At 42.7% G+C, this 144,179-nt stretch overlaps 1 protein-coding gene across 2 annotated transcripts; it reads left to right on the top strand.

The window, feature by feature from the left end:
* The first annotated feature begins 71,199 nt into the window (after positions 1-71,199).
* Positions 71,200-138,559, top strand: WNT11 (Wnt family member 11). 2 transcript variants are annotated; one of them, XM_044285634.1, is made up of 6 exons: positions 71,200-71,453; positions 84,700-84,882; positions 99,445-99,680; positions 114,091-114,368; positions 114,741-115,033; positions 137,745-138,559. In XM_044285634.1, exons 2-6 carry the CDS (start codon positions 84,806-84,808, stop codon positions 137,917-137,919), a joined length of 1,059 nt encoding a protein of 352 aa, XP_044141569.1. In that variant the 5' UTR covers positions 71,200-71,453; positions 84,700-84,805; the 3' UTR covers positions 137,920-138,559. The 2 variants fall into 2 exon arrangements, with proteins under 2 accessions (XP_044141569.1, XP_044141570.1); XM_044285635.1 differs by having other exon boundaries at positions 71,437-71,567.
* The last annotated feature ends 5,620 nt before the right edge of the window (positions 138,560-144,179 follow it).

The raw sequence follows: 144,179 nt of genomic DNA, 5'->3' as shown, positions 1-144,179 counted from the left end.
GGCGAGATTTTGCCGTCCAGGCAGTGTCTCGTCAGAACAATGTGAAGAGGGTGACCGTTCTAACCCGTAACGAGTCACTCTCGTGTATTGACATCATGACGTGGCTCGGTCGATATGGGGAGGTGGTGGAGGTTCCCAAGAAGAACAGGGATGAACATGGCATCTGGTCTGGGGCCTGGACGTTCATGGTAAAACTTAGGCTTTTAGGAAACACAGTTACTCACATACCATCTGCCACCTTCCTTGGAAGGGATCGCATCCAGATTTTCTACCAGGGTCAGCCGAAGCTCTGTCACAGATGCGGCAGCCCCACACACTTCAGTGCTAACTGCACTGTACAGAAGTGCGCGCTGTGTGGGGAGATTGGCCACCTCGCTGCATCATGTGCAGAGATTAGGTGTCACCTGTGTGGTGACTTAGGTCACCCATTCAGTCGCTGCCCTCATTCCTTTGCCAATGCGGTCAATGCCCCGGCGGGAGGAAGCCGTGAGGCCAATTCTACTGGGGCAGGGGCTGGCAGAAGTGAAGGAACAGAGGGGCCAGGGAAGAAAAGTAGGCAAAAGACGCCTGCCCAACTGAGGCGTCAGGAAAATCGCCGAAGGGAGAGGGAGATGGGTGAATCCCGGGAACCTCAGGCAACTGGGGAAGCTGGGATGACCCCTGATCTCACCCCTGAGACTGCTGCTACTGCTGAGGCCCAAAGGGACAGTGAGCTGGATGAGGAAATTAGGAGGATCCAGGAAGAGGAAGGTGCCATCTCCTCATTATCCCCCCATGACGGGGGAAGTGGGGGATGGCAAAAGCAGGGTAATAAACGTACAGGGAAAAAGGGAGATTTAAGATCTTCTCCCACCCGCCAGATGCCAAAGGAAGGTACAACCAACCCCCCTCTGATTAGTCTCTCAAACCGGTTCCAAGCCATTGGTGACACCTCCCCCTCCTCAGGGGAGGGAGCCGGTGGGGAGGTTTCGGGAGTCGCGGTGACACCTGGGCCTGCGGGGGACGCCGAGCCTCCTTCTACTGGGGAAAACATGTCCTCAGGGGTGGGGGCTGGCTTGGAGTCAGAGCACAAGGGCAGAGGTGAAATGGACACATCTGTTTGTTTGAAGAGGGGTAAGCCATCATCTGATGAAAAAGTTGGTGGGGGCAGTGGGAAAAGAAAGCCATCTAATTCAATCACCCATGATGGCGGCACTCACTCCGTTGACGCTGGCGTCCATTAATGTCGCCAGCATTAAGTCAGATACGGCTAGATTTGCGGCCTTTGATTTTTTCAGCCGGGTTGAAGCTGACATTTTGTTTTTGCAGGAGACCAGGCTGCCAGATTTGGCATCTGTATTTAAAGCTAAAAGGGAGTGGCGACGCGGATCCTCCTACTGGTCTCTTGCGGCCGAGCCGTATAGCGGGGTGGCAGTCCTTTTTACTGCACCGGTAGAATGCCGACGGGTTATTGAATTAGAAATGGGGAGGTGCCTGATCCTGGATGTCCTCATGAGGGGACAAGAACTTCGTCTAATTAACATCTATGGTCCCCAGTCCAAGTGGGACCGTAAGTGTCTCTTCATGAGGATCAAGCCCTATCTTTTTACAAGTCGGCAGGTGGTCTTTGGAGGGGACTTCAATACTGTCACGAGGCCCCAGGATAGGGGAGGTTCCAGGGACAAGCTGACTTACGACAGCATTGCGCTTAATAAAATAGCTAGTGAGGCTCGTCTGGTGGATGTCCACATCCGGCACACCCCAGGCCACCCGGGGTTCACCTATCATAGGGCTAGTTGTAGGTCTAGAATAGACAGGTTTTATTTAAAGGAGGAAGCCGTCTCTTCAGCCGTGTCCGCTGTGGAGGTGGAGTTCTCCGACCACTGTATGATTTTGTTTTCTCTGAATGTTGCAGAGACCCCCCGAATGGGAAGGGGCTACTGGAGGCTCAATTCGTCTCTCTTGGAAGAAGCGGAGATAAGACAGTCCTTTGAGGATTTCGTTCAGAGCCAGGTACCATTGCTGGATCTCTGCGGCAGTAAGTCTGAGTGGTGGGAGATCTTCAAGGAAAGGGTGGGGAGATTCTTCCGCCAGCTCTCGAGCCTCAGGAGTCTGAGTAAGTATCGCCTGTATCAGGGCCTGAGGAGGAAACTCGAACGTCTTGTCTCGACTGGGGGTAGCCGTGAGGAGATCTCCAGAGTGAAGTCTTTGCTTATGAGGTGTCAGTACGATAGGCACGCATCTTTGGTTTTTGAGAGGGATTACGGGAAATACCGCTCGCCCGACCCTTACAAAAACTGCAGGATGTCAGTGAGTAGTAAGATTGTGTCAGGACTGATTGATAGTACGGGTTCTCTGAGAAGGTCCAGATCAGGGATCCTGGAGGTTGTCAGATCCTTTTACTCACATCTCATGGCAAGGAGGGATCTTGATCGTGATAAGATATCGGCTTTCCTGACTGAAACTGTCCCTGAACCAGGGGTAGACCCCTCTCTCGACGGTTTGACGGAAATGATCAGTGAAGAGGAAGTCAGTCTGGTGATTGAGGGGCTTGCTCCCAAAAAATCACCTGGTCCGGATGGCTTAACATCTGAGTTTTACAAGACCTTTAAGGACACCTTAGTTCCCCTCTTGACTGAGGTATTAAATGAGTGTCTCTCCTCGGGTACTCTACCAAAGTCAATGAGGAGGTCGGCCCTGATCATCCTGTCAAAGGGTAAAGATCCTTTCCACATTGAGAATTGGCGTCCCATAGCGCTCCTCGGTGTGGACAGAAAGATTTTGGCAAAGGTGCTATTTAATCGGCTGGTGAAGTTTGCACCCCAGCTCCTTTCTGGGGCCCAGCATTGCTCTGTTCCCGGCCACAGTACTTTTAGTGCTGTGCTCAGTGTCCGGGAGGCCGTGGAGCAGGGCAGGGCAGGTCACTGGAAGGGGTACATGCTGTCCTTGGATCAGGCAAAAGCATTTGATCGTGTTAACCACGAGTACCTCTGGTCTGTCCTTCTGAGATATGGCCTGCCCGGGGGGTTTGTTGATTGGCTTAAGACCTTGTATGCAGGGGCAGAGAGTTTCCCGCTTGTGAATGGTTGGATTGGGCGTACTTTTGGGGTGGGATCTGGGGTTCGCCAGGGTTGTCCTCTGAGCCCGCTTTTGTACGTGTTCGCGATCGATCCCTTCCTTAGAGGGGTTGATCGTGGGCCGTTGGCGGGCATCGGGATGGACCGGGCGGCTCCGGAGACTACACTGAGGGTGGTGGCGTATGCTGATGACGTAACTATCTTTGTGTCTTCGAGAGGGGAGGCAGAGTGGGTACTGTCTGAGGTAGAGCGCTACTCAGAGTCATCTGGGTCCAAGATCAACCGAGATAAGTGTGAGAGTCTCTGGCTGGGAGGTGGAGATCCTGGTTTTGATCTCCCGGACACCCTTCCAGAGCCCCAGGAATCTACAAAAGTCCTCGGCATTGAATTTGGCCAGGGGGATTACCCCCATCAAAATTGGGATAGCAGGCTTAAGATTGCCGCTCAGAAGGTGGACCAGTGGAAGGGTTGGTCTTTAACCCTCAGGGAAAGGGTGAACATTATCAAAACCTACCTGATCCCTTTGCTGTTATATCTGGGCAGTGTGTGCGTCTTGCCGGAACCCTTCTGGACTCGGGTCTACAGTCTGTTCTTCCAGATGTTATGGGGAAACAGACTGAACCTTGTCAAGAGGGAAGTTACTTACCGTACGAGGAGACTAGGAGGGTTGGGTATGGTCAACCCTGTGGTGTTCCTGGTGAACACCTTTATTAAGATTAATCTCTCGAACCTCTGGCAAGAGAGGGCTCCTCTGTGGGTAGCCTCCTGTCGGGGATGGTTTCGGCCTTTCTTCCAGGAATGGGAGACAGGGGGGCAAGTGAAGGATCTCCGCACACCACATGGGCATCTCCCGGCTTATGCTGCCCCGGTTCTGAAGGTATTACGTCGGTGGGGTCTGGGGATGTGGGAAATCAGGACTCAGTCAAGGAGACTCCTTGACCAGAGGGTTCTGTTGACCCATTTCCAGAAACCTCTGGCCCTCAGGGACTGCCCAGGTCGGGATCTGAGGGTTGGGTTACGGCTTTTAAATTCCAATAGGATCCCCTTGAAGTTCTTTGACTTGACTTGGCGCTGCTTCCATGGGAAACTGTGTGTGAGGGACAATCTGAAGTGTAGGAGCTCTGAGGACAGGGGGTGTCCCCGTGAGGAGTGCGGTGGTGTGCTGGAAAGCATGGACCACTTCCTGCTTCATTGTCCCTTTAACACAGAGGTTTACACCAGGGTGGGGACCTCCATTGGCTGGCCTAGGCTGGTCACTCTCTCCTATGCGGAATGGGCCTATGGAGCATTCAGACACCTGGGTGGTAGGGACCTTTGCACTTTATTCCTAGTCAGCTCAGTGGTCAGGTACTACACGTGGCATGCACGGTGTTTAGTTTCGACGCAACGCAAAATCCTCCCCGAGGATGAGGTGGTTAGGAACATTCTCGGAGACCTGGTGAAGGTGCGCTCTCTGGAGTACGAGAGGTTGGGGGCGGGTAGAGCCTCTCTCCTCTGGAGGGGTTTTGCCTTTAGGGTACCCTAGCCTGTTGTCTCCCCTCCCGGTGGTGGGCTGAAGCTGACACTGTAGATTTTTGTTTTGTTTTGGTGGCTGTATGAGGACATAGGGCTTGCAGGCGCCAAACTTGGGCTTTAATGGGTTGTGTGTGGCTGAAAAGCCTCACGGTGGGTGGTGAGGTTAAGGTCTACTATGTAATGTACTATGTAATGTAGTTTATATGTCTTTATGTCTATATATATATATTTGTATATTTGTATAGGTTGAGTTGTCGGGTGTAGTGTTAGGTTGGGTGGTGGGTAAATGGGGGGAGGGTTCCATGGAACATTGGGGACTTTGGGACATATAAGAAAATCCTGGGCTGGTTCATGGACGTCTGTTATCATGTACTGGGGGCATGGGATGCGGGACCAGCTCAGGGACCAAAAAAAAAATAAAAAAAATAAAATAAAAAAAAATATATATATATATATATAATATAAAAAAAAAAATTGTGTGTTGCATTGGGGTGGTGGTGGGTGGGCTTTTTGTAAGTTTAACTTCTGTATTTGTTAAGTGTAGGTAGATGCAACCGGATCAGGAAGGTTAGTACATGTACATAGATATTGTAAATATTGTACATAGCTGGTGTTCTGTGGCGAGTGGGCTGGACCGGTGCTGTCTGCACCGCGCTGAGGAGCATCATGTCCTGTATGGTTGGTTTGGTCTCTGTTTTATATATTTATTTATCTGTTTGTTTTAAAATTTTAATAAAAGAAATACAGGATGTAACTCAGGATCAGTACAGGATAAGTAATGTAATGTATGTACATAGTGACTGCACCAGCAGAATAGTGAGTGCAGCTCTGGAGTATAATACAGTATGTAACTCAGGATCAGTACAGGATAAGTAATGTATGTACACAGTGACTGCACCAGCAGAATAGTGAGTGCAGCTCTGGAGTATAATACAGGATGTAACTCAGGATCAGTACATGATAAGTAATGTCTGTGCACAGTGACTGCACCAGCAGATCACTTTTATATGAAAACTATAAATTGGTGTCTGAAGGGATAATATTAGGTGCTGCTACACCCTTGACTTGGAGGCTGGACATGATTTATCCCTCCATTTTCTACCAGAAGTCTTGCAGCTTATGACATCAGATTTATGTCTCAAGCTCATATTACTCGGGAGCAGGATCCGGGTTTGGAGTTGGTATAAATCTTGTCCATAGAGATAACTGCATGAATTTATGAAGATGCTGTCCCGACAGGATGTTAACAAGCCACACAGTGGACACTCTGCAAGGAAAATTAATGTGCACTCGTCACTTCTCCAAGATTTACAGAGATCCAGGCCACATGTAATCAGATACCAATAGCCGAGAGTACTACACTACTGCCACAGATCTGAGCTCCAGTTTTTAGACTGGAAAGGTCCATCGTCTCAGTGCTGTATCTTTTTATCTATAAGATCCACAGCATTGTAAGAGCAAGGAATTCAACTGGGATGGAAAGTGGAAAACTTTATTTCAAGAAGTTAAAGTATTGCAGACGTTATATCCAGGCATAAGAAAAACAAAGTCCTCCCTCTATAAATTCTGTGGTTTTACGTATCAGGACATTTAAAAAAATCTACTCCTTGGCAGGTCTTAAAATTACAGATGAACAAAAACACATGACAAATTACACTGTGTCATTTATAAACATAAGGCATAAAAGGAACAAAAAAGGAATAAAGAGGGTAAGTAGCATCCAGGTGCTGCTAATCAACTGCTCTTGATTAATTGATCATCAAGTTTACCACCTTTATAAAAGCAGAAGTTTTGGCAGTTTGCCGGCCTGGAACATTAAGGCATGTATTAGCACAATGCCAAGGAGGAAAGACATCAGCAATGATCTTTGAGAAGCAGTTATTGCTGCCCATCAATCTGGGAAGAGTTATAAGGCAATTTCCAGTTCATCATTCTACAATGAGAAAGATTATTCACAGGTTAAGACAGTCTTCACAAGAGTGGACATCCCAGCAAACTCACCCCAAGCTCAGACTCAGAGAAATTGCTAAGTTTATGACAGTACAATTAGAAAAAGACTGAACGCGCATGGCTTGTGTGGAATGGTTGACAGGAGAAAACCTCTTCTTTCTAAGAAGAACATGGCAGCACGGCTTAAGTTTGCAAAGCTACATCTGAACAAACCTCAAGATTTGTGGAACAATATTCTTTGAACAGGCAAGACCAAAGTGGAGATGTTTGGCCATAGAGCTGATGAAGGAAAAAGGAAGCGGAGGATACATAGAGTGATACCCGTGTGGAATAGACTTAGCATGTGGTGATAATTTGAGGCTCACCTGGGGTAGTTGTGCATATCCAGGCATAGATTTTGGGGATATATCAAGACTGGCGCATCCATATGCCAGTCTTAATCTCCCTGTGCTGGCATGAGAGGCGCCTAATTTATTAAGAGGCAGATGCATCTTAAGCCGAGCGCCAGAAACTGAAGTCTACAAAAGTTACAGGCTGGCGAAGATTTCACCTATACCTTCCGTCATTTTCTGGTGAAAGTTATAGTAAATGTAGCGGGCGTCTTGAAGCCCTGCCCACTTCCGCTAAGCCTAAAGAGTGGCAAATTATGGCACATATATGTCGTGCGCCATAATGTGCAACTTTTTAATTAGCTTAATGAATGTCTTCAATATGTACAGCATAGATAGACTTGCAGCAGGAATCTGTGGATCAATGTATTGGCTAAAAACCATGGGGTATCTGGGTGTTCAAGTGGGGAGTGAAGAAAAGGAAAAAATACACATTACCATAAATTTTCTAAATATGCTTTATTCCAAGTGACAGCAAAAAACATATTAAAAAGCCTAAAATTTTTGGCCAAAACACACAAATACCTCATGCCAACTGTGAAGGGGGGGGGGGGTGATGATTTGTGACTTATTTTGCAGCCACAGTACCTGGGCACCTTACATCAACCATGAACTCCTCTATATTAGAGTTGAGTAAATTTATTTAATTTGTTTCATGTCCAATTCGCCAGATTGGTCAAGAAATTCAATCCAGGTCCAAATCGATTCTAGCTGAACCTAAAATGCTTCAGTTGAACTAAAAATTGGTATATGACAGTCTGATGTCTCCTAGGACTCTTTCTTCTGTTTTGTCTTTCTCTCTTTTTTTTGCTCTTTTTCTACCCCAGACCCCCCCTCCCCTTTTTTTTTATGTATACCTTCGGAGGTAATTTTTGTTTATAATTGCATTTTACTAATTTTTGGCTAAAATTCATATTGTCAATTGGCCTTTAATAAAAATATTGAGTCATTCTGTCACAAATGGTTAACCTTTTCTAACAGTGTGACTGGTGCTTTCACGTTGCTTTGTCATCTAATACATCCTATCTCTAAATTACTAAGAGGCCATAAACACTTATTTAGGCCACATTCCTATCAGTAAGATAAGAACTTAGCTATAATGAGTGTTCATAAGGTCAGACATAAGGAGCCTGTCTGCTCCTGGTCTAACGGAAAAGACAGAAAATCCAATAGGTGCTACTAGAGCCTCTCAGCTCTGTACAGAACAAAAGGATGCCATATTTTTAATAAAGATCAATTGAAAAAAAATGGGTCAAAATGAGTACAATGCAACAAAAAAAGCCCCCAAAGGTGTACATAGCCTTTAAGCTCTTTAACACAATGACACCAATAGCAAGTAATGTCAGAGTGACAATGCCATATATAGCTATGGGTGAACACGTGTTTGACAGTGTTAAATCAGCATGTTTAAAAACACAGTCCGCCATCACACTTGTTATGCTTTTTCATATTACAAACGTTCTGTATCGGGGCAGATAGTGTTTAAATGGAGTTATGGGGAAAAAAACTGTGGCTTGTTGGGAACAAGCATCCCAAATTTTTTTCTTAACAGGGGGAGATAACTGCCATTATTTATACACACAAGTGTTCACTGTCAGACGAAACAGTGACTTGTTCTGCACAAGCATCCAAAAATCAGGCCTTACTGAGGCAGATGCCTGCCCTTATTTATACACACGCAAGTGCTAATTGTCAGATCAAACAGTTGCTTGGTATAAACAAGGCTTGAAAAATTCTTCCTTATTTTTGGAAGCAGCAACAGGACAGTGTGGATGTGGAAAGGGGTAAGGTAAGGTCTATGGTTTGTAGGGGTAAGAGTGGCAGCAATAGTAGCAGCAGCAGAAACTATAGGCCAATAAGTCTAACATCTGTTGTTGGTAAACTGTTTGAAGGTTTTCTAAGAGATGCTATGTTGGAGTACCTCAATGAAAATAAGCAAATAACGCCATATCAGCATGGCATCATGAGGGATTGGTCATGTCAAACTAATGTAATCAGTTTCTATGAGCTCTAGACTTGACTGGGGCGAGTCAATGGATGTCGTATATCTAGACTTCTCCAAAGCATTTGATACTGAGCCACATAAAAGGTTAGTATATAAAATGAGAATGCTCGGACTGGGAGAAAATTTCTGTACGTGGGTAAGTAACCGGCTCAGTGACAGAAAACAGAGGGTGGTAACGGTACACACTCAGATTGGGTCATCATCAGTAGTGGGGTACCACAGGGGTCAGTTTTGGAGGGGTCACAGTCACCAGTGGGGTACTACATGAGTCAGTATTAAGGCCAATTTCCTTCAATATATTTATTAGTGATCTTGTAGAAGGCTTGCATGACACTAAACTTTGTAAAGTAATTAACATGGAATAGGACAGTATACTGTATATATACTACACAGGACCGTATACTGTATATATACTACAGATGACAGTATACTGTATTTATACTACACAGGACAGTATACAGTATATATACTACAGAGGACAGTATACTGTATATATACTACAGAGGACAGTATACTGTATATATATACTACAGAGGACAGTATACTACTACAGAGGGATCTGAATAGATTGGAGGCTTGGGCAAAAAGTGGCAGATGACGCTTAACACTGACAAATGTAATGTTATACACATAGGAAGGATTAATGCAAGTCACCCGTACATACTAAGAGGTAAAACACTGGGCAACACTGACATGAAAAAGGACTTAGGAATTTTAGTAGACAGCAAACTAAGTTGTAGAAACCAGTGTACAGGAGTACTGTGTACAGTTCTGGGCTCCTGTGAACAAGGCAGACATAGCAGAGCTGGAGAGGATTCAGAGGAGGGCAACTAAAGTAATAACTGGAATGGGTGGACTACAGTACCCAGAAAGATTATCAAAATTAGGGTTATTTACTTTAGAAAAAAGACGACTGAGGGGAGATCTAATAACTATGCATAAATATATCAGGGATCAGTACAGAGATCTATCCCATCATCTATTTATCCCCAGGACTGTGACGAGGGGACATCCTCTGCGTCTGGAGGAAAGAAGGTTTGAACACAAACATAGAAGAGGATTCTTTACGGTAAGAGCAGTGAGACTATGGAACTCTCTGCCTGAGGAGGTGGTGATGGTGAGTTCACTAAAAGAGTTCAAGAGGGGCCTGGATGTATTTCTGGAGCGTAATAATATTACAGGTTATATTTATTTTTCCCTAAATTGAGGAAAATTGGCTTCTACCTCACAGTTTTTTTTTTTTGCCTTCCTCTGGATCAACTTGCAGGATAACAGGCCAAACTGGATGGACAAATGTCTTTTCTTAGCCTTACAAACTATGAAGGTCATTTATTAAGACCTGCGTTTAAGACGCCAGTCTTTATAACCCTTATATCTGGCGGTGTATCCGTCGGCCTCTACATAACTTCGGCACATCCAGCACCAGTCTAAATGCAAGCCAGAAGAATCAGGTGGAATGCTGTGACCAATGGCTCCTAGGCACGGTGTCTGTCTCAGAAGTTACCTCCACGTCATCCTGCTGTGACTGAGAGTAGGAGTGAGCCATCCAGTGCACAATCTCATCCTCTTTGTCCTCAATAATATTGTGGTGCCTATCGGAAGCCATGGAGAACTGTGGCCTACTACTACTACTACTACTACTAGATGGATGGCTGGTGCTGATACTGCTGTTTGCAATACTACAGCCATCCACATTTTGACTCTTGGATGACAAGTCGTAGGTCATTAGTATTCCACTTTTCGGTTTACCATTTATAATAAGGCCTGTAAATGAAAAGTTACAGGTTTGGTACACAAATTATTAAACAATACTAGCAAAATTGCAAGAATTTTTTCTGTAATTTAAAGACCACGCTATTAAACATCCAAACCCCTTCTACAAACACACTGCACACTAATATTGTCAATTTGTAATGGTAATACAATGAGTAGAATGAAACTGCTATAATAATACATTTATTGGAGAACAATGTGTTCACTAAAACTGCGGATATCTTTACACAATACAACACATTAACTGAAACTGGTAAATTAATGCAGTTACTGCAGCACAATGCGTTCCCTAAAACTGTGGGTATCTTAACGCAATACAATGCGTGGAATGAAACTGATATATTATTGTATTTATTGCAGTACAACGTTTCACTAAAACTGCATGGTATCGTGACGTACCACAATGTGTTTGCAGCAGAATGTACTTCATGATGGTGCTGGCAATAAGCCTACAAACAAATGAACTGTAGAAACGTGAGTTTTTAAAAAATATATACAGGGAGTGCAGAATTATTAGGCAAGTTGTATTTTTGAGGATTAATTTTATTATTGAACAACAACCATGTTCTCAATGAACCCAAAAAACTCATTAACCACCTCCGGACCGCCTAACGCACATGTGCGTTCCGGAGGTGGCAGCGCTGCGCACAGTCACGCATATACGCGTCATCTCGCGAGACGCGAGATGACGCGAGTATGCGCCCGCGCGTGCGCAGTTCGCGCCGGCATTTCATCGAGAGGTATTTCGTCAGCAACCTGCCAGCCAATGATCGTCGCTGGCAGGTTGCTGATTTTTAAAAAATCCAATCAAAGTGCCAGATAGCAGATCATATTTGTAAATATGATCTGTTATATGGCTGCCTGCTCCTCTGCTGGTTCTTTTCGTCGGTTGGATCCAGCAGAGGAGCAGGCTTCACAGTGAGTACACCAAACACTACACTATAGCCCCTGATCACCCCCCTGAACCCCAATTAACCCTTTGATCACCCCTTTGATCACCCCTGTCAATCACAAGTGAAAAGAAAAAAGTGATCAGTGCAAACTGTCACTTTTTCTTTTCACTGGTATTGACCGTTAGGTTTCAGTATAGTTTAGGCCCCTTGGTTAGGTAGTTTAGCGATCAGTTAGCGCCCAGCCCACCGCACCGCAGTCCGTTATTCGCTGATTAGCGTATCGCTAATCAGCATTTGTACTTTTATAGTATCTGGAAGTGATCAAAACTGATCACGGTCAGATCTATAATTGTATTAGTGTCACTTTAGTTCGCCCTCCACCCAAAACGCAGTGTTTGCCCGATCAGGCCTGATCGGTCGCCCACACGTGCGTTCGCCCACACCCGCCCCACCGCAGTGACAAAAAAAAAATTTTTTTTTGATCACTGCACATTCACTTTACACGCACTGCGGCGATAAAAAAATCAGTTTTGATATTTTTTATCAACCGCAGCGGCCTCCGGTACTTCGCTAGCCTCCCCTTTGTAAGACAGGCTTGCTTTTTTTTTCTTGGGTAGTCTCAGGGAATACCCCTAAATTTAGTTGCCCACATGTCTAACAGGGGGTATTCCTCTGAAGAGGCCTACAGGCTTCTGACCCAGTCGGATGAGGAGTGGGAGCCCTCATCTGATGAATCCAGCGGGTCAGAATACGAACCTGTAGAAAGCAGTGGCTCTCTGACCCAAAGTTCGGACGAGGAGGCTGAGGTCCCTGATACCACCAGGCGTACCCGGCCCCGTGTCGCTAGACCGCAGGTTGCGCAGGATCCGCTTCAAGAGCAGCAGAGTGGGGCTGGTGCTGTCGGATTACGTGGTGAGGCATACACCAGCAGCCCAGCCCTCCCTGGACCTAGTACCAGCACTGCCGTACAACCTGGTGAAGTAGCGAGCACCAGAAGGGCAGTTGAAGCTGGTACGGTGGCACGTGCAGTAGTGACCCCGTCGCAGCCACCGCAAAGACGTGCCCGTAGAGCCCCTAGAATCCCAGAGGTGCTGGCAAACCCTGATTGGCAGTCCCCAACTTCAGCCGCACCTGTAGTTTTCCCTTTCACTGCCCAGTCTGGAGTTCGGGTTGAGACGGCTCAGATCGGTTCGGCCCTGGGATTTTTTGAGCTGTTCTTGACTGCGGAGCTTTTAGACATAGTTGTGGCCGAAACAAACAGGTATGCCACACAATTTATCACCGCTAACCCGGGAAGCTTTTATGCCCAGCCTTTCCGGTGGAAACCAGTCCAAGTTTCCGAACTTAAAACTTTTCTGGGCCTCCTCCTCAACATGGGCCTGACAAAAAAACATGAATTGCGGTCATATTGGTCCACGAACCCGATTCATCACATGCCCATGTTCTCTGCTGCTATGTCCAGGGCACGTTTTGAGGCCATCCTGCGGTTCCTGCACTTTAGTGACAACACCGCCTCCCGTCCCAGGGGCCACCCTGCTTTTGACCGGCTCCACAAAATTCGGCCCCTCATAGACCATTTCAACCAGAAATTTGCAGATATTTATACCCCAGAGCAAAACATCTGCATAGACGAGTCCCTGATACATTTTACCGGGCGCCTTGGCTTCAAACAATACATCCCAAGCAAGCGCGCCCGGTATGGGGTCAAATTGTATAAGCTCTGTGAAAGGGCCACAGGCTATACCCACAAATTTCGGGTCTATGAGGGAAAAGATCAGACCCTGGAGCCGGTCGGTTGCCCTGACTACCTGGGGAGCAGTGGGAAGACAGTTTGGGACTTGGTGTCACCCTTATTCGGCAAGGGGTACCATCTTTATGTGGACAATTTTTACACAAGTGTGGCCCTCTTTAGGCATTTGTTTCTAGAACGGATTGGCGCCTGTGGTACCGCGCGAACTAGTCGCGCGGGCTTCCCCCAACGGCTCGTTAGCACCCGTCTTGCAAGGGGGCAGAGGGCCGCACTGTGTAACGAAGAACTGCTCGCGGTGAAATGGAGAGACAAGCGTGACGTTTACATGCTCTCCTCCATTCACGCAGACACGACAATACTAATTGAGCGAGCAACCCGTGTCATTGAAAAGCCCCTCTCAGTCCACGACTATAACCTCCACATGGGAGGGGTCGACTTCAATGACCAGATGTTGTCTCCGTATTTAGTTTCCCGACGCACCAGACGCTGGTATAAGAAGGTGTCTGTATATTTAATTCAATTGGCTCTGTACAATAGTTTTGTTCTCTACAGTAAGGCTGGGAGAACTGGATCCTTCCTCAAATTTCAGGAAGAGATCATCGAGAACCTCCTGTATCCAGGAGGTTCCGTGGCCCCAACCACCAGTGTAGTTAGCCGTCTACACGAGCGACATTTCCCCAATGTCGTTCCTGGTACCTCAACCCAACCGTCACCCCGAAAAAGATGTCGTGTCTGTAGCAGGAGTGGAATAAGGCGTGACACCCGCTATTTCTGTCCTGACTGTCCGGACCACCCTGCCCTATGCTTTGGAGAGTGTTTCCGGAAGTACCACTCACAGGTACACTATTAGCATAGGGATCATCTCACCAGGACAGGCACACAGGGCTATTAGGGCCCATTCACTCACTGCTGCTGCAAACGTCTCCTTTCACATGGGACAAAGTGCATAACGCACTTCGCCACATCTTTGGGCGATTTGCGCTTTGCACATTGACCCATGGGGAAGGAGAGGTTTGTTCTATAAAGGTAAAAAAACAAAAAACAAAAAAAAACAGGTAAGCAAACAGGTTAATGTTTAGTTCCAAAAGTTAAAGTTACACGTTCTGTTCCAAAGTTAATAAAATTATTGCGTTGTGGCCTGGTTTTTTCTTTTTTTTTTTTTTTGTCTTTTTACCTTCCAGGTGGACCAACCGATCGACCAGCTGCAGCACCGATGTGCATTCTGACAGAAGCATTGCGCTGCTGTCAGATTACACGCAAGTCGGTGTATGCGGCGCTGCAAGACGGGATTTTCTCCTCTGCAGTGACAGATACGTTTGCCAAGGCATACGAGCTGAGGAGGAGGCGGCGTTCCTATGCTTTGGCAAACACTTTGTGTGTATATATATATATAAAAAAAAAAAATCCCGGCAATGATTTATTCATCCACATCGATTGATGCGAATGGAGAAATCTGGTTTGCCAGGGCATACGAGCTAAGTGGGTATGGATGTAGGGCGGAGCTCCTATGTCCTGGCAGACGCCTTTCCCCTCCATTTTTTTTTTTGGCAGAGATTTTTTCATCCACATTGATCGATGCGAATGAAGAAATCTGTGCCGTTCATTTTTTTCTTTCAGCCCAGAGGCTGAACGGAAAAAAAAATCTCATTACCTGTATGCTCAATATAAGGAGAATAGCAGAAACTCCTAATGCTGGCCATACATGTAATGATTGCGGAGACCCTCAAATGCCAGGGCAGTACAAACACCCCACAACTGACCCCATTTTGGAAAGAAGACACCCCAAGGTATTTGCTGAGGGGCATATTGAGTCCATGAAAGATTGAAATTTTTGTCCTAAGTTAGCGGAAAGTGAGACTTTGTGAGAAAAAACAAAAAAAAATCAATTTCCGCTAACTTATGCGAAAAAAAAAAAATTCTATGAACTTGCCAGGCCCCTCATTGGATACCTTGGGGTGTCTTCTTTCCAAAGTGGGGTCACATGTGGGGTATTTATACTGCCCTGGCTTTTTAGGGGCCCTAAAGCGTGAGAAGAAGTCTGGGATCCAAATGTCTAAAAATGCCCTCCTAAAAGGAATTTGGGCACCTTTGCGCATCTAGGCTGCAAAAAGTGTGACACATCTGGTATCGCCGTACTCAGGAAGAAGTTGGGGAATGTGTTTTGGGGTGTCATTTTACATATACCCATGCTGGGTGAGAAAAATATCTTGGTCAAATGCCAACTTTGTATAAAAAAATGGGAAAAGTTGTCGTTTGCCAAGATATTTCTCTCACCCAGCATGGGTATATGTAAAATGACACCCCAAAACACATTCCCCAACTTCTCCTGAGTACGGCGATACCAGATGTGTGACACTTTTTTGATGCCAAGGTGGGCAAAGGGGCACATATTCCAAAGTGCACCTTTCGGATTTCACCGGTCATTTTTTACAGATTTTGATTGCAAAGTACTTCTCACACATATGGGCCCCTAAATTGCCAGGGCAGTATAACTACGCCACAAGTGACCCCATTTTGGAAAGAAGACACCCCAAGGTATTCCGTGAGGGGCATGGCGAGTTCCTAGAATTTTTTATTTTTTGTCGCAAGTTAGTGGAATATGAGACTTTGTAAGGAAAAAAGAGAAAAAAAAAAAAATCATCATTTTCCGCTAACTTGTGACAAAAAATAAAAAATTCTAGGAACTCGCCGTGCCCCTCACGGAATACCTTGGGGTGTCTTCTTTCCAAAATGGGGTCACTTGTGGCGTAGTTATACTGCCCTGGCAATTTAGGGGCCCATATGTGTGAGAAGTACCTTGCAATCAAAATGTGTAAAAAATGGCCTGCAAAATCCGAAAGGTGCACTTTGGAATATGTGCCCCTTTGCCCACCTTGGCAGCAAAAAAGTGTGACACATCTGGTATCGCCGTACTCAGGAGAAGTTGGGGAATGTGTTTTGGGGTGTCATTTTACATATACCCATGCTGGGTGAGAAAAATATCTTGGTCAAATGCCAACTTTGTATAAAAAAATGGGAAAAGTTGTCGTTTGCCAAGATATTTCTCTCACCCAGCATGGGTATATGTAAAATGACACCCCAAAACACATTCCCCAACTTCTCCTGAGTACGGCGATACCAGATGTGTGACACTTTTTTGATGCCAAGGTGGGCAAAGGGGCGCATATTCCAAAGTGCACCTTTCGGATTTCACCGGTCATTTTTTACAGATTTTGATTGCAAAGTACTTCTCACACATATTGGGCCCCTAAATTGCCAGGGCAGTATAACTACGCCACAAGTGACCCCATTTTGGAAAGAAGACACCCCAAGGTATTCCGTGAGGGGCATGGCGAGTTCCTAGAATTTTTTATTTTTTGTCGCAAGTTAGTGGAATATGAGACTTTGTAAGGAAAAAAGAGAAAAAAAAAAAATCATCATTTTCCGCTAACTTGTGACAAAAAATAAAAAATTCTAGGAACTCGCCAGTGCCCCTCACGGAATACCTTGGGGTGTCTTCTTTCCAAAATGGGGTCACTTGTGGCGTAGTTATACTGCCCTGGCAATTTAGGGGCCCAAATGTGTGAGAAGTACCTTGCAATCAAAATGTGTAAAAAATGCCCTGCAAAATCCGAAAGGTGCACTTTGGAATATGTGCCCCTTTGCCCACCTTGGCAGCAAAAAAGTGTGACACATCTGGTATCGCCGTACTCAGGAGAAGTTGGGGAATGTGTTTTGGGGTGTCATTTTACATATACCCATGCTGGGTGAGAAAAATATCTTGGTCAAATGCCAACTTTGTATAAAAAAATGGGAAAAGTTGTCTTTTGCCAAGATATTTCTCTCACCCAGCATGGGTATATGTAAAATGACACCCCAAAACACATTCCCCAACTTCTCCTGAGTACGGCGATACCAGATGTGTGACACTTTTTTGATGCCAAGGTGGGCAAAGGGGCGCATATTCCAAAGTGCACCTTTCGGATTTCACCGGTCATTTTTTACAGATTTTGATTGCAAAGTACTTCTCACACATTTGGGCCCCTAAATTGCCAGGGCAGTATAACTACGCCACAAGTGACCCCATTTTGGAAAGAAGACACCCCAAGGTATTCTGTGAGGGGCATGGCGAGTTCCTAGAATTTTTTATTTTTTGTCGCAAGTTAGTGGAATATGAGACTTTGTAAGAAAAAAAAAAAAAAAAAAATCATCATCATTTTCCGCTAACTTGTGACAAAAAATAAAAAGTTCTATGAACTCACTATGCCCATCAGCGAATACCTTAGGGTGTCTACTTTCCGAAATGGGGTCATTTGTGGGGTTTTTCTACTGTTTGGGCATTGTAGAACCTCAGGAATCATGACTAGGTGCTCAGAAAGTCAGAGCTGTTTCAAAAAGCGGAAATTCACATTTTTGTACCATAGTTTGTAAATGCTATAACTTTTACCCAAACCATTTTTTTTTTGCCCAAACATTTTTTTTTTATCAAAGACATGTAGAACTATAAATTTAGCGAAAAATTTATATATGGATGTCGTTTTTTTTGCAAAATTTCACAGCTGAAAGTGAAAAATGTCATTTTTTTGCAAAAAAATCGTTATATTTTGATTAATAACAAAAAAAGTAAAAATGTCAGCAGCAATAAAATACCACCAAATGAAAGCTCCATTAGTGAGAAGAAAAGGAGGTAAAATTCATTTGGGTGGTAAGTTGCATGACCGAGCGATAAACGGTGAAAGGAGTGTAGTGCCGAAGTGTAAAAAGTGGCCTGGTCATGAAGGGGGTTTCACCTAGCGGGGCTGAAGTGGTTAATATCAAAGCTGAATATTTTTGGAAGTAGTTTTTAGTTTGTTTTTAGTTTTAGCTATTTTAGGGGGATATCTGTGTGTGCAGGTGACTATTACTGTGCATAATTATTAGGCAACTTAACACAAAACAAATATATACCCATTTCAATTATTTATTTTTACCAGTGAAACCAATATAACATCTCAACATTCACAAATATACATTTCTGACATTCAAAAACAAAACAAAAACAAATCAGTGACCAATATAGCCACCTTTCTTTGCAAGGACACTCAAAAGCCTTCCATCCATGGATTCTGTCAGTGTTTTGATCTGTTCACCATCAACATTGCGTGCAGCAGCAACCACAGCCTCCCAGACACTGTTCAGAGAGGTGGACTGTTTTCCCTCCTTGTAAATCTCACATTTGATGATGGACCACAGGTTCTCAATGGGGTTCAGATCAGGTGAACAAGGAGGCCATGTCATTAGATTTTCTTCTTTTATACCCTTTCTTGCCAGCCACGCTGTGGAGTACTTGGACGCGTGTGATGGAGCATTGTCCTGCGTGAAAATCATGCTTTTCTTGAAGGATGCAGACTTCTTCCTGTACCACTGCTTGAAGAAGGTGTCTTCCAGAAACTGGCAGTAGGACTGGGAGTTGAGCTTGACTCTATCCTCAACTCGAAAAGGCCCCACAAGCTCATCTTTAATGATACCAGCCCAAACCAGTACTCCACCTCCACCTTGCTGGCGTCTGAGTCGGACTGGAGCTCTCTGCCCTTTACCAATCCAGCCACGGGCCCATCCATCTGGCCCATCAAGACTCACTCTCATTTCATCAGTCCATAAAACCTTAGAAAAATCAGTCTTGAGATATTTCTTGGCCCAGTCTTGACGTTTCAGCTTGTGTATCTTGTTCAGTGGTGGTCGTCTTTCAGCCTTTCTTACCTTGGCCATGTCTCTGAGTATTGCACACCTTGTGCTTTTGGGCACACCAGTGATGTTGCAGCTCTGAAATATGGCCAAACTGGTGGCAAGTGGCATCTTGGCAGCTGCACGCTTGACTTTTCTCAGTTTATGGGCAGTTATTCTGCGCCTTGGTTTTTCCACACGCTTCTTGCGACCCTGTTGACTATTTTGAATGAAACGCTTGATTGTTCGATGATCACGCTTCAGAAGCTTTGCAATTTTAAGAGTGCTGCATCCCTCTGCAAGATATCTCACTATTTTTGACTTTTCTGAGCCTGTCAAGTCCTTCTTTTGACCCATTTTGCCAAAGGAAAGGAAGTTGCCTAATAATTATGCACACCTGATATAGGGTGTTGATGTCATTAGACCACACCCCTTCTCATTACAGAGATGCACATCACCTAATATGCTTAATTGGTAGTAGGCTTTCGAGCCTATACAGCTTGGAGTAAGACAACATGCATAAAGAGGATGATGTGGTCAAAATACTCATTTGCCTAATAATTCTGCACTCCCTGTATATATGCTTTCCCTGATAAAACTCTGAGTGGCCCACAATATAGGAAATGTGGGGAAATATCCTTATTTAAAATTTAACTTTTATACGATATACATTAAGATATACACCTAAGGATGTATCACAAAACAAAACATATAGTCAAGGGGTTCTATGGTGTCGACCCCACTGCTGGCAGGAAAGAAAAGGCACTCATTTGCACTAATGCGCCTGTAAGTGCGCCAAAGTGTTACCCAGCCAACACACACAAACGACATATATTGAGGTTCAATGGTAGGTACCCCACTTCTGGTTGAACAAGGATAAATATTACTGCTGCGCCTCTGTGGACGCAAGCAGTCTTACCTTACCGACCAGGTGACTAGGATCAGCGCAGCAGGGGACCAGGCCTGATGGAAGGGAGTGTAGACAGGAGATGTAGTCATGAAAATATCAATGCTGTGCCCTATATCACCCTATATTCTTGGTAGGAATAGGGGCCTATTTTCATGCTACCTGTCTATACAGAGCACTCGCCCTAAGAAGGGCGACCCCGTCCGGATGCCTGTCCCTAGTTTGGACCTGAACCCTAGAATACAAAACAAAACAAAAATAGATACTATAGTGACTACAGGCCTCCCGACGTGGCACGTTTCTGTCGTGTCGACTCCTCAGGGGGATTTAGAACATGTAGAAACAAAAAAGCAAAGAACCGGACTATGACCACAGGTGACAGGTGAGTATACACTGCGGTTATGCGGTTACATGAAATACTAGACTCAAACAATAATGATAAAGGTCAGAGTCTAGGGGCAGGCATCCGTGGTGCTGGATCGCCATGCTGCAGAGGAATGGATACTTCTCCGCTTCTTAGTGTGAGAGGATATGGTGGTCCTCAGTACGGTGGTGTCCCTGTCATTAAGGGGGTTCCTCAACCTATACCAGCCACCCTGACACATACCTTAGTGGAGTTTAAATACATCACCAGCGCGCCTCTTCCTGGGAGACCGCCCTGTCAGCACCTGCGTCGGCGTGTGACGTCACGCGTATGCGCCACGACCTACAACACGCCGCTGCCTATGCCACATGATTGCGGCGACGAATCAGATCCGGAGGCGGAGAGAGATGGCGGTTACCTTGGAGAATATGTCAACAGGAAGTAACCTCACGATACGTCCCTAAATAGAGGCGTCCGTGACAACGCTACGATATAGAGTCGCAGCAGAATAAGGCCGATATTTCTTGCACGATACCAGCGACATGAATACAATAAAAAGAACTGGACACGATGCCAAGCATTTCACAAGTATTTTGAAGTAGAAAAATGTCTCATGTATTTGCATATTATCCTAAGGGAGAAAATGCCATCATTAATGTAGGCACAGACTCCATTACAGGAGAATATAGATTGCCATCACCACTGTGGGCATAATATCTATTATTGGAGAGATTACCCCACACATTTATATAAAGCACCCAAAATCCAGCCTTTCATTTAGGCCTAGGGGTGCAGATGTTTTGAGTTGAAAAATCCATCGAGATTCTTGTTGCAGCAGACACCTGTCCCAATTGCCCCCTCTCACAGGCGGTTTGACCAAGTCGAAACCCAGAAATTTCAAGGAGGCTTTACCATTGTGTACAGTATGTACATGTTTCGAGATTGGGGTATCTCGTTTATGAGAGATATCCCCCAAATGCTCCCCTATCCGCCTCCTGAATTCACGTATTGTTTTACCAACATATTCAATCCCACATTCACACTGGATCCGATAGATGACCCCTCTGGATTTGCAATTAATGAAATGTGGGATTGAATATGTTTTGTTGGTGACATTGCTCACAAACGACTTGGTGACGTCTATGCGTTTGCATGCTATACAGTTCCCACATCTATAGCATCCCACACTCCTAGATCGCAACCAGGTGGTTTTGGTGCGATCAGGTGCATAGTGACTATGCACTAGCTTATCGCGTATGTTCGATCCTCTACGGTAAGTAATTTGTGGTTGGTCACCCAGGACGTCTTGTAGGTCAGGATCCATTTTGAGAATTTGCCAATGGCGTCCTAAAATCTGCCTCACTTGTTTGGACCCCCTATCGAAATTGGCAATCATTCTCATGACCCTAGTTGGTGGAACAGATGTTTGATTAGGAGTGAGCAATGGGCCTCTTGGTCGGGACAGGGCTGTCTGGTACGCCGATCTCAAAACATGGTCAGGGTATCCCCTGGACAAAAATCTACTCCTCATATCCGCTGCTTGATTGACAAAATCACGTTTGTCAGAGCAATTTCGTCTAAGACGCAGGTATTGGCCCCTAGGAATTCCTGTCCTGAGTGGGAGAGGATGGTTGCTCTCCCATCTCAGGAGGGAATTCGTAGAGGTAGCCTTCCTATAGATTGAAGTGTCTAGTTCCCCCCTCCCGTTCCTGGAGATTTTTATATCAAGGAATGGCAGAGTGGTAGGGTGGGACTCACTAGTGAAGCACATACCAATATTGTTATGATTAAGATGCTGGACAAAGGCTTCAAAAGTCCCCTGATCACCATTCCAGAGAATGAATATGTCGTCGATGTATCGCGCCCACAGACCAATCTCATAGGTGTCCAGAGCTTCATCCTCCTTAAATACGATGGTCTCCTCCCACCAGCCCAGGAATAGGTTGGCATACGATGGGGCACAGGGGCTCCCCATCGCTGTACCCCTGAGCTGGTGGTAGGTCCTCCCATCGAAGGTGAAAAAATTACGTGTAAGCGTAAACTCAAGCAGACGCAGGACAAATTGGCTGTGGGCGCGATACTGACAACCCCGTGATCGGAGAAAGTGTTCTACTGCATTGAGACCCAAATTGTGTGGTATAGATGAATAGAGGGCTTCAACGTCAATACTGGAAAGAAGACATGTCTCCTCCAATGTCAGCCCCTCAATACGCTTGAGGAGGTCAGTGGTGTCTCTGACATGGGAGGGGAGAGCCGTGACAAACGGTGCCAATACCCGGTCAATATAAATACCCAGATTCTGGTTAAGGTTGTCCACCCCCGATACAATGGGTCTCCCCTTTAGGGGACTGACCCCCTTGTGCACCTTGGGGAGACTATAGAAGGTAGATTTCCGAGGATGCAGAGGGAACAGAAAGGCAAATTCATCAGCGGAAATGATGTTATTAGCTTTCGCTTCTTCCAAAATATTTTTAAGTTCACGCCTATAGCCCTCAGTGGGGTCACTGTATAGTACTTCATACGTTCCTGAGTCAGATAGTATACTCCTACACATATTCACATACTGCGCCGAGTCCATGACCACGACATTCCCCCCCTTGTCAGCGGGTTTAATGACGATTTGGTGGTCGTCGGCTAATGATGAAATAGCAGTGGTCACAGACTCGGCGCAGTTGGAATGATGTGTGGACACCTGGAGATCCTCCAGGTCCTTAGTGACCATATTAAGGAATACATCTAAGCATGAAAGTTCATTCGCAGTGGGTGGCATCTTTGTACTCTTTACTTTTAAGTTTGTAAAGGGACCGTTGCCCTGAGGGTTGTCCCTATTAGAATCTAGGGACTGCAGGAGTTCTACATCCTTAAGTAATTCAATCGGGATCCCTAACTCAAGGCATTGACGACGGTCCATGAGTCTAAAGTGTTTGTGCCACCTTAATTTGCGAATAAATAGATTGACGTCTTTAACAGACGAAAATCTATCGAATTTTGGGGTAGGCACAAAGCTCAGACCTAATTCAAGGGCCTTAATCTCATCAATGTTGAGGACACGTGAGGAAAGATTTAGGACTTGTGGTCCCAGGACTAATTCGGAGGTTTCTGTATACGATTGCGTAGCGGATATTCCACGTTCTGGTTGAACTGGCCTAAAAAACGATTATCCTGGCCTCTATAGGCGCCCCGACCTCTACCCCTCCTATACCTACCCCTATTGGGGTGTTGACTCGCTTTGGGGGCAGTTTCTCTCTCGGAGTCTGATAGGTCAGTTTCAGTAGAAGATCTCTCAGAATTACTTGGTACAGTGTCTCTTCTGGTGTTACCAAGAGAGGAATATATACGATTTTCTTTGAAATCTGAGAGATCTCTAATAAACTGTCGATGTTTCCTTTCTTTAAGATGGTATTGGTATTTTTCTAAAATAAGTTGGAGCTGCTTTTCTTTGTTCTGAAATTCCGCTTCTTGTGAAAAAGTCTGCACTACCTCTGTGTATTCTGTCAGTTTCTGACTGAGGGTGGCTAGGTTAGCTCTCTCCTCATCCAGCAGAAGCCTCATCAACCTGAGGGAACTACTAGTGGCTTCTTGCTCCCATTTGGTTAAAAAGCCAGGGTGTTGTCGTAAGCGTGCCGCTGGGAGGAGAGAGATACGCAGCCCCCTTGGAACAATGTTATTTTTAATATAGTTGTCTAAACTTTGCACTTCCCACCAGGACGTGATCTGTTCTTTGTAGACCTGGGTAAGGTCTGCAAAAGCGGTTTGGAAAGAAGGTAAATACTTTTTTTGGGTAAATTGTTTATCCGAAAATATATCCTTGGCCTCGTGCAACCAGCTCTCTGCATCAAATCCCGTCGCCAGGAATCCTGCCATATCAGTAGGAAAAGATAATATCTGAATCAGATATTTCCCTGATAAAACCCTGACCTTTCCACCTATTGATTAAATCAACCTAACTAAATAAATATATCCCTATACTATCCCTTTACTCTCCCTACCACACTGAGATTACTGGTTTGTGTATAGTTGCTTTTTGGCAGGCACAGCCAAGACATACGCTCTCAGATCGCTAGCTGTGCTTAGAATGGTGTCTCTCCAGCCCATAGGCTGAAGAACCTTACAAAATTCTGCACCTGGTTGGCTGTCTGACAGGCTCTTAGCCAATCAGGGCAAACCTCCTCTCTCCTGGGGTCATGTGATCCTCCATCTTTATCCTTCCTGTAGTTAAACTCTGGCAATTTTCCCAGTAAAATGGCACAGGTATCATTTTGCATGATTTGTCCAAAGCGAATCTCCCAAATTTTTTATTTGTTTGGCAGCAGAATTTTTGTGAAATTTGTAACAAATCCAATTCATTTAGAATCTATTCACTCTATTCACTCATTTCTAATGCAATGTTAATAAGCTGCTTTTACGGCCAGGACTCGCAGTACAAGGGCGTAATATTGCCTTGTTACAAAGGCCCAGCGCTGCCTCATCTGGAATATGCAGATCAGTTCTGTGCACAATCCATAAAAAAGATGCCCTGGAGCTGTAAAAAGTACAAAAAGGAGCGACTAAACTGATAAGGTGCATGGAGGGACTTAGTTATGAAGAAAGATTAAAGGGAACCTGTCATCAACTTTATGCTGACTTCACTGAGGGCAGCATAAAATAGTGACAGAAATGCTGATTCGGTGTGTCACTCATCAGCTAAAAGTAAGTGGTTGCTGAGAACCAGCATCATAATCATTGCAACACAGGCCTTGAAGAGTCAAATCTACTTAAGAAGAGTCATGGTTATTCATAATCTCCTGCACTCCACGCCCGTCTGCTGATGATTGGCAGTTCTCTCTAGACAGAAAGGGAGAAAACTCGGTAGAAGCCTGTCAGCCATCAGCAGCAGGTGGGCAGGAGAACAGGACTTCATGAATAACCAGGACTCTTCTCAAGTGGCAGGGGCTCTTTTCCAGGCCCAGTCTGCAATGATTGTGATATTGGTTCTCGGCAACCACTTACTTCTAACTTTTAAATGACAGACCGCTGAAATCAACTCACCTGTCTCTACTTCATTCTGCTGTTAGTATGGGCAGCACAAAGTTGATGACAGGTTCCCTTTAAAAGAATTACATTTTTTTTATTCTTGAGAAGAGGCATCTATGAGTCAACATAATTAATATATAGCTATATGTTTTGATAAAAAATGTGTGCAAAAGGCTTCTAATTTTCACACAGTAAGTATAGCAGTGATGCAGTTTACATCTATTCATGTTTCTAGTGTTTACATGTGGCTCTGGGCATGGCAGTGTGCTGCTACTTGTAGTCCTTGTTTACATTGTAGCCATGGTAGAGTGATCTGAACACCCTTTTTCATATTGTTTGGAGGTGCTGGTCTAACTTAGTTTTTTGCATTGTACATTTGGGGAATTGGCTGCCCCCTTTTGGACTGTGCACTGCCGCCCATCTGCCCAGTTCTTCTAAGCAGAGTATCATATAACTAGAGTCTACATTTCCCTGAAGTTTTGTAGGCCAAAAGCCTAAGAGAGGCAAGTCTGTTAGTGTAGGTCCCATCTGTTAGAAGCCACCTTGTCGCTGGTAGATGGGGCCTACACAATTTTTATCAAAATGTGGACAAAGAGCTTCTAATTTTCAAATAGTAAGTAAGGCAGTGTTGCAGTTCACATTAATTCAAGTTTCTAATGTTTGCATGTGTCTTTGCACTTGGCATTGTTCTGCTACTTATAGTACTTGTTTGCTTATGGGCCGATTCACACATGGTATTTTTTATGAATCCATGTGGCTGTTCTGCAGAATATAGAATGTGTCCTATTCTGGTCCATATTGTGGACGAGAAGAGTCGTCTCTGCTTAGGGTCGGATTGGCCATAGACCCTACAGGGAAATCTCCCGGTGGGCCGATGCCTTGGGGGGCCACCCAAGCCCTCTGCACATCCTTCAGCCGGGTACATAACGATCTGATTCTTTCCTATTTTCCTGGCCAGCGGCCGCAGGTGCCCTCCTGAATTCAACTGTATCGTCATAATGTTTTGCTGCACTGTGGTATTTGGTTCTGCTGGGGCGGTAGAGTGTTCTGCACTATGGTATTGATGGCCCTGCCTACATATGTTAAAGAAGTTATATTCCAGCTTCCCAAGATTCCAGAACAGCAAATCTGCCTAGTCGTATGATGCTCCAGGACTGTCTGACATAATTCGGCAGATTTGCCGTTTATGTGTGAAAACATTCTATCACATAATATTGATGTTGCATTGGCGTCCTATTCTTGCTGCTGCCCAGTTTCTCCTCGCGGGCACAGACCAGCTCACCCTTCTTCCCCTGCTGGTGACAGTTCTGGTGGTTGACATCTTCAGTGTATGCTGCAGGTTGTGGCCTTGCGATCCCATGGAAAGGCTTCCTGGCCTGTCTCTCAGGGCAAGCGCATGTGCTCTCTCGGCCATTTAAGGCCTCTTTCAGACGGGCGGGAACACCCACGATTTTTCCGTGCGAGTGCAAAACATTGTAATGCGTTGCGTAGCCGGCATCTCCTTCTGTCTTCATCTTAGCTTTTTGTAGCAACAGGACCTGTGGTGATGTCACTCCGGTCGTCACATGATCCATCACCATGGTAAAAGATCATGTGATGGATCATATGATGACTGTGACGTCACCAAAGGTCCTTGTTGCTACACAAAGCTAAGATCAAGACAGAAGAGATGCCGGCTGCGCGAGCAAGTGGATTAAGGTGAGTTAAATTTTTTATATATTTTTTTTAACCCCTCCAGCGCTGTTTTACTATGCATTCTGTATTCAGAATGCTATTATTTTCCCTTATAACCATCTTATAAGGGAAAATAATAATGATCGGGTCTCCATCCTGATCGTCTCCTAGCAACCGTGCGTGAAAATCGCACCGCATCCAAACTTGCTTGCGGATGCTTGCGATTTTCACGCAACCCCATTCACTTCTATGGGGCCTGCGTTGCGTGAAAAACGCACAAAGAGGAGCATGCTGCGATTTTCACGCAACACACAAGTGATGCGTGAAAATCACCGCTCATATGAACAGCCCCATAGAAATGAATGGGTCAGGATTCAGTGCGGGTGCAATGCGGAATATTCGCTCGTGTGAAAGGGGCCTAATTGACCAGTGCTTACACCAAAAGTCTTCCCTATAAGTTGGCGGTCCCTGGGTATTTAACCCTTTAAAGACACAGCCTTTTTACACCTTAGGACCAGGCCATTTTTTGCAAATCTGACCAGTGTCACTTTAAGTGCTGATAACTTCAAAACGCTTTGACTTATCCAGGCCGTTCTGACATTGTTTTTTCGTCACATATTGTACTTCATGACACTGGTAAAATTAAGTCAAAAAAATTTCAAAGTTTCAGTTTCTCTACTTCTGTAATACATAGTAATACCCCAAAAAATTGTGATGACTTTACATTCCCCATATGTCTACTTCATGTGTGAATTATTTTGGGAATGATATTTTATTTTTTGGGGATGTTACAAGGCTTAGAAGTTTAGAAGCAAATCTTGAAATTTTTCAGAAATTTACAAAAACTCAATTTTTAGGGACCAGTTCAGGTCTGAAGTCGCTTTGCGAGGCTTACATAATAGAAACCACCCAAAAATGACCCCATCTAAGAAACTACACCCCTCAAGGTATTCAAAACTGATTTTACATACGTTGTTAACCCTTTAGGTGTTGCACAAGAGTTATTGGCAAATGGGGATGAAATTTGAGAATTTCATTTTTCTGTCTAATATTTCATTTTTACCCATTTTTTCCACTAACAAAGCAAGGGTTAACAGCCAAACAAGACTGTATCTTTATTGCCCTGACTCTGCAGATTACAGAAACACCAAATATGTGGCCGTAAACTACTGTACGGCCACACAGCGGGGCGTAGAGTGAAAGGTGCGCCGTATGGTTTTTGGAAGGTTGATTTTTATGGACTGGTTTATTTACACCATGTCCCATTTGAAGCCCCCTGATGCACCCCTGGAGTAGAAACTCCCTAAAAGTGACCCCATCTAAGAAACTACACCCCTCAAGGTATTCAAAACTGGTTTTACATACGTTGTTAACCCTTTAGGTGTTGCACAAGAGTTATTGGCAAATGGGGATGAAATTTGAAAATTTATTTTTTTGACTTATTTTCCATTTCAACCCATGTTTTCCACTAACAAAGCAAGGGTTAACAGCCAAACAAGACTGTATCTTTATTACCCTGACTCTGCCGTTTACAGAAACACCCCATATGTGGCCGTAAACTACTGTACGGCCACACAGCGGGGCGTAGAGTGAAAGGTGCGCCGTTTGGTTTTTGGAGGGCTGATTTTTATGGACCGGTTTATTTACACCGTGTCCTGTTTCAACCCCCCTGATGCACCCCTAGAGTAGAAACTCCCTAAAAGTGACCCCATCTAAGAAACTACACCCCTCAAGGTATTCAAAACTGATTTTACATACGTCGTTAACCCTTTAGGTGTTGCACAAGAGTTATTGGCAAATGGGAATGAAATTTGAAAATTTCATTTTTTTGCCTTATTTTCCATTTTAACCCATGTTTTCTACTAACAAAGCAAGGGTTAACAGCCAAACAAGACTGTATCTTTATTACCCTGACTCTGCAGTTTACAGAAACACCCAATATGTGGCCGTACACTACTGTACGGCCACACAGCGGGGCGTAGAGTGAAAGGTGCGCCGTATGGTTTTTGGAGAGCTGATTTTTATGGACCGGTTTATTTACACCATGTCCTGTTTCAACCCCCCTGATGCACCCCTGGAGTCGAAACTCCCTAAAAGTGACCCCATTTTGGAAACTACGGGATAAGGTGGCATTTTTTGGGGGAGTATTTTTAGGGTAAATATAATTTTTGGTTGCTCTATATTACATTTTTGTGAGGCAAGGTTACCAAAAATAGAAATTCTGATATTTCATCTCCATTTGCCATTAACTGTTGAGGAACACCTAAAGGGTTAATAAAGTTTGTATAATCAGTTTTAAATACCTTGAGGGGTGTAGTTTCTTAGATGGGGTCACTTTTAGGGAGTTTTTACTCTAGGGGGGCATCAGGGGGGCTTCAAAAGGGTTATGGTGTCAATAAAAAAGGCCATCAAAATCGGCCTTCCAGAAACCATGTCGGTCCTTTCCTTTTGCGGCCTCCCTTTTACGGATACAGCAGTTTACGACCACAAATGTGGCGTTTCTGTAAACTGCAGTATCAGGGTAATAAATTTTAACTTTTGTTTGGTTGTTAACCCTTGTTTTGTTACCGGAAAAAACGGACTGAAATGGAAAAGTGCCAAAAATAGCGGTTTTGGCACCGTTTTTTTTTTTTTTTTAACCGTGTTAATCTGGGTAGTTAGGTCATGGGATATTGTTATAGAGGAGATTCTTACGGACGTGGCAATATCTAATAAGTCTACTTTTTTTTTACAATTATTTAGGTTTTTGACTATATTATCTTTTTTGATACATTTTTTTTTGGGTATCTCTAAAGTCTAAGTGTCATTTTTTTAATTTTCTTTTATCCAATTATCTTATGTGGGGGCTCATTTTTTGCGGGATGAGCGAACGGTTTTATTGGCACTATTTTAGGGGCTATATGACTTTTTGATCGCTTGCTATTAAACTTTTTGTAATGTAAGGTGACCAAAAAAATATTTTTTTGCACCTTTTTTTTTTTACTGTGTTAATCTGGGAGGTTGGGTCATGGGGTATTTTTATAGAGGAGATTCTTACGGATGCGGCGATACCTAATAAGTCTACTTTTTTTTACAATTATTTAGGTTTTAGACTATATTATCCTTTTTGATACCCTAAAAAATTTTTTGTATCTCTAAAGTCTAAGAGACATTTTCTATTTTTTTTTTTATCAGATTATTTTATGTGGGGGCTCATTTTTTGCGAGATGAGATGACGGTTTTATTGGCACTAATTTGGGGGCTATATGACTTTTTGATCGCTTGCTATTAAACTTTTTATTATGTAAGGTGACAAAAAAAATCATTTTTTGCACCTTTTTTTTTTTTTTTTCTGGACCGTGTTAATCTGGGGGGTTAGGTCATGGGGCATTTTTATAGAGGAGATTATTACCGACGCGGCAATACCTAATATGTCTACTTTTAATAAATTATTTTAGTTTTTTTGGGTGTCTCAAGTCTGAGAATCATTTTTTTTTTATCCGATGTCAGTGCTAAATTGGGATTTAAATTTAGTACTCCATGGAAGTGTGATACTCCCTGAAGCAATCGATAATGCAGAGGCCCGGATGATCGGGGCACGTGTCACATTGAGTTGTGGTGTCCTTCCGTATCCCCCTCTTGTGACACACTCTGCACTTTTTTTGGGTTCGTCCCTTCTTTCCAGTATGGGGGACCACACCTGGAAAGTGTTGGCCAGGGATGATCCCGGCGCCTAAAGTTCCCGAGGAACTCTGGCCTGCTCTTTCCCAGTCCGAAAAGATCAGGGCCTTGAGGACTGCCTCATAGAACTGGAGGAATGTCCCTGTGCTGCCAGCGCTTTGGGATAGTACAAAAGAGTTGTACATGGCAACCTGTACCAAGTAGACCGCAACTTTTTTGTACCATGCCCGGGTTTTGCGCATGGCGTTATATGGCTTGAGGACTTGATCCGAGAGATCAACTCCTCCCATATACCGATTGTAGGCGACGATACAATCGGGCTTGAGGACCGTTGCCGCGGTACCTCGCACAGGGACAGGGGTGATGCCGTTACCATGAATTGTGGACAGCATAAGGACATCCCTCTTGTCCTTATACCTGACCAGCAACAGGTTTCCAGTGGTAAGGGCACGGGTCTCACCCCTGGGGATAGGTACCTGGAGGGGGTGGGCAGGGAGGCCGCGTTGATTTTTCCGCACGGTCCCACAAGCGGACGTGGATCTGGCGGCAAGGGACTGGAACAAGGGGATACTGGTATAAAAGTTATCCACGTACAAGTGGTAACCCTTATCCAGCAGTGGGTGCATAAGGTCCCACACAAGTTTCCAGGTAACACCCAGAATGGGGGGACATTCTGGGGGTTGAATCCGGGAATCTCGCCCCTCGTATACACGAAATTTGTAAGTGTACCCTGAGGTACTCTCACAAATTTTGTATAGCTTCACGCCATACCTCGCCCGCTTGGAAGGCACATACTGGCGGAAAATGAGTCTCCCCTTGAACGCAATCAGAGACTCATCAACCGCGACCTCCCTTCCAGGTACATAGGCCTCCATGAATTTGGCCCCAAAGTGATCGATGACCGGCCGTATCTTATACAGACGGTCATGGGCAGGATCACCTCGGGGTGGACATGCTGCATTATCGGAATAATGCAGACATTTCCGGATGGCCTCAAACCGGGAGCGTGTCATAACCGTACTGTAAAGTGGGGTCTGATATAGGACGTCCCCACTCCAGTACAGCCTGGCACTAGGTTTCTTGACCAGGCCCATATGCAGCACGAGGCCCCAAAATGTCCTCATTTCGGCTGCACTGACCGGCGTCCAGCCACCGGGCCTGGCCAAAAAGGAGCCCGGGTGTTGAGCGACGAACTGTTGGGCGTACAGATTCGTCTGCTCCACCATCAGATTTACCAGTGGGTCACTGAAAAAATGACAAAAAAAGTCATATTCAGTGTAGCCCACTGTGGAAATCTGGATTCCTGATTGGCCTACGAAATCAGGAATCACGGGCTCGTATCGCTCTGGGCTACACCAGACAAGTTCACCGGCATGGTGCTCCGGTGGATTTAACTGGTGGGCCGGGAAACCAGTACGAGCCCCAGAGCTGCTCGTACTAGTGTGGGCCACAGGGTCCCTAACATGGCGGTCCCCTTGCTCCGCCTGGCGGCGTCTCCGCCGCCTTGGGGGCTCATCATCATCGCTAGATGATGAGGAGGATGCGGATGACAACAGGAATGTGGGGTCATCCTCATCCTCACTGGGACTCTCGGAGCTGGGCGTATGCCTCCTCGGCCAAGAACGTCCGGCGGGCCATAGGGGAGTGTGTGTCTGCGTGTATATGTGCGTGTGTGTAACTCTTTATTTGGTGTGCGTGTGTGTGGGGGCATGGGTGTTCACGAACTCACCCTAAAACTAACAGAAAAAATAAATAAACTAACTAAAAAAAGGACAAAAAATGTGGGGAAAAAATTTCAAAACTGCTGATCAACCGTCCGAAGTTGATCAGCGGTGGGGTGTGCGATGCGCTAACAGTGGCCGGACGATAAGTGCCGGCCACAGTCAGCGTACGCAAAAAAAAAAAAAAAAAGCACCCCAAAAAAGGTGTGGGGGGGGGGGCAAGTGGCAGCACCCCTGGGGGGTCTAGGGTCACACAGCTGTGCTGTGGACCCCAGACACCCTAACTGGGGTGATGCAATAAAAGTTCAAAAAAACTACCTTTCCCTTTTTTTTCCCTGCCTAACGCAAACTTTCCCTAGCTGTCCCTATGTACCTGATGGGGTGCTGGGGGCAGAGATCGGGTCCTGGGGGCACAGATCGGGGTGCAGGCAGCAGTGGCAGACACGTGCAGGCAGCTCCTCTCTACTCCGGCTCCGGAACACAAAAGGAGGAGGAGAGGGGCGCCTGCCTCTTTTGAATCTGCCGCCGGACCGCCCACAGACCAATCAGAAAGCGATCCTGAGTGGTGATGTCACCATCACCACTCAGGATCGCTGGATGGTGATTGGTGGAGTGAAATCACACCACCATCACCATCCTGTTCCGGGTTATCGGGTCTTCAGAGACCCGAATAACCCGGAAACGCTGAAAACCGCAGGTCTGAATTGACCTGCGGTTTTCTGCGATCGCATACATGGGGGGGTCACCGGACCCCCCGACGCATTTGCCCCAAGTGCCTGCTCAATGATTTGAGCAGGCACGGGGTTCCGATCGCCGCCGGCCGCGCGGCGGTGATTGAAAATACACAGGGCGTACATGTACGCCCTGTGTCCTTAAGTACCAGGGCACAAGGGCGTACCTGTACGCCCTGTGTCCTTAAGGGGTTAAGGCACCTTCCCAGTGGGGGGTGCCTGAGCTTTTAGGTTCCTAGTTTCTAGTTACCAGTGAAGGTGTACACGTGTACTGAACTTCTGCCTGACAACCAACCGTGACTCCTAGCCACCTGTCCTGTTTGTCATATTGCCCCTTGCCACCTGCTGCTTCTTCGATTCGTTTGTACACTGCCTGCCCTGACCTCAGCCTGTTATCGGACTATGACTATTGCCTGACCGCTCTGTGCTTTGCATCAGTGACCCAGTAGGTCAGCCACCAATTATCTCAAGAGGTAGCAGCAAAAGCCACCTGTAGACAATGAGAAGCACTTGGTATGCAGCATACATTTTGAGTTATGGGACAATCCTTCAACCTCAAATTGATAAAGTCGCTGTCAAGCCCTCATTACCTCTGGAATCACACCGGTTGCGTCAGAGCTAGACATACCAAGTTTCACTCATATGGAGGAAAAAGATATCCCTCGATAAAAATACATGTGCAGTCCTTTAACACAGCAGGGGCCAAAATTTAGGGACCATTGCTTTCGATTTTGATGCCCATAACACCTGAAGTACCATCTGTGTCCTGTGATACCCTATTGAGAAATACTCTCTGCAACCCCCCCTCCCCCAAATACATTACCCACATGCGCTGTCCAACATGTTGAAAACTAGAAGAGGATGGTGACATTGCTCAGCCTGCTCTTTTTTGAAGTCTGATTTCCATATGACCTTTCATGACGGCTTGGAGAATTTGAAAGGCGTTCAGCTGTTATGTGCCCAGTGTACTAGGACGGGAGCGCAGGGGTTAGGTTACCTACATATAATCCCCTACTGAGAACGGAGATTATCCCTTGAAATTCTTCATATAAAATGGCTGAAACTTAAAAGTGCAATAGCTTTTATTTTGTCCTGTTTATTTAGTCTGAGGACTAAGGTGTCATTCCCATCCTCAACTGCCCCAGATGTCCCCCTTTTGCAGGGCACTGGCCAGGAGACGAAGACTCACACAACTGCAGAAAAGGAAATTAAGTTCAGCCAGTATATAGATGTTACCATGACAACTGTATTTATCATTACTATGGTCTTACAACTCACTGATATATAGCAGCATAAATACAGAAATATAGTTGCTTTCACACATCCCCCTATGTACAAAAATATAACTACTATAATACTGCCCCCTATGTACAAAAATATAACTACTATAGTACTGCCCCCTATTGTATAAGAATATAATAATGTGAATATAACTACTACAATACTGCTCTAATGTACAAGAATATAACTACTATAATACTGCTCCAATGTACAATAATATAACTACTATAATACTGCTCCTATGTACAAGAATATAACTACTATAATACTGCCCCCTATGTACAAAAATATAACTACTATAATACTGCCCCCTATGTACAAAAATATAACTACTATAGTACTGCCCCCTATTGTATAAGAATATAATAACGTGAATATAACTACTACAATACTGCTCTAATGTACAAGAATATAATTACTATAATACTGCTCCAATGTACAATAATATAACTACTATAATACTGCTCCAATGTACAAGAATATAACTACTATAATACTCCTATGTACAAGAATATAACTACTATAATACTGCCTCCTATGTACAAGAATATAACTACTATAATACTGCTCCTATGTACAAGAATACAACTACTATAATACTGCCTCCTATGTACAAGAATATAACTACTATAATACTGCCTCCTATGTACAAGAATATAACTACTATAATACTGCTCCTATGTACAAGAATATAACTACTATAATACTGCTCTTATGTACAAGAATATAACTACTATAATACTGCCTCCTATTGTCACGGATGGTGTGGCAGAAAACAAGAAGTAACAAATAAAGATCCAACTGACTTGATCCCAAACTAAGGAACAAAAGGGTGAGCCCTATTAAAGCCCTAGAGCTCTCCCTTACTGCTCAGCCCATGCAAAGATCTCAATGATAGAAAGTTGCATGTCCACGTACCTAGACTGAGTGACACCTGCAAACCCTATAATAGTGAGGGGACACGACCACCGGCTCCCTGCACTAAATACGGAGGGAGTCAGGGTCACCTAGAATCAAGCCAACAGGAAAGCACAAATACAGAAAGAGACTTATCTGAGGAACCAGCAATAGCAACTTCAAGCAGTGAACACAATCCAGGAAGTAGTATAAACCGCAAAGTGAGGCAGTATGAGAGGAGATATAAAGGGAGGCAATCACTGCTAATAGATGACAGCTGGGAGAGGGAGGAGAGATGTCAAAGTGAAACCAAAACAAAAGAACATCATGCAGGAGGTACTGAAGAACGTCTGTCAGAACTTCTCAGAGATCTGGTGGTGACACCTATGTACAAGAATATAACTACTATAATACTGCTCCTATGTACAAGAATATAACTGCTATAATACTGCCTCCTATGTCCAAGAATATAACTACTATAATACTGCTCCTATGTACAAGAATATAACTACTATAATACTACCTCCTATGTACAAGAATATAACTACTATAATACTGCTCCTATGTACAAGGATATAACTACTATAATACTGCTCCTATGTACAAGAATATAACTACTATAATACTGCCTCCTATGTACAAGAATATAACTACTATAATACTGCTCCTATGTACAAGAATATAACTACTCTAACACTGCTCCTATGTACAATAATATAACTACTATAATACTGCTCCTATGTACAAGAATATAACTGCTATAATACTGCCTCCTATGTCCAAGAATATAACTACTATAATACTGCTCCTATGTACAAGAATATAACTACTATAATACTACCTCCAATGTACAAGAATATAACTACTATAATACTGCTCCTATGTACAAGAATATAACTACTATAATACTGCCTCCTATGTACAAGAATATAACTGCTATAATACTGCTCCTATGTGCAATAATATAACTACTATAATACTGCTCCTATGTACAAGAATATAAATACTATAATACTGCTCCTATGTACAAGAATATAACTACTATAATACTGCCCCCTATGTACAAGAATATAACTACTATAATGCTGCCTCCTATGTACAAGAATATAACTACTATAATACTGCTCCTATGTACAAGAATATAACTACTATAATACTGCTCCTATGTACAAGAATATAACTACTATAATACTGCTCCTTTGTACAAGAATACAACTACTGTAATACTGCTCCTATGTACAAGAATATAACTACTATAATACTACCGTCTATGTTAAAGACAGCCCTCCTAGGATCTGTAATGTTTGTCTCCTTACAGATATAACTAGTAAATTACGCCATCCAGTTCTCTTTGTGGAATGACTTCAGCAATGTTGCATCCACAAGAATGTAACAGAATAAATATCACAGTGATGGAGATACATTAAAGGGGTTCTCCAGGAATTAATAAAATGAAAATCCTTAAATATTATTTTATAAAAAATATATTCCCAAATACCTTTCATTACTTAGAATGGCTCATTTTGTCTGGAGAGCGATCATTAGGAGAAATAAAATGGCCGCCGTCCTATTAGTCCACACAAAACCTGTCCTAATCACAGGAGGACAAGTTACTTCACCACAATGAGCTGCCTCATCCTCCTCTCTGCTCTGCTTGTCTGGAATCATGATCCTGAATACAGGTGAATCTCTGTGGGAATGGAGAAGATGAGGAGACATAAGAGGAGGGTGAGGGGTGGCTAATGAGCAGCAGCTCTTGTATGCAGTCTCCATTACCGCATCTGTCCTGTCCGTCCTCTCTGTACTTTGTGTCTCCTCATGAACTAAATTCCCCAGAGATTCAGCTGAAGATCTTATCATCTATATTCAGGATCATAATCCCTGACATGTAGTGAGGAGGATGAAGCAACTCTTTACCTCAGTGTTGTAAAGTAACTTGTCCTTCTGTGTGGTTAGGACAGGTTTTGTGTGAACTGATTGGACAGCGGCCATTTTGTTTCTCCTATTGATTGCTCCCCAGACAAAATGAACCATTATAAGTAATGAAAGGTATTTGAGAATATTCTTAGATCTGGTAATTATGAAACAAGAGAATAAATATATATGTAAGACATTTTATAAACCTACAACTCAGTGGCGTACCAAGGGGGGGCGGGCTGCCCCGGGTGCCACTCACAAGGGGGGTGCCTGACGGAGTCACCCGTCCCCGGCTCCATCCACTGCTGTGACGCGAAGGATTATTGCGGCAGCGGGCGGCGCGCAACATGACGTGACGACGTCACGACGCTGACGCCGCGCCGCCGCCTTCACGGATCAGAAGAAGGATCTCCATTATACCAGCGGTCGGACGGCCAGACGGCGGGCATCATCAAAATAAATGTGAGAGAGACGACGAGTAAAGTAAATAATTGTGTAATTAAGGGGGGGTGTACCGTGTAATTAAGGTGGGGAGGGAGGGGGTGTAATTAAGGGGGGGTGTTATTAAGGGAGGGGGTGTAATTAAGGGGAGAAGAGAGGGTGTAATTAAGGGGGGGGTGCAGGATTTGTTCATTTTATTGATGGGGATTTGGATTTTTTTTCTTTTTGGTGCAGATGGAAAGTGATTTTTTTTAAGGGGGTGCAGGTTTTTATTTTATTAACCACCTCCGGACCGCCTAACGCAGATGTGCGGACCGGAGGTGGCAGCGCTGCGCACAGCGACGCATATATGCGTCATCTCGCGAGACGCGAGATTTCCTGTGAACAGCTCACAGGAACGGAAGGTAAGCGTTAGCGAGTGGATCTCCGGCCTGCCAGCGGCGATCGCTCGCTGGCAGGCCGGAGATGTGATTTTTTTAACCCCTAACAGGTATATTAGACGCTGTTTTGATAACAGCGTCTAATATACCTGCTACCTGGTCCTCTGGTGTCCCTTTTGTTTGGCTCGACCACCAGAGGACACAGGTAGCTGTGTAAAGTACCACAAAACACCACTACACTACACTACACCCCCCCTGTCACTTATTAACCCCTTTTGAACCACTGATCACCCCTGATCACCCCATATAGACTCCCTGATCACCCCCTGTCATTGATCACCCCCCTGTCATTGATCACCCCCCTGTAAGGCTCCATTCAGAGGTCCGTATGATTTTTACGGATCCACTGATACATGGATCGGATCCGCAAAACACATGCGGATGTCTGAATGGAGCCTTACAGGGGGGTGATCAATGACAGAGGGGTGATCACCCATATAGACTCCCTGATCACCTCCGTCATTGATCACCCCCTGTAAGGCTCCATTCAGACGTCCGTATGATTTTTACGGATCCACTGATACATGGATCGGATCCGCAAAACACATGCGGACGTCTGAATGGAGTCTTACAGGGGGGTGATCAATGACAGAGGGGTGATCACCCATATAGACTCCCTGATCACCTCCGTCATTGATCACCCCCCTGTAAGGCTCCATTCAGATGTCCGTATGATTTTTTACGGATCCACGGATACATGGATCGGATCCGCAAAACACATGCGGACGTCTGAATGGAGCCTTACAGGGGGGTGATCAATGACGGAGGTGATCAGGGAGTCTATATGGGTGATCACCCCTCTGTCATTGATTACCCCCCTGTAAGGCTCCATTCAGACGTCCGCATGTGTTTTGCGGATCCGATCCATGTATCCGTGGATCTGTAAAAAATCATACGGACATCTGAATGGAGCCTTACAGGGGGGTGATCAATGACGGAGGTGATCATGGAGTCTATATGGGTGATCACCCCCCTGTCATTGATCACCCCCCTGTAAGGCTCCATTCAGACGTCCGCATGTGTTTTGCGGATCCGAAAATTTGTAATAAATATTATTGAAAACATTGAAAAAAGTTTGTGCATGTTTTCTTAACTTTCTTGGGGGGGGGGGGGGGGGGGGGTGCCAAACAAAGGGTTCGCTCCGGGTGCCAAATGCTCTAGGTACGCCCCTGCTACAACTAGAAATAGTTATATTCAGTTCTCTAGCTGTCATTTGCCAAGATGGCTGATCAATATTCCTTCCGGTCAGTTCCGCAGAATTAAGCAAAACTGCACGGAAGGTCATACTTTTGAAGAAGAAGCAATTGAGTTGAAGAAACAATTTGTAGAAAGGGAATACCCAGAGGATTTAGTGGAGGAATCACTTAACAAAATCAGGAAGTTAGAGAGAAAGGATTTTTTGGACAAAAAAGCACAAGTGATTAAAAAAGAAAAGGAAGCCAAAGAGAAGAATGTATCCATTCAATGATAACTACAAAAAAATCCAAAAAAGACACATTGGCACCATATATTAGGTGATAAAGTCATAGGACACTTGTTACCCACTATTCCTATAATCACTTTTACGAAAGCACCAAATTTGGGTATTAAGGCAGCCTACAGTTAAGCCGCGGAAACAAAATAAGATCAGCTTCTCGGGAAGTTGGCCAAACTTAAAGGGCTTCTACAAATGTGGGAGATGTATGGGGTGTAAACTTAACAACAAACCTCTCAAAACTACCACCGTCTCCTCGACCCAAAATGCCTTTAAATGGGAAATAGAGGATTGTCTTACGTGTAATACCTCAGGAGTTATCTACCTTGTCCAATGTCCGTGCAACAGACAGTATATAGGGCGGACCAAAAGGCCATTAAAGAGAAGATTGGCGGAACATATAGCCAACATAAAGAAAGGCTATGATAAACACTCTGTCATAGCACTTTAAAGATGCTCATAATCGAGATCCGTCAAATCTTATGTTCACGGCTTTGGAGAAGGTGGGTAGACATTGGAGAGGAGGTAATTACATCAAACAAATGTCTAGGATAGAATCACGGCGCATCTATGAATTTGGGTCTTTACTTCCGAAAGGATTGAACTCAGACTTAGAGATATTTGGATTTCTGTAGGCTGGGCATCAGATCCGATGGGATGTCACATGTCAGGCCGTTTCCTGGCGCTGTGACACCCCCTTGTGTAGGAGATTCCCATCCGTTTTTCTCCCATCAAGGTCAACATTCTCCTCCTATCAATGTTAATACACATTTCCCCCTATTAATGTCAATATACAGTTGAATTATGAATGTCGGATATATTCCCCTAATTTTTTATATATATATATATATATATATATATATATATATAGAGATATATATATATAGAGATATATATATTCTATTCTATATCTTTTTAGCATTTTTTACATGTTTTATATATGTCATACATGTTGTGTATACTTGGAATGTATTATGAGAATATGGTGTTTGTACTGATACAAAATTCACCGGTATTGACCAAAAGCAAGTATGGATTGAAATTTCACTACATACAGTAGTGCACCATGACATAAGAAACACCTGGACAAAAAACTGCACCTATACAAAAAACCGCAAGCAAAAACGCACAGATCATGCACCTTACTTTGAAATTAATGAGAGTGTGGAGAATCCGGTTTTCGTATTTTTGACTTAATTGGAGTCAATATAAAATATGGAGGCATGGCGGGCAACACCTAACCACTGAGGAAGGGATAGTGTAATATCCCGAAACGCGTCTGGCCGGAAGGTGGGCGCACCCGCTACAAAGTCCTTCAAGAGATTTGCATGGCCATGCAGAAAAAATCCTAGAAGAAATCAATATTTCACTACCTCCGCTACGAATATTAAACAAACGGCAACCAAGGTAACAGGGAGATATCGCGGCCGAAAACCCCGCGCATTCTCGCGAGATCCGAGGTACTCTGGCTTGAGGAGTGCGACGCGAGACACCGACTACGCTTTGCTCCTCTCACCCCCTGCCAAGCTACCAGGGACGACCCGAATGAAAGGAGGGAGGTAAGAGAACAACTCCAAGGATATTAGAGTGTCCATATGCACAAGTTGGACTATATTAAGACAAGGTTCCTATGGTCGCTGTACATACAGTATGTGCATTACAATATATCTCATCAAGAATTACGCAGGTGCAAGAGTGACCATATAGGTGCTTTCACAAAAACCCTCAAGGATATCTTTACAGGTCCTCAAGGATATCTTTACAGGTCCTCAAGGATATCTTTACAGGTCCCCATGGACCTATCTTATAAGAACTCAAGGAACAACATGATTATATGGATCTATGTTGGGACTATTAGCTGCTTTTAGTCAGGACATTAATTGTCCGAAAACCGTCTGATTACAGTTTGCTACCATTCAGGACAACCGTCCTATATATTGTTTGATTCTTTTAACACTTTATGTGCTTTTATTTGAATAAATTGTCTTTTATACATACCCATTAATGCTGAATGTATGAGTGCTCGCCCATCTTAGCCTTATATTTGAGAATATATTTATAATAAAGTAATATTTAAGTATTTTCATTTTCTTAATTCCGGAGAACCCCTTTAATGCCATTCATTGTATTGCTCTATGTACGCAGATAGCCGGGTTGAAATGCTGAGAGTTGTAGTGCAAAACCAAATGGTATAATCTATAATAATAAAATCCCTGTGTGAGTGCGCTGTGTCCGTGTGTGTGTCACCAGTTTAGCACTAGACATGCACAGTGGGGCGTCCAATCAGGACACAGCGCTCCACACACACAGACACACACAGCGCTCCATAACTGTTTAACCCCTTCCCCTTCTGGAAGGGGCTAACCTTTGGGCCGCTGCTCTGCCCTGCCAGATGCTTGAAGGGTTAAGCTCCTTCCCTCCCCACTGTGTGCGGCTGCCTCTGGCCACCAATGAGAACAGAGAGGAGTAGAAGGGAGGGACTGTGGCCACTGCACCACCAATGAATATAGTAATGCTTGAATACAAACATAGCCTGCGTGTGCCGGCCATATCCCATGTCGTTGCAATCCGCCTCAATTAACCCCTTTTTAGTCAATAAAAAGTAAAAAAAAAATGTTTTAACCCCCCCCCCTAAAATTTAGTAAATAATATATCTCGATATATATCGTTATCGCACATGCTTAAAATTATATTGCGATATAGATTTTAGGCCATATTGCCCAGCCCTAAGTTCAATACACTGCAGCACACTATATAGTGTACTGCAGTGTATTGTAAGCCATCAGACCCACTGGATCTCCAAGAACCAAGTGGGTCTGGATCCAAATTTATTTATTTTTTTAAGTGAAAAAAGTTAATAAATAAAAAGAACTTCTGATATACACACATAATTGGTTAAAAATGTAAAAAATAATAAAACACTAAACATGTTTGGTATTGCCGCATCCATAAGGACCTGATCTATAAACGGATCTGTTACTTTTACCGCATGGTGAACACCATTAAAAAAAACATGCTTTTATTGTATAAAATAAAGTTAATAAAATGCACATAATAGGTGTCGTCATGTCCGTAATGACCTGCTCTAAAAAAATTGCTTGTGATCCAACCCATCTGGTGAACACCATAAAAACAATAAAATAAAAAATGTGCCAAAAAAAACATTTTTTATAACCTTACATCACAAAAAGTGTAATACCAAGTGATCAAAAATGTATATGTGCCCCAAAATGGTACCAATGAAACCATCATCTCTTCCAGCAAAAAATGAGACTCTACCGAATACAAAAATATGGCTTTCAGAAAATGGAAACAGAAAAACATGATTTTTTTCAAACATTTTTTGTGTAAATCCCAAAAAATAAAATAAAATTTACTTATTAGGTATCGCCGCATCGTTAGGACCTGCTCTATAAAAATTTCACATTATCTACTCTGTCAGATGAACATTGTAAAAAAACAAATAATAAAAACTGTGCCAGAACAGCCATTTTTTGGTTACCTTTCCTCATAAAAAGAGTAATATATATTGTGGGGTTTCGCTCTGGTAGATAGGGTAAGCGGGCGCAGTACAGAGGCAAAATACAAGTTCTTAACTTAAATGTCAGTGTTTATTCACACTTGAGGCAATTGCACAAAACAGCACGCCACTTTGCAGTCTTGGTGTTAATTCACACAATGGAAAGTTAATATAACACAAGTCACCTTGCTGGCAGTTCTGCCTCCAGTAGTCCACAGCAGGCATTAGGGGGCCTGTTTCCCCAGCGTGCGGCTCTCAGCCCTCCAGCACGGCACAAAGCCTCAGATCCCATAAAACAGAGTCAACTCTGCTGAGCCCACCTGCCTATTTAAGGACAGCCATGTGCTGCCAAAACCCGGACCGGCACTTTAACTCCGGTCTGGTATTTGACCTCACCTGGCTGGAAACCAGCCCAGCCGCACATGCTGGGAGAAAAATACCTGCCTTCCCAGACACAACCCCTCACTGCGTCACAATATATACACACACAATGCACAACTACCTCTAGTAAAAGATTTCTATACTGCAGGAATAACCCTAATAATGACTCGCCCCCCACACTGCTCACACCAGCGCGCCGACCAATCAGGACACGACGCTCCACATGCCGCCTGCACCGCCCATACTTGCGCGTCGGCAAGCAGGTCGGAGCGCCACCATTTCTGTTCATCAGTCCCAGCCCCTATTTCTGTTCGTCAGTCCCAGCCGCCATTTCTGTTTGTCAGTCACAGCACTATCAGCCATATAGTGAGGAGCCCCTGTCAGCAGTCTGACCTACCAGTTGCTACTAGCAGTCTCAGCACCAGCAGTCAGTGCCAGTCGTACAGCCACAGCCACCAGTCACAGTGCCAGCAGTGTCAGCCACCAGTCAGTGCCAGCAGTGTCAGCCACCAGTCAGTGCCAGCCATCTCAACCATCAGTCAATGCCACCAGTCTTAGCCACCAGTCAGTGCCAGCAATCTCAGCTACAGACAGCACTCGGTGCCAGCAGTCTCAGCCGCAGCCAGCAGTTTCAGCCACAGCCAGCAGCCACCAGTCAGTGCCAGCATTCTCAGCTACAGCCAGCACTCAGTGCCAGCAGTCCCAGCCACAAGTTGCAGCCAGCAGTCTCCACCACAGCCACCAATCAGTGCCAGCAGTCTCAGCCGCAACCAGCAGTCTCAGCCACCGCCACCAGTCAGTGCCAGCAGTTTCAGCCACCGCCAGCAGTCAGTGCCAGCAGTCTCAGCCACAGCTATTAGGCAGTGCCAGCAGTCTTAGCCACAGCCACCAGTCAGTACCAGCAGTCTCAGCCACCGCCACCAGTCAGTGCCAACAGTTTCCGCCACCAGTCAGTGCCAGCAGTCTCAGCCACCAGCCACAGCCACAAGTCAGTGCCAGCAGTCTCAGCCACAGCTATTAGGCAGTGCCAGCAGTCTTAGCCACAGCCACCAGTCAGTACCAGCAGTCTTAGCCACCACCACCAGTCAGTGCCAGCAGTCCCAGCCGCAACCAGCAGTCTCAGCCACCGACACCAGTCAGTGCCAGCAGTTTCAGCCACCGCCAGCAGTCTCAGCCACAGCTATTAGGCAGTGCCAGCAGTCTTAGCCACAGCCACCAGTCAGTACCAGCAGTCTCAGCCACCGACACCAGTCAGTGCCAACAGTTTCCACCACCGCCACCAGTCAGTGCCAGCAGTCTCAGCCACCGCCACCAGTCAGTGCCAGCAGTTTCAGCCTCCGCCACCAGTCAGTGCCAGCAGTTTCAGCCACCGCCACCAGTCAGTGCCAGCAGTCTCAGCCACAGCTATTAGGCAGTGTCAGCAGTCTTAGCTACAGCCACCAGTCAGTACCAGCAGTCTCAGCCACCAGCCACAGCCAGCAATCTCAGCCACCAGCCACAGCCACCAGTCAGTACCAGCAATCTCAGCCACCAGCCACAGCCACAAGTCAGTGCCAGCAGTCTCAGCCACAGCCGCCAGTTTCGGCCACAGCCACCAGTCAGTGTGGTCATGTTCCCCTGCCATTTAATAAAGACTGTTCCTACTAATCTTTATGCACTACTGTTCTAGCGCCCGTTATTGTAACAGGCTTAATGTCTAGTTTTTCTATAAAATCAGTAGGATGGATATATTGTGTTGCATACAGCAATTGGTTGGTGGCCGCACATGTGACCTCTGAACCCTGACAGTATCTGTTTCTTAAATCTGTTAAAAATGGACATTTTGCTTAATATGTTTGTCCTGTCAGGATGAAGAATATGAGATCGGAGCAGAACCCCTACTGGACACATCCCTGACTGAGGAAGGAATGTGAAGGACAGAGGGGTCAGACTAGACGGGTGTCAAAGGTTCATAGGGAAGACTCTCTAGATAATGGGAAAAGATTAAAGGAGGACAAAAATCTATATTAAAGCCTCCTTTGTCAGTGTAAAAAGTATAAAAATATCTTCCCGTGTGACAGTCATCCCCACAGCAACATTTCCTGCTCCTGTATTCTGTCAGCAGAGTGTTATATTCTTTACAGTGTTCTGCTATATATTGTATCACAACTATACAGGACCTGTAATATCATACATTGTATAGTAGTTATATTCTTATAGATAGGAGGCAGTATTATAGTAGCTATATTCTTGTACATAGGAGCAGTATTATAGTAATTATATTCTTGTACATAGGAGCAGTATTATAGTAGTTATATTCTTATAGATAGGAGGCAGTATTATAGTAGTTATATTCTTATAGATAGGAGGCAGTATTATAGTAGCTATATTCTTGTACATAGGAGCAGTATTATAGTAATTATATTCTTGTACATAGGAGCAGTATTATAGTAGTTATATTCTTGTACATAGGAGGCAGTATTATAGTAGTTATATTGCTGTACATAGGGGCAGTATTATAGTAGTTATATTCTTGTACATAGGAGCAGTATTATAGTAGTTATATTCTTGTACATAGGAGCAGTATTATAGCAGTTATATTCTTGTACATAGGAGCAGTATTATAGTAGTTATATTCTTGTACATAGGGGCAGTATTATAGTAGTTATATTCTTGTACATAGGGGCAGTATTATAGTAGTTATATTCTTGTACATAGGAGGCAGTATTATAGTAGTTATATTCTTGTACATAGGAGGCAGTATTATAGTAGTTATATTCTTGTACATAGGAGGCAGTATTATAGTAGTTATATTGCTGTACATAGGAGCAGTATTATAGTAGTTATAGTCTTGTACATAAGAAGCAGTATTATAGTAGTTATATTCTTGTACATAGGAGCAGTATTATAGTAGTTATATTCTTATACATAGGAGCGGTATTATAGTAGTTATATTCTTATACATAGGAGGCAGTATTATAGTAGTTATATTCTTGTACATAGGAGCAGTATTATAGTAGTTATAGTCTTGTACATAGGAGGCAGTATTATAGTAGTTATATTCTTATACATAGGAGCGGTATTATAGTAGTTATATTCTTATACATAGGAGGCAGTATTATAGTAGTTATATTCTTGTACATAGGAGCAGTATTATAGTAGTTATAGTCTTGTACATAGGAGGCAGTATTATAGTAGTTATATTCTTGTACATAGGGGCAGTATTATAGTAGTTATATTCTTGTACACAGGAGCAGTATTATAGTAGTTATATTCTTGTACATAGGAGACAGTATTATAGTAGTTATATTCTTGTACATAGGGGGCAGTATTAAAGTAGTTATATTCTTGTACATAGGGGGCAGTATTAAAGTAGTTATATTCTTGTACATAGGAGGCAGTATTATAGTAGCTATATTCTTGTACATAGGAGGCAGTATTATAGTAGTTATATTCTTGTACATAGGAGGCAGTATTATAGTAGTTATATTCTTGTACATAGGAGGCAGTATTATAGTAGTTATATTCTTGTATATAGGAGGCAGTATTATAGTAGTTATATTCTTGTACATAGGAGCAGTATTATAGTAGTTATATTCTTGTACATAGGAGCAGTATTATAGTAGTTATATTCTTGTACATAGGAGGAAGTATTATAGTGGTTAAATTTTTATACATAGGAGCAGTATTATAGTAGATATATTCTTGTACATAGGAGGCAGTATTATAGTAGTTATATCCTTGTACATAGGAGCAGTATTATAGCAGTTATATTCTTGTACATAGGAGGCAGTATTATAGTAGTTAAATTCTTATACATAGGAGCAGTATTGCAGTAGTTGTGTTGTAATACATGTTTTGTCTGTTATATATATATAGCAGTATATCGTAGGATGAGCTGGGACTTAACGACTGACCAGATTGTTGGCCTGATGATGACCCGTCAAGACATTTATTTCAGGTCAGTGACTTGAATATTTGAGGTCATAGCCATCATATGAGTGTACAAAACACAAGAAAACAATTGAGCTAATTGCAGAGGTCATTGGCAGCCGCACATAATAGCCAGTGTGAGGCTCAGTGTGGAGACAGGTGGTGGTAGGATTCCTGTCACTGGGACAACAGGAATTTGAAGAAATATGTAGGAAAATAAATTTATGTCGGGCTATTTAGGAAAACTGGTCCCCCCCCCCCCCCTCCTCTGGTGTAGTTTATGAGCGCTCTCTCTTTTTCATGAATTTTCGCCTAGTTTACAATATGTGCAGTTATGGTTAGGATAATGGATAGTGACAATGGGGAGGGGGGGGGGGGGTGACATACGGAAGCCAAACCCCTGAAATCTGTGGTCACCTTCTAAACAACTTAAAGTGTCAATTTCATATTAGTCGCTACAAATTCATTGTAAAGTCCAACCCACTGAAGTGTAACATCATCAGACATTCACTTTATCCTGGAGATGTATTGAACTTCTCCAAGAAAAAAGTGGAACAACCAATTTTTTTTTTCATCTCTTGTTTTTTTCAGAGGCCTTTTTGAAAAATAAAAACTTCTCATGTGACTTTACTGTATACATTCTTTATTATTATGATTAGTTTGAAGTCTTTAACCATGGAGACACATAGATCTGTATATGAGCTGTAAACACACAGTGACTGCAATTTATTATTTTTTTTTATTTTCAATACATTGTAACAATAATATAAATATATGGTTTCAAAAAATGGATGTGTTGTTTTTACATCAGAAGACACCTGCTGAAATAGCCTGAACGCAGATCCCATAATGCATTGCACTCTCCTATGATGCATTTTGTGAGATATATTCCTTTACACATCAAGGCTTAGGCCTCTTTCACACGGGCGTTGCAGGAAAAGGTGCGGGTGCGTTGCGGGAACACGAGTGCAAAACATTGTAATGCGTTTTGCATGCGCGTGAGAAAAATCGGCATGTTTGGTACCCAAACCCGAACTTCTTCACAGAAGTTCGGGCTTGGGATCGGTGTTCTGTAGATTGTATTATTTTCCCTTATAACATGGTTATAAGGGAAAATAATAGCATTCTGAATACAGAATGCATAGTACAATAGCGCTGGAGGGGTTAAAAATAAATAAATCATAATTTAACTCACCTTAATCCACTTGCTCGTGCAGCGCGGCTTCTCTTCTGTGCTGTGTACAGGAAAAGGACCTGTGGTGATGTCACTCCGGTCATCACATGGTCCGTCACATGATCCATCACCATGGTAAAAAAAGATCATGTGATGGACCATGTGATGACCGGAGTGACGTCACCACAGGTCCTTTTCCTGTACACAGCACAGAAGAGAAGCCGCGCTGCGCGAGCAAGTGGATTAAGGTGAGTTTAATTATTTTTATTTTTTTTTAACCCCTCCAGCGCTATTGTAGTTTACAATCTGTATTCAGAATGCTATTATTTTCCCTTATAACCATGTTATAAGGGAAAATACTAAAGATTGGATCCCCATCCCGATCGTCTCCTAGCAACCGTGCGTGAAAATCACACCGCATCCGCACTTGCTTGTGGATGCTTGCGATTTTCACGCAGCCCCATTCACTTCTATGGGGACTGCGTTGCGTGAAAAACCCACAATATAGAGCATGCTGCGATTTTCACGCAACGCACAAGTGATGCGTGAAAATCACCGCTCATGTGAACAGCCCCATAGAAATGAATGGGTCCTGATTCAGTGCGGGTGCAATGCGTTCAACTCACGCATTGCACCCGCGCGGAAAACTCGCCCGTGTGAAAGGGGCCTTAGTATGCTTTTTGCAGACACCGAATCAGCAAGGGGTGGCAAGGAGATTAGTACCCTGAGATCTTATTAAAAGCATTAGCAGAGTGTAAAGCATTATGCAACATGAACAAAATATCACATGTATATAATTTTAGTCTCATTTATTGTATGTTAGGGTACTTTCACACTTGCGTTTTTCTTTTCCGGCATAGAGTTCCGTTACAGGGGCTCTATACCGGAAAATAACTGATCAGTTTTATCCTAATGCATTCTGAATAGAGAGTAATCCGTCCAGGATGCATCAGGATGTCTTCAGTTCAGTCGTTTTGACTGATCAGGCAAAAGATAAATCCGTAGCATGCTACGGTTTTATCTCCGGCGAGAAAAACTGAAGACTTGCCTGAATAGGAATGTATTAGTGCCGGATCTGCCCTTCCGGTCTGCGCATGCGCAGACCAGTAAAAATGTGAAAAAAAGATACAAGACGCATCCATCTGTCCGCATGACAAGCGGAGAGACGGATCCGCATCTGGATCCGTCTCACAAATGCTTTCAGTCACATCCAGATCGGCGCATCCGGCGGGCAGTTCCGGCGACGGAACTGCCCGCCGGATCACACTGCCGCAGGTGTGAAAATAGCCTTAAGTCTCTAAAAGAGAATTGATTGTTTAGGAGTGACCATATTGGAGATATACTCTTCTTTCCTGTATTGTCTATATCAGCAATGCTGCAGGGTATGTGCACTGTAAGGCCTAGTTCACACTTCAGTGTTTGGTCAGTGATTTCCATCAGTGATTTTTGAACCAAAACCAGGAATGGAGCCTTCATTGATAAGATCTGCACTCATTCTGTGTTTCTGACCTGCACCTTGTTTTGGCTAAAAATCACTGATGGAAATCACTGACCAAACACTGAAGTGTGAACTAGGCCTAAGGCAACTGCAATAAATGGGAGACATTTGACATTTGACAGTCTCCAGGAAATAATGGAGTGCGGACCCTCCTTCCGAGATACCAGGGACTGACAGAAGCTGCATGCAGAACCATATCTGTGTGTACAGTACAGTATAACTATCCTACTTTATCTCAGCCTCCAGCAGAACATTATAGCTGTCAATATTGTGCCCCTTTTAAAGATTATGAGATGACTTTGCTCATCATGTTCCAGTCTGTACAGCAAAGCGATCTGCAGAAAATAGGGACCTCTTGTGTCTGCCCTTTATTATATGAAGATTTGAGGAATAATTTTATGTAGATGTAACATAGAAAATAAAAAACAAAACAATGATTTGTACTACCGACAGCAAATCTCACCCACCCTCCCACCATGAATGAACAGAGTTTCAAATTTTTCAGAATCATTCAAATCATTGATTTTTGGGACCTCTTTGTGGTCCAATGCCGTGCTCCTGGTCTCTGCTGGCACCCTCCTCCCAAGAGTCAGCCATGGTAACTGGCATGGCCCGATGATATCACCCAGAAAACCTATTTACAAAGATTTTGCTGCCAACCCTCATCTGAGCCTCAGGTTGGTTTATAACCAGACTGTGCAAAAATAGTTAGTTTTTTTTGGCAAATTTTTGGCAAACTTCCCAACATGGCCAGACCTGCAAAGGAAAGATTACTTACCTGGTTCCCAGTGCTGGCTGCCCGCTCTTTCTCCTCCAGGCCCGCGATGCTCATAATGACAAATGGTCTCATGATGCAAGGGTATTGGCTGCAGCGATGTCAAACTGGATGTTGACATCAAAGGCGCCCAGCGGAACATCGTAGGCCTGGAGGAGAAGGACCAGGGAGCCAGTGCTGGGAAGCAGATGTTTCCCTTTACAGTTCAGTCAGGGGGAAGGGAGAGGTGGCAAAAAAAAACATTCTTGCAAAACCCTTTTTACTTGCCCCCTCTAATGATAATGAAACGATTCTGCTCATCATGTTCCGGTCTGTACTGCAAAGCGGACAAGTGATCTGCATAAAACAGGAACCTCTCTATTAGGCCTCTTTCACACGACAGTATGTCCATTTCAGTGTTTTGCGGTCCGTTTTTCACGGATCCGTTGTTCCGTTTTTTGCTTCCGTTGTGGTTCCGTTTCCGTTCCGTTGTTCCGTTCCGTTTTTCCGTATGGCAAATACAGTATACAGTAATTTCATATAAAAAATTGGGCTGGGCATAACTTTTTCAATAGATGGTTCCGCAAAAAACGGAACGGATACGGAAGACATACGGATGCATTTCCGTATGCATTCCGTTTTTTTGCGGACCCATAGACTTTAATGGAGCCACGGAACGTGATTTGCGGCCAAATATAGGACATGTTCTATCTTTAAACGGAACGGAAAAACGGAAATACGGAAACGGAATGCACACGGAGTACATTCCGTTTTTTTTGCGGAACCATTGAAATGAATGGTTCCGTATACGGACCGTATACGGACCGCAAAAAACGGCCCCGCAAAACGGAAAAAAAAAACGGTCGTGTGAAAGAGGCCTTATATGAAGGCTTCGGGAAATATTTTTATGCAGATAGTGACAGATTTTTTTAAAAGTTTATAATAAATTCCTGATTAATATAGTGATATTATGTTTATATTTAATGTGTCATTCTCAGAATGTATTAGAAAAACAAATATTCGGAAAATCTGGCCTAATTTATCTTTCTTTTTTTGAAGAGTAAACATGTAGAGGTTCAGCGCCTGCAGTGACACTGAATTCCCTTTCAGTCCTCAAAGCTTTTCTGTAAGTCAGAAGTGATAATACGTGGAGGGAAAGTCGTGTCTTTGTGTCAGCTCCGGGCATACAAGTCTCATCATGATGAGAGAATTTGGCGCTATGCACACACGTGTGGTCCCCCTTACTGGGCCATCTGAGGTCCACTGGCTGCCGCCGGCCTCATTTTCACCTGCACATCTCCACATAATTAATAAGAAAGCTGTATTCTCCCGAGTTCTGCTTCGTATTTACTCAGCTGCATACACAGCTCATTCATTAACACCATCTATAGCAAGAAGAGAAAGAAAAAAATGAGATAACAAATACGAAGAGTGCGAAGTGCCAGGATTGTGATAGATGTCTGCTTTTTATGTCAAACACAATGGCTGTGGAGGGTTGGGCAAGGACGGTACATTTTGCCAGGAGGCCAAACAGATTTACATAGGTACCGTATAAGAAGGATAAAAAAAATAATAAAATCTGTGCATGAAAATAACGAAATTCATCAAAAAACATTCAAAAATATTGGCTCCCCTTCACGGAACCCGCTGAAAAAAAAAACTAAATCAAATAAAAAATACACAAAATGATCTAAATGTTCCTTAAAACTGGTGCTTTTTCTCTAAAACATAGGCGTCGGAAGTATCTGTACCCCTAAAGACTATTTTACGGGAACGTCACAGTCCTGAATTTAACCCTTTCCTGCCTTACCTTTCCATGATTGCATGGGCCGTGCCATTGTGCCTATGCCCCTACTAGAGAAGCACGACTTCTGCTGGGATCAGAAGGGCAACTTGAAGTCCTTGGGCCCTAAATGTAAAATATGTAACAGGACTCCCACCTGCCATTTGTAATATTGGGGTATTCCTATAAGACATTAGGCCCGTTGGGTCAAGGCCTTGGGTGTGACTTCTACCTCTGCACTCCTCATGGCCTAGGTTCTCAACCTGTGGTACATGTCCTCCAGGGGATACATGCCACATCATCAGAGGGTCTTTGTGCTGTACTTTAAGGCATCACTCGGTATGATCATAGCATTGGGGGTACTTGGATTAAGAACATTGAGAAATACACCAGTTAACCCCTTCAGGGCCACTATCCAACCTGATTGAGGCACTGCATCAATGATTGCTTGCCCCATGTGGCTTGACGGGCATTTGTATGGACCAAAGGTCCCGCAATGGTATGCCATAAAGGAGTTTTCCAAGACTTAAATAGCGATGTCCTATCTGCAGGACCTGTCATCAGTATCTGATCGGTGGAGGTCTGACCCCCAGGCCTTTGTAGCTTCTTCCTCAGCCTGTGATGTCACATGGCCTAGTAAATGTGATTGAGCTGCAGTACCAAGCAAAGCCACTATACAATGTATGGCGCTGTGCTTGGTATACTTTGCAGCCCCTTAAGTGCCAGGATTCGGACACCAAATATTATATTATAATAATAATAATAATAATAATAACAACAACATGTAATAATGATAATATAATAATAATATAAAAATAATAATATCCTGAGGATAGGTCATCAATATTTCATTCCCAGGAGACGCCTTTAACAGGTATATTTAAGTATATTGTAAGTTAAAAACAAAAATTGAGAGTCACCTTGTGGGACAAAAATTAAAAAAATAAGTATTCATGCCCCAAAATGGTACAATCTGTCTAGCAAAATACAAGAACCTGTAACAGTTGCAATGAGGCAAAAATAAACAAAGGAGAATAAAAAAATATTTGTTAGACCTCATGCACACAAACGTATTTTGTTTTCGTGTCCGTTCCGTTTTTTTTTTTTTTACGGACCGTATACGGAACCATTCATTTCATTCCGTTTCCGTATGTCCGTATTTCCGTTCCCCCCCAAAAACAGAACATGTCCTATTATTGTCCGCATTACGGACAAGGATCGGACTGTTCTATTATGGCCAAGCTGTTCCGTTCCGCAAAATACATACGGTCGTGTGCATGAGGCCTTAAATTGAAAAAAAAAAAAAAAAGAGTCCTCATTTCTCTTAGTTATATAAAGTTAAAAAAAAAGGTAATAGTGTTATCAATAGAGGGATAAGAGCGGCTTCTCTACTGCCGAGTGTCTGTGTACCCGAGCAGAGGACTGTGGACAGGATGATGAAGTATCGGACCTTTCTTAAGTGCATCCATGTTCTACAGCTCACGGAGGAAGGGATTAAGTTGTATTAAAGTCAGCGTTTGAAGGAATGTTATAATCTCTACTGGTGATTATACCACAGCTGTAATGTCCAGTCCCTTTACTCTCTCACACATTTTAAAGAGCCCGACCCCTAAAACACTTGACTCCCGACCTGAATAATCCCCGCCTCTATTCTGGCCCCAAAAATGAAATGAAAATTTGCATAAACCGCACCTCTTTTTGGGCATCTTGTTCATTCCTACCCAATGGGATACAAGTCTGTGCTGCATGGAGAGGCATCCTCTTGTGGATTCTGGTAGAGACTTGGTCTCCCAGTCATCTTCCCATCCTACAAGCCTGAATGATCACACCAGCATGCTCCCCGGGCTTTCTTCTCTCCTACATCTTAAAGTAAGTAATTACTGGATAACCTCAACCCAAGAAATGAAATAATGAGTATTAATATTCTAAATTCTGATCTTCTGAGAATTCTGGGAATATATATATATATGTTATATCCTCTGCGAGCGACTACAATTTTCGTTTTTTTTAAAAGTGTGACCGACTTGATCTCTCATGTAGCTGCGGTCTTGGTCTCCCAGTCTTCTTCTTAATCTACCAGCCTTAGGGCTTCCGTTTGGCATTCCTTCCTAAAATAACTCTTTTATAATGGAACCTATAACGGAATTCCATAACGCCAATGCGAAGCCGCCCTTAGTGATTACTTTGGCTTTTGGCTTTCGCCTGGATTTTTTCTCTCCTACATTGTTCTAATGTGTAGTAAAAAAAAAAGCTCTTTTTCGTTAAAGATAAGTACATTTTCCTTCATTCCTATTGGCATTAGAAATTGTGTTGCAAATGAGTTATCTTATGGTCTCCAAGTCTTCGTCTCAACTGACAAGCCTGAGTGTCACAACCATTCTGCTTCCTACTGAGTACCAAACAGGTAAGGGTACGTTCACACTAGCGTTATTCTTTTCCGGTATTGAGTTCCGTCCTCGGGGCTCAATACCGGAAAAGAACTGATCAGTTTTATCCTACTGCATTCTGAATGGAGAGCGATCAGTTCAGGATGCATCAGTTCAGTCCATCTTGCATTTAATTGGCCGGAGAAAATACTGCAGCATGCTGTAGTTTTCTCTCCAGACAAAAATCCTGAACACTTGCCGTGTTCCATTGAAATGTATCAGTGCCATTAAAATTGACGCATTGACGGATCCGTTCTTCCAGTCCGCGCATGCGCAGACCTTTAAATCTGTGGGGAAAAAAATATCGGATTTGTTTTTCCGGAAGACACCGGAGAGACGGATCCGGTATTTCAATGCATTTGTCAGACTGACAAATGCCATCCGTTTGCGTCCGGATTGCTGGATCCGGTACGCAATTCCGGCGACAGAACTGCCTGCCGGAATCCTCTGCCGCAAGTTTGAAAGTACCCTAAGGGCTCATGCACACGACAGTATTTTGCGTTCGGTATACTGGCCGTTTTTTTAGTTCAGTATGCGGTACATATACTGAACCATTCATTTCAATGGTTCAGCAAAAAAAACCTGAAGTGTCTCCATCTGCATTCCGTTTCAGCATTTCCGTATTTCCGTACCGTGAAAAGATAGAACATGTCCTATTCTTGTCCGCAAATCACGGTGCTTGGCTCCATTTAAGTCAATGGGTCCGCAAACAAAACGGAACACATACGGAAATGCATCCGTATGTCTTCCGTATCCGTTCCGTTTTTGCTGAACCATCTATTGAAAATTTTATGCCTAGCCCAATTTTTTCGATGTAATTACTGTATACTGTATGTGGCATACAGAAAAACGGAACGGAAAAACGGAAAGGAAATGGAAACACAACGGAAACAAAAAACGGAACAACGAATATGTAAAAAACGGACCGCAAAACACTGAAATAGCCATATGGTCGTGTGCATGAGCCCTAAAAGTGAGAGAAGCAATCAGACCCCACACTATGAAAAAATTACAATAAACACCACCCCCAGTAAGGAGTGAAGGGGTGCAGGATTTTGTTCTTTGGTGATGTCATTAAAGATCATGCCAGGGCTGTACCTAGATATTGTCTGCGTTGATCGGCTAAGTTCACGGTCTGAAAAAAAAAACTAACTAAAAAAAATGGGTTTCCCGTTTAAAAAAAATAATTCTTTTTTCTACATTTTATATTATGTATACTGTTTCTCCTTCTAAGGGCTCATGCACACGAACGTTTTTCATTCCACTTCCGTTCAGTTTTTTTTTGCAGACCATATGCGGAACCATTCACTTCAATGGGTCCGCAAAAACAACGGAAGGTACTCCGTGTGCATTCCATTTCCAATCCGCAAAAAAGTAGTGCATGTCCTATTAGTGTCTGCAAATCACGGTCCAAGGCCCCATTCAAGTCAATGGGTCCGCAAAAAATACGGAAAGGGCACACGGAACACATCTGTGTGTCATCCGTATTTTGCGGATCCATACTGTAGAAATGCTATGCCCAGCCCATATTGCTCATGTGTTTGGTGATTAATAAGTTACTGTTTCCGATCCGCAAAAAACGGATCGCATACGGAAACCATACAGATACGTTTTGTGGAATAACGGAACGGATGAGGACTTAAATCAAAGAAAAAAAAAATCAAATACAGAACAACGGATCAGTGCAAAACGGACCGCAAAACAACAACGGTCGTGTGCATGAGCCCTAAGTCTGCTTTATACAGTCAAAAATGAGCAAAAATGCAATACACGCAATGACCAGAAGATGTCACTACACAGAGACATTAATTTCTCATGTCATTTGTACATTACACTGGGCAGGATTTACGTATACTATGCTTATCTTGTATTATACATGCATGCTATTATGGATTTAAAACAATATTTGACAGAAGAAAACTTAGTCAGTACTTACCTCTGATAATTTCACAATTAACCCCCAATTATATATTGTTCTGATATTCTCCACCTCCTAGACTGGGGAAATCTTGCGCCGTTCAGTATTCGGCGCAGGCGCAGTGAGTGAAGGGCGCTCGCCGGCCTGCGCCAGATACTGAACGGCGCGAGATTTCCCCAGCGCACAGGGTCGGCAGTTGGAGATGAGGGCTGCCTGGCCCTGTCAATCTAGTGTAGCAGGGCGTGGCCAGAGGTGGGAGAGCGGAGCCTCTAGGAGCAGGGACAACGCCCCCCCCCTGCACCTAGCGGCTAATTAGCATATTATAAAAGTTATATTTCTGGAGTAACGGGGGCATAGAAAAAAGTAGGAATAGGCTAGTTAGGTTTAGCTGACATTAGCACATCGCTAATGTCAGCTAGTTTAATAGGGTTAATTCTGGTGACAGAAACCCTTTAAAGGGGTTGTCTCATCTGAGACATTGATTGACAGCTCTAGGATATGCCACCAATGTCACCTTTGGAACCTGCACCTATCTCCAGAACGCGCCCCCGAAAGTGAAGGAGAGCGAACCACACATGCACGGCTTGCTCTCCATTCATTTTTATGGGCGTTTCCAAAGTGAAGAAGTCTTGCAGAAATGAATGGAAAGCGCACCGCACAACGCCACAGCTCCATTCACTCTTATGGGATTGCTGCCGGAGCTCGACTATTTTCGGAAGCCCTATAGAAATGAATGGAGGAGGTTTGTGCATGCGCAGCTGCTCTCCACTCACTTTAGGGGTTCCATTTTGAAGATAGGTGCGGGTCCCAGAGGTGGGACCCCCACCTATGTGACATTGGTGGCATATCCTATCAATATGCCACCAACGACTAAGATGAGACAACCCCTTTAAGAGTTTTGTGAGCTGTTCACTCTGGTTTCATGGGCGTAATCATTTGCCTCTGGTCATGCATGCTTTACTCTGTGTCATCCACATGGACATCATTCTTTACCCCATGATGGCCATCATAATACAAGACCTTTCATTCTACTGTAAACTGGTGTTCCTGCCATAGAGGCAACAACGCAACCCAAGCAATGAAGGTCAGGGACTTTCCTGTGCCTATCCAAAGTAAAGGTACTTCATCAAAGACATATCATGTGGGGGATGGGCAGAGTGCCAGCGGACTGGGAACTTAAAGTGGCCCTGGAAAAGATCCTAAAAGTGGCCCCATTTTGTAGTCGGTCCAACACAAGTAGGCAGGGCCACCAATGCCATATTGTAGCACATTATACCACCCCAACAGAACCAAATACCACAGTCCATCACAAAATACATCGCCAAAAACTTCCACTGGCCGAGATCTGACTTACAGGACTACCCTGGAATTTACCACTCATTGACATATTTGGACCATAAACTTCAACCTACATCATTGAACTAATGATCTCATCTTGTACTCCATAAAAATGTGTACATTTTTGGAGACATTGGTACTGCAGGTCCGTAAACTAAATGCAATGGGTATACCAGAGATACTCTGAGTGTTCCACGTTGTTAGGCTATGCTATTATACTTTTGGTATTACGGTGGCAGCATTTCCCCCTCCTCCTTCCCAGCACCAATCCACTGGACGTAACAGACAGCATTAATCTGTAAATCACAGCTTCTCTGAAAGAGATTAGTGCTGTCTGCTGTAAGAAGTGGCGAGTGATGCCTCCACTCCTAAGCCCGCCATTATCTTTATTTTTTTGTCTGAGACAATTACCAGTAACATCATTCCATGGCAGGGGATCTGAGCACTGCTAGATGTACAAGGAATTGTACTAGTGACAGCATTTTATCATGTCTCACCCACCCTCCCACCATGAATGAACTGACGGAGTCTGAAATTTTTGCAATTTAAAGGGCAATTCCAGTTGCATTTTATATTAACATGACGGGTACAGTAATCATTCCTAAGTGGTGGGTAAGAACGTTGATTTTTACTGACCTCTCTATGGTCCAGTTCCATGCTCCTGGTCTCTTCTGGCAACCTCCTCTCTCCACTGCCGTTTATCACTGGTTCCCAGAACTTAACCATGGCAATGGCATGGCTCAATGTTGTCACCCATCAAACATATTTAAAGGGATATCGCTTGCCAACCCTCTTCTGAGCGTCTGGTTGGTGTATAACCAGAATATGGCAATGAACTTTCATCAAAATCGGCTACGTAATGGATCCAATTATGACTTGAAAATCCCTGAGAACTTTGTCCAACTATGACTGTCTTCCTGGTATTCACCTTTGGTTTCTGCAGCTCTTGAACGACCAATGAATGACTACAAGAGAGACCGTGGACTGGGAATTCAAACAAGTCCATACCTGCCCTGGTTAGTCAGTGGAGACTGGTTGCTGCATAGAGGTTCCATCATCATGGGCAGTTTTCTAACATCACCTTGTTATGTTCTTTTATGTCCTTTCCATCTTGTCTCCATCAGAAGTAAGCGTACATGAACCCTCTGATTGCAAAGCGCTTTGGAATATGTTGGCACTTTATAAATAAACATTATTTTAAGTATCATGAATAAACCACTGGGGCTTCCCAGGGATGCCAACCATTGTGCTGAGCAAGGAAAACCATCAAATGATCCATGACCAGTTCAAACTGAAATACTGTATAATTGACATAGAAAAATTCCGACTGATCCTTTATCTCATTCTGGACATATTATGATCAGCCTTGCTCCAAAATATCACTCTTTATTAACCTTGATTGGCCTTGTTCTCGAATATCACTTTTGATTGATCTAGTTGGCCTTGTTCCTAGATATCGCTTCTGCCTTGCCCTTGGAATTGTTCACTCTGTATCTTTTGTTCCACCTCTGGTCCTGACCCTTGATTGTCTCTTAACTACACTCCCATCTGTTCCTCTGGCTTGTCACATCCTGTCTGCTCACCTGCTGATGACCCTTGGCTCCATTTCTGACTATGCTACTGCTTCATCGGCACTACTGCCACCAGCTAATGACTATGCTGGGGACCGTGACCTGGGGATTCAGTCAGGAAAGTCTATACTTATTTTGTGTGTTAAAGACAGGTGAAGAACAGGGAGATCCCTAAGACTCCACACCCCAGTGTAGCCAGCATCAAACCAACTGTGGCTTAGAGAATCTACTAATCACTTGCCATTAGGACCTTTTTCTTATGGGATGAATCACAAATAACCTATTAGACCTTACTGATAACATATCCTGCTGGGCCCAAGGAACCTCAATTTAACACCCAAGAAGATAAATTTACATTGGATGATTTGAATGAGAAAAGGACAACTAAAATTGATGGATTAATTAAGGAGATCAAAACAGAAGAGAAGACACAGAGAAGTGGTATTTGGTTATCAAGAGTCAAAATTGAGTTCCCTGCAGTTAGTAGATTGTACAGACACGTCACATTACAACTTCCATTACAAGTAAAGAGCAAAGTATGTGGACAGCTGATAATCTTATCAGAATGTCACGCAGTGACTATTCCCTCAAGATATATTTAGGAAATGTCCATTCCCTCTTCCACTTCAGTAGGACTAGTTGACCTAGCCTAACTAATAGTCTATGCAACCTAAAATATTTAAAAATGTTTGAGATGTCTAGTTGAAAACCATTTTTTTCGCCTGTTTGGTACCTCCTGGACAAGGCAAATTAAGTGCTGCTTTTCTGGAAACGGTGGCCATAAACTTTAGAAAGCTGTCATGTTTGGCCAAGAGCTATTCCTAATGACCCCTCACACACATGCACTCTTGACTAGGCATCCGAAATCAGTCAGTTAAGCCAACATTCAGCTAAGGCATATGGCCACCTTAAGTCTTATGGATAACCAGTGGTCAAAAAGGTCTTGTTCAAGGATTACCCCATAACTTTAGCTTTAGTGATGCCTTCTAACAGAAATGTACTTACTAGGGCAGGTACTGGATTGCACCAGGAACTCCAGAAGGTGTTACTATAGGAGAAATCTGTTGTGTAGTTTGGGCAAACCTAAGGATTAATGAAACAACAACTGGAAGCCAAAAACTAAGATACAAAGAAGCTCTGGAATGTCTTCAAGAACAAAGAAGTCTGGAATAGCCCTGGACTGAAATTATCACCATGGGGCACCAGATTTCTTGGAAGCTCAAATGGCTTTGGGGTGAAAATGAAGGACACATCACTTACAGAATAAAAAAAGAAAGTAAAGGGACCTAACCTTGTCCTCCTACTGTCTCTTAAAAAAATAACCTACTGCTCAGGAAACATGTCTTACCCACCAAAGACATGCCCCAGTCCTTGTCTCCATGGGTGGTTCGATCTCACCTGAGGCAACCCCTGTTGTTTAGGATAACAAGGGCAATGACTGACCATCTTTCTTGTATCATCTTTCGACAAAGGTAAGAGAACAGAAACAAGCGCCTTGTCCTCCCAAGAAGGGGTTATGGTGGCTTTGACAACCTCCATGGAGTGGCTATGTTAATTTTTGCTCTTCTCTCTCCTCTATATTTGCGCCCTCTTACTTGGAAATTTGTGGGTAAAATTTGCTTCTAATTTTGGCAAATACATAAACCAAAAATATGACGTGAATACACCCTAGCCATGACATGAATCGGTACTCTGCAACTATGAGGGGAGCCATCAGGCCTTGACTCCTGAAGGCACCCAGTGGTCCTTTGGACACATAAGAGGACATCATTACCAATGGTCGGGTGGGGGTCCTGTAAGAGATTTTGCATCAGGGCCCAGAAACTTCTCAGATGTGCATTAGATCTAGAGCCAAACACCCAACAGTGGAACATTTGGAAGACATTGTACACCTGCCGTATGGATAAAATAAATATTTAATTGAATTATCAGGAAAAAACTTGGATTTGCTTCTTCTGAACTACGGAGACCGCTACGTGTGAATTTACGACTTTTCCAATATTAAAATTTTGGCGCATGGTAAAGTCACAATTACGATGGAAGAACCTGCAGGAATCCAGCAGATGTTTAAAATGTGCGTCTGGATAATTGGTATATAAGAAGATGTCCGACTGGTTCCCCCAGATAAGACGGTAGAATTTATGACACGACATGTAGAGTGCTGTGGACATAATGGGAAGCACGCATCTCATAAGACGTTTGGGGTAAAACGGTAATAAATGTTATATTGTCCAAGGTGTGATTCCGTATGATTACATCTATATATCACAAACTGACACAACCTGAGGCTGACACTGGATTTCTCCACAGATGTCTGGACGCTTTTCAGGTTTTCTTCTGTAAAATGTGAATCATGAGCGTCATGACCGAAAGTGCCGGACATGACAGTGGCCACTGATACGCCCACTCTGATGCGGACAGACTGCTTAGAAGGTGAGAACAGAGCCACGGGGAGGTCAGACACGGAGACTTACACAGTGCAGGGTGCAGCAGCACAGAGTATTTCAGGAGAAGGGTGTGCTGATCATGTAGGCTGTGGCGGTGACCTGTCCTCTCATGTGTAGATGTTTTGGACTGTGGGACTCGGAATATTTCACATCATGAAGCATAGAATGGAGAACATTGTGAGGTCCAGTTGAAAGACAGCGAAAGGTGTATGGTCCTCCCTGCAGCACAAAATATTTCAGGAGAGTCCACTGAGCGTGTAAAAGCCATTGATCTGTCCAATCATGTGCAGCAACCCGGAGGAGAGGAGAGGATGGGAGCAGTGGTAGTCGCTATGATAGTGGTTATAGTACCCACAGTTCACAGTGGCAGTCCTCACGCTGGCTCTCCCTAGGCTGTGCAGTGAATAGAAAGGTGAACACGTCTTCCCTTGGGGAACTCCCTGGCCTCTGGGGGCTCCTGCCTGGTGTAGGTGGGGTGCACTTGATGGTGGATGTTTGGTAGGGTGCAAGGCAGGAGGTTAGGAACAGGGCCTGGTGGATGGTGGAGGTAAAGAACAGGCACAGTTTAATTATTTTACAGAGCTTACTTTTTCCATTGGCTGTGTATAGGCAGCAGCAATGATGGCAGTAGCAGTCCTTGATTATCTCTCCAAACACTTTGCAATCTTCCCAAATTGACCACAGGCGTACAGTTCCCACAGCGGGGGTGCAGGTCTTCAAACGTATGGCCAATCCATTATATAAATGTGTTGGGGGCCTCAAAGCGATATACCCTCTCCACAAGCAGCAAAGTCCATAGTCATAAACGAGTGTCATCTTTGCTATCATGCTCAGTTCCTTGTGATTATGAACAGTCTGCAGATGCCTCTTCTGCTTCCCTCAGGGGTTCCTCTAGCATAACTGCTTTTGCTCTGGTAGCTCCTCACTCCACAGGAATGGTGTTTTTCCAGGAGAAAATGTTTCTTTCAATGCTATCAGCTTCTGTCTAGTTTACAAGCTATAGTCTCATCCACAGCCCGAACCAGACTATACTCTAACCTAGGCAAAACTAACCAGACAGTGGAACGACCAGCACATCACTCTGGCAGGTTTACCAGATGGCTGCCAGATGTTAACTATTTGCTTGCCTATATTCAGCCATGTGGGATTACACAGTGCATTACACAATACATTAACCATTCAGCACCAAATGAGCTTCTTTTACAGTGATCCACTGGGTCACTGCACATGTGTTGATGACTGAACCATGTGACAAAGGGTTTATCAGGACATAAGGATAGAGAAAATCATGGTCCAGTTGAGAGAGTGGAAAAATCTGAAAATGCACTGTTTGGCAGCCGCATCCGTGATCCGTGTTTCCTGGCCGTGAAAAAAAATGACCTATTTTTTCACGGCCAACGGTTCACGGACCCATTCAAGTCAATGGGTCCGTGAAAAAACACGGATGCACACAAGATTGTCATCCGCGTCCGTGATCCGTGTCCGTTTTTTCCTATCATTTCAATGGCAAACTTGACTTTGATTTTTTTTTCATTTTTCATGTCCGTGGATCCTCCAAAAATCAAGGAAGACCCACGGAGGAAAAAACGGTCACGGACCTACGGACCCCGTTTTTGCGGACCGTAAAAAAAACGGTCGTGTGCATGAGGCCTATTTTAGCAGAGGTTACTGATGTTGAGTTGATGTGTGGAACATGGGACTGGGGCTTTGTCGATGAAGAGAGGAATGCAGAAGATGCAGGTTGTTCTTGGCAGCACAGAGTATTTCAGAATGATAATTTTTGTGATCTGACCTTGTTGGGGCGGTAGTGACCTGTATACTACTGTGAGGACAGGACTGCATGTGACGGGGACATTCCCCTCATGATGTCAGTAGGAGACTGGAGAGGGGTGGGAGGTGAATGGTTAGGAGTCATATAGTGAAAGGAACAAGGTCTCCCTGCAGCACAAAGTATTTCAGAAGGGGAATGATCTGCAGAGCCTGTCGTAGCAGGTTTCAACCACATCACAGTAATAGGAGTAAACCTCTTTCTAGATGGGAAGATGAAACATGCAGTGTTGCAATTCAGCTTTCTGTGTGGCAAAGCAGATCCAAGGGCCTACTGGTGGAGCCCATAGGAATCCGTAGAGTAAAGCAGATTTATATCTCCTGATGACTCCCTCTCACCTATGGCTCTACTTGTGTGTTAGTCTTCACCGTAGCTCGCCTCTCGCATTCTATTCACGAATCAGGGTGAACAGCTGTAGTTTTCCCCTACAAGAAGTCTTATAATGATGCTGCAGTAGATGATATTGTGGGACACTAGAGAAGGAAGAGAAGTACATTTTTAATCAATGCTGTAATCTCCAGGGATAGTTGCATTTTTCTAAACACGGCTCTTCTTCCTAATCTCCAGTGAATAAGTCATTCTCAAGTATTCTCAATGACGTTCTGGAAATGTTCTACAACCCACGTTCCATGGAGCTCAGTGCTGATGCAGATGACACAGACCCTGGTGCGTGGAGCCCTTCTGGTGACATGTGACCACATAGGAAATACTTGTGTTACATTGTAACAAGTCATAAAGATAAAAAGACTTTAAAAAGCTGACAACAAGTGACCCGGGCAATGGTTTATAACTCTGTCCCTGCTGTGACAGATGGTGTCCACGATCAAATACTGCTTTTGTGGCGTCCTACAGCCCACAGGTAGTCCAGGCCCATATACAAGGGTCATGGAAAGATCTGACAATGTGTAAAGAGATATTACTCACATATAGTATCACTGAGCTGTACGGAGCAGATAGCTATGAGATGGATGGAGGTAATCTGAGAAATCAAGATCAATGAGTAGGCTAAAGGGCCCAACCAGAAGATAGGACATTCTGGATGTTACGGCAGTAGGGGTGGAAACACTGTGTCAACCAACAGATTTGGCTTGGGGCTAATCCTAAGGGCATTATCCTGGAAGTCCTCTTTTATTCACCCTCTAACCCCTATACAGGGATTTGGACTTTGCTGCAGGGGAACCACCAGGCTTCTACCTCCTGAAGTAGTCCCTCTGTAGTTCATAGCTGACCCGTGGGGGTCAGAGACACTAGAGCAGGGCACCAAGGAGTCGAGCAAAATCATAGTCGGAGAAAGGACAAGGTCAAGGCAGGCAGAGTACAAGCAATACGGTAAACAGTCTGAGGTCAGGGCAAGCAGAGAAGGGTCAATACAGAAGCCAGGCAGTGGACCAACATAATCCTGTAATCGGGCAGACAAACCAATATAGCACACCTTTAATGGAAACTAATAAGCTATGAACCTGTTGCTCAGACACCCTCCCATAGGTGAAGGTGCCTTAAGTATCAATTGGCTGCTGTGAATTAGAGCGCCAAGAACAGCGCACAACCCTACGGGCAGAGGACCGAGGAAGGCTGCAACCTGTTGAGAAACAGAAGGCTCCAGCTGGAAGAAGATGATAGGTGAGTGAAGCGGAAACCGTGCCTACCCGGGCGAGCGGGACGGTGACGGGCATGGGCAACTGATGCCCATGAAAGCACCACAAGTAGTACCAGTACAGGTATACCCATGTATGAGACTATGTTATTAGTGGAAAGTGCCATCCGATTTCTGAAACCTTCTAGGTCACCAAAAAGTCCATCTAGCGTAATACATTAAATAAAAGACAGGAGGGGGATGCAGCTGCAGGTCTTTATCCCTGTGGGAGGGGAGGAGGCGCGGCAGGGAGGAGACATCTGACTGGTTCTGAGTGCTCTGCATTACTGAGCTGCCGTGAGAGAGAGAACGTGCCGATTGTCAGAAGGCGAAGGGCGAACAGACCCAAAAATGCAGGACTGACCCAGGGTTCTTGCCGCTTTACATCTGATATTCTTTACGGTCATCGCAGGAGGGATAAAAAAGTCCTTCTTCTATCACCCAGCTTTCCTAAACGCACGAAACCCGGACGTAATGCTGCATCACCAGGCAGATTCAGGAATCTGGAAAAGCTGGGTGATTATTCTCTAGATTTCTTAAGAAAAGGGATACATAAAAAAGGAAACATATGAACATTTCCTGGTGCATGAATAGCATGCTACAGCTACAGTGCAGACTGACACAGCATGCAAATGAGGTGTCAGACTCTGCACCCCTGCAACTGTTCTGTGCTCTGTGGACATATTAAAAAGTACCCACCTTTCATTAGCTTCATTCATTTATTTATTTAATCTGCTTCTCCTTTATCTTGGCAGATTTCTCCTTGGGCCTATAGGTGGCACTGCTGCGACTGCCGTGATTCTAGTGTTTTAGACAGTGACCAAAACAAAAACAAAAACAAAAAAAATCACACCTTTTAGCTAGTAAATAGCCCACTTGGACAGATATAGACTGATGTAGTGGAGCTAGGTTTTCCAAGGCAGCAGAGCCGAGTTTGTCACTTGGTGCAGTCCATGCTGATGTATTCTTAGTTCAAACAGTTCACTAACAAATTCAGCTTTGCTACTCCTATATACCTATAGCCCAGCGCATAAATACTATTCAATGGGCAATATGAGGCGTACCCAACGCATCCCAGTTCTATGGATGCATATAGCGCCCTCTATGGACCACCTATACATATCGCTGTATCACTTTGCAATTTTGCAGTTCCGGAGTGGAACTGGAATAATACTGCATCCATATTGTACAATCTACCACTGCCGAGCTGCATGTTAATGATTACCCCACGCGTTTCATAAGCCCCTGTACGGCATGTCCCTCCGTGTAACGTGTATGCAGCGCCCCTCCTGGGTCACGTTTTATGCCTGCACGCTGTTCAGATGTAAATGCAAATCATTAACCGGTAATTCGTTTTTTGTTTTTTTTTACTAGGAGACACTTTGTTGTCTTTTGCAAAATACAAAGGTCGCCGACTGACTGCAAGCGGCACATGAGACGCGTTTCGGGATCTGACTTTACCCTTGAAACACCTTTCCCTGTTGTGTAAGGTAAGCACATTCTCATGCCTTTAAATTACCGTATTCTCTTATATCATTCAATCTTGCGACCAGGAGTTTTATCGGCGGGTTAAACATTAAACCTTGAAATTTAAAAGGACCCTGTTCATCCTTGTCTTCCTGGTGCATGAATAAAACGCAAGAGCTACGGTGATCACTGACACCTAGGAAGTGCAGAAGGAGAGAAGAATCAATACTAGAAGGTAAATTTTAGGTTATTTGCACCCAGGGTTGTAAGGAATTCTGGGCAGCAACCCCAATGGGCATGATAACTGTATTTAAATTTAGATATTTTTTAAAAATATCAAATTTTTACCATTTTTAAAAACTTTTTTTTTAGTGCAGATTTATCAGTGTCAGCGCAGGATTGTTCCTCTTGGTCTCTGTTCACCCCGCGGCGTCTGCACTCTCTCCCTGACAGGCAGTGATGCCTTTTTAGTGGATCATGTACTTATGTTGATTCCTTTTTAATAGACCAGCACTTAAGTGTCAGCTTCTGATGACCTTGGACAAATCGCTATCTCTCTCTCTCTGACTCATGCACAGCCCTAAAAATAGGTACATTATTGATGTGTGGTCCCTTTAAGAACTTCCATGCACACTTGGAATTTTTTAAAGGGACCATGCACCTATTTCTCATGCTCACGTGAAAATAAATTGCATCTACATTCATGCGCTTGAAGTCACGTGCCTGATGCATGCAGCTCCTCTGCCCCCATGATAACACTTCTTGTCCTGTGCTTCGGCAGGCTTGTCTTAATGACAAATCGCAATCCATATCCACCACTCTCTGCTCATGGGCTCAGGGGTGCACCACCAATGAGGCCAGGTGAGCACCTGGTAGGGGCAAGAGGGGGGCAGCGGAAGGGACATGGGCAATGAGCGATTTCATTGTGGGCAAAGGGGTTAGGTTAAGAAACTGGCATTGGGGGGGGGGGCATTTCAGTTTTCGCCACAGGCAGCAGGAAAGGCTAGGTTCACCCCTGGATAGGCTGCACTGTGAGGATAGGAAACACTGTATACTGTGTACATGTACTACCCCTTTAAAAGCCAAAGATCAATATTTTTCCAGTATCAGGCTATCTGACCATTCATATTGGTACGCTCTAAAACTATATAAAACGTATGGATAACGTAATAGTAAAATAGTAATATAAATACCAAAAATAGTAAAACAAATAAAAATTATAAGAAAAGATTAAAAAAAAATATATATATACAGCATTAGGGCTTGTTCACACGACCGTATGGCTTTTTCATTGTTTTGCGGACCGTTTTTCACAGATCCGTTGTTCAGTTTTTTTTTGTTTCCGTTGTGTTTCCGTTTCTGTTCCGTTTTTCCGTACGGCATATACAGTATACAGTAATTACATAGAAAAAAAATTGGGCTGGGCATAACATTTTCAATAGACGGATACGGAAGACATACGGATGCATTTCTGTACGTGTTCCGTTTTTTATTTTGCAGACCCATTGACTTGAATTGAGCCACGGAACGTGATTTGCGGGCAATAATAGGACAAGACTCAAAATGTAGCGGAACGGAAATGTGGACATACGGAAAACGGAATGCTCACGGAGTACATTCCGTTTTTTTTTTGCGGAGCCATAGAAATGGATGGGACTGTATACGGAACGCAAAAAACGGTTCGTGTGAACGAGCCCTTATATTGTATAGTAAAAATGTATAGTCTATAATAAACAGTAAAAAAGTGATTACAAAATTCGAAATCATTTAAATTAAATTAAAATACAAAGTAATAATGGAGGAGTAATAATAGTAATAATGAGAAGAAGAATGATCCACAGGTGAGAGTGTCCTGGAAGCTTTTACATTGATCTGATAGTATATTTTACAGTCCTTTAGGCGGGATCCACACAGGCTGGTTTTATGCAGTTTTTTGGAGCCACAGTCGGGAGTGAGCACAAAAAGGAACACTACGGAGGAAGGACTGGCATACCGCCTATGTTAGGCGTAAGAAACCCGTCAACTGTTTCTGACTGATGGAACGGCATCGGTCTAAGGGCTCATGCGCACAAACGTATGTATTATGCGGTCCGCAAAATATGGCTGGCGTCCGTGTGCATTCCGTATTTTGCAGAACGGAACAGCTGCACCTAATAGCACAGTCCTATCCTTGTCTGTAATGGGGACAATAATAGGACATGTTCTATTTTCTGGCGGAACGGAAATACGGACATACGGAAACGGAATGCACACGGAGTAACTTCCATTTTTTGCGGACCCATTGAAGTGAATGGTTCCGCATATGGTCCTTAAAAAAAACGGGCACGGAAAGAAAATACGTTCATGTGCATGAGCCCTAAGAGTGAGCGCACACATGGCCTTTTAGTGGTGTTTTCTGCACTGTTGGGGGTTTTTTTGGAGCGTTTTTTGCACTTTTTTGTTTTTTAGTGTATTTTTGCTGTAAAAACGACAGCCGGGGGTCTGCAGGAAATATGAAGCACAGGACACACAAAGGTGGTTTTTTTTTGCTCCTGCCATTTTTTTTCATTAGTTTGCATTTTTTTGGGCCTTTCTTTGTTTTTATACACCGCATGCTGGAGCCATTGGCGGTTTTGCAGTAGTTTTCACATCACCTCCATAGGAGAAAAACGCTATGAAGAAAACGCCAATGGGCAAAACACACTGTATGGAAAAAAAAAATTGTACAAAAATGCAAGTAGTCAAAAAACTTCATGGATTTATTGTGTTTTTTTTACTTGTACAACGCCAGACAAGATTTGTGAGCGCCGGGATCCCCAGAGAACGTCCACACCTGACTGAGACGGCAGGAAGTCAGTAGCAGAAAACAATGCACCAAAATAGTGCACTTTTCTTACAGATATCGTTGCTGATTTTGCTGCGATTTCACTCTTTACAAAAGATGAAACCCACAATAACCTGACAGGTGGCCGATCTGCCGCACCGCGCGCTGCTGCTGCTTTCCACATTGGATGAAAATTGGAAAAAAGGCATTTACTTTGCTGGTCCTGTAAAACGCTGCAGGTTTTCTGGGACCGAAAATTGGCAAAGTATCCGCTATGTGTGAACATACCCTTAGGCTGAACTCACACCCAACAATGTTACTAGATAGATAGATAGATAGATAGATAGATAGATAGATAGATAGATAGATAGATAGATAGATAATGGATAAGAGATAGATAGATAGATAATAGATAGATATAGATAGATAGATAGATAGATATAGATCGCTAGCTCCTGATCCGATACGCTCGCTCGCTCTCTCTAATCGCTCATCCGCTCGCTCTAGCTCGCTCGCTCGCTAGCTCGCTAGCCATGCGCTCGCTGCTCGCTCGCTCGCTCCTCGCTCCTGCTTCCGCGCTCGCTCGCTCGCTCGCTCGCTCGCTCGCTCGCTCCGCTCGCTCGCTCGCTCTGGCTCCGCGCTCGCTCCTCTCGCTCGCTCGCTCGCTCGCTCGCTCGCTCGCTCTCTCGGCTCGCTCGCTCCGGTCGCTCCTCCTCGCGCTCTCGCTCGCTCTGCGCTCTCTCGCTCCTCGCTCGCTCGCTCCTCGTCTCGCTCGCTCCTCGCTCGCTCGCTCGCTCGCTCCTCGCTCCTTCCTGCGCTCGCTCGCTGCGCTCGCTCTCCCCTGCCCTGTTTCGCTCGCTTTTTCTCCCTTTACATATTTGATAGAAATACAAATATATGTTTATTCTTATATAGATAATTCTATCTCATTATCTATCTGAATAATATAAGACTAACAGGGTATAATTATTACAGCTCCTCCTGTCACTTCTTGCACTGTGGGGGCCCCTGGTGTCAGGTAAGCTGCTCTGAGGGGCCCTGCTCCCTATAGATGGATACAGAAGCCCCCCACCCTGCAGCACATCGCATCTCCCCTCTCCTGGTGCTGAGGAATCTGCACATTCACTGAATACATCAAACAGCCATTTGTAGCCGCAGATCCGGGGCCTTTGTTATGGTAATGCCGCCTGACATCATCCTGTGATCAAAGCCAATGGCGGAGCATATAAGAGGTCGGCAGCCTGAGCCGCCGCAGACTGGCCTGTAGCTGGCAGCAGCGTCCTCCTGCGCACAGTGCTGCTGACTGCTGCCCCGGCTCTGGAGCTGCACCCTGCCTGCTCTGCTCTCTGGGACTTACGGGAGGCTGTGGGAAGTTTGGGTTTATCTGCAGCCTGGAAGGATCCTTCCCCTCACAGAGGAGTCACCACCTTCACTGCACAGGACCCGGCTGGGGCTGCAGACACCATGGTGAGTTCCTCCGCCGCGGCGCTCCTCTCTGCTTCACTTGTGCAGAAGTTTTGGGAACTTTTTGTGAAGAGATGTGATTGTTGGGACCTGGGAATATTGGTGTCACCAGAAGAGGTGAGGAGCCTGAGGAGGGACGAGGGACTGCGCCTCCTGGACTGTATGGTCCCTGCCAGAAGACACAGGCTGCATCTATCTATCTATCTATCTCCTATCTATCTATCTATTATCTATCTATCTATCTATCTATCTATCTATCTATCTATCTATCTATCTCATATCTATCTATCTATCTATCTATTATCTATCTATTATCTATCTATCTATCTATTATCTATCTATCTATTATCTATCTATTATCTCTCTATCTATCTATTATCTATCTATCTATCTATTATCTATCTATCTATCTATCTCATATCTATCTATCTATCATCTATCTATTATCTATTATCTATCTCATATCTATCTATCTATCTATCTATCTATCTATCTCATATCTATCTATCTATCATCTATCTATTATCTATCTATCTATTATCTATCTATCCATCTCATATCTATCTATCTATCTATCTATCTATCTATCTATCTATCATCTATCTATTATCTATCTATCTATCTCATATCTATCTATTATATATCTAATGTCTAATATCTATCTATCAATATATTATCTATCTATCTCTAAACCTTACATTTTAATGCTTCTTCTAATATGTACATGAGTTGAATAGATATGAGATTGGTAAATAGTGTTTGTAAGTGACAGGACAGTGCAGGGCGGATGAATCTAGACAGACAGCTAATAAGTAATGAGATACAGTAGATATCTAGATATACTGATACAAATAGATGATAAATAATTATATAAATATCTGTTTCCATCTCATTTTCACATGTTTGGAGCGCTGCTGAATTTTTATTAAATTAAATTGTGCGTAGATAATAGATATGAGATTGGTAAATAGTGGTGTAAGAAAATACAATCTAGGCTGCATGACTCAAGCTAGACCTGGATAGATAGTTATAGATAGAAAATAGATAGATGATAGATATAGATAGATATGAGATATTAGATAGATAGATAATAGATAGATATATAGATAATAGATATAGATGATAGATAATAGATAATAGATATAGATGATAGATATATAGATAATAGATAGATAATAGATATAGATGATAGATATATAGATAATAGATATAGATGATAGATATATAGATAATAGATATAGATGATAGACATATAGATAATAGATATAGATGATAGATATATAGACAGATAGAACAATGCCGGTGCCTCGGGGTGGGAGTGATGGCTGAGGAGAACACAGAGGGGGTTGTAGATGAAGAAGACCAGTAAAAGAGAATAGAGATAATGGGACAATACCCGGAGGACAATGCAGGGTAATGATTACAGGAGGGGCGCAGCCCGGGGACCTGGGGACAGAGTGTGGGAATCAGCAGAGACCCCCCAAATGATGGACAATCTCCATGAATCACCATTGTACGTGTCTACGGCATGGGCCGTGGAATGATGGGGGTTATGAGTCTCCCATATACTGCAGGAAGGGAGCGGGTCCTCCTGCCTTATACATAGGTACTGAGGTGACCCCCATCAGGTGTGATACTGTAAGGTGGCATCCTGTATCTAAGCCTACCATGTGCCATACTGTCATGAGGAGACAGTGTATCAATGTATCTAAGCCTATGGTGAGTGACACTGGCTGATAAGACTTTGTATCCAAACTTATTCTGTGAGATACAGTTTATTTATCTGTTGTATTTAAGTGAACTCCTGATGTATCTAAATCTATCCTGTGTGATACTGTCTGCTAAGCTGTGTATCTAATCCTATCCTGTGTGATACTGTCTGCTGAGCTGTGTATCTAATCCTATCCTGTGTGATACTGTCTGCTGAGCTGTGTATCTAATCCTATCCTGTGTGATACTGTCTGCTGAGCTGTGCATCTAATCCTATCCTGTGTGATACTGTCTGCTGAGCTGTGTATCTAATCCTATCCTGTGTGATACTGTCTGCTGAGCTGTGTATCTAATCCTATCCTGTGTGATACTGTCTGCTGAGATGTGTATCTAATCCTATCCTGTGTGATACTGTCTGCTGAGCTGTGTATCTAATCCTATCCTGTGTGATACTGTCTGCTGAGCTGTGTATCTAATCCTATCCTGTGTGATACTGTCTGCTAAGCTGTGTATCTAATCCTCTCCTGTGTGATACTGTCTGCTGGGCTGTGTATCTAATCCTACCCTGTGTGATACTGCCTGCTGAACTGTGTATCTAATCCTATCCTGTGTGATACTGTCTACTGAACTGTGTATCTAATCCTATCCTGTGTGATACTGTCTGCTGAGCCGTGTATCTAATCCTATCCTGTGTGATACTGTCTGCTGAGCTGTGTATCTCATCCTATCCTGTGTGATACTGTCTGCTGAGCTGTGTATCTAATCCTATCCTGTGTGATACAGTCTGCTGAGCTGTGTATCTAATCCTATCCTGTGTGATACTGTCTGCTGAGCCGTGTATCTAATCCTATCCTGTGTGATACCGTCTGCTGAGCTGTGTATCTAATCCTATCATGTGTGATACTGTCTGCTGAGCTGTGTATCTAATCCTATCCTGTGTGATACTGTCTGCTGAGCTGTGTATCTAATCTTATGTTGTATGATACAGTCCGCTGAGTTGATGTGTGTACCCAATCTCGCAGTCCTCTTCTTAAAGGGGGACACACAGTAATTTTCATCTCACAGGTCTGCAGTGAAGAGCAGGTTGCAGCCTGCGGAGCATAGTGGTGACATTGTGGCCTCGGTATGAAGGAGGGTCTCATGAAGGTGGGGGGATTACCTGGGGTGAGACGGATCTATTTTAATCTCTACAACCATGTGAAGCGTTCATCATGAGTCCCGTGCGGGGGGGGGGTTGGGGGAGGTCGCCCCTGGTCTCTAATTTTGTAATTGAAAATAAATGTCGCCAAATGAAAGTCTGTGTGAGACGTTTCAGCCGCCTGACAAGTGCGAGAGCTGGAGGGGTGGGGGGGGCACAGTCACAGTACAGGACAAGTCTCCGGAAATACTAGGTGACCCAGGGGAGAGCGGCGACCAATGATAGAGAAAATTCTTTCCAAATATCTAAGCTTATCCTGTGTGATACTGTCTGCTGAGCTGTGTATCTAATCCTATCCTGTGTGATACTGTCTGCTGAGCCGTGTATCTAATCCTACCCTGTGTGATACCGTCTGCTGAGCTGTGTATCTAATCCTATCCTGTGTGATACTGTCTGCTGAGCCGTGTATCTAATCCTATCCTGTGTGATACTGTCTGCTGAGCTGTGTATCTAATCCTATCCTGTGTGATACTGTCTGCTGAGCTGTGTATCTAATCCTATCCTGTGTGATACTGTCTGCTGAGCTGTGTATCTAATCCTATCATGTGTGATACAGTCTGCTGAGCCGTGTATCTAATCCTATCCTGTGTGATACTGTCTGCTGAGCTGTGTATCTAATCCTACCCTGTGTGATACTGTCTGCTGAGCTGTGTATCTAATCCTATCCTGTGTGATACTGTCTGCTGAGCTGTGTATCTAATCCTATCCTGTGTGATACTGTCTGCTGAGCTGTGTATCTAATCCTATCCTGTGTGATACTGCCTGCTGAGCTGTGTATCTAATCCTACCCTGTGTGATACCGTCTGCTGAGCTGTGTATCTAATCCTATCCTGTGTGATACCGTCTGCTGAGCTGTGTATCTAATCCTATCCTGTGTGATACTGTCTGCTGAGCTGTGTATCTAATCCTATCCTGTGTGATACTGTCTGCTGAGCTGTGTATCTAATCCTACCCTGTGTGATACCGTCTGCTGAGCTGTGTATCTAATCCTCTCCTGTGTGATACTGTCTGCTGAGCTGTGTATCTAATCCTATCCTGTGTGATACTGTCTGCTGAGCTGTGTATCTAATCCTATCATGTGTGATACTGTCTGCTGAGCTGTGTATCTAATCCTATCCTGTGTGATACTGTCTGCTGAGCTGTGTATCTAATCCTATCCTGTGTGATACTGTCTGCTGAGCTGTGTATCTAATCCTATCCTGTGTGATACTGTCTGCTGAGCTGTGTATCTAATCCTATCCTGTGTGATACTGTCTGCTGAGCTGTGTATATAACTTAACTCATGTAAACCAAACCAGAGACTTTTCCAAAAGGAAGTTAGGTCTTTGTCCCAAGTCACTGCAGCGCTATCTATTATCTATCATTGTAGTATAGCTATCTCACATATTGCTGACCTGTCGCTCTGATTTGCCCCCAATGTCTGATAGATGCAGGTCCCAGCAATCTCTATTATGAGTCCCCCAAAGTGAATGAGGGGCATCTGTTCTATGAGAGGGGGGGAAAGTACCCGAGTACTCCTACTTGGCTCTTTTTGGAGCTCCTATAATAGAGAGCAGGCTGTGCATGTCAGGTGCTCTGAATCCTCGCTTTGAGGACCCCATTCTAGAGATAGGTGGGACCTGCACCCATCAGACATTCGCGGCATATCCCAGTAAGTGCGAGATGGGTGAGCCTACCCCTTTACTGGTTACTACACACATTTCTAGTGTTCTAGCTTAGTAAAAGTGTGTGCGCCAGCTCCTGTGGTGGTCTCAGATCTATCTATCTATTATCTATCTCTATCTATCTATTATCTATTATCTATCTATCTAATATCTATCTATCTATCATCTATCTAATATCTATCTATCTCATATCTATCTATCTATCTATCTATCTATCTATCTATCTATCTATCTATCATCTATCTATCTATTATCTATCTATCTATCTATCTATCTCTCTATCTATCTATTATCTATCTATCTATCTATCTATCTATTATCTATCTATCTATTATCTATCTATCTCTCTATTATCTATCTATTATCTATCTATTATCTATCTATTATCTATCTATCTAATATCTATCTATCTATCTATCATCTATCTATATATTATCTATCTATCTATCATCTATCTATCTCATGTCTATCTCTCTATCTATCTATTATCTATCTCTCTATTATCTATTAATCTCATATCTATCTATCTATCATCTATCTATCTATCTATCTATCTATCTATTATCTATCTATCTATCTATCTATCTATCTATCTATCTCATGTCTATCTCTCTATCTATCTATTATCTATCTATCTATTATCTATTAATTTCATATCTATCTATCTATCTATCTATCTATCTATCTATCTATCTATCTATCTATCATCTATCTATCTATTATCTATCTATTATCTATCTATCTGTCTATCTATCTATCTATCTATCATCTATCTATATCTATCTATTATCTATCTATTATCTATCTATCTATCTATCTATCTATTATCTATCTATCTATCTATCTATCTATCCTTTGAGGCCGCAGTAGTCCACAGAGTGGAGGCTGTATGTGGAGATGTGAGTGGACACTCAGTCGACACAAGTGAGATACAATGTCCGCCTGCTGTTAGAAATGACCAACAGCATTTATCCCCTTCCATGGGGCCCCTTGTGATCCCAAGAATGGGGGTCCGCAGGCCGCTATCCCGTCACTTCCATAGAATTAAATGTGGACCAACATGCGTCCTACTACTTCATTCAAACAGGGGACTTCGGGACCCCCAGCCCATAATGCTGCTGCCACACAACATGTCTGGGAACGCCAGACTTGTGCAGAAATTTTTCTAGCATATTTATAGGTGTTTATTTTTTAATTTTTGGCTTTTATTGCTCAAAAATTTTATTTGTGCAGAGTTTTTTTTTATTTTATCATTTTTTTTTTTTTGCATGTCTTGCGTTTTATATAGGAATGTGCGGTATGTCCCTCCAGAGAGCAGTATACAAAAAAGTGATGGGAAAAAAATGTTGTTAAAAAATGTAACGCAAAAAAGATAAAAAAAAATAAAAATCAATGGCTTAAAAAAAATGCAAAAAGCACAGTTGCATTTAATAATTCCCTTAGGCTTCCATATAACGCCTGGAGCGAAAAATGGCAGTAAAAAAAATGGGAGCAAAAAATGCGGCTTACACGTGGAAGGTGTCAGTATTTTGCGGATGCGTGGCTTGCGGACTGAATACAGACGCGCTCGTGTGCAGGAGGCCTTGATCTGCCATCCCGAGAAGTCGCCTGGTCTTGAAATGTTTGATCAGCTTTGTTTTTTGTTTTCTTGTAATTTTTTTTTTTACTGTTGTAACTATGTGATGGGATTAAGTGTGAATAGGGCTATATGCAGATGTAGCAGAGGTGAATTTGTTATTCATTTTCATTTGTGCTCAGGGATAGGCTCACTATAGGCTTTAACAGTAGTACTGACTACAACCACAAAGAACACATCATCCTATGCGTTATAGCAAGCGACAAACACAGCTCTCCTGCGTCTGTAACTGGTATGGATGAAATACTGATGGTCCACTTTAAGAAACAAGACAGAAACTAAATATTTTTTAATTCAAAAGTATCCATTTACAGATGTAGCAAAGTGTGATATATGTAACCTGAGAAGTGTGAAGTTAAGCATTGCTAGGTCTGTTTACAGCTATGTTTTGTAGATATCGATGTAGCAGAGTCGAGTCTCATAATTACCAGCGCACGGTAGTAACACGGTCAGTTTAGAATTTTTTTAGGTTTATCTGCAGCCTCATGTAAATGTACAACAAACAAAGCACCGTATCAGCTCTGCTGCATCTGAATCGCATTGCTTGTTTGTATTTCAGTTCGCAATCCACAGCTCCGTAAAATACGGATACCTTCCGTGGGCTTTCTGCATTTTCCTCTCTCCCATCAATAGAAATGGCGATTCCCTCCTCGATACGGACCAGCACACATGACATCCGTGTTCTGTCCATTTCTTTTATGCGGACCCATAGAAAGGAATGGGTCGGCATGTGATCCGCGCAAAATGCAGATCAGACACTGATGCAAAATACGGTCTGTGTGCAACTGACAAACTCAACCCTGCTGCCCAGCTTTGCTACTTACACCGGTTACTTGACTGCCTTTCTACATGGCAAACTCAGCTTTGTTATAACTCACGCGTACAACCCTCCTAATCCTGACCAAATTAATACCACTACATCTGAAAAACCCGGCTCTGCAGCAAACTGAGCTCTGCTGCTCCTGACAAGCTCGGCTCTGCTTTTAACGTCAATCAGCAAAAAGTTCTCGTGCTTCTGACCAAATGGGCACTGCTGACTTCAATAATAAAATAATAAAAAAATATTATTTATATAGCGCCACCATATTCCGCAGTGCTTGACAAATTGAGCTCTGCTAAATCGACTTGAATGCATCATATGCACTCAGCTCTGCTAATTCTGACCAGTCGGCTACTGCGGCATCTCACAAAAATTCTTTTTTTTTTTTTTTTTCTTTTTTATAAAACAGCACAATTTATTTCTACTTTATCCTGACAAATTCAACTCCACTGTATCTGACAAACACAGCTCTGCTATGTCTGGCAAACTCATCTGTGGATAGGAATAGCTAAGCCTTGTCTTCCTCTGCCTCCTCCCAGTGACTTCATGTAATAAATATTGATCAAAAATATTAGTTTTATCCTATAACGAAACTATCGTATTTTTCCAATATCAGGAAGCAGAATTGTGAATGCAGCTCTGTAGCACTGGGCACTTCTGCCACTGCTCCTAAAGGGGGCGCCAACATCGGCCTGGCACAAGCCACAAATTTTAAAATGAATTGTATAGCGGTATTATTTAGACATCGTATAGGGCTGATTTATGTACGGAGGTATCATTTGCTCCATGTATGCACTGTATGGCGGTATTTACACGCGTGGCGCTGTACGGTACAGTTTAAATGAAGGGGCGCCGTATATTTAGTGGGGATGTTGGGGGGAGTAGGTGGACAGAGAAGACATCTGACTCTTCTTTATAATGGAGGTAGGTAATTTGTTGGGATCCACCTTAAATCTTTTCTTAAAGGCACAGTAGGAGACGTAAAATCCGCCGGAGGCCTCATGATGGGACGGTTTATTAGCACCTATAGATACAAGGGCTGAACAAACAGCCCGGAGGGTCAGCGCTACAGGCAGTGATTGCGGGTCTTCCCTCCACACACACACAAACCAGTTGCAAAAATACAGTGTACAGCTTTTAGGATATGATGGGAGTTGTAGTTTTGCGACAGCTGAAGGCTGACAAATCATCCACAGGGATATTAACATAGCATAAATGATCGTGACTTAGCGGGCAGTGGGTGTGACTTAGTCAGAAGGGGGCGTGGCCATAGATGGCGTAAACTAAGTCAGGTTGTCCAGACATGAACCAGATATCACATGGGCTCCGGCTGGAGGACAGACCTGGTGCCGCCAGAAACACGGCCTCATGCACACCGCCGTTGTTTTGGTCCGCATCCGAGCTGCAGGTTTCGCGGCTTGGATGCTGTCCGCATCCGTTGCTCCATTCTGTGGTCCGCAAAAAAAAATATAACCTGTCCTATTCTTGTCCGTTTTGCGGACAAGAATAGGCAGTTATATTAATGGCTGTCCGTACCGTTCCGTAAATTGCGGAACGCACGCGGACGCTATCCGTGTTTTGCAGATACGCAGTTTGTGGACCGCAAAACACACAAAGGTCGTGTGCATGAGGCCTTCCCCTGAGAATCTGTGAAATCTACTCCAGATTCTTCTCTGCAGAGCCTTCATTTTCCTGGTGCTCGGACCTTCTAACTGTGCGCCAAAATGATGTACCGTATGGCACTATTATGTGTTCAGTGTAAGCCTGTCATGTGATACTACGGGCAGAGCTGCTGTATCTAAGCCTGTAATGTGTGTTACAATATGCAATATACTACATGCAGAGCTGGTGTATCTAAGCCTCTCATGTGATACTACATGCAGAGTTGGTGTATCCAAGCCTCTCATGTGATATTTCATGCAGAGTTGGTGTATCTAAAGCTTTCGTGTGATACTACATGCAGAACTGGTGTATCTAAGCCTATCGTGTGATACTACATGCAGAGCTGGTGTATCTAAGCCTCTCATGTAATACTACATACAGAGCTGGTGTATCTAAGCCTCTCATGTGATACTACATGCAGAGTTGGTGTGACTTTTGTGTGATACTACATGCAGAGCTGCTGTATCTAAGCCTGTCATGTGATACTACGGGCAGAGCTGGTGTATCTAAGCCTCTCATGTGATACTACATGCAGAACTGGTGTATCTAAGCCTATCGTGTGATACTACATGCAGAACTGGTGTATCTAAGCCTGTCGTGTGATACTACATGCAGAACTGGTGTATCTAAGCATATCGTGTGATACTACATGCAGAACGGGTGTATCCAAGCCTATTGTGTGATACTACATGCAGGACTGGTGTATCTAAGCATATTGTGTGATACTACATGCAGAACTGGTGTATCTAAGCCTCTCATGTGATACTACATACAGAGCTGGTGTATCTAAGCCTCTCATGTGATACTACATGCAGAGTTGGTGTATCTTAGCCTCTCATGTGATACTACATGCAGAGTTGGTGTATCTAAGCCTCTCATGTGATACTACATGCAGAGTTGGTGTGGCTTTCGTGTGATACTACATGCAGAACTGGTGTATCTAAGCCTATCATGTGATACTACATGCAGAACTGGTGTATCTAAGCATATCGTGTGATACTACATGCAGAACTGGTGTATCTAAGCCTATCGTGTGATATTACATGCAGAACTGGTGTATCTAAGCTTATCATGTGATACTACGGGCAGAGCTGGTGTATCTAAGCTTATCATGTGATACTATGGGCAGAGCTGGTGTATCTAAGCTTATCGTTTGATACTACATGCAGAAGATCTGGTTTATCTAAGCCTATCATGTGATGCTACATGCAGAACTAGTGTATCTAAGCCTATCATGTGATACTATATGCAGAGCTGCTGTATCTGAGCCTATCATGTGATACTGTATCCAGAACTGGTGTATCTAAGCCAATCATGTGTGATACTATATGCAGAACTGGTGTATCTAAGGCTATCATGTGATACTACATGAAGAGTTAGTGTATCTAAGGCTTTCGTGTGATTCTACATGTAGAACTGGTGTATCTAAGCCTCTCATGTGATACTATATGCAGAGCTGATGTATCTAAGGCTATAATGTGATTCTATATGCAGAGCTACTGTATCTGAGCCTATCATGCGATACTACATGCAGAGCTGGTGTATCTAAGGCTATAATGTGATTCTATATGCAGAGCTGGTGTATCTAAGGCTATAATGTGATTCTATATGCAGAGCTGGTGTATCTAAGCCTATCATGTGATCCTACATGCACAGCTGGTGTATCTAAGCCTCTCAGGTCACATCTGTGATACTGTCTGCTGACTTCCATATCGCAACCTCTGTGCTCGATACTGTATGCATAGCTGGTGTATCTAAGCCTATTGTGATACTGTGTGCTGGGATGCTGTATCTAAGCCTGTTGGGATGCTTATTGTAATGTTTCGGTCCCATATGACGGCTGCTCTGTCCGGTCTAGGACCAGTGGGCAGGTACAGACACCTATCCAGGGTTAGAGGAAGACTTCCATAGGTGTCTGGTTACTTAGGTACCACTAAGCATACAACGTGCAGTGTCCACTGGGGGGCGACAGTGAGCAGAGGAGACACAGACATAGCGCCACCTGTACGCATGCCATGCCTGGGGTGGCAGCTTAGTGCCAATCACTGGAACAGGACTGAGCTGCAGGACCCGGTACAGCCAGCCGTCGAGGGGGGTCCTCTAGAAAACCTCAGTAATACAAGTACACTTAGGGGTTAACACAGGTAACCTCCGGCCACAGAGTTATCAGTTATCCCCCTTATCACTCAGGACATTGCACAATAGAATTTAAAAAATTCAGTCTCCACAATAGAAGAAAACTTCCTGTGGTTTTGATTGCAAATAGTTTCAAGACATTAGGAAAAAAATCTAACAATAAACGAATAGATCGCGAAGAGCGAAAGATAAATGAGGAAAACGGAAAGACATTCAAACAATGTGAGCAAAGCAATGGATGACAGAGGAGGGAGCATAGACAATCTACCCAAGATCTGTCTCTCCGGGGGCGGAATAGAAACTGAAAGTGGCCCCGGAAAAAAACGTGAAAGTGGCGGGACAACAGGCCGGGCGTACAGAAGTAGGCAGGACCAGCAGTACCATAGTGCAGAGCAATATACCGCCCAGCTGAACCAAATACCACAGCGCAGCGCAACATGCCGCCACCTGCGCCACAGTATTCAACTGTATCGCTGTCCTGAGGATAGAGATAGAGTTGACTTCAGGAGGAGACTTGCGGCTGCCGGCCAGGAACGTGGGAGAGACGCAGATCATTATCTACCTGGCTGCGGCCGTGAGGAGGGCTTGGGTGGTCCTTCTAGGGATCGGCCCAGCAGGACATGTCCCTGTAGGGTCTATAGGCCAATCCACTCCTGTATCTTTATCTATCTATCTATCATCTACCTATCTATCTCATTATTTATCTATTATCTATATATCATCCATCTAATATCTATCTATCGCATTATCTAATATCTATCAATCATCTATCTATTATATATATATATCTACTATCTAATTATCTATCTATCCCATATCTATCGGATTATCTATCAAATATCTATCTATATTATATCTATCTATTATCTATCTATCATCTATCTATCTCATTATTTATCTATTATCTATCTGTCTATCTATCTATCATCCATTCTATCATTTATCTAATATCTATCTATCTATCTATCGCATTATCTATCGAATATCTATCTATGTTATATCTATCTATCTATCTATTATCTATCTATCTCATTATTTATCTATTATCTATCTATCATTTATCTAATATCTATCGCATTATCTATCTAATATCTATCTAATATCTATCAATCATCTATCTATCTATCTGTCTGTCTGTCCTCCTATCTATTTCTTGGACACCAGTTTGTATCTCTCACTCCAGACAGCTGTATAATCCGCTGCTGATTAATCCCTCATCTATCTCCATAATGTTCCCCGTCCTGAAGCCTGTGGGTGAGTAGACCCCATTAGGGGGTCCAGACGAGGGGCTGAATCTGTCCTGTGTTTGTACTCCGGAGAAACAGAGTAAATGAGGCGAAGAGAGGAGAGAAATTGCTGTCACCTGAGACCCTTCTATATATTTTATCAGACAAGTGTCACATCTGTGAAGAAGATACCCCCCCCCCCAATAATTAGAGGCCGTGTTAGGGGGCGCTCCCCTTACCCCCACTGTATGGACAGTGCAGTCTGATGAGGGTCGAGGTGTTACATTAGATTTCTGCTTCCCTGAAATATATGCAGCATAAATAAACAGATATCCGAAGCCGACCAGATGTAGAGAGCAATCGGCAAGTAATCCAAGCCATACGCCGTCCTATAGGGGGGGGGGGGGGGGTACAGGGAAACAGGAATTCTTATACTTCATTTATAGGATTTAAAGAGAACAGGTATGAAAACGTCTTATACAAACAAAGAAATTCTGAGGATAAATGGTTTAAGGTAAGGGGAGAATGGAATCTTTAATTTTCCCTGCCTCAACCTTCTCACTATTTCTGTCCCGTCCTTTGTTGTCGGGGGAGGGGATGTAAATTATAATTTTAATGTTTTATTTTCTATGGAAATATTATTGTTCAATAAAAAGAAAAAAAAGGATTTAAAGGGAACAGAAAATGACACATTGTTTACATTTTTTGTTACATTTAAAGGGTTTCTGTCATCAGAATAATCGCTATGTATCTGGCAGACATGAGCGATGTGCAGCAGAACATGACTGTCTGATTTTTAACTCCCTGCATGCCGTCGATCTCTCAAAATAAAGACTTATATGATATGCTAATGAGCTAGTGGGGCGTTGCTGCAGCTCCTAGAGGCTCCGTCTTCTCCCCCTTTGGCACGGCCAAGTCCAGTTGATTGACGTCCTAGTTCTCCTCTGTGTCCGTAAAATCCCGCACCTGCGCCGTCCCGTTTTGTATTCGGCGCAGGCGCAGTGAGTGAAGGACACTCTCCTGCTGCTGGCTTCACTCACTGCACCGGCGCAGGCGCGGGATTTTACGGGCACAGAGGAGAAGTGCTTAATGTGATTGTTATTAAAGGAACCTGTTATATATTTATTACACCCTCTGATATTGCATGCCAGTAAGTGACCCGTATATATTTATTATAAATGTTTCTCTCTTCCATAGGTTCCTCCCTTGGTTTCCAGGACATAGCAGAGATACCTCATTGATTTTTTGGAGTTTACCAACCTTGGACCTTTTTTCTGCTTTGGATTTTTTCTCACTCTACAAAATGAAGATTCATTTTTTTATTGGGACCGTATTAACGTTCATTCTTCATACGAGGATTTGCCAGAGCATCAAATGGCTGTGAGTATCTCCCCATGCATGACAATACTGTTATCATTCAGTGGACAGGGTCCTTCTGTTACTGTCTGGTCACTGACTAGTTATAGTGACACCTGGAGGTGGAATAAAATACTGCATTATTTTTCTCTTGGCAAAGGATACAAAAGAAAACTGCTTACCCTCAATCTTTATCTTTCGGTGCACCCTAAGGATCAGTCCTTGGTCTTCGTCTTCATCTCTACCATTCTTCTTTGCCAGATCCTCCACTCATTTGGTTTTTGGTGTCCTTTATATGTTCATATTGCCCTTGGCGGCCACTCTCTGGACCGTACCGTCTAAAGTTCCTGGCTGTCTATCGAAAAGTGAGCATGAACAAGAGAGTTTAATGTTTCCATTGATGACATCTTTCCATCTTCTCAAACTTGGTTCCTTGGGGGCAGGTTTACTTTCCTCTTTCAAACCAGACTGTGAAAACCTCCAGACATCTCCAACTCAGAATCAGCTTACCATGCTGCTTTCTCTCTTAAGGCACAACCCAAGTTCCAAACTAAGAATGTATAATTTCTTGGAAAAATAACGTCAATGACTTTCAAATACATAGACAATATAATTATCCTACTACGTCCGTCCTACACGCAACGATTGCCCTACCCATTCCATCTTCTTTCCACCACTCTGGGCTTTCTCTCTAACGTCTTTCTTGGAATTACCTTCCTTACTCAACCTCAACTCTCCAAACCTTGAAACACAACCTAAAAACTACAAGTTTTTTTTTAACCTGGTCTTGAGTCCTTCTCAACCTCCACCAGACATGGTTTGGGTACCTTAGTCCTTCCCCCACCCCTTCTAACTACACCCTTTTCTTTATAGGTCAGGCTAGGCAGGTAACTTCCTTTTCAGGAACCACAATAATGATGTCAAGATGTTCAAGAGCCTCAGTTCTGGAAACCCAGAAACGCCTGGTGCTTGAGATTTCTCAGCTACAAACCCGTCCTTTTATTATCTTGGCCACACCTCCCAATCATATTACATCCACATGGTTGTACCACCTACTTTATGGGTATGTCCAAGTAATGGTAGTATATTAAAATACTGAAGCTTAAACACTAGTAGGTTCCATATAGTAGTGCCAACACAGTTGTTCTAAACACATATACAGTCCTGATCAAAATTTTAAGACCATTTGAAAAATGGCAAAGAATCCTATTTAGCATGGCTGGATCTTAACAAGGTTCCAAGTAGAGCTTCAACATGCAACAAGAAGAAATGGGAGTGAGACAAAACATTTTTTGAGCATTCAATTTATTGAAAACAACGAATAAACTGAAACAGGTTGTTTTTCAGCTGATCAAAAGTTTAGGACCACACCTCCCCAAAAAAACTAAACCCCCCCAAAACAGAAATCCAACTTCCAAACATGAACTCAGTAATGAGTAGCTCTGCCGTTATTGTTTATCACTTCAAAAATTCGTTTCGGCATGCTTGATGCAAGCGTTTCCATGAGGTGAGTGGGAACATTTCTCCAAGTGGTGAAGACGGCCGCACGAAGGCCATCTACTGTCTGGAACTGTTGTCCATTTTTGTAAACTTCCCTTGCCATCCATCCCCAAAGGTTCTCAATTGGATTTATATCAGGGGAACACGCAGGATGGGCCAAAAGAGTAATGTTATTCTCCTGGAAGAAGTCCCTTGTCCTGCGGGCATTGTGTACTGTAGCGTTGTCCTGTTGAAAAATCCAGTCGTTACCCCACAGACGAGGGCCCTCAGTCATGAGGAATGCTCTCTGCGACATCTGGAAATAGCCAGCGGCCGTTTGACGCCCCTGCACTTCCTGAAGCTCCATTGTTCCACTGAAGGAAAAAGCACCCCAGACCATTATGGCGCCCCCTCCACTGTGGCGCGTAGAAAACATCTCAGGTGGGATCTGCTTGTCATGCCAGTAACGTTGGAAACCATCAGGACCATCAAGGTTAATTTTTTTCTCATCAGAGAATAAAACTTTCTTCCACCTTTGAATGTCCCATGTTTGGTGCTCTCTTGCAAAGTCCAAACTAACAGTTCTGTGGCGTTCAAGGAGACGCGGTCTTTGAAGACGTTTTTTGGTTTTGAAGCCCTTCAGTCTCAGATGCCGTCTGATGGTTATGGGGCTGCAGTCAGCACCAGTAAGGGCCTTAATTTGGGTCGAGGATCGTCCAGTGTCTTGACGGACAGCCAATTGGATCCTCCGGCTCAGTGCTGATGACATTTTTTGGGTCTTCCACTTGACTTTTGTGTTCCATAACCCTCAGGATCATTTAAGAAATTCCAAATGACTGTCTTACTGCGTCCCACCTCAGCAGCGATGGCGCGCTGTGAGTCACCCTGCTTATGCAGTTCAACAACCCGACCACTTTCAAAAAGGGAGAGTTTTTTTGCCTTTGCCATCACAACGTGTGACTACCTGACAGAAAATGACAATGAATCCACATCTTTGCACAGATTTGGCCTTTTAAAGGCATGTGGTCCTAAAATTTGGATCAGCTGAAAAACAGCCTGTTTCAGTTTAATCGTTATTTTCAATTAATTGAATGCTCAAAAAATGTTTTGTCTCCCTCTCATTTCTTCTTGTTGCATGTTGAAGCTCTACTTGGAACCTTGTTAAGATCCAACAATGTAAAATAAAAAAATTTAAGTGGTCTTAAACTTTTGATCAGGACTGTATATACAACATAGGTGCCTGGCATAATAGTGCCCCTATAGTGGTGGAGAACTGTGCCCTAGACACCTGCCTACCTCCCTTATCCATGATCCCGGCCTGTGTGCATGTGAACAGCATATGGCATTTGTGTATATTATTATAATGAATTTTTATGATTTCAGTGCTGTATTATTTCTGCATAGCAATGACGGTATTATTTATGCCCTTTAGAGTGTTATTACTTCAGCACACCATAGGGCAGTTTTTCTTCATTGTGAGTAAAATTTGACCACTGTATAATCGTATGTTGGTGATATCATATGATGTCACTGTTGAAGCCATGCCCATTTTGATTTAATTACACCCACTTTTTGGGTACTTGGCATTACCCTCTATAGGAATGTAGTCTTTGAGAATTTTTTGTAAGAACAGAATATTTTTGGGTAACACAAGACCCTACCAGATCTCTCCATTTGTGAAGAGATCTGCTGTACCCGCTTCAATCTCGTTTAGATGATGATGGGGGGGGGGGGGGACTTAATACTGGCACATGATGATGATGGGGGGGACTTAATACTGGCACATGATGATGATGGGGGGGGGGACTTAATACTGGCACATGATGATGATGGGGGGACGACTTAATACTGGCACATGATGATGATGATGGGGGGGACTTAATACTGGCACATGATAATGATGGGGGGTGACTTAATACTGGCACATGATGATGATGATGATGGGGGGACGACCTTATACTGGCACATGATGATGATGGGGGGCAGATGACTTAATACTGGCACATGATGATGATGATGGGGGGGCGACTTAATACTGGCACATGATGATGGGGACGACGACTTAATACTGGCACATGATGATGATGGGGGGGTGACTTAATACTGGCACATGATGATGATGGGGGGGCGACTTAATACTGGCACATGATGATGATGGGGGGACTTAATACTGGCACATGATGATGATGGGGACGACGACGACTTAATACTGGCACATGATGATGACGGGGGGTGACTTAATACTGGCACATGATGATGGGGGGACTTAATACTGGCACATGATGATGGGGGGGACTTAATACTGGCACATGATGATGGGGGGACTTAATACTGGCACATGATGATGGGAGGACTTAATACTGGAACATGGGGGGCTTAATATTGGCACATGATGGGGGGCTTAATACTGGCACGTAATGGGGGGCTTATTACTGGCATGTAATGGGGGGGCTTATTACTGGCATGTAATGGGGGGCTTATTACTGGCACGTGAGGGGGGGCTTATTACTGGGCACTTGATGGGGGTGCTTATTACTGGCATGTTATGGGGGGCTTATTACTGGTACGTGATAGGGGGCTTATTACTGGCACATTGGGGGGCTCTTGTTACTGGCACGTGATGGGGGGCTCTTGTTACTGGCAGTGGCACGTTATTGAGGGCACTTATTACTGGCACATTATTGGTGGGCACTATAGGGGCATCTACTGAGGCCACAAAGAAGGGGTGTTTTATATGGGGGGCTCTGTACAGTAGCATTTTATACTGGGACACATTATGGTGGGTACTATGGGGAAGGGGGGAGAGGAGTACTATGGAGTCATCTACGGGGGCACTAAGAAGGGTTATTTTAGTGCTGGAGACCTGCTTCCAGTTTTTGAAAGATTTTTATGGATATATCCAGTGGTCATCTCAATACTTACTAAATCTCAAGACACCCATCATCCCAATCCAAGATCCAAACCCCAAAACGTTGTGTTTTCTGCTGGAAATGTTTCCTTCGTACTCACGTTTACTGACTTCGCTGGTGGCACGCTTCCAGTTTTTGAAAACTTTATGGATATAGCCAATGGGCATCCCAATAGCCTACTAAATCTTAGTTCACCTACTATCCCAAACCCAACCCAAGATCCAAACCCCCAAACTTTTTCTCCTCTGCTGTAAATTCTTTCCCAAAAAATGTACCTGCCTCACTCACATTTAATGACTGCGCTAGTGACTTTCTGGATTTATCTAGTGGGCATCCCAATATCTACTAAATCTCACCTGCCGTCTTCCTTCTTGGTAGTCAGTGTCCAGGCAGAGCTGGATTGCTTAGTATTAGAGATGAGCAAATTTGTAAAAAATGTGATGCGGCCGGTTTGCCGAAAAAAAATAATAATATGAATTTATTTGCAGCGAATCGCGTTAAAAAAATTGCTATTTCCTGTCTGCAGAGAGGCTGTATAGCGGTGTAGAACACTGTGCCTGTATAGCGGTGTAGAACACTGTGCCTGTATAGCGGTGTAGAACACTGTGCCTGTATAGCGGTGTAGAACACTGTGCCTGTATAGCGGTGTAGAACACTGTGCCTTGCAGTAACACGCATAGGGAGTCTGCTTTAGTAGTGAAATAATACTGTGAGTCCGTATGACATGCAGATGACAGGCGTCGCTCTTAGAATCACTGCACACTTCACTTATTTGGGCAGTCACGGGGCCACAACTGACCAAATAACTCAAGTGTGAACTCAGCCTTACAGGTCAATGTTAGCGCCAAGAAGAAGCGCACTCCTTTTACACCGTCGTCAGCTGATTCCACATAGATGTCTACAGAACCTGTTCTATTAAACGCCTATACAAGTAGAGACCCCCCGACAGAGTGGAGAGGGGTCAGCAGTAAGTTTGTGTTGACGTCACTGATTATTTTTCCCTTCCTCTGATCCGTCAGAACAATAACCCCCAAAAAACGGATCCTGTCTGTGGAGCATCCGCCTTCACTCAGTTAGCGTTTGGTCAGTAATCCATCAGTATTGCTAATGCCAAAAAAATCTAATAAATAAATGAAAAGGAAATTAAAACACCCTAAAAAAGTCTGTAATTTTCTCACTTCACCCACACAACGGCAAATACTTTTTCTGTGCCACTCATACACGCAAAAAAGGGCTTTAGAGCATATCACTGCACCGCTAAACGGCAAATATATTTTTCTTTTGCCACTATTACATGACCAAAAGGGCTGTCATTTTCGCACTTCAACACACCGGCTAATAAGCCCTTTTTTCCACTAATACAAGCCAAAAAATGCTTTAGAACATATAACTGCACCGCACAAGGGCAAATAATATTTCCTTGTAATAAACCCTGTTAATGCCTGTACCAAACAGCACTTGCACCGTAATAAGAACGGTTTGCTGGAATTACAGAGCTGTATAAGGGTAATTTGGACCCGCAGTCAGTGCAGCAAGGTGTAATAGGATTGTTCCCAGGCTGTAACCTCCCCGACTGAACCCTGTGCAACATAAATGCTGTGGAATGATTCCTCCCTATCCTTTCCCTACACCTTGAATAATCTTTCCCTGAACTTGTAAATAGTTTTTTTCAGCACAATGAAGTCTTTCCTAGCACTGTCCCTAGCGCCTGCTGACGTCTCTCTCTGCACTAAGTACGCTGGAAAATGGCAGAATCCAAGATGGCTGTGACATCACAGGGCTGGCTGGCTGCTGATTGGCTGCATGCATGGCGTTATGGGTGATCCCGCCTTCCCAGAGTTCCTTGCTCCATGTCCTCACACGCGCAGCAGCCATTTTAGGAAAAAATGCGATTTGTTACCACGAAGCATGAGGAAATTCGGATTAGGTGCGAATCGAATTTTTCCTGAAATTCGGATCGAATTCAACTTCGTCAACTTCGATTCACTCATCTCTACTTCACTCCCACTGAACAAACCCAGCCCAAAGCAAAAAACATTTGGAAATTTTTCACAAAAACTTCCTTACAATATTTGAAACATTTTCAATTTTCGAAGTCAAGCAAATTTAGTCCCTACGTCCCACCTAAAGTTTTTAGTAAAGATTTTTTTACATTCCTGCGGATCTGCCAAACTTTCCTTCCTACCTTCGGGAGGGGGGGGGGGGTGGACTTGTATTGTTGGTCAGATGATGTTCTTTGTGAGCCTCTCTTTCAGTCTCAATGGGCATCAAAAGAAGCTTCTTTCTGAAGAAGGAATTCAGCTGTGGATAAGCATTAAACAGAATGATACGGGCGATCAACTCCGCACAAAGCCGCCCCGCCGCTGCATTGTGAGCCGGCCGTACAGACAAACGTTACGGTTTTGAAAACATTGCCGGCGAACAATTGGGCATCACTCATGCACCTAATTATTGGAACATATCTGGGAGAAGGAAAAAAAAATACTTTTTTCCATCTATGCTTGTAATTTACGTTGTCTTGTTAGACAGATCGGCGTGATTATGGTTGTCTTTACACGTTTTCCTAAAGGATCTTGTTCAGGAATTCGCTGTTATTCTCGCCGGCTCCTCTAAGCCAGCCGCACACAGTTTATGAAAGGCTGCTAATGATATTTGCCGTGCCATCGCATGTAAAACCTGGCAGCAATTAATTAACTTGACAGGCAAATGGCGCGCTTTGGAAGCCGTAAGCCGATGCACCAGAGAAATGTAGCAGAGCGGACTTTGTCTTGTGCACGAGGCAATTGCTTGCAAAACGGTTTCTTCATAGAGTGATAATTGAGGGACTGTAGGAGGAGATATTTCCTAATTTACGCCTGGAACTTCAATGCGTCTTTTTGAGAGCGAACGAGAGGGCAGATGCCGGGAAATCAAGGTCCCAGTAGTTGCGTCTTTGGAGCTTTGGTAGTACAGGTCCTTCTCAAAAAATTAGCATATTGTGATAAAGTTCATTATTTTCTGTAATGTACTGATAAACATTAGACTTTCATATATTTTAGATTCATTACACACAACTGAAGTAGTTCACGCCTTTTATTGTTTTAATATTGATGATTTTGGCATACAGCTCATGAAAACCCAAATTTCCTATCTAAAAAAATTAGCATATTTCATCCGACCAATAAAATAAAAGTGTTTTTAATACAAAAAAAGTCAACCTTCAAATAATTATGTTCAGTTCTGCACTCAATACTTGGTCGGGAATCCTTCTGCAGAAATGACTGCTTCAATGCGGCGTGGCATGGAGGCAATCAGCCTGTGGCACTGCTGAGGTGTTATGGAGGCCCAGGAGGCTTCAATGCGGCGTGGCATGGAGGCAATCAGCCTGTGGCACTGCTGAGGTGTTATGGAGGCCCAGGAGGCTTCGATAGCGGCCTTAAGCTCATCCACAGTGTTGGGTCTTGCGTCTCTCAACTTTCTCTTCCCAATATCCCACAGATTCTCTATGGGGTTCAGGTCAGGAGAGTTGGCCGGCCAATTGAGCACAGTAATACCATGGTCAGTAAACCATTTACCAGTGGTGTTGGCGCTGTGAGCAGGTGCCAGGTCGTGCTGAAAAATGACATCTTCATCTCCATAAAGCTTTTCAGCAGATGGAAGCATGAAGTGCTCCAAAATCTCCTGATAGCTAGCTGCATTGACCCTGCCCTTGATAAAACACAGTGGACCAACACCAGCAGCTGACATGGCACCCCAGACCATCACTGACTGTGGGTACCTGACACTGGATGCATTTTGGCATTTCCCTCTCCACAGTCTTCCTCCAGACTCTGGCACCTTGATTTCCGAATGACATGCAACAGTCCAGTGCTGCTTCTCTGTAGCCCAGGTCAGGCGCTTCTGCCGCTGTTTCTGGGGAATGCGGCACCTGTAGCCCATTTCCTGCACGCGCCTGTACACGGGGGCTCTGGATGTTTCTACTCCAGACTCAGTCCACTGCTTCCGCAGGTCCCCCAAGGTCTGGAATCGGTCCTTCTCCACAATCTTCCTCAGGGTCCGGTCACCTCTTCTCGTTGTGCAGCGTTTTCTGCCACACTTTTTCCTTCCCACAGACTTCCCACTGAGGTGCCTTGATACAGCACTCTGGGAACAGCCTATTCGTTCAGAAATGTCTTTCTGTGTCTTACCCTCTTGCTTGAGGGGTCAATGATGGCCTTCTGGACAGCAGTCAGGTCGGCAGTCTTACCCATGATTGCGGTTTTGAGTAATGAACCAGGCTGGGAGTTTTTAAAAGCCTCAGGAATCTTTTGCAGGTGTTTAGAGTTAATTAGTTGATTCAGATGATTAGGTTAATAGCTCGTTTAGAGAACCTTTTCATGATATGCTAATTTTTTTAGATAGGAATTTTGGGTTTTCATGAGCTGTGGCCAAAATCATCAATATTAAAACAATAAAAGGCTTGAACTACTTCAGTTGTGTGTAATGAATCTAAAATATATGAAAGTCTAATGTTTATCAGTACATTACAGAAAATAATGAACTTTATCACAATATGCTAATTTTTTTAGAAGGACCTGTATACCGGCTTGGTATCCTGTGACTGGAGAGAGCAGAGGGGTTGTTGCAATGGTGTCCTAAAGATGGGCTTGGATTCTGCAGGCAGCAGCTGTGGGGAGTTTGATTTCCTTGCAGCTGCCTCCACTTCAGTTAGTGATTTGGTTAATGGATATATGTTGGGGAATTGCTTATAATGCAATCCCCTAATATATTACAAGCTGATCTGGTAAAGACAACTCCTTAAAGAGTCCAAGAAGCCATAGCAGAGAGCCATGGCATGGGGCATCTTTCAGTCTGGGGGACTCTATTTGCCCATTGAAACCAATGGATTACCCCTTGGGACGCAGTTTAATAGTTCTCTGCCTGCAGGGTTCCCACACTGATAACCCTTATTAGCTCATTTTGGGCCAAAAATCTGTTCAGCCATTTTTGAGATACAAATGTTAAAGAATCAGTCTGTTTGAAGACTATCACTTCTCAGTCCCGTCAGCTGACATCTCATGTGAAGCCTTATCTCTGATCTCCTGACCTCCTAAACACTCATTTAAGCCACATTCTTATCAGGAGCGAGAGTCTGCAAATAGACTGATTTTTTAACCCTTGTATCTAAAAACGACAGATAAAAAAAAAAAATTGTAACTAAAAAATGGATGAACATTTTTAATAAAGACCAACTGAAAAAAAATTTTTAGCCCGAAATGAGTAAAAATTTCATCATAAAAAAATGCCCTGATGGTGTCCATAGTTCACACTGTGGTTTTTGTACTCTGATTTCACCAGGTTTTTCCACCCTGAAATTCTGTGACAAGATCCTTGACCAAAGTTTAGTTTGGATTTGTTGCAGATTTTGCTGCGGATTTTACCCTATGGAAGGCTGAAATCTGCAGCATAAACTAAACTGTGCGGATTTAAAATCCATGATAATTGCGGATTTCTGACGATTCCTGCGGATTCTTTATACACTGTATGGATGAGATTTATTAAGTATCAACTTAACTTTGCTGCTATTGTAAAATGTAGTGGATTTACTGCCCACCATTCCGCCGTGGAAAATCCACTGCGTATATGCCCTGTGTAAGGTTATTTCATGTTACACCTATCCACAGGATAGAGAATAACTATTAGACTAGTGGGGGGTCCGACTGCTGGGATCCTCACCAATCATGAGAAAGGGGGCCATGTACCCTGTGGGGACCCCCAAAATGAATGGAGCAGAAGGTCGAGCCTTCATATCTTTGGGACTGCTTGAAATAGCTGAGCACTTGACCCTCGTTCTCATCATCAGTGTGATTCCTGGCGGTAGGACCCCCATGTAACTAATTCTACTCAACTGGAATAACTTGAAATAACGAGAATGCCCCTTTAAATTATCACATTGTTGACCCAGTTTTTATTTAGAAGGGGTTGTTTTTTGTGAGGCAGACCCTCTGACTTGTGGGTATGTAGGAGGTTTTAGCCGTATTTTAAAACACAGATAAAGTGATACAGTCATGAATGGTTCCAGGCAACAAACTGAGCTCTGCTACATCCAGCCTATGAGGAGTTAATCGGCTTTGTTTGCGAGTAGTATCTAAGGCTGCCGTGACAGATGAAAGTTTTGATTAGACTGCTATGTGAAGTATGAGCTGCAGCCAGATGCACTTTTCCCGCACTCACACCTGTTGCACGTTGGCTGGAAATGAATTCTTAGCTTCGATTTCATGAATTGGAAAGGTTCCCGTATGGAGATTGCAGACTATGTGTCTATCAATATCCTGTCTTTTAAGTCCTGGTGTCACGGATGAGGTATAGGAGGAAACACCAAACTGACAACCAGGAGGGAAAGGGAAAGCCACTAGGCCTCAATGCTAGGGAGAGGAAAAGGTCACCTCCTAGTAACCCTACTCCTGGCCCTGACTCCTAACCGTATGGGCACCCCTTGAAGGTAGAAATACCCATACCCTGGAACCTGGGACCCTGGAGAGCCCTAAGAATATTGTCAGGGCTGAGACAACCCGTTCCTGAAGGAAGGAACAGGCCTCTCCCTGAGGCCTAGTAACAACAAGCAAGGAAGGGAAAACAAAACGCAAACAAACGCGACACTTAACTTCTGTAGTGATTGACGACCAATAACACCAGAGACAACCTCACACCAGCTCAGCCAAACCCAAATGAAGCTATCTACCGCACAGTCAGAAGGGTGGAGCAACACTAAGTAGGGTAGAGTAATGAGTACTAAGCTACACCTGAAACAGGGGATGAGGTCACAAACAAACACTGAATAAAGAGTAATCAAAGAGGCTGTTAGATTCCTCCACGCTCCGCCAGTCTCCTTGATCTCCTGACATCTGTCACAGAAGGGACAGTGACACCTGGTTTTATGACCTAACCCTTCCCAGTCTTGAAATCTATAAAAATGTAATCAATGTTGGCAAAATAGGTGTTCCCAGGTGGTCCGCTCTTGAACAGGTCTATGCTTCGTGATCTAGTAGGCCATCCGAGATACATTCCTGCGGAGGACAATTCTACTCAACTGGAATCCTCCAAAGATCCCCACAACAAGTATCCAGATCAAAATAGTTAAAAGCTTCCTCCAGTAGAACAGGTTGACCTACGTCACTAAAGTCCATTTGGACCTATTCAGTTGGGTGTGGAGCTCTTGGGATGACCATGGTGTAATACATGCCTCTCCCTACATCTAGTGTACTAGAAACTTCCTTGGAACCTCATTGGATATTACTTATTCTTATAGTATCCACTTTGGCATTGTTATCCATCTTTTTGATATGAAAGAGTTCTCTGATCTCCCAGCCTCCTTTCTCAGGCTACAAGCCAATGTTGTTACATCATCATGTTCTACAGGTGCTCCTCCCTCCTTTCCTCATGTCTCTGTAGGCCCCCATACACATTAGTTTATTGTCAGTTGAACCTGCCATTTTCAGGGGGACCAACCCACAACCATCTAATAGGTATGGGGAGCACCCAACTCAGACGGATGTTTCGAGAAGAGAGAAAGTTTGGGTAATATTAATTTTTTTACCCAATCCTTTTGTTCTCCAAGGAGAGGAGCCGACACCTGAGGTCGTCAGAGTGTGTGGCTGTTGGGAGAGATAGTTGTCAGCCAGCTACTGAAGGGATATATGGCTTCTCATTCTCATACCTGTCTTGCTTCCTATTCGGTACAGCCAGAGTTGCATCCTTTTTTGGGGCATTATGTCTGCTAAACATGTCCACCCTTGCATTGCTATTAATCCTTTTGACATGGAAGTGAGCACTGATCTCCTGGACACATTCCTCAAACTATAAGCCAGCCTTATTACATTAGGATGTTTAATAGGGGCTCCACCTTCTTCTCATGTCCCCTTGAGTTAGTGCAGTAGCCCTCTAATTGTCATAACCTTTCGGCCTCTAATTAGGGGCTGCAAGACTAGTACAGAGAAAAGGAGAACCCACATTGTGGAGGACAATGTCAGAAATTATAGATCTTTGGTAATGTCATTGAAGAGGAAGTTCCTGGCAGTGCTATCCAAAGATTACCCTATTACCTTGAGTGTATCTTCTTTTGGGTGGGAAGCCATAATTATAGTGTTACTCCATTCCTTGTTTTTTTCAGCTTCTCAAAGAAGTGCTCAAGATTCTATTGATTGTCTCCATGTTGCCTAAAATGTGACACCCAATTGTTGGAGTCCAGACTGTGCACGTGGTCTCTCACGATGAGGCCTCAGGACAGGATCATGGACCCACTGTATTTAGGGCTAAACCAGGGGCCAAAGGGATTTTGTATTTTTTACCTTCTACTTGACAATTCTCATGGAAAAAGGGGAGACCTCCTAAACTTCCAGCGTCGGCAGATCTCCTGGGTTCCACTAAAGCCTCACAAAAAACAGCCCCCAATTGACCACGCGTGGCTCCAGGATGTTCAGGGGCCATTGCTGTGTCTATGCATAGGGCGTGGCCTTCAAATGGGGGCATAAAGGACATTGAGCCCCTCCCAGAGGACTCTGAAAGTTTAGAAAAATGCTTTACCTTGCTGTTCATGGCAGTATGGACTACACAGGGACTCCTTAGGTTGCATCCCGGGAGTCCTCCCGAACAGCAAATGCTGGCGGCTGGCGACAAAGAGCACATTCAAAGTCTCCTCTCTGGGGTAAGAGAACATGAAATCTGTGCTTATCTTGAGATACGATGGGAGAATAATAAAAACCAGCAGCAAAGCTTTTTTTTATGCAATGTCTTTACGCGTGAGCTCAGATCTGATTCTTGCATCGACCATGTCCATATCTTTCTTAACTGGAGTTACCCTTTAAGTGCTCGGTATCCATCCATCTTCTGTAAAGAATGGCAAATGTTCCGTCTCAAAATGAACAACGTCTCCTGTATCTTCTTACAAAACACTGCGGCTCTTGAAACCGAACGCCCTAAGAGGTTTTCACAGATAGGTGCACAATGATGATCTGATGAAGGAGTATGATCCATGGGAAAGCGCCGCCTTTGTTCTCATGAAAGGGCAGCGACACCCGATACCCGGCACCTTGACGTGTGAACGGATAGGTGAGGCCCAGTCTATCTAAATATATTACCCACATCCATCTCGGGTTATCCTCCACCAGCCTGGACCGGCTCGTTAACACTTCCCCACTTCAAAGGATAAGACCCTGATGATGATTTCTGTGGAACAGGTGGAGGAGACAGATATGATCAGCCTCTTGTACTGAAACATTGTGATCCATCCAATAGAATCAGGGCGTCTTGTAAGGTGGTTTCTCTTAAGGGTTTATTGCCGGAGCCCCCGTAGATCTCAGCTGTAGATGACACATCGCTTCCTGATGATTATCTTGCACGCGTTTCAGTCCCCGGTATCTGACTGAGGCCTATAATGTTGTTCATCTTGAGCCTCCTGGTTCCTCAGCTGCTGCAGAACCTCTTTATACACACCTCAGCTGCTGCACAGCCTCTTTAAACCCCTCCTCTGCTGCACCATTTTTTATATACACCTCAGCTGCTGCAGAACCTCTTTATACACACCTTAGCTGATGCAGAACTTCATAATATACACCTCAGCTGTTGCAGAACCTCATAATACACACCACAGCTGTTGCAGAACCTCATAATACACACCACAGCTGCTGCAGAACCTCATAATACACACCTCAGCTGCTGCAGAACCTTATAATACACACCTCAGCTGCTGCAGAACCTCATAATACACACCATGACTGCTGCATAAATGAAAATATAGTGTATGTTTTCCAGGGATTGGATATTGATAGCCTATTCTCAGGATTGGTCATCAATATCGGGTTGGTGCAGGTCCCGAGTCGGATACCCGCTGATTAGCTGTTCAAAGAGGCAATTGCCCTCTCTGGGTACCTAGACCTCTTTCTAGGCCAGTGACGTCACTATACATCAGTCACATGGCCTAGGCCCAGCTCATCCCCATTGAAGTGAATGCACATGGGCTGTCATACCAAGCACTGCCAATATGCAAATGACGGCGCTGTGCTTGGTGAGCTGTGAAGAGACCACAGTGCTCACGGGAGCTCCGGTGAGCGCAGCGACCTCTTCAAACAGTTGATTGGCGGGGGTGTCGGGAGTCAGATCCCTGATGTTCAATTTCAAATTCCTGGAAAACCCCTATAATCAATAAAGGTAATAATTGATTCCATGTTTTCTCCTCCTGCAGAGCATTGTCAAAGACCTCTGCCTCCCTGGCCTTGAATCAGACACAGCACTGTAAGCAGCTGGACGGTCTGGTCTCCTCTCAGATGCAGCTCTGCCGAAGCAACCTGGAACTGATGCAGACGATCATCCAGGCGGCCAAAGAGGTGAAGAAAACCTGCATTAAAGCTTTCTCAGATATGAGGTGGAACTGTTCATCGATAGAACTGGCACCAAACTTTAATCAGGATTTGGAAAGAGGTATGATCGAATATTAAGATCCCACATCTTAACACCCTAATGCATTTGTATGAACACTCTGCTCGATTCATCAAGAACGCTATGCTCAAACGCTAAATGAAGCAGCTCCCTCTCACTCCCCTCTCACAGCAGGAAGTCCCAGCTTGATGTCAAGTGCCAGTCAGCAGATAGATTACATCTAGCCAACCAACCACATGTAACCAGACCTGTGTTTTTCTGTGAAGGTGTAGAAACTCAGTACTAGTCGCCGCCTCCCACGCTCAGCAGGCTCTAGCAGCAGTATACAGTCAGCACATTCTTCTGGACTGAGGAGGGAAGATGTGGTTTTGATTGACAGAAGAATCGGCTTCCAATTTTCAATCAAATTATTGGCAGGACACAGAAGGTGAATGTTGTCATCATGATGGACTATCTTCTGTAGTGGTTGTCAGATTGTGCCTCTCAAACAACTATAACCCCCTGTCACAGGATCTAAGGGCCTACTAGGGGTTGTAGTTTTGCAATGGCTAGGGAACCACAGGTTGGAAATGACTGATCTGATGTATCCTGACTAATGTGGTTAGAGTCTGAGGGTCAGACTAAAGGTTTATGCATTCAGGTAGTGCTCTAACACATGTGGGCTCCTGTGACACTTTTTAGGGACCCAGCATCTTGGCACCCCTGCCTGACATCACCAGCCAAATGTCTCACAGTCAACGGCTTCACAAGAAGGCCACAGTACCCTTCCAACATCTGTCACTTGGCCTCCTGGTAACCTATCCACTGGACAAATGTTAGGCAAAACCCCAAACTCCCCTACCACTACCATCTCCAACAATTTGTATGGAATTGGCAACAGTTATGTCCGGGCACAGCTGGAACCCCAGTGCTGCATAGGAAAGGGAATGTGGGACATGATCCTTCATTCTAGCCACGGGTGTAACTACCTTAGTGGCAGACCATGTGATTGCTATGGGACCCAGGGCAAGAGGCAGCCCAGTTAGGATCATCCGCTCTTCTACTGGTGATGAAAACTTGGTCAGGACTCTACCCTCTAAAGGAACAACTTTTAGCAGATGAAGCAGTGGAAAAATTGCCCAAAGGTCATCGAAAAGGGTTTAGGCAGAAACCCTTCTGTCCTGTGTGGAGAGCCTGGTTTGATCCTTGCTATGGGGCCCTTACTTTTCTATGTATGCAACTGGGTGGGGGGTCTATTGGAAAGGCACAAAGTCTTAATTCCAAGCTTTTAGACCCTAAAATGTAAAAGTTATAACAGGGCTCCTTTGCCTTCCACATACCATTGATAACTTTGTAGGTTGCACTTGAGCTGCTACCAAGATTACCTAGTTGGTGCATGTGTCACCGATTAGGGAGTAGAATGGGGTGTAGAGTGAGCATCATACTATATGAGAATTGTGCACCCCACTTTTCATTGAGCTCTCTAGGTCCGGAGCTGGTAATAACCACACACAAGGAAGGAACATATAATGATGTCCTTAGACTCAATTGCCACATTTCCTAAGGGAAATACCCCCACGTAAACTTTTGGGAATCTGAGACAACACAACAAGATTGGCCCAAATGGGGGATGCACTATTTTGTTGCCTTTGATCCATAACATCCCCAGGAACGAAGTGCCCCACACGAAATTTACAACACCTCTAGAAACCGCATCATCAGAAATAGAGGACGGTCAGGGAGACATCTCTGTTTTGACAACAAGCTAATGATCCCATCAGTCATGATCAGTAATTGTCTAGGAATACAGCAGCAGAGACAGAAGGACAGGACTGAGTGGGAGTGTGTGACTTTTTCATGAATCGCACAGTTGTAAAACCTTATTCTTGTCCAGGTCTCCTATAAAACAAAATTCAAACAAATTTAAAAAATTCTTCAAAAATATCAAAAATGTCAAGACCTTTTTAATTGGGCGAAACATAAAAACAGTCACTTTATACAAATTTGTACATAGTAACAAGCTGTTATATCCCCAGTTCAAGCAGCGTAGGGGGAGGCAAAAATTAAATGTCCCACTGTACTTTTGGAATTTTCTGGGTGAGACCTCGCTATGGGTAAAGAGTGAAAGGACGATGGAAATAAAGATAATGATTGACAGACTAAATGTGAGAGAGAGATGGAGAAAAAGACAAAAATGAGATAGATAAGGAGGGGTGAGCAAGAGTCAGAGATAGACTAAGGGCTCATGCATACAAACGTATTTTCTTTCCGTTTTCTTTTCTTGTTTTATTTGCGAACCGTATGCAGAACCATCATTTCAATAGGTCCGCAAAAAAAAACTGAAGTTACTCTGTGCCATTCCATTTTCGTACGTCTGTATTTCCGTTCCGCAAAAAAATAGAACATGTCCTATTATTGTCCGCATCACAGACAAGGATAGGACTGTTCTATTAGGGATCAGCTGTTCCGTTCCGCAAAATACGGAATGCACACGGACGTGACCTGTATTTTTTGCGAATCTTTTTTTTGCGGACCTCAAAATACATATGGTCGTGTGCAAGAATATGCAGTGTAAGAATATGAATATATAATATATAATAATGTTGATATTGTCCACCTGTGAGCAGAAATCCACAAATAGGGAAGGTTTAAATAAAAAATAAAAAGCAAATAAATTTTTTTTATATTTGAAAAAAAAAAATTGTTAAAATGAAATCGGAAACAAAAAATAAATAAAAAAGAAACCTAACTGAAAAAATATTTTATCATTAAAGATGTTTTTAATTTAATGAAAACTGAAACGATCAACAAAGATGACGAGCGTTATATAAAAAAAGATAAAATATATATATTTTTAAAAGAAATTGAAAATAAAAATGTATTTGAGATCTCCAAAAAAAGATAAAATTTTTTGCTTTTGTTACATTCAACTGGTGTTTATCTCATGGAAGTGTTGAGTATATTTTGGGATTTTTTTTCCAGCTAGAGAATTAGGTAAATAGAATCACGGTACAGTGACTCAGAATGGGAAGAGAATGAAGACGTTGAGAGTATCGGGTCACTCGTGGTTGTTTTGGGCACATAGAGCATCGCAGACCTCGGCGTGAACTTTCGACCTTGTATATACAGCGCACACGAACCAGCGCTCTCCTTTTAATGGCATTTTGACTACAAGAGGGTGCGGAAAAGAGAAGGGGCGTAGAAGGAAGGAGTGTGGGGGAGGCAAAAGTGGAAAGGTCAAATAAAAGAGAAAAGATATAATGGGCTGGAGGTGTATATCAATCAGGACATTTTGTTTTGCTTTTAATTTCTTCTTATTATTTGGATGACAACTCCCATTGTGTTGATTTGGTGTGTTTATGTGCCTGCAGATAATGGATTAAATGGAGCTAAAATAGAACAAAAAACGAGCAAAAAGACAAAAACTAAAATCCTACCTGACTGAAAATATTCCCAGGAACTTAAATAATTTTTCAGTATTTTTTTTAATAATGCTATTGCTTTTATAGATTGTAGAACAATAGTATATAAATATATATATATACACATCTTGTAAATAAATAAGTAATAAATAATTCTCCCTAAAATACAAAAATGTAGTTAGTTACACTGTTAGTGTTACACTACTATTTTCTGGGCTCTACCCTTGCTAATCATTATAATAATAATAAATGGACAGAGAAACTTGCATCTAGAAAAATGAGGACCATTTCCCCTTAAAGGGGTTGTGCAGTATTAGGAGAAAACCGGACAAACTTAGGGATCAGCCTAGAATAAAGAACTGGTAAGTACTTACCTGGCAGGTCCCACGTCGCCACTGTGGTTCTCTCTACTGGCATTGTGGTGTCAGGATGACAAGATGTGACTGATGCAGCCAATCACTAGTCTCTTCAGATGCACCACTGAGACCAATGATTGGCTGCAGCAGTCTTATGTCGTCGACATGACGTAACTGTTGCAGCTGCTTAAATAGAGCTCAGCTGGGAGAACCGGAGCAGTGTCATAGGAATTGTTAGGTACCATAAATACTTACCAGGTGGATCCTGTTCCTCCTGAAACCGGACAATTCCTTTAAAATAATAAAAGAGTAAATTAAATATAAAAAAAATATGAAATAAAAAATATAAAAACAAATAAACAATTACTGGTTTGACTCTGTTCACATTAATATCATGGCTTCTGCTCATAAGACAGCCATGACAGCTATGAAGAATCTGTTTTAAACTCGTAGGAATTGTGATAGACCTCATATATCCTTCAGTTGAGCTTCCATGTGCTCTTCTGCCAATGATGCTGGAACCCTTTACTTGGTCTTCTATCAGATAAGTGTATGAGAAAAGCTGAGGAACAATCAATATTGATGACTTTAAGCTACAATGGGGTTTATCACCCAGATTCTTCAGGCTATTGAACAGCAGATCCACTTAATTATATAGTAATAAAGGCAAAAAGGATCTGTCATTAATGAGACTGATAGACGCTTTGAAGTCTCACAAAGCATTTGGGTGATGATCATATTGGTGATCACACAGCGTTCCCAGAAACAGATATATGGCTTTCTCAGGATCTGATATCATAATGTAAAAGGCAAACTCAAAGGACAAAGCAGTATAACAGGATAAACACAATGTAAGCCAACCTGCTCTTCTAGGTTAACATTGTAATATTTTTAGGGACATCTTTCAGTTCAGCAAATTCATGTAATTAACACACAGTACTGTCCATGGTGTACAACAAAGTATTCAGTCACCACCGACTATGGGAGATTTATTGTAGAATCAACCCTGTCATGTTCTAATACAAAAATAGATCTGCATGGTTAGGATACTACAACTATAACACTGCTACTTCGTACAAGAATATAACTACTGTAATACTGCTCCTATCTACAAGAATATAACTACTATAATACTGCATCCTTTGTACAAGAATATAACTACTATAATACTGCCTCCTATGTACAAGAATATAACTACTATAATACTGCTCCTATGTACAAGAATATAACTGCTATAATACTGCTCCTATGTACAAGAATATAACTACTATAATACTGTCTCCTATGTACAAGAATATAACTACTATAATACTGCTCCTATGTACAAGAATATAACTACTATAATACTGCTCCTATGTACAAGAATATAACTACTATAATACTGCTCCTATGTACAAGAATATAACTACTATAATACTGCTCCTATGTACAAGAATATAACTACTATAATACTGCCTCCTAAGTACAGGAATATAACTACTATAATACTGCTCCCATGTACAAGAATATAACTACTATAATACTGCTCTTATGTACAAGAATATAACTACTATAATACTGCTCCTCTGTACAAGAATATAACTACTATAATACTGCCTCCTATGTACAGGAATATAACTACTATAATACTGCTCCTATGTACAAGAATATAACTACTATAATACTGCTCCTATGTACAAGAATATAACTACTATAATACTGCTCTTCTGTACAAGAATATAACTACTATAATACTGATCCTATGTACAATAATATAACTTCTATAATACTGCTCCTATGTACAAGAATATAATTACTATAATACTGCATCCTTTGTACAATAATATAACTACTATACTACTGCTCCTATGTACAAGAATATAACTACTATAATACTGCCTCCTATGTACAAGAATATAACTACTAAAATACTGCCTCCTATGTACAAGAATATAACTACTATAATACAGCCCCTATGTACAAGAATATAACTACTATAATACTGCTCCTATGTACAAGAATATAACTACTATAATACTGCTCCTATGTACAAGGATATAACTACTATAATACTGCTCCTATGTACAAGGATATAACTACTATAATACTGCTCCTATGTACAAGAATATAACTACTATAATACTGCCTCCTATGTACAAGAATATAACTACTATAATACTGCTCCTATGTACAAGAATATAACTACTATAATACTGCCTCCTATGTACAAGAATATAACTACTATAATACTGCTCCTATGTACAAGAATATAACTACTATAATACTGCCCCTATGTACAGCAATATAACTACTATATTAATACTTCTATAATACTGCTCCTATCTACCTATCTATCTATCTCTCTATCTCTCTATGTATCTACAGATATGTTTGGTTGTAGCTTGGAGATGGTTAAAAACAGTGACCATATTTCTGTAGCGTGTTGTGGAGATCACTGTGACATTCTTCAGGTGGAGTCGGCTCGGTGAATGTCTCAGAAGGGAAGCCAAACTATTAAAGTCCTGGACTTCAGTCAAATGACTCTCACAGTTGGGGGCAATGGGTCATCTAAGATGATAGAGGTGGCACATGGACAAGAGTGTGAGGATTCCTTCGGCGTCCAGACATTGGATATAGTAGTCACTTCTCTTAGACTCCCAGTTAATATACACATATTACGGGACAGTCCGTGTTTTGTATCATGGCCGAGATATGGTGCTGTCCTGAGGCACACCGGACTTTGGCTGTACGGTCATGCTGGACGTTGTAGTGTCACAACTACTACACACTACATAAGTTATCTGCTAGTGGAGTGTCTGGTATAACGGCTTATATTTCATTCATATCCAGAGGTACATGCTGAGTTCTGCTGGTTTTATGTTAATTGATTGGAGCCCCAACACCTCACGGTTGCCCCCTGCTGATTCAAAGTCTCTGCGGGTCATGTTGTGGTGCATTGTGGGAGATTTAATGTTTGCACCATGCATGGTGGGCTTACATATTAAAAATTGTGGTCGAAGCAAGAAAAATTGTAGGGAAAACTTATTTTAAAAATTCCAGAAGCCCAACAGGTTATCTTCAGAATTCTTATTTCTTATCATTCAGACATTTAAACAAACTTGCAGTGCATCGGGTTTGAAGGCAACCAAATTACTTGAAAATGTCTGCAGTTTCCAAAAACTGCTGAGAATGTGCTGGAATCTGCTACGTCAGCTTATTCCAAAATGTCGCTAGAATAGATGATTCGTGAAAGAGCCTTCAAACTTATTACAATAGGTTTCCTCCTGATTTTTTATACATTACATATTTTTTCCATTTACAATTTTTTTCAAATTGTTAAAATTTCTAAATATATATATATATATATTTCCATTTACAACTTTTTTAAAGTTTTAAATAGTTGTTTTTAATCTTAAATTTTTAACCTTTGCAGTAAGGACAAACGCATTTCTTAAAATGTGTTTCCTTTCTGATTTGTCCAAGTCGGCAAAGAAATTCAATTCGAGTACGAATCGATTCTACCCAAATCAAAAGTACTTTTGATGGCTGGGAAATCAGAGAAAAGCTCTCTCATGTCAGGGATGGGCACTCTCCATAAGGAGAAAGGTTCTTTTTTCAACTTTATTCTCATCATTCCTCAGGAAATTTGCAAAAATTGCCCCCTTCCCTTTGTAACATTAGCCATCTAAAAGTCATGGAGCATGGAGCTACATCAAGGGTTGGGGGAACCACTTCTTGGTGTGAGAAAGCTGCTCTTCATTAGTATTAAGGAGTCAACCCTGTGACTACAAGGATTGTGTTATTCTTTTTCATTATGTGGTTTACAGAAGCTAAACACAGCCAGGAAATGACAACTTTCCAAAGCCGAGTACAGAAATATTCGGCACCTCATTTTTGTTGAGCAGCGTTAATAATCTTAGAGATCCTGGTAATTGCAGACGATGAAAATGACCAATAAAATAACATGGTTGATGTTCTCTTCCGCATTTTTGGTGTCCATTAATTGTGATTACGTTTTCGTTGGGTCGTGAAGTGGTTTATTTACAATGTGACTGAAGCAATGTTGGTTTTGAGATATTCCTTGGAGTTGAGTACATGTGAAAACAGAACTCATAGTTGTGCCTCAAATTTGAAAGTTGGTGAAATGTCTCCATTTTTTATTTTTTGTTTATTATATTTTTTATCAAATTTGTTTTACCAAATTTTATTAAAAAAAATAATTACAAATCAAATTTGTGCTTGGCTTAATAATGAGTTGGCCATGTGGCCTCTAGACTTTAAAGAGGGCTTCCCATCTTAATATTTGTAGCATATAGCTAGGAAATAGATGTCAGATGTCAGATAGGTGCGGGTCCCACCTCTGGAACCCATTCCTATTTCAAAAATGGAGCTCCAAAGTGAATGAGAGCCCACAGCGTATGTGCAGCTTCCTCTCCATTTAGTGCTAGGTGACTCGCGAAAAAGTGGTAAGTTTGGGGCCCCATTCTGGACATAGGAGTGGGTCCCAGAGGTGGGACCTGCACCTACTGTACCTGACATTTATGGCATATCCTAACAATACGCCCCCAAAAATATATATAAACCACCAACCAATTGCTGTTGGTGGAGTGGTATGGGGCTGAACACAATCTAATACACCAAACCAAAATTCCAAACCGCCCCACAAAAAATCATGAACAGATACTGAGTAACAATATCTTTATTTATTTAACTTAATTTAACATCAAAATAATAAACATCTAAAATCAGTCACAACAACGGCATGCACATATAAAAAGGAGGTAGCAATGGTCTTGTAGTAAAAAATACCATATATCAGGAGGGCTTACTAAGTCTTATTACGGCATTCAAATCTATCATCCAACTGCATGGGTGCAAAAAGTTAAATTAAATATAAAGTGCTTAGTGCTAACAGGATTAGAAAAATACAAATCCCAAAAAATAGATGATGAAGGCATCAGAATAGCAAAAAATCTAAATCAGAATCCCCTGAGGAAGCTGAAAAGTGAAACGTACGTCGGGGTGGAGGCACACAGGTCTGTATCTAACAATCATGTAGGGCTATACTTGGTCTTCCTAATATATGTAACTGCTTTAGATTTTTTGCTATCACCTTTTGGTTTTGGTGTTAGTTTACACCCAGCTGGCAGTTCTGCCTCAAAGAGTTCATGAACAGACTCTAGGCGGCCTGTTTCCCCTCACACTGGTCTCAGACCTACAAGCCCAGCACAAGCCTCAGATCCCAATACAGAGATCCTATCTGTTGAACCCAGCTGTCATTTAAAGGCAGCTAGGTGTTGTCAAAACCCGGACTGGCACATGAGCATTCCTCTCTTTGGCCTGGCTCATCTACATGAGAGGAGAGTGGTTGGTCACCAGACAGAACTTTCTCCCTAACAGATAATAACGGAGAGACTCGAGTGCCCAATTGATGGCCAGGCGCTCTCTCTCCACTATACTGTACCTAGTCTCGGCTGGGGTGAGTTTGTGGCTCAGGAAAACAACGGGATGTTCCTCCCCATTGATTTCCTGAGAGAGTACAGCTACGAGGTCTACTTCAGAGGCATCGGTCTGTACCACAAACTCCCTTTTAAAGTCGGGCGTCACCAAAACCGGTGACCCGCACAGGACCGACTTCAACGCGGAAAAAGCCTCTTCCGCCTGGTCATTCTAGTGGACCATCACTGACTTCCGTCTCTTCAAAAGCCCTGTCAACGGAGCCGCTAAAGTGGCAAAATGGGAAACGAACCTCATATAATAGCCCACCATTCCCAGGAACGACTTTACTTGCCTAGTGGTGACAGGTCGGGGCCAGTTCCGTATCGCCTCTATTTTGTTCAATTGGGGTTTGATGAGTCCGCGCCCAATGACATATCCTAGGTATTTAGTCTCCTCTAACCCTATTGCACATTTTTTGGGGTTAGCGGTTAGTCCAGCCTTCCGAAGAGAGTTCACTATGGCCTGCACCTTGGACAGGTGACTCTCCCAGTCGGTACTATGAATGACAATATCGTCCAGGTAAGCCGATGGGGACGAAGTACAATGTCCATTAATCATTGAAACGTGGCGGGGGCGCCATGAAGGCCAAAGGGTAACACCTTATACTGATACAGCCCCTCAGGGGTGATGAAGGCAGTTTTTTTCTTTGGCAGCCTCCGTTAAGGGCACTTGACAATACCCTTTGGTGAGGTCCAAGACCGAGAAATACCTTGCCTGTCCTAACTGCTCAATTAGCTCATCCACCTGGGGCATGGGATACGCATCAAATTTAGAAATCTCATTTAATTTACAAAAATCATTACAGAACCGTAATGTCCCACCTGGCTTAGGTATTAGAACTATTGGGCTGGCCCATTCACTCTTAGACTCCTCGATGACATCCAGCCTCAGCATTAGCTGCACTTCCTCCGAGATGGCTTTTCGCCGAGCCTCGGGCACCCAATATGGCTTTAACCGGACTTTTGTCTGGGGCTCGGTGACAATATCATGCTGGATTATGGAAGTGCACCCAGGGAGTTCCGAGAACACATCCGTGTTCCGACTAATGAACTCCCTGGCTTCCTGAGCCTGTTTGGAGGAGAGGCTGTCAGCAATCCTTATTATGGCAACCGCTTCCCCTGCAGAAGACAGAGGGGCCAAAACCTCTTCCCCTAGACAAACCGACCGCAGTCTGTCCTCAGCACAGGTCTCCCTATCCTTCCAAGGTTTTAGTAGATTAACATGGTAAACTTGCTCTGGCTTTCACCGCCCTGGCTGGTTTACCTTGTAATTTACATTTCCAAATTTCTCTATTACCTCGTAGTGCCCCTGCCAGCTAGCCAATAACTTACTGTCTACTGTCGGTACCAGAACCAAGACCCGATCACCCGTGTTAAAGCTCTGGATTCGAGCCTGCCGGTTATAGATTTTACTCTGGGCTCACTGAGCCGCCTCCATATGTTCCTGAACCAGAGGCAACACTGTCTCTATCCGTTCTTGCATCTGGGCGACTTACTCAATAACACTTTTATACGGAGTGGGCTGTTGTTCCCATGCCTCCTTGGCTACATCCAACACCCCGCGAGGATGTCTGCCATATAGCAGTTCAAAGGGCGAGAACCCTGTAGGGGCCTGGGGCACCTCTCGCACTGCGACCATGAGATAGGCCAGGAGGAGGTCCCAGTCCCTTCCATCTTTGGACACCACTCTTTTTAACATATTTTTTAAGGTTTGGTTAAATTTTTCTACCAGCCCATCCGTTTGTGGATGGTAGACGGACGTCCGTAACTATTTTATGTGCAGCAACTTGCACAATTCCCTCATGACCTTGGACATGAATGGGGGTCCTTAGTCTGTCAGAACCTCTTTGGGTAGTCCTACATGGGAAAACAACTCCATTAACTCTTTAGCTATGAGTTTGGCGGATGTATGCTGCAGTGGCACCGCCTCTGGGTAGCATAGTCTAGGATGACTAGAATGTGTTGGTGCCCTCTAGCAGACTTTAGTACTGGTCCTATGAGATCCATAGCGATTCTTTCAAACAGGACCTCGATGATCGGGAGAGGTACTAAGGGACTACGGAAATAAGGCTGGGGGCTAGTTATCTGGCAGGTCGGGCAAGACTTACAAAACTGTTCCACTTCTCTAAACACACTGAGCCAGTAAAACCGCTGTACTATACGGTCGTGTGTTTTCTGCAATGCCAGATGACCCCCGAGAACATGTTGGTGCGTTAGATCTAGTACCAGTTTGCAATAAGCCTTGGGCACCACCAACTGTTCCATATTCTCCCCCTGTAGTTGGTTGACCCGATACAGAAAATCATGGAGAACCACAAAACGCGGAAATATCGACTCGGCCCCCGGTTGTTGTGGTTCTCCATTGATCATTAATACATTCTCCCAGGCTCGGGATAATGTCGGGTCCCTGTGTTGTGCTGTACCAAAATTATCACTGGAGACATTCAAGTCTGCCAATTCAGGGCCCGGTGGCAAGTCCTCCACCTCCCCAACCATCACATTAAACGGGTTGTTCCCCCCTTATCCACCAAAGTGGCGGTAACTGTTACCGCTGGCCCTTCGGCCTCTGGTTCCCAGGGTTCTGGCCTCCCACTTGAGCAAGGCCAATCCCCTGGGGTTATCCCTGACTCTTGGGAAAGTCTCTTCTTCTTATTAGTTCATAGTGTAGCCACTTCATGAATCCTCCTGCCGGCAACCATGGTTAAAGACACCAGAGCGGTGGGGTAGTCTTTTAAATCACCATGTATGCACATTACCTCAGCTTTCCAGCCAGTAAACTCAGCGGGTCGCACCGGGGTAGCCCTTACCAGGGTCACCAGACTCCCCGAGTCCAGCAGAGCCACCGCTGGAGTGTTTCTCACTTCCACCTGGCACAGGTGATTATTATCTAGAGACTCCCTGGTACCTGTTGCACACAGCCTCCTGGCATATAGCAACTAACAGTAGCCATAGTTAGTGGGCTCAACCCTATGTGGACAGTCGGCCCTTGCGTGAATAGGCTCATGACACCGCCAACAGATCACCAGAGCCAGGTCCGCAGTGGGTACCTCCCAGGTAGACTTTTTCAGCTCCAGTCTCCGGGTCTTGGGTGGGGATTGTCGCGGTTTAACTGCCCCCCTCCCGAAAGAGCCCTCTTTTAGTTTCCTGGTAGCCTCATATCGTTTAACCAGGTCCACCATCTCAAGGGCATTAACAGGAGACGCCTGGCCAATCCAATGCTGAAGAGGGTATGGCAACGCCCTCCAGAACATATCAGCTAAAATACGGTCCAGCATAGCAGTGGGACTCAGTACGTCCAGTTGTAGCCATTTTTGCAAAAGGTGGACTAAAGCATAATACTTGGGGTCTCACGGGCTCAGCCGGGTTAAACTCCCACTGGTGCATGCTTTTGGCCTAGACCAACACATTTACTTCCAGCCTCACCAGGATCTCACCCTTGACTTTCTGGTAATCGGCCGCTTGCTCATCTGGTGAGTCGAAATACACCTGCTCAGATGCCAGAAACGGAGCGACGACCTCAGCCCACTGATCTCGGGGTAGATTCTCCTTCACGGCCACTTTCTCGAATACCGCCAGGTAGGTTTCGAGGTCATCCATGGGTTCCATCTTGGGGATCGCCGTACGAACCGCTTTCCGGGCATCGTGAACGCTCTGGGATGCTCCTGCCGTCTGTAGAGCCATCATGTGTTGCAGAAGCTGGTTTGTTTCTTCCTGCTGCTTATTAGCCTCCCGCTGTTGCAGGTGAGCCTCCAAGAGGGCCTTCATTACAGCTTCCATTTTGCCGAGTAACACGGGTTGAAATTTAGCTGGTTTAATCCAGGACATACATCCGTGCCCAGAGAATTTTTTTTCAAATATTTCGGCTTTTACGCCAGCCTCACTGCGATGGGCCCTTTTGGTTTTGGTGTTAGTTTACACCCAGCTGGCAGTTCTGACTCAAAGAGTCCACGAACAGACTTTAGGCGGCCTGTTTCCCCTCACACTGGTCTCAGACCTCCACGCCCAGCACAAGCCTCAGATCCCAGTACAGAGATCCTTTCTGTTGAACCCAGCTGTCTTTTAAAGGCAAAAGTCAAAACCCGGACCGTGCCGCACATGAGTCCAGTCCGGTGTTTGACCCCACCTGGCCGCTAATTAGTCCAACAACACACACTGGGAGGAAAATACCTGCCTCCCCATACAACTCCCTTTACTGTGTCACAATATCCTAACAATAGTGGCACTGTATATTTATTAACCTTTTGATATGTTATAGGGACATAGCAAAAGTTTAGATCGGTGGGCGTCTCAGCACAGAGACCTCCATAGAGTTCTAGAATGAAGGGAGAGAAGCATGTGTTTAGCACACTCTTTCTTGAGAGGAGAGAGAGCTCACAAAGCGCACACTTTTCTTTCCCCTGTTCTAGAGATCGATGTGGGTCTCAGTGCTTAGACACCACCGATTAAAATTTTTCATATGTCTTTATAACATATCAAAATTTTTATGAAAGTACAATTCTAATTTAAGGTGTCCGTGCAGTGGTCTGAACCCACTCATTTAAGTAGAATTGGCTGGCCACCTTATGTTTTTGGGGAGCTTAAGGCTCTCCCCAACATCTGAGAGATAAAGCATATTGCATTTCACCATGCCTGGTCCTTTGTTCCTGAGGCTGTGAAGTGGCAGAGTCTGGAAGTGTCTTATTCTCCTTTTGTGAAATTGTGACAAGTAGCTTTTGACTAACCTCTATGTCATGTTAATGGCAGCTTAAAGGGAATCTGTCAGCAGTTTTTGTCATGCTAAACTGCTAAAAACACTAGCTAGGGGTTGGGGAGTGTAATACAAACATATGTTTTCTGACCGATGTAGTGGCCTCAGGGTTGGATGCTACAGCAGAGCACTTAAGGAGCAGAATCCAGCAGCATAAAACATCATATTCTCATTATTCCTCATGATAAAATCTCCATTTGTCCTGTTCTCCCCAGCCCCTGCCTAGTACATCTATCTATTTAACAAGGCCATAACTGCTGACAGATTCCTTTTAAGTTCCAATCAACCAAATGTAAAAAATCTCATCCAGTTTTTGTTAAATATTGAGATACCTTCAGCAGAATATTGAAGCAAGTCCATTCCATTGGTCATATCAGCAGAATCTCTGGTGGTCTGTTTGGCCAGCTGTAGTCATATACAAGGATTATACAATTAAGAGAAGAATAAGAAGAGCATGTTTTTGTTTTTCAGGGACAAGAGAGTCCGCTTTTGTGCACGCTCTGTCTGCTGCTACCATAAGCCATACGATTGCTAGGGCTTGCACTCTTGGGGACCTACCAGGTTGTTCTTGTGGACCTATACCCGGGGAGACATTGGACCAAGGTTCTCGTTGGGGAGGATGTGCTGACAACATCAACTATGGTCTTATGATGGGCTCTAAGTTCTCTGATGCCCCAATGAAGATGAAGAAGGCAGGATCTCAAGCCAATAAGCTAATGCACCTCCACAACAGCGAAGTTGGGAGACAGGTGAGTTGATACTACTACAAGATGTTGATGAGATAATATATGTTGATTCTGATAGAGAATTTCCCCCTAAAAATACCAATAAATATCTAAATTATTGGGTTGTCCACTACTGTCAAGTAAAAAATTCCACTTTTCCATGTTATATGTTCCCGAGGATACCGGAAGATGACCAATATAGCTGTTGTTAAGTGAATGGGGACTTTTATGTTGGGGTGTTGGTGGTGGGTGATCTATTTTGGATCATAGAGCTAGATAGTCCCACCATGTTATTGCTCTGTTGTGTATCTGACTTTGTGTCAGGTGTCTAAATATTAGTATACTTATGTCTTCATACATTTTTGTTGTGTTATTCAATAACATTTCTGTATTCAGGTGTTGAAATCGTCTTTGGAGCTGAAATGTAAATGCCATGGAGTCTCAGGTTCCTGCTCTATTAAGACCTGTTGGAAAGGTTTGCTGGAACTTCGAGAAATCGCTTTGGATCTTAAAACTAAATATCTATCAGCAACAAAGGTAGTTCACCGACCAATGGGGACACGGAAACAGCTGGTGCCAAAGGACCTGGATATTCGACCGGTACGGGAAAGTGAACTTATATATCTTCAAAGCTCTCCGGATTTTTGTCTAAAGAATGAAAAGTTAGGATCTCATGGGACACAAGATCGGTAAGTTTGCCTTGAAACACAAGCAAAACATTATTAGACGCCATATTTGTCATAATAGGACACCACAATTTGAACAGTTTCACACTCCTTTACATTTTGGCTGTCAATACCTTGGGACACTGTTTTCTGAACCTGGGTTGGATACACAGAAGGGACCTACAACAATTGCTCTCAGTTTAACAGTAGACTTTGGCCAGATGTAGAGGTTCCTCAGAAAGACAATTTTTATTTTAGGGTGTCCCCTACGGACACAAATGAAAGGTGTTGTCTCATTAGGACAACCTCTGTCCATATCTCCAAATAGACTTTAAAATGGGCAGCCCCTTCTTGGGACCCTCTTTTATCAGCCTGAACTGAGAGTCACTCTTACAGAGACTGTCTGGAGGTCCCGAGCCATCCATGTATTGCATGGACAGCGATTCATCTACCTGGCTGCCATGTAATGCCACATTTCTCCTGTGGTGACCACTGCAAGGAAAAGATGCTTAGCTGGCTGAAGTTAACCCTGGCAAAATCAGTTGTTTGCCAGGGGTGTCTGGAGTGAAAGTTAATGATGAAAATAGTGGCACAAGATTGTGACCCAAAATGTATAATTCACTCATTACATCTTCGACCACTTGGGAAAAACCGACATGAAGTGACCATGCCCATGTTGGATAGAGATAGAGATATTGAAGTCATCTATGTAATGCAGTAACATCTATAATAGGACTATGAATAAACCCACTGTCAAACCTGGGGTGGTCAAACTGGCATATTCCCCAAGTTCTGGTTGGCAGATAGGGTGTCAACATGCCACTTTGTCTGGGCCAGGGTACCGTTTTTTTTTGCCTAATAAGATGCACCTGTCCATAAGATGCACGTAGGTTTTAGAGAAGGAATATAAGAAAAAAAAAATTGTATCAGACCTCAACTCAGACCCCCAATGTTAATCATACCTCAGCTCAGAGTCTTAATCAGACCTCTAAAAAGCCCCTCAATGTTATTAAGACCCCCAATCAGACATCAGATTAGATCCTCAATCAGACCTCAGATCAGACCCCCAATGTTTCTAAGACCCCAATCAGACCTCAGATCAGACCCCCACGTTAATAAGACCCCCATGTTAATCATATTAACAAAGACTGGCCTCATGGCCCAAGGAAACCCCCAAAAAGTGGACATCCACTAAGTGTAAAAGCAATACAAGAATTTTATTAGGCTACAAGACACACAAACATGATTAAAAATGATATACAATAAGTCAAGTGCTGGTGCACAATAAGACCAAACACCTACACAGCTCCCGCCAAAAACCGCAAATAAGGGTGAAATGTAAGTAGTCCCAAATAGCAGCCTCAAACGACATGCAACAAACATAGATTAACAAATCCTCAATAGATGCATAATACATAATAATATGGCATCAAGGAACTTATACCTGAACCAAGTAAACATACAGGAACTACCAAGGTGGGCCTGGGTCAAAAAAATCACGCGCATCGCCGGCAAAATTCAGCTTCCTCAGGGGTAAAATATTTTTTTGACCCAGGCCCACCTTGGTAGTCCCTGTATGTTTACTTGGTTCAGGTATAAGTTCCTTGATGCCATATTATTAGTGTATTATGCATCTATTGAGGATTTATTAATCTATGTTTGTTGCATGTCGTTTGAGGCTGCTATTTGGGACTACTTACATTTCACCCTTATTTGCGTTTTTTGGCGGGAGCTGGGTAGGTGTTTGGTCTTATTGTGCACCAGCACTTGACTTATTGTATACAATTTTTATTTGTGTGTCTTGTAGCCTAATAAAATTATTGTATTGCTTTTACACTTAGAGGATGTGCATTTTTGGGGGGTTTCCTTGGGCCATGCAGCCAGTCTTTGTTAATACAGTTGTTTTAAACCGCCATTTCACTCTGTTTCCATTGTAGTGTGTGCCCCACTCTACTTTGTATATACCCCCATGTTAATCAGACCTTAACCAGAGGGGGGAAAAAAGTCAACTTACCTCTCCTGTTCCGGACGCTGCTGCCGCCGCTCCTGAGTTCCGGCGTTCTTCCTGGTTTTCCTGCAGCGCTATGCTGTGACCCGTTGTCACATAGCATGAGGTTACAGAGCGGGTTGACGTCCTCACACTGTGCACTGGTTACTTTGGGGGGGAAAGAAGTGCGTCTTATAGGGTGAAAAATACGGCATTCAAATGCAGGGTGATGGCAGTGAATTGAACCTTTTCGACAAGTGAAGGAAAGCCTGGCTACAACCCTAGTACTGAACCTCCAATGCCACCCTAGGCACCAACCATTTATTCCAGGCCAACTTCTGAACGTTGACAGATGACCTCTCATGATAGGAAGGAAACATAAGACCTTAAAGGCAACAGCAATATTGGCAACCTGTAGTAGTTCCCTACAGATAGGGCAGCTTACAGTTGGTATGAGCTGCAGTGGTCATGAGTGACCATTGAATGAGAGGGAAGTGGAGGACTGTAAAAGTTTACATGGTATCACCTCATTGGGCCACTTCATAGTCTTCATGTTGAATGTATAGACTGTGAATGGCACCCATGATTCTACTGCCACACATATCTTCTCTGAAAGAAATGAACGGGGCAACACAAAAACTTTTTGTGCTCTCCGACATAAAATAAAAATTACAAAATTACAAAAAAATTCAAAAAGCTAAATCAACGAAAACCCCACAAATTTGTGCAATTTAAAAGTGCTCAAAACTTTATGAGAAAATTTTAAGAATATTTCCCAAGTAAAATTATAGTTTTTGTCTTTTTTTTTTTTTTTTTTACTTGCATTGAAAGAAACCAAAATAATCTGTCCGAAAAGCTGAAAACAAGCACGGGTGCCATATTGCCATGGTTCCTGATCTCACCAAAGTATTCAGCTTTTTTTATACCTGGTTTCTATCTGACCCCGTCCCTCAACCCCAAACATAAGTTACCGTAAAAATCCATAATTTTGGTCAATAGCCCTCCTAAATTGATGTACAGTACATTTAATTGAGTGGGATTGCAAGAAAATTGGATCTGACAGATGCAACAACTTATCCCTGGTTCTATAAAAACTGTTTTGTGTGCGACTCGAGGTATAGATGGAATTTTTATGGTGTCTGACATTATCCTGCACATGATTTGTGTCTACATATTATGATAATGAAAGGTTCTTACCAACTGTTGAAAACTGTAGATTCACGGCACGGGGTGACTCACAACGGCATTCATTGGGTCTGTACGGAATAGAAAGGAAACATTTTTGGACTTGTGGGAAAGGGAATTTTATTCAAAGTGAATCAGAATCACGTAGGCCATAGATTTATGCTGTAAGCGACCATTCATTGTACAGAGGGGGAGGACATGAGACCTTGTCCTGATGGGTTACAAAAGTCACAAATTCTATTTACATGAGAATGTCATAAGTAACACTTCAATGGACAAAGTTAATTATTGATTGAGGGATTCTTAACAGGAGCAGTTTACAATAATAATCCCCCACCTTCAATAACACTTGTTTGTCTCCGGCGCTTGTGTGGTGTGTCCACCAGAACATTTTACAGTTTTACAGATTATATTTCTAATAATCTACATAAAACTTTATAAATACAATATATTTCCTAACTTGTACTAATCCTAAATTTCATCCTGTATTATATTCCAGAGCTGCACTCACTATTCTGCTGGTGCAGTCCCTGTGTACATACATTACTTATCCTGTACTGATCCTGAGTTACATCCTGTATTATACTCCAGAGCTGCACTCACTATTCTGCTGGTGGAGTCACTATGTACATACATTACTTATCCTGTACTGATCCTGAGTTACATCCTGTATTATACTCCAGAGCTGCACTCACTATTCTGCTGGTGGAGTCACTATGTACATACATTACTTATCCTGTACTGATCCTGAGTTGCATCCTGTATTATACTCCAGAGCTGCACTCACTATTCTGCTGGTAGACTCACTGTGTACATACATTACATTACTTATCCTGTACTGATCCTGAGTTACATCCTGTATTATACTCCAGAGCTGCACTCACTATTCTGCTGGTGCAGTCACTGTGTACATACATTACATTACTTATCCTGTACTGATCCTGAGTTACATCCTGTATTATACTCCAGAGCTGCACTCTCTATTCTGCTGGTGGAGTCACTGTGTACATACATTACATTACTTATCCTGTATTGATCCTGAGTTACATCCTGTATTATACTCCAGAGCTGCACTCACTATTCTGCTGGTGCAGTCACTGTGTACATACATTACTTATCCTGTACTGATCCTGAGTTACATCCTGTATTATACTCCAGAGCTGCACTCACTATTCTGCTGGTGCAGTCACTGTGTACATACATTACTTATCCTGTACTGATCCTGAGTTACATCCTGTATTATACCCCAGAGCTGCACTCACTATTCTGCTGGTGCAGTCACTGTGTACATACATTACATTACTTCTCCTGCACTGATCCTGAGTTACATCCTGTATTATAACTCTTTGTAACGCTTTCATTCTTCTCTTGATGCTTTAGTATTTCCAAAGAGTTTCTTTTTAAAATGTTGTCTAAGCTGAGGAACATTGTGGAGGAATCAGGATAATGAGGTGGAGGTGTGAGGGAAACATTGGGAGGGGAAGGAATAGAGTCTGTCAGCAGGACTGATAAACCCAGCACAATGTCTTGTAGGACTAGCTGAGATGAATGTAATGATTCCTTTCACTTAGTGATCCAATGCTTCATTCTGGAGAAAAATATTCCTTTAATTCATATGCAAATCAGCAGTTAAAGCGAACCTGTCACCAGTTTTATGGTGTCCTAAGGGCAACATAAATAAGTGACTGATTCTCTTAGCAAAATGCTGGGTCACTTTCTTTAATTGACCCAGTCAATATGCCAACATCTTGTATTGAAAAGCTCCAGCTGATAATGATGAGTCATGAATATTCATGAGCTCCTGACTCTCCCTGCCCACCTGCTGCTGATTGACAGTTTTTTTCCATATGAATCAGCAGCAGGTGGGCAGAGGAGTGGCTATAGCTCTGAATTAAATATACGCTGGACTTAAATCAGCTCATTAGCATGCGGCATGTGGCATCTTTGTGAGTATATTATGAGGTAACCATCTGTCACACCAGTAAGTGAATACATCTAAGGTACTTTTTAGTAGTTAATGATTGTATATAATTAGTTAGATTATAATCAAATATCCACATGACAGGTTCCCTTTAAGTGCACCAAGGGCGGGCCCGAGCCACTCTGTGCCTCCTTGCTCCTCCTGCTTCCTCTGCCGCCCTTCCCTCTTTTTCTTGATTGACAGGATAAGTTTTATTCCATAGTCATATTACTTAGTCCTGTCAATCAAATGGTGGCTGACAGAGGAAGGAGGAGGAGCAAGAATACACAAGAGTGGCTTGGGCCCGCCCTTGGTGCACTTAACTGCTGATTTGCATATTAATTAAAGGAATCTTTTTCTCCAGAATGAAGCATTGGATCACTAAGTGAAAGGTATCATTACATTCAGCAGATCTCTTAGTAAGTTCAGCTCAGCTAGTCCTACAAGGCATCGTGTCTGCTTTAACCCTTTAGTGACCAGCCTGTTTTGGGCCATAGTGACCAAACTATTATTTTTTCTTTTTGTCTCCCCCCCCCCCCCCAAAGGAGGGTTTAAACATTTAGCTTTTTTTCCCATCAATGAGTTTTTTTTTTTTTTTTTGCAGGACAAGTTGTCGTTTTTAATGGCACCATTCTGTGGTTCATATAACTTACTGATTAACTTTTATTAACTCTTTGCGGGGGAAACAGCAAAGCGGCCATTGGGTTTTTATGTTGCAAATTTTGCAGTTTTTATTTTATGGGATAAATAACAATTGATAACCTTATTCTCTCCATTAGTATAACGATACCAAATATATATATATTTTTTTAGTTTTTTTACATTTTACTACTTTTGCTAAATAAAAAAAAAAACAATGAAAATGTTTTGGCATTGCAAGCCTTATAACTTTTTAATTTTTTTGTTACACAGAGCTGTGTGAGGGCTTGATTTTTGCATTTTGAGTTTTCACTGGTATGATTTTAGGGTACATAACACTTTTTCATCGCTTTTTAGTTTTTTTGGTTGCAAAAAAGCAAAATACAGAAATTACAGCTTTTTTTTACACGGTGTTCACCATTTAGGAACAAATAACATGATAATTGTGTAGCGCGAGTCGTAATGGACGTGACAATACCAAATATGTGAAGGGAGTTTTGATTTTGCATTTTTTCCATTGAAAAGCTTTTTTTTACACTGAAAAAAGTGTATTTTTCTTAATTTTTTGAACTGAATGAATATTTTTTTGCCATGCAAAGGGACTTTAACAGGTGATGTTTTGATTGCTTCTGTAATTCCCTGTACTGCCTATGCAGTGCTGAGTATTATACTGCCAGTGGTATACTGACAGTAACCAGCAGGCTGATGGGGAAACACTGCAGGCAGTCCTGCTGAGAAATGCGGGCACATATGAAATACCTATTATAGTGCCCTGGAGCAGGGAGTACTTTGACATTTGGACAGTTTGCGGACATTTGCCTATATCCCCTATGCAAAGTTAAAACTTCTTACTTTATTTCTCTTAAAAGGATTAACTTATACTGTTTATTGCTGTGTTACTGCATTTTATATATATATATATATGTTGTGATATATATCCTGTTCATTATCACTGTATTTACATGGCACTGTGGAAAGGGTAAATGAATACTAAGAGACTGTTAGGACTTTGATTGAGAAGCTGGTAATTTTCCACAGCTGCCATAGGGTTTAAAGAAGACCATGTTTTGAAGGGAAAACCCAAGGCTTGTTTACAACCAAAAGCAGACAGCCTGACCTTTTAAATGTCTGGTTTTAGCTATGTTGTTATGTCTGGAAACTTGTTTTTGTCTGGGAAAACCTGCTGTGTCATTGCCTTTGAGTATCATTGAAGCTTTAATGTAAGTCTATACCAGACGGGAGCTGAAACAATGTATCTGTTTGTGCTGGGTTTCTCCAACCTTCCCTCTAGTCTAGCAAACACTGTATATAAGGAGAGCAGTCAGAGCCCCTAGTGTGCTGCAGTTAGGGACCAGTGCCTGGAGGGGATTCTCATGCCAGCCAGTATGAGTGACCAGAATAAGAGGCTGAGATGGGGACACTGAACCGCAGACCATGGGTCACTAGCCCTGTGACCAAGGAGTCACCTGGACTAGTAAGCTACAGACTGTGGGTCCTTGACCAGGATGCCAGCGTTCTGAGAGAGAGAGGGACAGCTAGCTCAGCACAGAACCTTCTTCTGCCAGGGAGGAGACTGGAAAAGCTGGCTCTATGCCTCGGCTGTAGTGTTTTACACCTGAATTCCTCCAGTAAAGAAGCACACTGGTTTGATGCAGGCCATGATTCTCTGGACTTACTTCCCATTGGGGTGCACCACGCCTTACTATCCCTACCAGAGAGCAGCAACATGTGGTAACACCTCAGTGGTGTCCGGGGGACCCAGTGTAGCGTTGGGGCCACCCCAAATTTGGCCACTGCACTATTACACTGGCTAACCTGTTACATGTGCGCTTGGCAGCTGAAGGCATCTGCGTTGGTCCCATGTTCATATGTGCCCGCATTGCTGAGAAAAATTTAGTTTTAATAAATGCAAATGAGCCTCTAGGAGCAATGGGGGCATTGCCGTTACACCTAGAGACTCTGCTCTCTCTGCAACTGCTGCGCCCTCTGCACTTTGACTTTAGGAGACATCAGGGTCATGCATGATGACGTTTACACTGTCTGGTCTTGTCTAGAGGCTGTGGCAGTTGCAAAAAGAGCAGACCCTTTAGGAGTAACGGCAACACTCCCGTTGCTCCTAGAGGCTCATTTGCATATATCAAAACATCATTGTGGGCACATATGAACATGGGACCAACACAGATACCTTCAGCTGCCAAGTACGCATTTTACGGAACGGAAGGGCCCCTAATAGAACAGTCCTATCCTTGTCTGTAATGCGGACAATAATAGGACATGTTCTATAATTTCACGGATGGCACGGAACGGACGTGCGGAATGTATCCGCAAAAATGCGGATTGGATGCAGACCCAAAATACGTTTGTATGAATGAGCCCCCAGTTTTACATAAAATAGGTTGAAATGAGAGAAGGAAATGAAGGAAGAAATGCAGAGATATATACTGTATATATTTTTGTACATTGAATGATGTTGAATGATGGTAGGAATTGGTACATGCAGCAGTGCAGTTATAGGTGGGGGTGCAGAGGGGATGTCCCCACCGGGGCCCAATAGCTTTATACTGCTTAAAGGAAATCTATCAGCTCTGAAACACCCCCCAAACTAGAGTAAGTGGTGTATAGTGTTGTGCATTGGGAGGACTCCCCTGCTCCTGCACATCATGGAGAGGACTCAAAGAGGAGTCCGCTCAATGCATATTACTGCTGGTTTGTTGGAATGCAAGTGAGTATGAAGATAAAAATTAAATAACCGAACTCAGCACCACTTACTCTATACAACGCTTAGGCTGAGTTCACACTTCAGTTATTTGATCAGTTATTTCCATCAGTGATTGTGAGCCAAAACCAGTAGTGAAACCTACTCAGAGATAAGGTATAAGGGAAAGATCTGCACCTGTTCTGTGTTTTTGACTCATACCTGGTGTGCTGTCCGCGTCTTTTGCGGCCCCATTATGCGGACGTGTGAATGGACCCTGACTCTATAATAGTTTAGAAGCTGACAGATTCCCTTTACCAAACCCAGTGATGCCTAATACTTTTATCATGCTGGGCATTGCTGTTGCACCATGCCAACCATTGTTGCACGCATCGGTGAACAAGATCCCATGACAAGATGGGAGGAGCATGACACCTTCTTATTTTTATTACCAGAGAGTGGTTGTCAGTGTCTATTTCTGACTATTTGATATGTGTGGCATCACTCTGTGAGCCTAATTTATCATAAGCATATATACGAAACTGTCTTGAAAAACCAATATCACACATGGTAAATTAAATGGCGCCCTAAAGTAAATACAACCTTATCCCCGCAAAAATAAGCCCTCATATGGCTATATGAACGGCAAATTAAAAATGTTATGCCTATTGGAATGGCGGGAGGAAAAAATGAATCTGCTAAACGAAAAATGGGCCCAGTACTTAAGGGGTTAAAAACACACTGCACTGGCACATGTGTTATGCTTTTTCATATTCCAAAGCTTCTAAGAATTGTACCTTATGAAGGGCAGATGGTGTTTAAACACATGGTATTATGGGAAAAAGACAGTGGCTTGTTGGGAGCAAGCATCCAAAAATGCTGCCTGAACGGGAACGGATCCCTGCCCCTGTTTATACACACACATGTCAATTTCAGAAGATAGAGGGGCTCGTTCTGAATGACCCTGGAAATATTCTCCTTTTTAATTGGGAGCAGAAGCAGTGCATTGTGGATGTGGAAAGGGAATGGTATGTAGGGGTAATAGTGGCCATAGTAGTAGTGCCACAATATCAGCTCAGCAGACAACAGCCAAGGCAGTAAGTAGATGTGTGCGGCTGTGCTGGGGTGGTAGGGAAGTAGTAGTGGCGGCTGTGTAGGGGTAGTGGTAGAGGCAGTAGGGGAGTAGCAGCTTTTGGCAGTGGCCATATGGTAGGCTAACATGATGTTAGGCAGACAGAGGCAGTGGCCTGATGGGGCGCCATCAGCAATGGCAGATCTATTCATCGGAGTGTGAAAATCCTCTAGGACCCAGGCTTGGTTTTGGACCACTTGGTTTGTTTGGGTTTCACCCCCTCCCCCGCCCAGAAGCCTTTGGGGTCAGGGAACAGGGTATGTGCCGGAGACTGGCCAATAAAGTGTTATTATGAAATTTGTATTAAATCCAATTAGTTTAGCATCGATTCGTTCATCTCTAGTACCAGTCCTTTCATCTGGACTCGGTGGTTTCAAAGTCCTGCTACTCAGCACCGACGAGGAGTTCAAGTGTTTTCTGGGCTTTGAAAGATACAAGAGACGCCTAGAATGTTATTATTATTATTATTACCCACAACCTCATCAGTCCAGATTATTGGAATTTTACCTTATTTTAGGAGGAATCAAAGCCGTTGCAGTCCAGCAGCAGCGACATTTTAAGGTGAACATTTTTGGAAATGTTTTTTCCTTGAAATCTTGGCCTTGCCGGCATTGTTTCTGCTTACGCTAAGCCGAATTATATGAGTACGTTCAGTTCTGTCCTTGATTTCTTTCTTGTGCTGAAAATTGATCTGGAGTCAAATACCCAGAGGATCAAAAAACATAAAACAAGAACCTGAATTTATGACAGTCAATAAGCAGAGAAAATCCGATCACAGAAAGGGGACTTTGTTTTTCCTTAGTGTTTCGGTCGTCTCGTAAGAACACACCCTATAAGTTACCACTAATGAGGTCTTACCTAGTCCTGGAAAACCCATTATTAGACTTCCTACTCGGGTTATGATGTCAGCAAAATATTGGTAAATACAAACTGTGTCCTGATTCCAGAGATTTCGCCTCTATAGGGTCGTCGGCACTCAATGAAGGAAACATTTCTATGGAAAATATACATGTAATAGAAACCAGGTTTTCCGGACGGACATCTGCTTGCTTTTTGCTTTATGGAGAGTCATTACTCCCCAAAAATATTTTGCCTCAATATAATTATTATGCCATAAACTATTGCTGATAATTGCATTTCTATAACTATGGAAACCAACCTGTAAGAGAGGAAATGACATCCTATATAAATCAGTTTAGTTTTTTTTCGAAAATGTTTGTGATTTTTTTATTGTGACTATTCTCATACAATAAACCCTGAAATTTTGCAGATTTCACACTAGAAGTCACAATAGGCTGACACCTCCTGCATTCCTCAGTTCATTTGCCTAGCTTTGCTGTATAAACTGGGACATGATGAGCAGAGTCATCTCAATTATTTTGATTTTCAGACTGTTTGCCCATAAAGTGGTGCAGAATTTATACAATGTGTCGCCAAAGTTGCCAGATTTAGATTGTGACAGGTGTTGACGTCAGGTTCATTATTTGTCATGATTGATTAAAGGTGTTATCCGGGATATTAATATTATAGCCTATCAGTATCAGATCGGCCACCTGCACCCCTCCCAATCAGCTGTTACGGAGTAACTCCAGTGTTGGAACTTGGTGCCAGAACTACACAGCTTTGTCCATTGTGGCATGGACAGAGCTTGTAACTTCACTTCATTGGGAGCACACAACGCCGACTTCCAGTCTTGATGTTAAGACAGCTGATGGTTGGGTGTATGGAGTGTCAGACCTTTTTCAATTTGATACTGTAGGCCTATCCTAATGATAAGCCATCAATAGAAAAAGTCCTGAAATAGCCCTTTAAGTCTGACACTATGGTCCTACATCGCACAGAGGGATCAAAATAGGCTCATTTAGCTCATTTAGCATCCCACCATCCAGGGACATTCCTTGAAGTACAGACTAGTGGTAGTTTGCTAATATTTTCCTATAATTCTGGACACATGGTACAGAAGAAGGTTCATGTTCTAACAGTCCATAAGAAAGAGGAATTGGTGAAGCCTGGATTGAGATGCTTCTTATCGGGCCAGGGATGGACTGGGAGCTTAAAGGGGGTTTTAAGGATTTTTTAAGTGATGACCTATCCTCAGGATCCCCACAGATCAGCTGCTGGAGAAGGCACCAGGCATCGGCCCATTGGGAAAATCTCTCTGCAGGGTCTATGGCCAGTCCTTCCTGGATGGGGCCCACAGCAGCAGCCTTAATATTTTTCTAGCTGGAGAGATCTTCACTTTGCAATAGAGCATTGACCCTACTACTTTGATTTCTATAGCTGTCCCGTTATATATGGCAACAAACTAGGTGCTGTATATGAAGAAAGCCAAAAGGCACAACTGGACTTTACTGGGTGCAAAGGCCCTTTCATTTTTAGTTCAGGTTCCAACAACCCAGCAACCCGACATTGATGAAGTCCATTTGGTGGCTTAGATGGGAACCTTTCATCCAACTCTTGAGCCAATAGTCCTCTCTCTGCAAACCCCCCTCATGTTCCTCATTGAACACTGTAGATCGTCAGGCCTCATAGAGGGTGGCAGTGCATTAGTGCATAAGTCATCAGCATTAATTTCTGCAATTATACATACATTTTACAGCATAGGTTAGTACTGCCAGATGGCACCCCATTCAGTTTATGACTAGAAGAGCTGGACGAACATGAACACATTTGGACTGAAACTCATTTTGAAGCCTAAACACATTAACATGATCGTATAAATCATTCTGACTTAAAAAATAAACACGTGAAGACGTACAAATTATAACAATTGTATCCTAATTTACCCTTATGCCATGCGCTATTAAAGGTACATTTTTATGCAAAGAGTAAATGCTTTTTGGAATTTGATAGATCTGTGTAGGGTTCTTCCTTGGAAGTGGTGACTCCCCTATGACCATCTCTCAAGATGTCGTTGAAAGTCTCTATGTGGAGAATGACTTGTGATCACGTTTAAGAGCTATTCCCACCTTGGACATTTTTGACATACACACAGAATACAGAATGTGTATGCAGGTGGGTCAGGGAGCCCCCATTTTCCACATAGGTGTGAGTTCCAGAGGTAGTATCCACATGTACGAGATATTTTTGTTATACTCTGTGAACATGCCATAAATGTCCAAGGTGGGAATTCTCTTTTAAGTCTATGATTTCTTAATATTGTCCTGTGCATCATTGTTGGCTCACAATTTTAGTGGGATCTGATGAAAATATGTTGTCTACGATTGGCTGAATATCCCAAAAATTACTTAAAAGAGGACCTTCATCTATTAGTCAAAGAAGCTACAAAGAGTGCCTCTCTTGTGCATGCATTATCGAAACAAACATACTGCCTCCTATGTACAAGAATATAACTACTATAATACTACTCCTATGTACAAGAATATAACTACTATAATACTACTATGTACAAGAATATAACTGCTATAATACTGCTCCTATGTACAAGAATATAACTACTATAATACTGCCTCCTATGTACAAGAATATAACTACTATAATACTGCCTCCTATGTACAAGAATATAACTACTATAATACTGCTCCTATGTACAAGAATATAACTACTATAATACTGCTCCTATGTAGAAGAATATAACTACTATAATACTGCTCCAATGTACAAGAATATAACTACTATAATACTGCCTCCTATGTACAAGAATATAACTACTATAATACTGCTCCTATGTACAAGAATATAACTACTATAATACTGCTCCTATGTACAAGAATATAACTACTATAATACTGCTCCTATGTACAAGAATATAACTACTATAATACTGCTCCTATGTACAAGAATATAACTACTATAATACTGCTCCTATATACAAGAATATAACTACTGTAATACTGCTCCTATGTACAAGAATATAACTACTATAATACTGCTCCTATGTACAAGACTATAACTACTATAATACTGCTCTATGTACAAGAATATAACTACTATAATACTGCTCCTATGTACAAGAGTATAACTACTATAATACTGCTCCTCTGTACAAGAATATAACTACTATAATACTGCTCCTATGTACAAGAATATAACTGCTATAATACTGCCTCCTATATACAAGAATATAACTACTATAATACTGCTCCTATGTACAAGAATATAACTACTATTATACTGCCTCCTATGTACAAGAATATAACTACTATAATACTGCTTTCTATGTACAAGAATATAATTACTATAATACTGCTCCTATGTACAAGAATATAACTACTATAATACTGCTCCTATGTACAAGAATAGAACTACTGTAATACTGCTCCTATGTACAAGAATATAACTACTATAATACTGCTCCTATGTACAAGAATATAACTGCTATAATACTGCCCCCTATGTACAAGAATATAACTACTATAATACTGCCTCCTATGTACAAGAATATAACTACTATAATACTGCTCCTATGTACAATAATATAACTACTATAATACTGCTCCTATGTACAATAATATAACTACTATAATACTGCCTCCTATGTACAAGAATATAACTACTATAATACTGCCTCCTATGTACAGAAATATAACTACTATAAAACTGTCTCCGATGTAGAAGAATATAACTACTATAATACTGCTCCTATGTACAAGAATATAACTGCTATAATACTGCTCCTATGTACAGGAATATAACTACTATAATACTGCTCCTATGTACAAGAATATAACTACTATAATACTGCTCCTATGTACAAGAATATAACTACTATAATACTGCTCCTATGTACAAGAATATAACTGCTATAATACTGCCCCCTATGTACAAGAATATAACTACTATAATACTACCTCCTATGTACAAGAATATAACTACTATAATACTGCTCCTATGTACAAGAATATAACTGCTATAATACTGCTCCTATGTACAGGAATATAACTACTATAATACTGCTCCTATGTACAAGAATATAACTACTATAATACTGCTCCTATGTACAAGAATATAACTACTATAATACTGCTCCTATGTACAAGAATATAACTACTATAATACTGCTCCTATGTACAAGAATATAACTACTATAATACTGCTCCTATGTACAAGAATATAACTACTATAATACTGCTCCTATGTACAAGAATATAACTACTATAATACTGCCTTCTATGTACAAGAATATAACTACTATAATACTGCTCCTATGTACAGGAATATAACTGCTATAATACTGCTCCTATGTACAAGAATATAACTACTATAATACTGCTCTTATGTACAAGAATATAACTACTATAATACTGCTCCTATGTACAAGAATATAACTGCTATAATACTGCTCCTATGTACAATAATATAACTACTATAATACTGCCTCCTATGTACAAGAATATAACTACTATAATACTGTTATCTATATTGTGGTATATTGATCTTTTAGTATATGTAGGCTTGTGTAAATAAGTGAAGATGAAATTCAGGGGTAGATGATAAGTAGTCACCATCGGTTTCCTCAGGGTTTCAGTGTTTTCATCTGTTGCCGCAGGAAGTTAGTGCGGTTTTTGTGGATCTGTGCTCTGTTGGGTGCACTCTGTGACTCCAGCTTCTCATATAGCCTCCTGGTATTCCCACTGCTCTCAGACTCTTTATCATTGATCTGGACGTTCACACCCTGATATCTGGGCTGTAGAGTCTCCTCAGTCTGACACTCTGGAGCCGTGTAATGTACATGAACTGTAAATCTCTGGCAGTTTTGCTCTGCGTTCCATCGTCCACGGGCTTTGATTTGACAGGCATATATTTTTATGACCCCCTGATACATAACACAGGAGGCATGTGAACGATGGTGCAGGATATGGTTAACATTACCATAAAACATACATATTGTGCCTGCCAGGCTCTGTGAGGCTTTTAGTCCCTGTTTATATTTAATGAAATTTCCTGAAATCAGAAGATATTTAGGATTTCAAAAATGTTAAGTGCTTAATGGCTGATATTAAAGGAACACTCCAGATGAAGCTGTCGTAATGTACTTTAACTTGAGCAGGGGAGGGCCATGGCATAGAGATTCAGTTTTTTATGTTTTTTTTTTATGTTTTTGAAATCCCTTCCTCTGATGGTCCAGACATTAATTTTACAGGGTGGCTGTTGTGAGACAACAAATTTGTTTGTTTCCCAAGGAGCATTGCCTGGTCCATAATCCTCCCTACACCTGGAGAAAACTCCTCCTAAGATAAGACTAAGGCTAGTTGACTACATACAATAGTGTTAAAAAAAAAATAACAGTGAGTTTAAAAAAAGCAAAGAAAGCGCAACAACGGTATAATAACTTTTATTTCCATAAATGCAAATATACTAAAGATACCACATATTCAAAGGCAAAACAAAAGAATAAAATGTATCCAGTTTGTGTTCATTCTTTACAGAAAGTAAAGCAAAAGGAATAAAAGGCTGCTCAAAAAAATAGCAGCTCCAGCATTTTTCTTTAAAACCTCAAAAATGTAATGTAAAATCTGAAAAAATGTTTGAGATTTCACTTTCCTTTGAATAACTGAACTAATATTTAATGGCATCACCGTTATTTCTGAGAACTTCTTGACATCTGTGTTGCCTGGGGTCCACCTACTTCTGGTCCCTGTGAACAGGTCTTCCAGTCCAGGTTGATTGGACTACATTCCTCAGTTCTTCTGCATTTTTGGGTTTAGCCTCATAAACTGTATTTTTTTGTGCCACCCCACAAGTTCTCTATGGGGTTGCGGTCAGGGGTTTGGGCCGGCCACTCCATTACTTCAATCCTGTTTGTCTGGTGTGTTTCAGGTCATTTTAGGTCTTTTTATGTCTTTTTTTTGTTCGCCATAGGACAACATGGTCTCCTCACGTACTCTGATATATTCAGACTGATCCATGATCCCTCGTATGTGATAAATAGGCCTAACACCACGGTCTGAGAATCATCCCCAGGTCAGGATTCTTGCATCTCCATGCTTTACTATCTTCAGTGCTCGGGGGCTTCAGACGTTCTGCCTGTGGCCACTAGACTAAAAAAGGACAATTTTGCTTTCTTCAGTCCACAAAGAGTTGCGCCATCCCTCTTTGTGCCTGTCAATATGTTCCTTTGCGAATTATAACTAGGGATGAGCGAATTGACTTCGGATGAAACATCCAAAGTCGATTCGCATAAAACTTCGTTCTAATACTGTACGGAGCAGGAGCTCTGTACAGTATTAGAATGTATTGTCTCCTATGAGCCGAAGTTATTGCTCTGTGAAGTCTCGCGAGACTTTGCGCAATAACTTCATAAATTAATTTGTACTGTAAAAAAATATTTCCTGAACTCGGGTTCAGTTCCAAGTGGTACCTTGGAACCGAACCCGAGTTCGGGAAATGTTTTTTTACAGACTTCGTGAAGCAATAACTTTGGCTCATCGGAGCCAATACATTCTAATACTGTACGGAGCTCCTGCTCTGTACAGTATTAGAACAAAGTTTTATGCGAATCGACTTTAAATCTTTCACCTGAAGTCGATTTGTTCATCACTAATTATAACCCATTCAGGAGATGTCTTTTTTTCGGGACATTGCGGGAAGTTCTTGCTGGTAACCTTTCTTCACTTAATCGTCTTCTGATTGTAGCAGGACTTCAGATCTTCTTTGTTCTTTCTGGAGGTGATCATAGTCTGAGCCTTTGCTGTTTCGGCTATTCTTTGATCCATTCGAGCCATAGCCCCTGCTTCCTTTTGCGTCTTTCAGGGTTTGGTCGCCACTTCAAGACATTTCAGATCATTTTTCAGGAGCAGCCTATGATTTGCTACAGTTCTCAATGGGTTTTTTCCTCTCCAATCAACGTTTCTAAACAAATTCTGTTTATTATTAGAACAATGTCTGGAACGAGCCCTTTTTCCAATATGTTAGAAGGAAATGCACCATAGTCAACATGTGCAACATTTCCCACCCGCTTACCTTAAATAAGGGCCACAAATAATGCCCGTTATTCCACAGAATAAATTACTTCACCAATTTACCTCCTCCCTGCTATTATTTTGAGCGCGCTTCTTTTGATTCAGGTACTCAGAATGAGCGGGGCGCATGTCTTGATTGTTGGGTCTGTTTTTTCTATTTTAGGGCTCATGCACATGAATGTATTTTCTTTCCGTTTTTTTTGCTGACCGTATGCGGAACCATTTATTTTAATGGGTCCACAAAAAAAAGCGGTTACTCCATGTGAATTCCGTTTCTGTATATCTGTTCCACCAAAAAAAAAATATAGAACATGTCCTATTATTGTCCGCCTTACAGACTGTTCTATTAGGGGCCAGCTGTTCAGTTTCGCAAAATACAGAATGCACACGGACGTCATCCGTATTTTTTGTGGATCCATTTCTTGCGGACCGCAAAGTACATACAGTCATGTGCATGACCCTTACTCTACTACACTTAGAAGTATATGATTTGCTAAGTAAAAGTATCACTTTTACCCAAAAAAGTGATTTATCCGGTAAATGATGTTGGGCTGCTATTTTTGTGAACTCTACTGTATGTATCGTTGGCGAAGTCACTTTGTAGTCCAGCCTAAGACATGTTGAATCTCAAGATATAGCTAGGACATAATTAGAAGGCAATCTCCACTAGAATTTTCCTGCACAGCGCAGACCAGTAGCTTCTCATGGTACTGAACTGATTACTATTGATTTACTTTGTGTATTTTGTCCTCCCTCCATTACTCCTCTTATCGTCTTCCCATTGTCTCATGCTCACCCTGCCCGGGACGCGATACGACGTTACTTCTTTTCTTACTTCCAGCCTGATTGTTGAGATGAACGGATCAATTTCCAGGATCTTCGGCTGTGTATGGAGAGTCAGTCGGGCTCCATTCTTCCTTTTGTCTTCTTTTTTTATGTTCTGCACAATGAAATCCTCTGGTGACCCCGGCGAGGTCGACAAACTTATGTTATCTGCTAGTGACCTGACCTGATAGTGTGAATGGAGCAGATCTCCGGAAATATGTACGTTAGGAGTTATTTTATAGTGTTTATTATTTAATATTAAAGTCGGATCATTTTAAATTTTTCATTAGTATTAGTAGTAAACATTGAGTGGATCCTTTTTTGTTATAATCATTTTTATAATTTATATCATTATTATAGTTGTATATTTTTTTTATAATAATCTACTTTGTAGATTATTGTAACTATTAGATGTTGCAATATTTTATATTTATATATATTTGTTTATTAGAATAGTAATATTAGCATTTTATATTGTTATTAGTGTTATTATTTTTATATATAAGTTTTTTTTATATTATTACTTGTATTGGTAGTAACAATTATATTTTTTATGATTTATAATTAGGAGTACTGTATTATTATTACCCATATTTTTACATATTTTAAGAATTGTTTTTATATTAATTGTTGCAAATTTGCTGTGACTGATGTTTCATACGCCACTCTTAATCCTTTAGTGACCAGCCTGTTTGGGGCCTTAGTGACCAAGCATTTTTCTTCCTTTTTTTTCTTATTCGTCGCCTTCCAAGAGCTATAACTTTTTTTTTATTTTTCCATCTATGTAGCTCTATGAGGGCTTGTTTTTTTGTGGGACAAGTTGTAGTTTTTAATGCTGCCATTTTGGTGTACACTTAACTTTCTGATTAACTTTTATTAACTCTTTTTTGGAGGGAGATGGGAAAAAACAGCAATACTGCCAATTAGTTTTTACATTATAAATGTTGCGGCGTTCATTTTTCGGCATAAATAACATAATATCTTTATTCTCTGGGTCAGTACGATTAGAGCCATACCAAATACATGTCGTTTTCTTTAGGTTTTACTACTTTTGTGCAATAAAACCCCCTTTTTTAAAAAGAAGAAAATCTTTATTTTTCTTTATATGGAGTTGTGTTAGGGCTTGATTTTTGCAGGATGACTTTTAGTTTTCATTGCTATCATTTTGGGTTATATAACACTTTTTGATCGCTTGTTATTAGGTTTTTTCGATGGGGCGACTAAGAATAAATTAGTAATTATGGCATGTTCTTGTTGTTTGTTTGTTTGTTTTTTACGCCGTTCACCGTAGGGGATAATTGACATGATATTTATGTAGTGCGGGTTGTTATGGACACGGCCATACCAAACATGTGGGGAAGATTTTATTTTTGCAATTTTTTTCATTGAAAAGCGTATTTTTTTTATTGGAATTTTTTTAAATTTAATGGTTTTTTTAAAACTATTTTTAACCACTTAATAGTCCCAGGCAATATTTTGATTGCTTCTAAAATACAATGCCCTATCTCTGTTGTGCATTGCATTTTAATGTCAGTGCTATACTGACATTTACCAGCAGTCTGCGCCAGAGAGCCTCCTGGGGAACAATCAAGGCAGATTTGGGGCCTACACAAGGTCCCAGCAAGGCATTGCAGGGTGCCGATGGGAGACAGAGGGAGTCTGCTCCCTCTGTCACCACTTACATGAGATGGGCGCCATTGTCGGCGTCATATAAGGGGTTAAACATGCCCCGATCGGCATTCCTGCCGGTCTGGGTTGTTAGAGCAGGACTGCGGCTCTCATGTGAGAGCCAAGCTCCCTCTCTCCGCTACACGAGGGACCGGCGCAGTGCTTAGACTGGGCCCAGCCCAAGGCCCCTTAGTGACCCCCGTAAAAAGGCGTATGCATGGTCACTATGGGGTTAAAGAGGAGCTGTGCCCCTGTCCTGACATGTCTGTTTTATTAACTACATTATGACTATTTATGACTCTATGCTGTGCCATTCCTCTATTATTCCTGTTATAAGTTATTAATGAATTACTAGCAGTTTGCAATGAAGGTCTGGATGGGTGTTCTCAGTTTGGGGCGTGTCCCTTCACAGTCTGACACTACCCAATGAGTGCTGCCAGTGTCAGACAGTGCAGGGACACACCTCCAACTGGTAACACTCATCTGGACCTTCATTGCAAACTGCTGGCAATTCATTCATAAACTCTTGCAGGAATAATAGAGGAACGGCACATCATAGAGCCATAGGAATGGACAGCTCCTCTTTAAACTAAAATGGTGCACGCCCCGTAATCCCTTAGGTGCATCTTCGCCTGTCTGTGTGCTAAAATTTAAATCTGTGCCTGCCAATTTTAGGGGTAATTTATAGCAAATCTGTTCTACGCCGAGCATTTTTCACAGCACATTTCAAAGTGTCAAGGAAAGTAAAAAGTTATAAATGTCTATCACAAATATAATATGCACCAAAATGGGTGACTTTTATTTACCATAAAGTGAATATATAGATTTCCCTCATTGGTTTTTGTAAAAAAAAAAAATCTAATGCAGATGTGTTTTAACAAGCATTATTTGGCTAGCTTTTTAAAATGTATTTATTTGTACATTTTGACATGCATTTTTTTTTTCCAGCCTATGGAAAAATGTATGAAAAAAAGCCACAGTTGGGGCATGCTGCATTTAAAATTAAAAATGCACCAAAGAAAAAATACAGTTTTTAGGGCATTTTATAGTTACCTATTGACTCAAAGGCAACATCTGACGGCACACACGGCTATAAAGTGACTGCACCAAAAAACTGCATGTGTGAATCCGGCCTAAGGCAACTTATAGGTGGCTTTAATGCTGATGCATTTTAGCATTCCTGTCATGGTTGCAATCTGTGAACTTTCCGAGCTTCCACTGAACTCTGAACTGTGGGAGGTCCAGATCTTGCAACTGTAAGGAGAACGCTAAAATGCACCCACATTACGACATTAGCGCCCGTAGTATTAGTAGTAATAATATTTCAAATTTTAGCTGCACCTGTCAGCAGGATCAGCCCTATTAAATCAGTTATAATGTCTGTAGGGTTAAAATTATACCTTTCTTGTGAAAATCTGTTGTGTCGTTCCCGAGAACAAAGACTTTTATGCTTTAGGTCTCATGCACACGTCGCTCGGCCATTCCGTGCATTGGGGTCCCGAATTCACGGGCACTATCCGTGCGGTTGCCGCGATGGTTCCAGACCCATTCAACTTGAATGGGTCCGTGATCCATTCGCACCGCAAAAAAATTGAACAAGTTCTATTTTTCTGCTGTGCGGAGGCACGGAGAGGAACCCCAAGGAAGCACTACGGAGCGCTTCCGTGGGGTTCTGCGCCTCCGTTCTGCACCACACCTCCAGATTGCGGACCCATTAAACTTGAATGGGTCCGTGATCCATTCGCACCGCAAAAAAAAAGTTCTATTTTTCTGCTGTGCGGAGGCACGGAGAGGAACCCCAAGGAAGCACTACGGAGCGCTTCCGTGGGGTTCTGTGCCTCACCTCCAGATTGCGGACCCATTCAAGTGAATAGGTCTGCATCCGTGATGTGGTGAGCACATGGCCGGTGCCTGCATATTGTTGACCTGTGTGCATGAAGCCTTACTCAAATGAGGGCTTCAGTGCACTGAGGGGCGTGGCCTTGCTCTTCAGCTTTCATGTTCTGACCACGTTCTTCAATGCACTAAAGATGGGCCAAAGAGCTGTTCACAGGAGACCCTTGCTGTGGTGGACCCGGTATGTCCGGGTGTTGCCTGGTTGGCAGCTATAGAAGGCTATGGGTGCTATACAGTGTATGTGTGGGTATAGCGTTTTGATCAGTGGGTTATGGTTTGTGCAGCAGGTGACGGCGTGTTACAGAATTTGCATCTTTGTCCCCTCCACAGCTACGTCTCTGGTCGTGTGGCTTAGGCTACGTAATAAATTTGGTTTGCATTGTTTCAAGTTTGTGATCTCATCCAAATAAAATTTCCATAAATATAAAATAACCAGCTGCAGAAGCCCACATTAAAAAAGGAGAACAAAAATAAAATTAAAACAAAGTGTCTTAATAGAAAACAAAAAAGAACAATAAATGCAAGGTCTCTTAGATCTGGTGCCATTAAGCGCCGCTCCGTTTCCCATCGTTTGGCTTTCCTGCGCACATTCCACGGAGCAGTGGCATTTGAGGACATTTAAACATTGTGTCAGCCTCTTTCAGGCGCAGACAGGAATGTATTATTGCAGCCCTGTTGTGGTGGTTTTTGTCCTTTTTGTTGTTGTTTCGAGACCAGTTGATGCATCTGCTGCCAGGTTGTGTTTGACATTAACTCGTCCCCGCTGAATGCTCCATATGCTGAAGTAAAGCGATTAACCCTCCATTGTCTCATTGTTCTCTTTCAGGCAATGCAATAAAACCTCGTTTGGAAGCGACAATTGTGATTTAATGTGCTGCGGCCGAGGATACAACCCTTACATGGACACCGTGGTGGAGCGGTGTCATTGCAAATACCATTGGTGTTGCTATGTAACGTGCAAAAAATGTGAGAGGACCGTGGAGAGATACGTGTGCAAATGAAAAAAAAAAAAAGAGAACAAAAGCAAAAAGACAATGAATACAATTTTTCGTATTCATTCAGGACCTCAACAACAAAAAAAACCATGAAAAACCAAAGCACTATCCACGGTCGGAAGTTCTTTCTTCTCCTAGACAGGAGCATTCAATAGACTGTGCCAAACGAGATATAATAATATACAGAGTAAGAAAAAATATCAGGACCGACGTGAATGTTTTTGAAATTGCTAAAATAACAAAGACTCCAATGAACTTTACAGTCGTCCCACCGCCTCTTGGTGTCTGCCATATTGTAAATACTCATGACTCAATTACTGTGTTGCAGTGGGGGTCTGCCCTGGTACCTTGGTGACCTACTAGGCTAAAAAAAAGGAATTATTTTTACGTAACCTGTGAAGAAAAATGCTGAACTGGACTTCTAAGCCCTGTAACCCGTATCATTGAGGGGCCTCTATCTGGAAAAAAAGAACTGAGTACAATGAAACCCATTTTAGGTTCATGGTACTAAAATTTAACTCTAGATAGAGATACTTTGTGGAGAATCTTAAAGGGAACTTTTAGTGTTAAAAATACAGTCCGATCTGCAGGCAGCATGTTAAAGAGCAGGAGGAGCTGAGCAGATTGATATATAGTTTTATGGGAAAATATTCATAAAAACTTGTGTTATTTTTCATTTTAATTCCTGCTCATTCTGGGCTTAGACGTCCAGTGGGCGGTCCTACGGAGAAGGGACCACCCACTGATGTCCTAAGCCCAGAATGAGCAGAGATTTAATGAATAATTTCCAGTTATACTGAAACTTTTCTCCGCAAAACTATATATCAATTTTCTCAGCTCCTCCGGCTCTTTAACATGGTGCCAGCAGATCGGACTGTATTTTTCAACATTATGGGCACCCTTTAAGGACATTTTTAGCCCTAATGACTGTGGGAACAGTTCAAAATGCTGCAATGGACAAAAGGGGTTAGAAAAAAACATTTCCTGCAGTAAACTGACTATGGGCTGTCCTGGCAGAGGTTATCGAGGACATTTTTGGAAATGCATATTTTTGCAGTATTTTTTGGATTTCCAGTGGTAGCCAACCTGGAGGATATAGTCCACAAAGTTCCCCCGAACCGGAGCATTATCTTTAAGTATTGTTTACATTCTTCAGAATTCCGTTCCGAGCATCTCAAGTCAATGCCCAGACAACAGTGTCCTGCCACTGTCGGTGGATGTACAAATTTTTGTTTTGTATGCAGAACCTACAGAGAGAGATATTTATGAATATAGCATTTGCTTTCTTTATTCTACCTTTTTTTATATATATAATAATTATAAATGTAAGTAAACCGCTTAAAGTTTGTATGAAATAAAAGCCAAAAGAGGTAAAATATAAAATGGTTTCACACAATTATATTTTTCTATTTTAAGTTTTTTTTATTGCTATTTTTATGAAATGCCACTTGTGAATTGGCAGGTTTTCATTTAGGCGTATAAAAAAGTATAGTTTTTCTGGTGGGACTGGGGGTTGCGAGGGTGGATATTATATTGTATTACAACTGATATTATTGCATTCATAGACCTAATTCACATCTAAAAATTTTTTTTTTTTAAATTGGGAATTTTGTCACACTTAGCATTGATTGAGCCCCACATAGCAACTTTTTTTCCTAAATATACAATACACTAGCAGAATGACCCAGCTTTGCATGGGTATATTTCATCTATTTAATTTAATGTTTGTGTATGTCATTAAAAGATATCGACAGTATCCACTATAACAGGGACATCTACAGCACCCCGCCCCATTAAAGCTGACCTACAGCAGTGAAGAAAAATGATTGGGTTGTTATGGAAACCTGGTGTAAAACTGTGTCTATGTGGAGACTAAGGGCCTACAAGCTTCTATTGGCTTATAAGGGTCATGTGACCAGGCTTCTATTGGCTAATGCATTTTTGGGGAATATCTCATGCAGGGATGTCCTTTTGAATAGCTCATTTTCAGACAGCAGCGCTGTAGGGATAAAGTCACCGTACCTCCCACCCCTGCAGCTGACAGAAGTAGATTTTTACCTTCATTTTTTTCAATCCGTGTCAGCTGAGGAGTGGGGGGGGTGTGGCCTAACTGGGTTGAGGCGTGGTTTAGCGGGTCCTGGGGGCAGGGTTTTTAAGGTAGACTGAATGGCCACCCTACCTGCCCACTGTACTGTCACCTACACAGCACTCCGCTCCCTTAACAGTGTCATCCACAGCGCCCTGCCCCTTTAAAGCTGACCTGCAGCAGTAAAGAAAAATGGCTGGGTTGTTATGGAAACCTGGTGTAAAACTGTGTGTATTTGGAGACTAAGGACCTGCAAGCTTTTATTGGCTGATATGGGACATGTGACCGTGTGTATGGCAGTTGGGATATGAAGAGAAAGACCTGCAGGCTTCTATTGGCTAATGTAGGTCATGTGATGTGCCATATTTGTATTTTTTGAGAATATCTCAGGAACGGAACGTGCTAGAGAGCTGTGACCCCCACAAGATTTATTTCCAGGTAGCAAGGGATGTGTATACCACGTTTCGTTGAAATCAATGGTTGCGTTTTTGAGTGATCGAGGAACATACATACATACACACATATATACGTCCTTCTTTATATATATATATATATATATATATATATATATAATATAATAAATAGAATACATTTTTCACTTACTGAATTATAAAAGCATATATTGATGGAGGAGCACTAGGAATGAGAGGGCCCGTGGAGAAATCAAGATGGCCTCTCCCTACTAAGGGGGTTGTTTTCATTCCAAGCCCCAAAAATTTACCAGTCTTGAAAGTAAAGTTGGACATGTATATTAAATGTATGTCAGCTGAACCTTCCAATTCTGGTGGGACCGGTTGACCATTTAATCTGTATGGTACTATCTCTTTTTTCCCCCAACTTCATAGGTTGGGCCAAAGATGAGAGAACCTTTTTTCAGATTTGGGTGCTCAATCGAAAATGCAGGATGCAAATCACGGAAATGTCCACCAATCAGAACTCTCCTTTCAGGCTATATGATACAGAAGTGCAGTTCCAATGCCATTTCCAAAAAGTATGGTGGGCTGTACAGACATTGCACCGCTAGGTAGGTCACTAAAGCTGGCCATACATTACCAACAGGAGGATCTCCGCAAAAACGCAAGTCTAACCCTTATGGAACAAAAAAATCCAAACTTTAGACCCCTCAGCAATTTCTTCCCTGTAGAGACCCCCAAATTGATCATAAATATTCAAAGACAGGCTCAAGGGATATTTCCATGGTAGACATGATATCAATTAGAGATGAGCAAATCTGTTCTACTGATTCAGATTTCATCCCGAATTTCCCTGAAAATTTAGATTCTAAGGAATCTGAATTTCTTGGGAATTGTTTTAGTTGAATGAAAAAGACAGAGATATTCAAATTAGCTTTCCTTCCAAAAAGGAAATGAAAGCTAAGCCTCTGATGACAGCTGAAGAAAGAAATGTAAGTTTGTATATGTTTTTCCCAGAGACCCAGAGCAATATTTTCTAGCTAATACTCCTCAGGCATACTAGGCTGTCTCCATAATGAGACACAGTACCCACCAGACAATGCATATATATTACTCAGAAACCCACAGTAGCACACTAGTACATCTCACTCATCTTTGTCCTAGGAGACCAGAGAGTGTTATATACCAACGTTCAGGGTAATTGGAGCATATTTAGTTCAGGTAGAATGGATTCACATCTGAATCCATTTTTTTGAAAAATTCATCGAATCGGACATGAAATGAATTTCAAGAAATTTACTCATCTCTAATACCAATACCACAATATATGTCATAAATGCCTGATACATGCAAGTCCCACCTATCTCTAGATCAGAGGTTCACAAAAACCCGTCCCACTCCACTGCTGCTGGACGCCACATCCGGACAGATAATAAATGGAGAGGTGGCTTGCGTGTGCGCAGCTCTCTCCATTCACTCTTATGGAAGTTCATCTGACACCTATATTTATGGACAGTTAACCCCTGTTCTGGAGATAGGTGAGGGTCTCAGAGATGGTCTGTGTGATGCACAGACTGGACGGATACAGAGTGAGAGCAGAAATTCTCTGTTGTGGCTCTTAGAGGGGGTTCCTCAGTGAGGACCTCCTCTATAACATTGACATGCCCTGATAGGACATCATTTACACAGCAAGGGTGGTTATTTTACCACTTAAACCATTGGATGAAATCACAAACACCCCATGATAATTCTTTGCATTTGCATATCTGTGATGTGGAATTGTGCTACAAATAAAAATGAGCGCCCAGATTTATAAAAAATAAAAAAAAGCTATTTTTCATATTTATGCTCGTCTCTACTAGCAGAAGTGATAAATAGTACTGTACAAAAGTCTTAGGCAGGAGTGAAAAAAATGCTGCAAAGTAAGTGTGCTTTAAAAATAGAAGTGTTAACAGTTTATATTTATCAGTTAACAAAATGCAAAGTGAATGAACAGAAGAGAAATCTAAATCCAATCAATATTTGGTGTGACCGATCTTTGCCTTCAGAACAGTATCAGGTCTTGTACATACTCTTGCACAAAGTGTTTGAAAGAACTCAGCAGGACCGTTGTTCCAATCATCTTGGAGAACTAAGCACAGATCTTCTGTGGAGTTAGGCTTGCTCAAATCCTTCTGTCTCTTCATGTTATCCCAGATAGACTGGATGATGTTGAGATCAGAGCTCTGTGGAGGCCATATTTCAGGACTCCTTGTTCTGCTTTACGCTGAAGATAGTTCTCAATGACATTGTCTGGATGTTTGGGGTTGTTGTTCTGCTGCAGAATAAATTTGGAGTCAATCAGACTCCTCCATGATGGTGCTGCATAATGGATAGGCATTGAGGACACCATTAATCCTGCCCAAATCCCCAACTTCAATTTCTGAAATGTAGCCTCAAATTTGCAAGGAACCTCTACTATGCTTCACTCATTATTGTACTGCTCTCCAGCCCTTCGGTGAACAAACCGCCATTTGTCACATTTTGACTAGTCAGTCCAGAGCACCTGGTCCTATGTTTTTGTGCAGAGTTGAGTCGCTTGGCCTTGTTTTCATGTAGAAGGTATGGTTTTTCAGATGCAATTTCTCTATGAAAACCACTTCTGGACAGTCTTCTCCGAACAGCAGATGGTTGTACCTGGATCCCACTGGCTTCTGCTAGTTTTGAGCTGATGGCACTGCTGGACATCTTCAGAGTTCGAAGAGAAGTAAGCATGATGCATCTTTCATCTGCTGCACTATGTTGCCTTGTCCAAGCACTGCATCTACAGTCCTCAATGTTCCACGTTCCTTGGTGCTTCTTCAAAAGAGCTTGAACAGCACATCTTGAAACTCCAGTCCGCTTTGAAATCCTTGCCTGGGATAGAACTTTCTGAAATGTATTCTGCAGCAGGACATCGACCCCAAACATCCAGCCAATGTCATAAAGAACTATCTTCAGCGTAAAGAAGAACAAGGAGTCCAGGAAGTGAGGTATGGCCTGATCTCAAACTCATCGAGTCTGTCTGGGATTACATGAAGAGGCAGAAGGATTTGAGCAAACCTACATCCACTGAAGATATGTTGTTAGTTCTCCACAATATTTGGAATAACCTCCCTGCTGAGCTCCTTCAAAAACTGTGTGCAAGTGTACCCAGAAGAACTGATGCAAAGTAGGCGGTCACACAATATATATATATATATAGTATTAATTTGATATAGATATCTCTTATTTTCATTCACTTTGCTGCATTTTGTTAATTGGTAAACTAGTAACACCTCTATTTGTGAAAATGTTACTACTATGCAGCATTGTTTCCATGCCCCTTTACAGTGCTGTATATGATTGGAATATTGGAGCATTATACATCTCATAATGTCAACTCAGGTAAACTAAGGACAGAACTGATGTACAGGTAAGAGTTCAGTATCTGGGGTGGAGTAGCATTTTAACAAAGTGAATCATTGTTTTTTAGCAATTAATTTAACCAAAAAGACATTCCCGTCAGGTTTGGAACAAGGTTAGAAAAACAAATTTTTTTATGTTCTGTGATTTGCTGCACAGATTAAAAATCACAGAGCAATGAAGCAAGAATAATTATAAAGATGGCGCTGATAACATCTGCAGATGAAGATTACTACATCATACCTCGCAGCTATTTACAGTAGTCACTGGTACCAGACATTGTCAGTGCTTACAGAGAATACATAAAACATTGCTGAAAAAATGTAACACGGCAATCACCAAAT

This window comes from Bufo gargarizans, chromosome 3 (assembly GCF_014858855.1).
Source record: "Bufo gargarizans isolate SCDJY-AF-19 chromosome 3, ASM1485885v1, whole genome shotgun sequence".
NCBI lineage: Eukaryota > Metazoa > Chordata > Amphibia > Anura > Bufonidae > Bufo > Bufo gargarizans.
The sequence above is the reverse complement of the archived record's forward strand: the minus strand, read 5'-3'. Positions and strand labels throughout refer to the sequence as shown.

Excerpts from the sequence above, each read along its gene's own strand:
- WNT11 (XM_044285634.1), top strand. The coding sequence starts at position 84,806 with ATGAAGATTCATTTTTTTATTGGGACCGTATTAACGTTCATTCTTCAT. Across the intron at positions 84,883-99,444 it reads TGCCAGAGCATCAAATGGCT|AGCATTGTCAAAGACCTCTG; the intron begins GTGAGTATCTCC and ends CTCCTCCTGCAG. Across the intron at positions 99,681-114,090 it reads TAATCAGGATTTGGAAAGAG|GGACAAGAGAGTCCGCTTTT; the intron begins GTATGATCGAAT and ends TTTGTTTTTCAG.